At 38.6% G+C, this 103,617-nt stretch overlaps 1 protein-coding gene across 4 annotated transcripts; it reads right to left on the reverse strand.

Moving 5' to 3' along the window:
• Nucleotides 1-3,309: 3,309 nt before the first annotated feature.
• PAK2 (p21 (RAC1) activated kinase 2) lies at nucleotides 3,310-98,550 on the reverse strand. 4 transcript variants are annotated; one of them, XM_044252086.1, is made up of 15 exons: nucleotides 98,328-98,550; nucleotides 50,557-50,764; nucleotides 33,549-33,649; nucleotides 33,066-33,213; nucleotides 31,217-31,248; nucleotides 30,435-30,542; nucleotides 28,900-29,032; nucleotides 27,042-27,105; nucleotides 25,477-25,525; nucleotides 24,868-24,980; nucleotides 23,399-23,516; nucleotides 21,401-21,500; nucleotides 18,877-19,073; nucleotides 7,661-7,798; nucleotides 3,310-7,206 (listed from the first exon to the last, which is right to left on the reverse strand). In XM_044252086.1, exons 2-15 carry the CDS (start codon nucleotides 50,741-50,743, stop codon nucleotides 7,120-7,122), a joined length of 1,575 nt encoding a protein of 524 aa, XP_044108021.1. In that variant the 5' UTR covers nucleotides 50,744-50,764; nucleotides 98,328-98,550; the 3' UTR covers nucleotides 3,310-7,119. The 4 variants fall into 4 exon arrangements, with proteins under 4 accessions (XP_044108021.1, XP_044108022.1, XP_044108024.1 ...); XM_044252087.1 differs by lacking the exon at nucleotides 98,328-98,550 and adding an exon at nucleotides 69,231-69,251; XM_044252089.1 differs by lacking the exon at nucleotides 98,328-98,550 and adding an exon at nucleotides 64,787-64,809.
• Between the last annotated feature and the right edge of the window lie 5,067 nt (nucleotides 98,551-103,617).

Below are 103,617 nucleotides of genomic sequence, written 5' to 3' on the forward strand. Positions count from 1 at the left end.
AAAATGAAGATTAGAAAACAAGAATGAGCTTTTGGAGATTAAAATCGACACCTGGGTGGCTCAGTGGGTTAAGCCGCTGCCTTCGGCTCAGGTCATGATCTCAGGGTCCTGGGATCGAGTCCCGCATTGGGCTCTCTGCTCGGCAGGGAGCCTGCTTCCCTCTCTCTCTCTCTGCCTGCCTCTCTGCCTACTTGTGATTTCTCTGTCAAATAAATGAATAAAATCTTTAAAAAAAAAAAAATCGAGTCCCGCATCAGGCTCTCTGCTCAGCGGGGAGCCTGCTTCCCTCTCTGTCTCTCTGCCTGCCTCTCCGTCTACTTGTGATTTCTCTCTGTCAAGTAAATAAATAAAATCTTTAAAAAAAAAAAAATCTGGTAGTTGAGGGGTGCCTGGATGGTGCATTTGGTTAAGTAGCTGACTCTTGGTTTCAGCTCACGTCATGATCTCAGGGTCGTAAGATGGATGGATGGAGCCCCCACACTAGGCTCTTAGTGTGGAATCTGCCTCAGAATCTCTCTCCTCAACCTCTATCCCCTTCCACTTGTGCTCTCTTTCTAAAATAAGTAAATCTTAAAAAAAGTAAATAAAAGGCAAAGAGGGGCACCTGGGTGGCTTAGTTGGTTGAGCATCTGACTCTTGATTTCAGCTTGGGTCATGATCTTGGGGTTTTGAGTTCAGGCTCCACCCTGGGCTCTGCACTGGGCATGGAGCCTGCTTAAGATTGTCTCTGCCCCTCCCTCACTTTCTCTCTCTCTCCCTTCCTCTCTAAAACAAAAATGAACAAAAAACAAAAGGCAAAGAGATGGAAAAGCAGAAGAGAAAGCCAAAGAAAACAGATGATTAATGCTGGAATTTTAGAAAGAACAGAGAGGAAAAAGTGGCAATTTTTACACAAATAATTTAAGAATTTCCCAGAACTGAAGAAAAGGAGTCTGTTATCAAGATGGCTTCCATTATGCACAAAGCTAATAAAAGCATCTACACCCTCACCAAGGCACTTAATGGTAAAATTTCAGAACAGGTGGCTGAAAAATGGTTACATGTCAACATACTATCAGCAATGGCAGGCATAAGACAATGAGTAGTTACTTTAAAATTCTCAAGGAAGATAATTTCCAACCTAAAATCCTGTGTTATCTATTAAATAAATTTTCTGACATACAAGTTCTTAAATATTTGACCTCTATGTACTCTTTTTCAGGAAATTAGTGGAAGATGTACTTTTTTGAAACGAGGGAATAAATGAAGCAAGAAAATACGGTATCCAAGAAACAAAGGTTCTAACTCAGAAGAAAAGTGAACTTTGAGTTTCAGATGCCCCGGTGGTAGAAGGCCTGTAGAGGAAGAGTCCAACACTGCAATCCCAGCCAAGTTCAAGGAAAGAAAAAGGAACTGTCATTATCTGAGACATCTAATTGTTAGAAAATAGTCTTCAGAGGGTTTTTGCCATTTTGTAGCAAGCCTGGGATAACTTGGTTAATAGGGACACAGGACACTTTGAAAAGAAACAATAAGAAAACAGTAAGAAAATTAACAATAAGAAAAAAACAGGAAAAGCAAGAAATGCTAATGTGATGACAATAAATTACTTAAGTGAACAACACTTCCACATAGTCAGAAGTAAAAGCTGACTACTGGGGTGCCTGGGTGGCTCAGTCAGCTAAGCCTCTGACTTGGGTTTCAGTTTAGGTCATAATCTCAGGGCGGTTAAGATCAACACCCCTACTCCCTGCCACGGGCTCAGAACTCAGCAGTAGTCTGCTTAAGACTCTCTCTTCCTCTCCCTCTGCTGCCACACCTCTCTCTCTAAAGTGAATAAATATTAAAAAAGAAATAAAATGGTTACTTGAATAAAGATTGTTACTTTTTAAAAAATAGTCCATATCCAGTGTGGAGCCCAGTGCAGGGCTGGGACACTCCACCCTGAGATCAAGACGTGAGCTGAGATCAAGAGTCGGGCACTCAACCAACTGAGCTACCTAGGCATCCCCTCAAAATTGCTACCTCACTTAAATGGGAGACTAGATGGAATGAAATGGGAGAATGGGATGGTGCGAATTCTCAACTGTCATAAGCAATTACTAGATAATCTAAAGTAAATTGTCGAAGTGTTGAGAAATACCTGTTGAAGTATACAATTTTGAAATGTGAAGATTAGGGGCGCTTGGGTGGCTCAGTGGGTTAAAGTCTCTGCCTTCAGCTCAGGTCATGATCCCAGGGTCCTGGAGTCCAGCCCCGCATCGGGCTCCCTGCTCAGCAGCAAGCCTGCTTCCCCCTCCCTCTCTCTGCCTACTTGTGATCTCTGTCTGTCAAGTAAATAAATAAAATCTTAAAAAAAAAAAAAAAAGAAATGTGAAGATTAATGCCTCCTAAGAACAGCTCATTGTTAAAGGTAGAATCCTCTGTGGAGTTGGACTTGGCAGTGGGAAGTTTAAAGCTGGTAACCAGCACTGTTTATTATAATTCCATTAAGATTATTTGGATTTTTAATCTATGTACTTTGGTTTGTTCAAAACCTAAAATAACTAGGCCTGAAAAGATACTTCCCTTCGTTCTCCTTTTTGAAAGATAAAACTTGTTAAATAATGTAGCATAAAAAATATCTCCCTAATTAAAAAAATAAAAGCCACAAACTAGAGGGTATTATGCTGAGTGAAATACGTCAATCAGAGAAAAACAATTATCATATGATCTCCCTGGTATGAGGAATTTGAGAGGCAAAGTGGGGAGCTTGGGGGGAAGGGAAGGAAAAAATGAAACAAGATGGGATGGGGAGGGAGGCAAACCATAAGAGACTCAATCTCACAAAACAAACAAGGTTGCCGGGAGAGGGGGTGTAGGGAGAGGTTGGTTGGGTTATGAACATTGGGGAGGGTATGTGCTATGGTGAGTGCTGTGAAGTGTGCAAACCTGGTGATTCACAGACCTGTACCCCTGGGGCTAATAATACATTACATGTTAATTAAAAAATCAAAAAAAAAAAAAAGAAAAAAAAGATTCTTACTGTCTCAGCAAGGTAAGCATTACAATTTCAGGCCGAGTTACTGGAGGTATTTAAACAGATCAGAAGTATTTCTGTGGGTCTGACAGCCACAACATTTGTAAGAAATGTATTCTAAACCTGATTTAAAAGAGGGAAGGCTCATGCTACCCAGACATTTCTGGAAACTTTTCTAAATTGGAACTCTGTAATACATTCAAAATAGTGCCGTGTTTAACAAATATTTATTCTTAAAAGTATCAAAATACTTCTTAAAAACCTATTATCTTTATTCTTTTAAACTATTCTATCTGAAGAAAGAACTGAAGTTTAGGAAAGGGGAAAATGAACATAAAAAAAAAAGTTTATTTCTAGCCCTGAAAGAACAAAATTATTGAACAAAGTCATCAAATACAGCAGTTAATGTCAAGGTAACAATTAAATAATTGAATGGGATTAAATTAAAAATAAAAAGTCATTATAAAATTTGAAGACAAAACAGAAAAGACAAACTACTTTCACTTAATTGCATTTCTACCTACCAAAATAAGGGGAAAAAAAGGTAACACAGTCCTACCAAAGATGTCCAATTCTAAATAGAATTCTTTGCTTTTCTTAATACACAATGAAAATTTGTCTGACAGAATTATACATTTCTTTCTCCCTTTCATTTGGCAACATTCTAGAATGGTGAGTGAAAAGGACTTCAGCTCTCTCAAGGGCAGGCCAGTGCTTGATTCTCCCTTGTAATTCCCACAATAGTTACCACAGTGTCTTTGCCAAAGTGGTCAATAAATGTGTTCAGTGACTAAAAACTGTATCTGCGTATTTTTTTTCCCTTTCTTACAAACCCACATATACACACCCTGTGGGAAAACTAGCTTACCTACTGTGGAAGCAATGGAAACAAGGAAGACAATCTTCATTCTATGTAACGATGAAATTCTACTATAAAAAACCCAAAAGGAGTATGAGTCTGGATTTTAACCCTAATTCTACAATGGTTTTTTATTTTTGACATTTCACTGGATATGGATCTCATTATATTTTAAATTTTTAGATTAAAAAGCTGATGTAAATTCTTTAAGTACCCACTTTTTCTAGCTATACCTACAGCCCAATTAGATCTGAAATTGTTCTGGCTAGAATACAGTATATATAAACAGACATGTATTTATGTGAAGCCTATAAAGAAATACTCATAGGTAGTTTTAAATTGCTTATTAAAGGCACATGTTCATTCAGGACTGGTGGTAACTGGATACACTTTAAGCAGCTTAATATTTATGTGTGGAAGGGAAGAGAATTTATACTATGTGCCAGGCACTCAATACATGAAAAAAGAGTTGTGTTAGCTTTGGTTTCTTACGCTACCACAACTGCTCTACTTTTTTACTAGTCTCAGGTAGGATATAATATTCACTATTTTCATGGTTCCCAGTTTTAAATGTCCCTAAAAGCAGCAAAAGGAACAAGAGGAGAAGGAAACTCTAAGACCACCAGAGAGTTTGAAATACAATAAATAAGTATTATAGTAATATTGTTTTCATAACACAAGAGGAGACTAAGGTAACATTTAGATTTAAATGGGAATTTTCATTCTAAAGTGATGACAAAAAGGGTGAATACAAAAAGTAATTATTAAAAAAACATGAATCTTGATTCAGATGTAATTTTTCTTTCAACAAGATCTGAACATTTTAATTTAAAATTAACTAATAAATCACAATTCCATATTGCCTTTAGGATTATTTTGTTCAAAAATGACACATTTCAGAATTAACCAAAGTATATTTCTATTACAAGTTAGTTTATCCAAGTAAGTAAAGAATAAACCACAGTGTAGCTCCTTTAACCTAGGAGTCAGGTTTTAATGACAAAGTCCGTTGCCAGCAATGGACATGCAGGTAACCCTCAAAGTTGTTGTAAATACAAATCCCAAACTGCTTCTATAAACTGAAAAGACCTTTGTTGAGTCACAGGCATAAAAATGGGGCATTGGCACTGTATTCAATGAACATGGTCTTTATGACATAGGTATGGAAGGGCCTTCTAGAGTTAATCATGACGATCAGTCTTAGCATCTAGTTGGTTTTCTAGTTCATTGGTAGCATCTTCTTTATTGGAATCCATCCAAACAACTACTGACATAGAATGTTCAAATCAGAAACTCAAGAGGCACAGCAGATTTTCATCAGAAATACACCAGCCTGTTTCTGTAATTTAGTAATAGCTGCAGGTGGCCAAAATAATCCAGAGAAAAATGAAATCCAGAATCAAACTGAAAACAGAAACCATTAAGTGCTCTAGATACAAGTTTCACTATTTTACTCAGTTTTATGAAAACCTTCTTGCATTATCAATAAAAATAGCCACTGCTATCCTTATATCTTAACACAGGTGTGATGAAAATGATAGGAAATAAAACTCTATTCGTTCCCCTAATGTATCCAAAATATCAAAATTATTTTTATTCATGACCGGTACTACTGCAGGATGGCAAATAGGTGTGAAGTTAATGATAAGTGGTAGCGAGGAACAAACCGTCTGAACCAAACCAGATTTTTTTTTCTTTTATGCGGCTTGTGGCATGTCAGAAGGGATGACACCGCTTCTACAAGCAGAGTAACAAAAAAATATAAGGAGAGAAAAGAGATCAGAAGGGGGGTGGAGAAGAAAGGATACTCTCATAATAACTAATGCTACAGGTCACAGACCCTCTTCAAATTTTTAAAATAAAAAAAGTATTGCTATCAACAAGCACATTTCATTTTTCTTCTCCAGTTTTTTTACACACTTATTTTTGAAAAAAATCTAAAGTAACTCAACATCTCAAATAATCCACGAATTTATCAAGTACTTAAGTGACTTAAGTTCTCATACATAGTAAAATCTTGGTAATGGGCTGGAAACAATGTTTATAACATATCTCTACAGTTTACTGGTCAGAAGCTGCATCTCTATGTAACCGTCATTTCTCTTTCATGAATATAATCTTATCTAATTATTTTAGAGCTCACTGAAGTTCTAGCCTCTCACTTTGTTTCTGCTAGTTCCAAGTATTTTTCTCCTTTAAATGGAAAAAATTTAACTTTTAAATTCTGAAAATTCAATGATTATTATATTAATTACCAGAGGAGGAGGGGTGGAGTAGGGTGAGAGAGGGTTAATTAAAAAACAAACTAACTAAAATTACAACATATACAGAAACTTATTTCCAAAATGAAGGTAAAAGGACAAAGGGCAAAGTAGCGGTAGCAACCAGTCACAAAGCCCAAGTTGGACAAGAGAAAAAATCACTTTGGTTCCTGAAGCCCAATCTGGAGAGGACACAGTCAGAAAAGAAACAAAATTGTAAGGATGTATAATGAATGGGATTCTTTTTCTGTCTCAATGATTTAGTTATAAATATAGATTATTAGTCTCTCTATACATGTAACAAATGCCAAACAACTCACTACCAGGAAATTTCTAAAACTGACTCTTTCACATTTGTTAAAAATCACGTATTTTTCTTCCCTTCCTTCAGTTCAAATTATGAACTGAAATACCACATGTAGTAAAAGCTGGCCCTAACTTCTATACATAGCTAAGCGATTTTGAGCTCCTTTGCCAATATAAGGAGCTACATAGTTTTTATTACATCTGCCTTCAATTTAGGCACAAGAAAAATTTCTCAAAGCAACTCAAAGGAGCAAGGCCAGGAAAAAGGCTATGAAGAAGAGAGAAAAGATGACCAGCAGAGGAAACAAATACTCTGAAAAACTCGAATCTGCCATTCAAGTATTGAAAATACTCCCCAAAAGGGACAATGAATGGGATCTATTACGATGAAGTCAGCAAAATAAAATGCAAATCTCAAACACTATAAAATGGCCCTGATGGGCTGTGTGCTGAAAGAAGTTAAGGCTAGTGATTCAGTCTGCAATTCCTTTTGGACCCTATAAAGAAGGGAGTCAATAGAAAGCTGTCATTCTGTTTTGCAATTTTCTCTTGGCTGTCTTCAGGAAGTAGTAGTTTGCTTTTTCCTCCATGTTCTGCAGACCATTTCTTTAAACCCCAAAAGAGTAATCATTTTCATATATTAAAAGATTTCTTTTAGAAAATGGAAGAATGAACACGAGGCCACGACAATGATGCTAACGGTTACTCTTCATTGCTTCTTTAGCTGCCATGATCAGTGGTGTCAGACTGGACAAGGGCTTGGCCAGTTTCAGGAAGGGATGCTGCCAGAGAAGGGAGGGAAATACTTATCAGTGTAACCAGTTTAGAAGCTAAATATTTCCTTTCAATTAAGCCCCAAGACTATTTTATGGATTATAATTTATTTAACAAACATGTATTTCAGGATGTGTATAAAATCAACATAATCAATACATCACTTGAGAGTTGAAAGCAGTCCTTTTAGTTAATTTAGTATTATAAAATCTCACCTAAATGACCCAGATACCCACGCCAGCAAATGACCTTGTTGTCTGAGAAGTGACAATATGCAAAAACTCGTATACTTGATTTCAGTATTATAGCTATTTTATTCCCAACAGATAAAATCCTAAACTACATCAACTGCCACGCTGCTGGTGATAAATTAAGAGTGAAATGTTATTAACCCTATGTAAACTTTGTTGGTTACTCAAAAAAATCAACTTTATCCAAAAACAGTATTACTTCCAAATTCACCTGTAACAGTTCTTTGGCCGAACCCCTTTTCTCCACATCCATCTCCAAACAACGGTTTAAGAAATCCCGAAATATTGGGGAAAGTTTCTCTGGATTCTGAAGTTCTGGAGTTCCATTAGTTGCTATCAGGTACAAGGCCTAAAAATATAAGAGTATCTTTGACATACTTAAGGTAGCACAACAAAGAGACAGCACTTTATAAAGTTTATGGATTTTTCACTTCTTCAATTTTTTAGAGAGATTTTTAAAAGATATTTTAAAGAGAGATTTTTGAGTGTAGAGTGTAATCTCTACACTCAATGTGGGGCTCAAAATCACAACCCTGAGATCTAGAGTTGTACATTCCACTGACTGCACCAACCAGGCACCCCTGGATCTTTTAATTCTTTAAAGAAATTCACCAGAAATAATAAACTGAGGTGTAGTATTATTTCCGCCCATTTGTAGCAGTTCTTTTCCCTTTACTTTTAGATGGTACATTCCCCTAATTTTTTGCGGAAATTAGCCTTATCTTTTTGGGAAGGGGTTATAAATGTTATTCATGTTGATAAAAGAACTATAATACGTAAGGGTATAAAGAAAAATAAGCACAATCACACTACTGACATACAGCATCCATTTGCCTTTCTCAAGATTTTATTCCAACTCACACTAGATTTCAAATCAAGTTTTTATTTGCATTCTAGCTAGTTAACATATAGTGTTAATACTGGTCTCAGGAGTAGAATTTAGTGATTCAGAACTCACAGCTATCCTTTTTTAAAACTAGCTGTATCTTTTTAGTTATACATGACACAGGCAGAACAGGGGACTTTTACGGCAGTGAAAACACTCTCTTATTATAATGGATATATGTTATTCATTATACATTTGACCAAACCCACAGAACTGTATAATACACAAGAGTGAACTTTAATGCAATCTGCAGACTCTGAGTGATAATGATGTGCCAACGTAGGTTCTCCAAATGTAAGAAATGTACCCGCTGGTGAGGGATGTTGAGAATGGGAGAGGCTCCTTACATTAATATGGTACACTGGTTACAAGTGATGAACCACTACTGATACACTTTTATTTTTATGCTATCTTTATTTATTTATTTTGAGAGACAGAGCGAGCTAGCAGGGGGAGGGATAGAGGAGAGAGAATCCCAAGCAGATTCCCCACAGAGCTGGGAGCCAGACCTGGGGCTCGATCCCACAACCTGAGCAGGAACCAAGAGTCAGTCGCTCAACTGACTGAGCCACCCCAGGTGGCTTATTTTTAAACCTTTTTTTTTTTTTAAAAGATTTTATTTATTTATTTGACAGAGAGAGATCACAAGCAGGCAGAGAGGCAGGCAGAGAGAGAGGAGGAAGCAGGCTCCCTGCTGAGCAGAGAGCCCGATGCGGGCCTCGATCCCAGGACCCTGAGATCATGACCTGAGCCGAAGGCAGCGGCTTAACCCACTGAGCCACCCAGGCGCCCATTTTTAAACCTTTATTTTTAAACTTTTAAACTTTTATTTTTAAACCCTTTTCTCTGTTTTAAGTTCTTATTTAAACTCTAGTTAGTTAACATATCATGGGAATATTGGTTTTAGAAATAGAACTTACTGGTTCATCACTTTCATATAACTCCCAATATTCATCACAAGTGTCCTCCTTAATACCCATCACCCATTTAACCCATTCCCCTACTCATCCACCTCCCCTCCAGCAACCTTCAGTTTGTTCTGCACAGTTAAGGGTCTCTGGTACATCTTCATTAAATAAGTCTCTGGTTTACACTGGAGTTCACACTTTGTGCTGTATAGTCCCATGGATTTTGACTAATGCATACTGTCATGTTTCTGACATTATAATATCATACAGTACAATTTCACTGTCCTAAAAATCCCTTTTGCTCCACCCATTCATCTTCCCCACCCCACCCCCACAAATACCTGGTAATCACTGAATTTTTTTTCCCTCCAAAGACACATACATACTTATTTTAGAGAAGAGAGAGCATGAGCAGGAGGGGCAGAGGCAGAGGGAGAGGGAATCTGAAGCAGACTCCATGCTCAGTGTGGAGCCCAACGCTGGGCTCGACCTCATGATCATGAGATCATGACCTGGGCCAAAACCAAGAGTCAGAGGCTTAACTGACTGTGCCACCCAGGTACCCCCCTCCCAATTTTTTTTTTTTTTTAAAGATTTATTTATTTTAGAGAGTACAACTGATCTTTTTTATTCTCTATAGCTGAAATCATACAGTATGTAGCTGTGTTAGGCTGGATTTGTTCACTAAGCAATATGCATTTTAGGTTCTTCCATGTCTTTTTGCAGTTTTTGTTTATCTTTTTAATGTCATGGAATAACACTGTACCGTATGGATGTATCACAGTCTATTTATACACTCACCATTTTTAAATAAAGTATATGTACTTCACATCTTGGCTGGCTGCTTCTGATTTGGGGCAATTATGAATAAAGATGCTATAAACATTTGTGTGTAGGTTTTTGTACGAACATCAATTTCCAACTCATTTAGGTAAGTAAGGAGCACAACTGTGAACTGCATGTTAGGAGCATCTTTAGTTTTATGAGAAACTGCCAAAATGTCTTCTGAAGTGGTTGTACCATATTCCATCTCCACTGGCTAGGAATGCGAGTTGCTACTGCTCTGCATTCTAACCAGCATTTGGTACTGCCATTAAAAATTTTTAGGCTTGGGGACCCTGGGTGGCTGTTAGTTAAGCAACTGCCTTCAGCTCAGGTCATGATCCTGGAGTAGTGGGATCAACTCCCACACCAGGCTCCCTGCTCCGCGGGGAGTCTGATTTCCCCTCTGACCTGTCCCCCCTCATGCTCTTTCATAAATAAAATCTTAAAAAAAAAGTTCAGGCCATTCTAGTGTATGTGCTGCCGAAGCGAGCACAGTTCAGGCCATTCTAATAGGTGTGTATCTTACTGTTTTTTAAATTTTGCAATTCCCTAACTGCATGATGTTGAGCATCTTATTATATGCTTACTTGCCATCTGTATCTTCTTTTTTTCTTTTAATATTTATTTAAGTAATCTCCATGCCCAACATGGAGCCTGAACTCATGACCCTGGGATTAAGAGTCGTACTCTTGCTCTACTGACTGAGCCAACCAGGAACCCCATCTGCGTTATCTTCTTTAACTGTCTGTTGAGATTTTTTATCCATTCTTACATTAGGTTATTTTCTCATTGTTGAAGTTTGAAGAGCTCTATATATTTTGGACAGCATCTGATTATCAGATGGGTGTTTTGCAAATATTTTCTCCCAGTCTGTGACTTGTCTTTCCATTCTCTTAATAGTGTCTTTCTCAGAAAGGAGATTCCCATTTTCTTTTTTTAAAATTTTATTTATTTAGGGTGCCTGGGTGGCTCAGTGGGTTAAGCCGCTGCCTTCGGCTCAGGTCATGATCTCGGGGTCCTGGGATCGAGTCCCGCATCGGGCTCTCTGCTCAGCAGGGAGCCTGCTTCCTCCTCTCTCTGCCTGCCTCTCTGCCTACTTGTGATCTCTCTCTGTCAAATAAATAAAATCTTAAAAAAATAATAAAATAAAAATAAAATTTTATTTAAGTAATCTCTATACCTGACATGGGGCTTGAACTCACGACTCCAAGATCAACAGTAGCACACTCCTCCAACTGAGCTAGCCAGGATGATTCCAATTTTAACGAAGTCCAATTTATCAATTTATTCTCTCATAGATGGATCATGCTTTTTGATCTAAAAACACTGCCAAACCCAAGGTCGCCTGTATTTTCTCCTGAATTATTGCACATTTCTGCAGTTTAACCAAAATGCCATCAAAAAAGGGATACTGACGCTCAAACCATTAGGATATGGGTGTGCCCATTTCCTCGCTATCTGCACTCTAATGCCCATCTGGCACGGCACGCTCCCCTTTCTGCCTTCATTTTTTCCATACCATTACCCTACCCCTCCTCTCAACTACCCTTCCTCCAAGTCCTACCTCATCTACTAAGGCCTGGCTCTCCCCTGAAGGACTGCCTCATCCATAGTGGTCTCTAGAGGTCACCGTTCCCTCCCAGACTTTGCACCACTGCACCTACAGAAGGAGGGTCCTTGTGGCTTCTCACTGCCTCTCTGAGATACCTACCCTGTCCTGCAGAACTCCCAGGCTTGCAGACTCATCTCCACCACATCTACCAAACACTGTTGTCATCACCTCTAACAGTACTCATAACTCCCAGGGATTTCAACAGCTTGAGAGGCTGGTGAGAGTTCCTTCCCCTCATCTTCTCCCATGCTCTTGTCCTTTGGTTTCCCTCAGCCACACAGGCCTATGGTCACAGCCTCACCATCAGTACTCATGACCACAAGCCTGAATATGCAGCTGCTCTTTACCTCCTACTTATTTCACTCTGGGCGCCCCCAACACCAGCAATTCCTTTGACTCTGCTAAACATAAATCCCACTGATCTTCCAGTGTTCACCATAATCGCCTCTGATCCTCTTGTACTTCATAGCATTCACTTAGCTACACATTGAAACTGCTTATCCCTTGCCTGTACCTGTGAAGCTAAGGACAGTGGAAGAAAAAGATACATTCCTGATGACTGGCATCATTCACCTCGTCATTAACAGTCCCATAGGATGTCCAGCATTCCTACTATGTATTTCCCCGTTTCACTCACTATCCCACTCTCTGCTCTGTTTCAGGACACTCATGTCTCCTTAGCTCCTCTTGGCTGTGACAATTTCTTCAGCTTTCCTTTGCTTTTGATGACCTTGACAGTGTGGAGGAGTACTGGGTCAGTTTTTATACTGTAGAATGCCCGATACTGGAATTTGATGTTTTCCTTGTGATTACAGACTCTGAATATGGGCTTTGGGAAGGAAGATCACAGTTAAAGAGTGCCATTTTCACTGCATCATATCAAAAGTACATACTACCAAATTAATTTATAACTGTACGTTGACCTTATCTGAGGTCTGTGCTTGTCAGGTTTCTCTTCTTCTAAATTACTCTTTTCTCCACTTTTTATACTCTGCTCTTCAGAAGAAAATCACTATGTGCTGTCTACACTTAAGGAGTGGGGAGTTACGCTCTATCTGCCTTAAGGGGGAACAACCACATAAATTATTTGGGAGTTCTCATGAGATTTGTCCCTTCTGCCCCACTTATTTATTTACTCACTTACTTATATCAGCACAGACACATAAACATTATACTGCGGGCTACTATCCCTTACTATTTTATTTTGTGGTTCAAACTGCTGCATCTTTGGCCACCAGAGCACTTTCAGATGGCCCTTGCCCCTTTCATGATTTTTTTTTTTAAGATTTTATTTATTTATTTGACAGACAGAGATCACAAATAGGCAGAGAGGCAGGCAGAGAGAGAGAGGAGGAAGCAGGCTCTCCGCTGAGGAGGGAGCCCGATGCAGGACTCGATCCCAGGACCCTGAGATCATGACCCGAGCCGAAGGCAGCGGCTTAACCCACTGAGCCACCCAGGCGCCCCCTTTCATGAATTTCTAAGTGTGAGCTCTTCTCTTTAATTCAGTATGACTTATGATGCTATTTTATCTCCTTAGCTGAATTTTATCAGGTATAATTCATTCTTTATTTTAGGGCTTGCTGAAGAGGTGAGTGCATGTGTCTTTCCATTTTCACAACCATCTCATTATTACACCACTTCCCACAGACTGCATCAATCTTACGGTTCTCCCCCTCAGCTTTATGCTTTTGTCATTTTACTTTTATTTACATTCTTTTCCTCCCCCTCCATTATTACTTTCATGTAAAGTTTTTTTTCATGTAAGGTTTTACCTTTTAAAGATATTTACAGAAGGAAAAAAATCATCTATTTACTCACAGTTACTATTTTTAGCACTCTTCGATTCTTTTTATAGAGCACTATTACCATTTTCTTTCTGCTTGAAAGACTTCCTTTAGTATTTCTTCTATTGTAGATCACCTCAGTTTTTAAAAAGATACTTGCTGGCTGCAGAAGTCTTGATCCCCCCCCCCCAAACTTGGCTACACATATATTAGAACACCTGAAGCTGTCTCACTATTGCTATTTTTCATCTTTCTAAAAATTTCATTTCTGTCCCTATTTGCTCCAAACGCCGCTACCCTTAACATATGGAATGCAGTTACAAAAACTGCTTTAATGACTTTGTGTGCTCTTCTCTCTGTCAGTTCTGGTCTGCTGCAATGGGTTTTCTCATCATGGGTTGTACTTTCCTACTCTTCTTTCTGCCTGATAAACTCTGGATATTTACGTGCTTGTTGGCTGCTGGGTATTTCCACATTCCTGTAAGTATTCTTGAGTTTTGTTCTGCAACACAAGTTACCTGGGATCTCTTCAGGTCTTGTTTTTCAGATGGGTTAGCTGGGACTATAGCAGCAGGTAGTCTAGGGGTAATTATTTCCCACCAGTGAAGCAAGACTATTTTGAGTCTTCTATTCAATATCCTGTGCATTATAAGGTTTTCCACTGTGGCTGACAGAAGCAGGCACTATTCCCAGCCTCTGTGTGAGCACCAAGCACTGTTTTCTTCAATCTTATATGGGTATACCACTGACCTTGGGTAGATTCTTCACAGAGATGCACCAGTGTCTGCTGAATGCTCAAGGGGACTCCACAGATTCTGGAATCGTCTATGAGACTTTCTCCTCTCCTGCTCTCTGTCTTGTAAACTCTAGCCAACTTGGTCTCCTCAGACTTAAAACTCCTTCTCCTTAATTCAAGGAGGCCATGTGTCCCACCTGGGTTCTTTCTCCCTGCACAGGGCTTAAAACCCTCTCAATACATTAAGCTGGACCAATCACAGTGCTCACCTCAAGCCTTTCCCACCTTTGGAGATCACTTTCTTCACAGATGTCCAGTGTCTTGCAAACCATTGTTTCACATATGCTAATTTTTGCTGCAAGGGTGGTGAATCTGAGACCCGTTACTCTATCTTGACAGGAAGGAGAATTTCCTGCTTGCTAAGCTTCCAACAATTACATTCACACACTGCCAACTTGAATGATCGTTTTAGTCCTCAACTTACTTGATTAGTTGTGGTTACTGACAAGCTGATATCTCCCTTGCTTTTTGCATGGAGAATCAAGAGCATGTATTTATTTGGTTTTGTGTACCTCTCCAACCATTCCTCCTCATTCTCCTCTGCTGGTCTGCTACAACAAGTGTTAACTATAGATCGAATGCTTCAGGATGCAAGCTGAATCTTTTCTACTGTCTGTCTATGCCTACTTGGCCTGGTGATCTTATCCAGACATATAACTTCAATTTTTGTAGCTAACAAGTCTCAATTTTACAACTCGGGCCTGATCCTAGATGGCCATACCCAACAGCCTATTCAAGATATTCACCTGGATGTCTCTTCCCCCAAATTTATTTATTTATTTTTTGGGGGGGGGAGCACTTGAGCCATGTGTGCAAGAGGGGAGGGAGAGGTAGAGGAAATCTGAAGCAGACTCCATACTGAGGCTGGGCTGTTGCAGGGCTAGATCTTACAATCCTGAGGATCATGACCTGAGCCAAAACCAAAAGTTGAATGCTTAACTGACTGAATCACCCAGGCAGCCCCTCACTTGGACGTCTTAGTAGGCACTACAAACTTGCCATGTCTAAAACATGCTAAAATATTACCTCCTGATGTCCCACCTGCCACCCCCACACACCACTCTACTTGCAGCCTTCCCCAATTCAGTTACGGTGAACTTGAATTTCATCATTCCAGTTGCTTAGGCCAAACTCTTAGAGTCATCTCTCTCTCTCTCTCCCCCAGACAGGCTCTCCTTTTAAAATATATCTGTAATCCAACTACTTCTACTACTTCCCACCTCTACTGATACGATTCTGGTCTAAGGTACCATTATGTCTTGTCTTCTAAATGGTTTTCCTAGATCTATCTCTGCCTCACTTGAAAATCTTTTCTCAACAGAGTAGCCAGAGTGATCCTATTAAAATACAAGTAAGACCATTTAACATCTCTGCTCCAAACTCTCCAGTTGTTTGCCTGTCTTACCTATGTAGAAGCCAGAATTCTTATAAAGTCCTGAAAAGGCACTACATAGTCTGGTCCCATTTCTTCACTGATCTACCTTTTTTCTCCTGCTGTATGCTCCCTGCACACTAGCTATGGGGGAAATCCTCAATGCTCTCTGAATATACCAAAAATGCCTCTGCTTCAGGGCCTTTCAGGTGCTGTTTTTTCTGACTGGAATGTTCTTCCCTTTGGTAACTTGGTATAACTCTCTTATCTTATATGTTCTAATGTCACCCCAGTGAAGCCCTCTCCAAGCACTCTTGTGAAATCAAACATTCTCTTGACTCCCTCCCTACCAGTCCCAGCACTTAGTCTCTATCACTTAATATATTACATATTATTCTTATTTTTTCTTTCTACTTTCTATGAGGGCAAGATTTTTAAAAAAGATTTTATTTGAGAGACAGAGAGCGCACAAGCAGGGGGAGGGGCAGAGGGACAAGCAGACTCCCCACTAAGTGTGGAGCCACACATGGGACTCCACCCCAGGACCCTGAAATCACAAGCTGAGTGGAAGACAATTAATCCACTGAGCCACACAGGAAATGGTGAGGGCAGGAATTTTTGTCAGTAGAAAGCACTTTGTATGGTGTCTACCACAAAGCAGGTATTTGAATCAATTATTTGTTAAATGAATGAAATGAGAGGGTTTTAAAAACTGTCCCAAAAGTGTTCTAAAGCTAATCACCTCTATAGAAGTACTTAATTTCTCACCTGAACTTTTTTTTTTTTTTGCAAGGAGATGAAACACATTCAGGAAAAAGAGCATCAAAATCCAATGCCTCCCAGAAAGGACCTCTCCTACACATACCAATTACTTGGCCTCTGGAGCCCACTTTATAGTAAATCCAACTTAGTTGGAAAAAAATCAGTAAAAAGTCTGACAGTAAGCCTATAGTCATACATGGTAATTTAAGAACTTTTAAAAATAACCGCTTCATTAAGGGGTAAACCATGTACTATAAAAATCGCGCTTGTAAAGTGTGTAATTCAGTGTTCTTAGTGTATTCGTAAAGCTGCACAACCATGACACCTAATTCCAGAACATTTTTATCCCTCTAAAAAGAATACCCACGTGTACTGTAGTTATTCCTTCTTCCCTCTTCTCCTCAGTTCCTAGAAACCATTAATCTCCTATCTTTATGGATCTGCCTATTCTATTTATTTATATATATATAGGTAAGTAAATATATCTATTCAGAGATTTCATATGTTGTTAATCCTCATTACTTGCAGATTCCTTATATGTAAACTCACCTACTCATGCTAAAATTTGTTTAACCCCCCAAACCAATACTCTCAGTGCTTCTGTGGTCATTTATGGATATGCGCCGAGAGGCAAAAAGCATAGCACTGATGTGCCGTCTGGTGTCCTAAGTGCAAGGAGGCTGTGATGCACCTTGTGGAGAAAACACATTTGGAAAGCTTCATTCAGGCGTGAGTTATACGTATACCAGCTATGACTTCAACATTACTCAATCAACAATATGTATGAAAATGTCTTTAAGAAGAAACACACATCAAGCAAGGTTATGGACTGATCAGTTGACAAAAATGTGACTATAAGCTGGGGCGCTTGGGTTGAGTTGGTTGAGCGCCAACTCTTGATTTCGGCTCAGGTCGTGATCTGAGGGTCATGGGACTGAACCTCGAGTTGGCTCCGCACTCAGTGGGGAGTCTGCTTGGGCTTCTCTCCCTCTGCTCCTCCCCGACACTCACATACTCAGTCTCTCTCTCAAATAAAGTAAGTCAATGAAATCTTAAAAAACAAATGCGACCACAGGCTTGCAGGAACCCAACCCTGTATTTCCCCTAGCAGCAACAGTTCAGCATTTAATTGGTTAATTCAGTTATCTGTGGCTTTGCAAATCCTAATTACCATGAATGACAAAAACTGACTGCAAATGGAGTCACATCATAAGTTATCTTTTGTGTAGGACTTCTTGCATTTAACATAATGCTTTCAGGTTTAATGTTGTCTGTATCTGTCCTTCATTACTTTTACTATGACTAAATAATATTCCATTGCATCGATATACCACTTTTTTTGATGTACCACTTTTACTCACTCATTCATCAGGTGATGGACATCTGGATTGTTTCTACTATTGTTGAACTATTATGAATAATGCTGTTTTGAACATTTGTGTACAAGTTTTTGTGTGGATGTATGCTTTTAATTCTCTTGGGTATATATCTAGCAGTGAAAGAACCAGGTTATATGGTAACTCAATGTTAACTTTTGAAGGAATTGTCCAATTGTTTTTCAAGTGCTGCATGCACCATATTACATTTCCACTAGCAATGTATGAGGGTTCCAATTTCTTCACATTTTTAACTAACACTTATTGTCCATCTTTTTTTTTTTTTAAAGATTTTATTTATTTATTTGACAGATGGAGATCACAAGCAGGCAGAGAGAGAGGTGGAAGCAGGCTCCCTGCTGAGCAGAGAGCCCAATGCGGGGCTCAATCCCAGGGCCCTGGGATCATGACCTGAGCTGAAGGCAGAGGCTTTAACCCACTGAGCCACCCAGGTGCCCCTATTGTCCATCTTTTTGATTACAGTCATTTTTATACGTGTGGTGTAGTATCTTTTTGGGGCCTGATTTGCATTTCTTTAGTAACTAATGATATTGAGCCATATATGGTAATTTAAAAGTAGAAGTAGAAGGAAAAAGACAGACAGACAGAAAGAAGAATGAATGAACTCCTCAATTCTCCACCTCTGCTGCTGAAACACCTAATTGTTTCAAGTCTACCAACCCCATCTATAACTCAGGACCCTCGCTCTTTTGTTTGACTGTGAGCTTTAACATTGCCATCTACACAGATTTCTTATAGATGTGACCTTGTTCTCCTCTCCTGTGTACCTGGCAGTACAGGGGCCAAGGTTCAAAGCTGACTATCTGAAGAGTACATCTACAGATCCTTTGTGGAAAAGTAAACAAAGTCTTACTTAAGTGCAAAATTTAATACCATACAGTTTACTAAAAATCTACAAACTCTTTACCTAACACATTCAACTCAATTATCCAGAAGAAGCAAATATTTTTAGATGCAGAGACTAGGTTATATCAACTTTTATCCTAAATTTTTGCCTAGTGGCTGGCGCAATCAGATTCTAAATAAATGTTCTGAAGAAATGCATTCTTCTAAAAATAAGGCTGGTGTTTAATTGCTCTTACCCTCAAGGGATTTTCATTGAGGTATGGAGGCTCTCCTTCTACCATCTCAATAGCCATGATACCCAGAGACCATATGTCCACTTTAGGGCCATAAGCTTTCCGTGTAACCACCTCTGGTGCCATCCAGTATGGCGTTCCAACCATGGTACTTCTCTTGCTCTGCTCAGGGGTGATCTGGGCGCAGAACCCAAAGTCAGCTATAAAACAAAACAAAACATATCTATAGTTAATGGTGCCCATGGATACTTTAAGAGCTCATGATAGATGACTTAATTAATTACATTTGACTATCCAGCCTCTTCTTTTTTAAAACTGTATTCAAAAAGTAAACCAAGGGCACCTGGCTACTGAAGAGTCCATAGAGCATGTGACTCTTGTTCTCGGGGTCGTGTTCAAGCCCCACGCTGTGCATAGTGCTTACTTTAAAAAAAAAAAGTAAGCCAGAATGGGTTTCCAAGGTACAATGTAGAATGCAGAATGGGTTTACAAGTATCTTGATGATGTTATATACTCTCACTTTGTTTACTTTTATTTCCCACAAGCAAAGGCCAAATGATCAGGTGGTCTTTTACTCTAAAGAATTATCCCAAAAATTTTAATAAAGTTGAAAAAGGAAAGTTACCAAAGGTGAGCATCAAAACTAAAATTCTACAAATCAGGTAAAAAGGTCAGGAAATGGGAACTATTTTTGAAGAAAACAAACAGAAGCCAGAATTACTAAGTATCTGACCTAGCAGACAGCCTAGAAAAAGAACAGCTTTAACTGCAACTGTACCTAAAAAGGTCCTCACCAGCTTACTCTACTCATTTTGCAATAGGCACAGAAAGCCTAGGTTAGCACTGAGTGTTAAATTTAGTGGGATGAGAATCTAGAATTTTTTTCCTCCCTTCTACAGACCCATTCTATTTCAAACTCAACTACTACTAACATTTAAGTTTATAAGCTTTGGACTTTTTGTTATGAATTTACACAGGTAAAAACATCACCTGTGAACTGAATGGTTTATTCGACCTAGTTAGGACACTCTGTTAAACTGCTTTTTTAAAAAAAGTAAACTCTACCCCCAACATGGGGCTTGAACTCACCGCTCTGAGATGAAAAGTCACATGCTCTACCAACTAAGCCAGCCGAGTGCTCCAGTAAATTGTTTTTTAAAATTTATTTTTAGAGATTTTTCCATAGTTAAACGTTGATCTACCTTATTACTATAACCACACAGTATTACAAAATAACAAAATTATAATTTACTATTCCCATACTGCTAGACATTTAAGGTACTTTTTGTTGTTACAAAATTACATTACATTACATTACAATGTTACAGAGAACAACTTTGTATTTACTGTTGTGCATATGTTCAATAATTTTATCCAAGAGAATACTAAGTGAGCAATTGTTCAGTTAAATCATATTTACAGCTAAAATGGGTACTTGTAACAAACCAGGTACTGTTCCAAGTATCTTACAAGAAATCAACACACCTAATCCTCATGATAACACTGAGATAGGTACATTTATTAATATTATTCTCATTTTACAAACTGGGAAACTAAGGCATACATATTTTTAGTTAAGTTATCCAAGATCATTCATCTAGTATGTGGAAGAGCCAGGATAAATCTATCCAAAAAAGTCTAAGTCAACTTACATGTGTATCCACCAAAAAAAGTATGAGAATGTCCATTTCTATTTTGCCTGCTGATTAAGATTAGTAATCATATTTTTGACCATCTGGTAGAACCCCTTTCCTGTGGTTGAACAACCCCCAGAAGAAATATCTTAAAAAAAGAGATACTGAAAAAGGAGTCAAACACTCCAACAGAACAGAAGGAAAAAATTTTGATCTGCTGATCCAAGAAATGCCTTGAATTTTGCATAGTTGGAGGAACCTCAACAGTAGTTCTTCTTGAATCCTCCAGGTGGCAGTGGTTGAAACTGACAGATTACAGCCAGCAGAGGAAAAGAAGTCCAGGACTTTTCCCACCATGATTCTATCAAGTCTGATACAGAAGGTAATTAGGAACAGAGGTTTTGTTTCTAGTCATCTCTCAGGTCAGGGTCATAAGGCCTTCCCCAAATGGGCCACGCTCTACCAAATCCTAAGAAAGCTGAACAGCACAATGAGAAAGATTTACCCTAATAACAGAGACAAATTCAAGCTTATCTTTAGAAGACAGTATCAACATGAGGGCAATCCCAGGCACTGTCCCTCAGTGCTTTACATTTTTAGTTCTCAGAGTAACTGAGACAGTAACTATATTATATATCTGAGACAGTAACTATTATTTTCCTTACCATCTGAGAACATAAATACAGAGATTAAATAACTCACACCAAATTATTCAGCAAGTAGTAGCTGATCTGCTATTTAAACCCAAGCTGTCCAGCTCAGAGTCCATATTCTTTACGATTTTCTTCCTCCTCTTCCATATATTAAGTCACAAAAATATTAATAGGTTTCTTTTTTCTTAAACAAAAGGCAGAACTATAGTAATAAATGTTACTTAATCATTTGCTACTTACTAAGTTTAACGGATCCTTCCATCCCCAAAAGCACGTTGTCACTTTTGATGTCTCTGTGGATCACTTGATTAGCATGTAAAAACTCCAATGCCTGTAAACACTAACCAAGAAAAACACCTATCAATGAAACAGTCCCTGAAAAGTCTAAAGGAAGTGAGTCAATACTTATGGCCTAAAGCATTGCTTCAGAATTCTAATCAAGCCCCTGAAAAGTAGGTAAGAACCTGGGAGGTCCAGTTCTATCCAGCTGTTCACTGATGTGATGTTAGGATATTTTTTTCATTTCTTTTAGAGCAGATTTTATATAAAGTGATTTCGACAACTTAGACACCACTGATGAAAGAGTAAATTTCCTCTTATGCCATGTTTCAGAAAGCACAGAGTCAGAAGTAAGGAAAAACTCTGCCCCCTTCCTTAAAATTCAAGAACAAGATTAGAGTTTTAAGATTTGCTTGCCCCTGTTTTTGAATATTAACTGAATATAAAATGCAAGCTTGGAAAAAGTTGTATTTTTATTTCTTACCCCCACTAGAGAAGAACAACAAAATAAAGACTGTACATTATGAATAACAACTAAAAATCTCATTTAAGATATTCTACTATCCAGGGGCGCCTGGGTGGCTCAGTGGGTTAAAGCCTCTGCCTTCAGCTCAGGTCATGATCCCAAGGTCCTGGGATCGAGACCCACATCGGGCTCTCTGCTCAGCAGGGAGCCTGCTTCCTCCTCTCTCTGCCTGCCTCTCTGCCTACTTACAATCTCTGTCTGTCAAATAAATAAATAAAATCTTAAAAAAAAAGATATTCTACTATCCATTCAAGGAAAGACAGATAAAATGTACCACATTTACCAAGCATTTTTTTAAAGATTTTTTTTATTTATTTGACAGAGAGATCACAAGTAGGCAGAGAGGCAAGCAGAGAGAGAGGAGGAAGCAGGCTCTCTGCTCAGCAGAGAGCCCCATGTGGGGTCTGAGACCAGGACCTGAGTCACCCAGGTACCCCTCAAGCATTTTTTTTTTTTTTAAAGATTGTATTTATTTGTCAGAGAGAGAGAGCAAGTGAGCACAAGCAGGGGGAGCAGAAGACAGAGAGAAGCAGGGACTTCTCAGTGTGGGAGTTGATCCCAGGAACCTGAGAACATGACCTGAGCCAAAGGAAGATGTTTAACCAGCTGAGCCACCCAGGCTCAGTTCTGCATATACCAAGCATTTAAGCAGATTCTTGAGAACAAATCCTCCCCAAAACACGTGTACAACAGAAACAAATTTGTCACAATTCAAGGAACTTCTAAAATAATTTTTAAAACAATTATAAAAAGAAATTATTAGAGAAACAAATTAAGTATGGATATATTCTTAAGTTTTTGTCAGCTTTTAAGTGACCATTCTTTGTTAGAGCTATGTTACTAAAATACCATATTCATAACTGTTAAAGAGTTCTTATTTCCTCCCCTCCTGAAACAACCAAATGGTCTACCCCTTCGGTGGAGCATAATTAACTCAGAAATAAAAATTTTTAGTTTTAGTTTAGACTTAGGCAATTTGGCAGAATTCTACTGGCTTAAGCAATGGTATGTCTAAAATTAAATAGTGAATATCAAGAAACACCTAGATTTTCACCTCTGAGGAGATTAATAAAGCCAGAAGCAGACTTAATACTTAAGGTGAGCATGTGTCCTGGTTTGTGAGAGACCGTCCTTGTTTCCACTGTTGAGCGGCCGGCCTTTCCTTTCACTCTTAAAAGTACTCTGTTGGGGTAAGTTCTAATGATGAACTCCCTGAAATTTACCTGTGAGCTGGGCTCTTCAAAAATCCATATTTTATTCCAGAATTAGCGTGCACAGGAAGGATTAAATGGTATGGAGACAACCTGCACAGAGTATGTAGAGAAAGTATCGCACATAGTAAAAATCACCTGTGCGAAAACTCTCCTCCTCGTTTTTTTTTTAACCTCCTAAGTACGCATGGCTGTACCTTACCAGAAAGGGAGCACACTCACCTCTCTGCAGACAGCGGCGATCTGTGCTTCATCCATGCAGGTCTCTGTCACAACATCAGTAAGCGATCCCCCAGCAAGGTACTCCATTACCACAAACAGTTCATCTCCCATCAGGTAACTTAAAAAAACAAGGAAAAACACACAAAATACACGCGCGTTTTTACTTTCACACCACTCTGCGCTAAAGAATTTAAATGTCAGATTCCCTAATCAGGAAGCTAGAAAGCTGGAAGCTGTGAGGGCCAGGAAGAAAACCGGCCAGCTGCAACCCCATAGTTCGGGAAAGTAACTGACAGGCACTAGGACTTTTCTGAGTGATTTCAGAGCTAGCCTACAATTGTAACTTGATCTTTTCAATTAATGTAACACTGTAAGGTAGGAATCATTAGTTGTTTTACAGATGAAGAGATGGAGGCTTGAAGAAGTTACTCATCCAAGTTCACATAAATAGTAAGTGACAAAACCAGAATCAGAAGCCAAGTGCAATGGATTCCAAAGCTATGGCTTATCTTACCTACTCTGCAATACCGACTTGACATAGTACTTTCAAAAGCAGGGCAACAGACCTAGAAAATTGATTTTTATGAACATGGCCTCCATTACTAGGGCTAAAATCTAAAAATGTATTATCTTTTTCCTATTCTAAATACATTTAAATGTGGAAATAAGAAAATCACCTATAACTTCTATCTCCACCACAATCACTATTTTAATTTTCATTTATTTTTCAATTCTTTCATTTGCATATATGTAACTGCTTAACAATCCCCATATAATCGTAGAATATAATTTTCTATTCTGCTCTTTGTTCTATTTTTTAACATCAATTCTTAAATGAGGTTTTGACAAACTATTTGCCCATGAAAGACAGGATCTAAAATAGAAACATGATCTGAAAGTTTAAAAACCATGTGGCCAGACACTGCTGTCAGTCAACACATGAATCATAGCTCATTTCCTTAATGTTTCTGTTTCTGATCATTTGTAATTAATATAAGCACCAGCAGTAATGTCTTTCATTTAACTGCTCTCCCTTACTTGCCAGGTGATATACATGTAGAAAAAAGCCTGCTCCAGTACAATGTACCCCCAGCCTTTTTTTAAAGATTTATTAGAGAGCTAACGAGTGTGCGCACATGGGGGGGAGGGTGAACAAGGAGGGAGGGGCAGAGGGAGAGAATCCTAAGCAGATTCCTGCACTGAGCATGGAGCCCAAGGCCTGGCTCTATCCAGGCTTGATCCCATGACCTGGAGATCATGACCTGAGTTGAAACCGAAAGTAAGACACTTAATCAACTGTGCCACTCAGGTGCCCCTGAAATGTGCTATTTTTTCTTTTACTTCTCTTCCTCCTTCAAGCTTACTTATCAACACTGACACCTACTCTGATCAAGTGCCTGAGTAAGCCCCAAACCACAAGATGTAAAATTTCTACCCCCCCCCACTGTTTAAGAAATAATTGTATTTACCTGTCCAAGAAGTTAACTATGTTGGGATTCTTTAATTCTTTCATCACCAGAATCTCATTAATGATTAATTCCTTCTTTGGCTGTTTCTGTAAATTAATCTGTTTGATAGCAACCTATGATGGAAACAAATTAAAAAAAAAATCAGAACAAGTCTCCTAATTCTCTCAGAAAATTACAAACACCAACCAGATAATGATTTACTTTATTGAGTATCTATTACATTATACAATGAGACTGTAACTTACTGACAGGTAATACTTTTACTTCCACACTGCCTATGAACAATACTTTGTAATACTTAGAGCCTAATTACTTCAAGATTACTCCTGAAGCTGATTACCCAACTGAAGGTCATACCAATGCCAGGAATTAATCCTCTTTTCATTCCAAGCTGGAAAAATAATTTTTTAAAGATCTGCTTATTTATAAAACTCAATACATAATTTCTTCTTTTTTCCCTATTAAGAAAAGTGCTATAAAATACATAGAGTAATTCTTTCAACATATTAAACTGAAAAAAAGATTCCCATTGATTATTCATAGGTTTATCTAGTTTCCTCCTATACTAAAAGCTAATGGTAACACCCAGAAGTATGAAAAAGTAGCTACCTCCTGTCCCAATGCCACATCAGTAGCAGTGAAAACTGTACCAGAAGCCCTAGGGGGAAAAAAGACATAGCCAGATTTAAGGTTTCTAAATCACTATCATTTATATATCTAAAGACTTTATACTTAGAATAACTAGAAAAAGATTAAAGAACATTTAAGACTTAACATTTTTAAAAAGGAGTAAAAGCAAGCACAGAAGGAAAAAAAAATAAGAAAAAGGCAATCCTCCTAGCTGAAACTTGTTAGAAATTTGTCATAAATATACCTACGAAAATGTAGGAAAAAGATAAAGGAAAGAAAAAATACATACTCATGGATCTACATCCCTGCTTAAGAAACAAAAACCAATGAATAAATTTGAAGTCCTTGCACGTGCTTCCCAAAGGCATCCTTCCATGCTCCCAAAAGTAATCGGTGTTTGGTGTTTATTCTGCAGTTGATGCGCATCCTTCCCATGCCATTTGTCTACACTTTATGTCTATCAATGGCCTAGGTGTGTATCACTATAAAATATATTCAACGTAATTTTTACAACTTCTTATAAATGGCTTCGTTTTATGTATTTTTCTGCAATTTGCTTTTTAATTTTTTAAACTTATTTTTTATTTTATGTTTTGAGATTTACTTTCTTAATTTAACACTGGATTTAGGGTCTTATACTTGCTCCCTCATTACTATTATTTATATTATTCAATATATTAATGGATATATTGGATAAATGGATATATTGGATAAATTTATCCATCATCATGCTCAAGAATATTAAGATGATTTTCAATTTTTGTTATTAAACCAGTTATGCAACGAAATTTAGTTCTTTTTTTTTTTTTCTTTTTTTTTAAAGAGAGGTAGAGGTGGAGGAGAGGCAGAGGGAGAGGAAGAGAAAGAATCTTAAGCAGGCTCCACACCCAGCATGGAGCTGCATGAGGAGCTGATTTCACAACCCAGAGATCATGACCTGAGCAGAAATCGAGCCAGATGCTTAACTGAATGAGCCACCCAGGAACCCCACCTAATTTAGTTTTTAGAACAAAATTCATAAAGAGGTTTTCAAAAAAGACTTAAGCTCTCTTTCTAAATTCACAGAATACTATCCAGAGATTAATAATAATAAAAATTCAAAATGTTCATTTGCTCCCAGGCAACAGAAACAAAGTTTAGTTTAAAAACACAAATTACTGGACAAAATCAGATCAGTAGACTCAAACTTCAATACTCAATAACGTGATTAAATACACAATTTTATTGCCTATCATCTTGTAGTAAATGTTCTTACTGTCTTTTTACATATATTTGGTAGTCAAAAAATATATATTTGGTGGTCAATTTTTCCATCATCTCTTAACCACCAATGGGAAACAACATTTAAGAAAAAAACAATGTACGTCATTGCTCAATAGGTCAATTTTGTAACAGCAGGTAGAAATAAATACATTACTTATTTACACAAATCCAGGAAAACCACGCATAGAATGCTCTAAGTGCTCAATGTCAACAGGCAGAAGAGATACACTATACACCCAGGAATTACTACCATACTGTTTAATACAGTCACCAATACTTACCCTTGCCCAATTTTTTCATATCTTGTGTATTTTTTCTTAGGGTCACCTATGCTCACAATAGTTCCTATTTTAAACAAAAAACAACAACAAAAAGTTGGAAGCTCTCAAGCATTTCAAAATTGTAAACTAATATCATGACTTCTTTTAATAAACTCTACTGATTTCAGAACACTGGTTTTCAAACACAACTTTCAAACACAAGTTTCAAAAATTACGTATGCTGGGGTGCCTGGGTGGCTCAGTGGGTTAAGTCTCTGCCTTCAGCTCTGGTCGTGGCCCCAGGGTCCTGGGATCAAGCCGCACATGCAGCTAGCTCTCTGCTCGGGAGGGAGCCTGTTTCCCTTCCTCTCTCTCTGCCTGCCTCTCTGCCTACTTGTTATCTCTGTCAAATAAATAAATAAATAAACAAAATCTTAAAAAAAAAAAATCACGTATGTTTCAAACACAGAACACTAAAGAAACTTAAGAAAGTAACAGAAGCAAGAAGACATATTATTTCCATGAGGTTGGACCTCCTAGCTAAGGTCTTAATTATCCTTTTTCTCAAAAATGAACACTTTAAAATGACCAACTGTGTTTAGTCTGCCTAAGAATAAAGGGGTTCTCAGGATGTGGGAAGTTCAGTCTTAATCGAGAAGTTGGTCATTCTACTTTTCATACTCCACTGAAATGTATTAAACTAATGGTAAATTATGAAACTACTTATTATCAGAAATAATATATAAATGATATCCAAATAAATAAGCCTAAACGGCTTTTTTGACTCTTCCCACATACCTTCTATCTTCCAATATATTTAGGAAACCACTTATTTCTATAAAGATTACTCTACTTTAGTATTAACTAATCGTATCTGTTTTAGGGAGGTTCACAAAGTCACAACTAAGCAACAGTTTTCCAATTAGTATTTGGACATAAAACTAAAATATATTCTTATTACCACCAAGCCAAAACATGAGAAAACCATGCTAAGTTTTCACTTGCTCAAGGTAAAAGGAGGTATGATCATATTATGGAAACTCACACAAATAACCCAATTTTATATAAGTATCCAATCTCAGGTCTATAGCCACTTTAGCTACTTTTCTTAGTACTTTTCCGTGATCCTTGATCCCTCTATGTCAGTGTTCTTTATAACTATAGTTGCTGTAGACTTGTAATTGGACATTCTTGCTACCCTCTCCCTGGCACTGTGTACATTATTTCCAATGGTTGACTCAGGCCAATCACAGTTAATGGATGGAAAGGGAGAAGGAAAAAAAAATTCATTTAATGTTTGCACATACAGGAAGGCCACATTGTTTAGTTTTTTCAGAACATTTTGTATTCTCGTATTGAGAAACTATAAGTATATATAAATATATACAAATCTCCTTTGATAAGGGTTCCAACCATAACCCTCAGATTTGGCCCTTTGGGAAAAAGTGTTGCTCCCGAAGGTACTGATCACTGCATATATTACCCAACAGTCAATACATAATAAACAAGCAAATCAGAGTATGAATTTGGCTTTACTAGATTTTAACGGAAGTGACCTGTTCCTAGAAGGAAACAATATAATTTATGTCTTTTTATTCTTTAAGATTTTATTTATATATCTGACAGAAAGAGAGACAGAGAGAGGGAGTAGCAGAGGCTGAGGCAGACTCCCTGCTGAGCAAAGAGCCTGATGCGGAGCGGGATTCCAGGACCCTGGGATCGCCACCTGAGTTGAAGGCAGACACCCAACCGACTGAACCACCCAGGGGCCCCTATAATTGATGTCTTAAGCCAAAACACGGTAGAAATTAAAATCCATCTGAGCCAAATGTGTCAAGAGCTGTTAACAATTTAAGAATAATTACAATAGGTAACATACTTAGTTTCTCCATAATCTCTTCATCTGTCATTTTGGTCTTCTTTTTCTGTTTGTCAGAAGACTTGGCACCGCTATCAACATTAGAATCACCAACTGGTGCAGGAATAGGGTCAATTACAGACCGTGTATAAATCTGCAGAGAGACAGCTCATTACTGAGATCCGAGGCAAAGTATTTTTAGGTATTCTTACTAGTACACTATGCAGTTCTTTGATTTTTAATCAAAACTAGTTTTCTCCAGTGTTCTAAAGAATGAGATTAATATTTTCAACTTATCTTAATAAAAGACCTGTAACGAAGATGAATAAATGTTAAACACTTTTGACACATGATGTATAGATTTTTAAAGTCTGTCTAGCAAAACACCAGATCTCTGAATGAAATTTAAGTTTAGCCAGATCTAAAAGGATATGCCAGCATTCTTACTACAAAAGAGAAATAAACAGCAAAATTCCAGAAACCATGATGTTGAATTAACTATTAATTCTCATAAAAACTTGTACCAAAAAACCCCCAAAGAACAAAAAAACCCTTTTACCAAGGATGATTTTTACCGTTTCATTTTATTTTTTATTATTTTTAAGCTTTTTATTTAAATTCAATTAACATAAAGTCTATTACTGGTTTCAGAGATAGAGGCCAGTGATTCACCAGTATTCTTTAATACCCAGTGCTCTACCATTTCATTTTAAACAGCCAATTCTAGGAGGTAAAGCCAGAAAACAAAGCCCTTTACTGTTAATCAGGACCCAGCAGCAGCAGTCTTCAGAGTCCTCCCTGCTGATTGTGCCAGCACTCCACCACACACCACCTTCCCGCACTTTCCTTGTACTGGCACAGGAATACAGGACTCTTTCTCTAAAATCATTATTTTTTTTGAAGATTTTATTTATTTATTTGACAGAGAGAGATCACAAGTAGCCAAAGAGGCAGGCAGAGAGAGAGAGTGGGGAAGCAGGCTCCCCGCTGAGCAGAGAGCCTGTTGCGGGGCTCGATCCCAGGACCCTGAGACCATGACCTGAGCCGAAGGCAGAGGCTTAACCCATTGAGCCACCCAGGTGCCCCTAAAGATCATTATTTTTTAAACTGTTCCCTATCCGGTTGGAATTTCATTCTCTGCAGCCTCCTGAATGACACCAAGACTTCAAGAGAAATGTAAAATGGGAGATTATCTACACAATTTGGGTAAGAAGTAAGATTTAAGTTTTAGATATAGCAGTTATCTGCACTGAGAAAAATAGAGAAAGCCAGAGAAATAGATGAATTCTCTGGAAGAGAAGGGGTAATATAGAAAGGAGAAACAATGAGGTAACTACTTTAACTTTTAAGGCAGTCATTTAATTTTAATTAAAAAAAAAAACCAAAAAACAAAAAACCTAGTTTTTGATTAATGATTTTTAGGTAAAGATCTCCTCATCAGATTTCCCCATACTGAGGGCTTTTGGAAAATTAATCACTGGCAGACAACTACAGACTGCTGTTTCTTAAAAACACACATGCCCTGACATCCACAGTCCAAGTACCCAGACACGCACTGATTTTGTATGATCTGGTCGTGGGGCAATAACAGGAGGAGCAGCCTCTTCATCATCATCATCTTCCTCTGTTACTACTGCAGAAGTTTCTGATCCCTTGGTACTCAGCTGCATTAATCACATGAGCAAAGCAAGGAAGACAAGTCAGATATAACAATAAACATACTTGAAAAAATGTACTTCTTTAATAGCTCATTTCAAAATGATAAAACCTCATTGGTTCTAATCACTTAAAAAGTGAAAGGAATCCTATAACTTACAGAAAAGTTTATGAAATGTTTACAATAAGTTCCAAGTTTTCTTAAGAGAAAATCTGTACCTTTTATATGGACAATTTTATGTCCCTTAAGTCCTAAAAGGAACCAATCACTTTGTTTGTTAAAACCAAAAATAAAGATCCTGTAGGATTTGTGTAAGTCAGAGTCATTTTTGGTCATTAAGACAGCTAGATTCACCTTCAAAAATGGTGACTGAAGAAATAAAAGACGTTAATTTTTATAAAGAGCTTACTACATGCCAGGTGTGTGCTAGGTAGGTACGTTTCTTATTACCACACTTTGTCTTCATAAAACTCAAAAGAGACTGTTTCCTCCTAATTGAGGAAACTGTTTACTTAATATGGGATCCTTATTTGCTTAATCAAGTGGCTAGCTTAAAACATATTAAGTAGTTATTTATTTCTGATGGCTGTAATTTATTTTAGAAAGCTAAATAAAAACTGAGATTTGTTTTGAGTAACTTAAGTTAGAACAAGAGCTACAAGAAGTAATATATTAACTTACTGCTGGTGTTCCAGAAGGGAAGCCATCTTTCTCTGAATACAAAACAGAAAATAATGCTAAGTCAACAACTCAAAAAAGAAAATGTCTATATAATAAAGAAAAGGAAAAAAAATAAGAGGAAGAAAATACAAAGCAGAGCAAGTAGAATGTTCTTAGACTGATTACATTTGAAGATGAAGTAAACCTTGAGAAAAATGACAATACCCATAGTCAAATATGAATTTATGTGAGACCGTATTAACAAATCTCAAATCTTAATGGAACTCTGTAAATTTACTAAAAATCACCAACTTGCATACTACAAATGGGTGAATCTTATAGCATTTGAACTACATTTTAACAAAGTTATTAAAAACATTTGTAACTACATTTCTCCATGTGTATATATTAAAACAGAAGTTTATTCATAGCAACACTTTCTCCAGAAAAAAAATGGTCTATCTAGAAACTTGAAGCAACTATTCAGACAACAGCAACTGTGAAAAGGAAAATACTTGGCATAAATTTTGATCAATAAGAAAGCATATTCTTAAGGGCTAAACAGTTTGTGAAGACTAAACGTTGAAACATTCATTCTGGAGTTTAAAAGAGCAAGTTTTGTTTTGTTTTACTTTTCAATAGGCCCAGAGACTTTTACATTTTTATACATATATATAATATCTAGCAATATATGCTAAATAAGATCATTAACTAATTATGTATACATTAATATTATTTAACATATACTATACATTAATAAACATATACAACACACTTATATTTGTTATTTAAGTATACAAATATATATTTATAAATATTATATTAAAGGTATATAGTTAATATAACTTTAACATATATATTAACTACATAATATGAAAAATAGGTGAAAAGAATATACCATTTTCTGGTCAAACACTGATTTAAAAAAATTCTAATTTACAGATGTACTGACACAGAAGTTCTAGGGACAAGTCTGACCTTTTGCTAAGGATACAGAGATCAAGATCTAACTAAAAAAGTCAAGATCATTTGGCCAAGTGCTCTCTATTTTTTTCTTTGAGCACAGCCCATATTTCTGTGAAAATGTAATCAACTGCCATTAATTAATACTACATGTATGATTTTAGGGGTCAGAGAAACATAAAGACACCTTGGGGACGTAATTAGCAAAATCCATGGGTCCATGGGTCAACAAATAAATTACAAGGAAAACAATGTGAGAATTCATGTGAGGGAGCCTAAACATCAAAAGAGAATCAAGAGACACAGCAAGCAACTATATTGGTCTTTATTCTGACCCTGATTTGAACAAATAAACTATTTTTTTTAAAAAAAATATATACTATATTTTTACACTATACTCCAATTCTTATCTAATGATAATCTAATTCCAAGGTATAAAAATCTTCATTCTAATGCTTATTTTATGTTTGTATATTTGATAAGTTTTAATTTTTGAATGGACTTAAACATTTTTACTTCAAAGTCTGTGTATTTAAATATGCTAACAATGCTCCTCCAGTCCTACTAACAATAAATATATTTCTAGTATAAACCGGTCTATAAATCAGCGCCTTTCTCTTTTATTGCTGGGAGTCATTCCAAAGCAGTGACATGAAAAAACAAACAAAAGACCAAAACATCCACTTTTTGGCAAAACTAAGAGATTAACATACTCCCCAGACTCCAAATTATGCATAAAAGCTGCTCCAATTAGTTTACAAAAGGCAGATCCACACAAGGGCAACAATAGAGACAGGAACCATACCACAGCTTTTTACTTTTCCAGAAGCAATCTCTTTATCTAGGTGTGCTTCCCAATTCTGCAATCCCATTTGAATCAGCCTTTTACCACAGTATGACGTCTTACCAGGAGGAGTAAAGCTCAGATATTTCTGCTTCACTGTGTTGGAGTCATAGAACTTTAAGACATCCAGCACAGCCTGAGGATTCTTCTTTTGCTCTAATTTGGTGATGTTAGAGGTCTGTAATAATCGAGCCCACTGTTCTGGCATGCCCTAACAAAAAGATATTCAGAAATTAGTTGTTTTGAGTTGCTCCAATAAAATCAATTTCCAAAAGTAAAAGACAAAACACAAAAAACAAGTCAATCAACTGTAGCCTTGATTAAATTATAAAATGTCTTTTTTTAAGATCTATTTTGTGTAATTCTAACTAATGCGCTCAGTTCCCTAAGAAAAAGATACATCCAAACACAAACACTTTTGTAAGAAATGAAAAGCACTAAGAATTCACAGTTAATACATGGATAGAACAGTTAGCTTGAAACTAAATACTGCAAAGAAAGGTTTGGGTGCTGATACATAAATGAGTCCCAACTGGGTAAACTTACAGTGAATTCTCCAGTGACCGCATCAAAGCCAACATGAATAGTATGTTCAAAATCAGATGGAGGAGAAATTTCTGGCCGCTCTTTTTCCTTCTTCTTACTTCCTAGAGGGCATTCAAAAAAGAATCAGCCTATTTAAACAAGATTAATCAAGGTACCCATAAACCTGTTTCTCTGAAGAACCAATTAGGAACAAAGTTTTTTTGAAGAGATTTCCCCTAAAGACACTGGCTGATAGGAAACTGATAAAAGTAAAGTAACCTATTCTGTCTTCAAGCAGGGGTGGGGACAACCATATCAGGGTCCTGATTAAAGAGGTACCTGAATTGACCCAGCACCAGGTCTGAATAAAAGAGCACACGACAGAACGAACAGCCCTTTAGAGCACTGGTTCTCATAAATTGAGGCCTACACTTCAGATACTGAGCAATCTGGAAAACAAAGTCTATGAAGTCCTATTTCCATTTGGCTCTATTCATCCCAAAAGAACAACTTACGTTATTACCACCGACCACTAGATAGTATAGATTGTATAAACAAAGAGTTTACAATAAGCACACCACCTTTCTTTACCAACTCTAGCTTTTCCTTTTATTCAAGTTAATAACTGCTACATCTTTTGTTGTTGTTGTTGTTTTTGTTTATTTGACAGAGAGTTAGAGAGAGAGCACAAGTAAGCAGAGTGGCAGGGAGAGGAGAGAGAGAAGCAGGCTCTCTGCTGAGCAGGGAGCCTAATGTGGGGCTCGATCCCAGGACCCTGGAATCATGACCGGAGCCAAAGGCAGCCGCTTAACCAGCTGAGCCTCCCGGGTGCCCCAGTAACTGCTACATCTTAATGCTTCCCAGTTTTTCCATGGTTCCACCAATTATTCCTGACACACATCTATCAATAGTATTCTCTGTAAGTACCCCCATCCCCACTCCTCAGATCTTCCTGCTCTAATCTGCAGTAGTTTATTCCTAGACTTCTGGCATAGTTGTCCTCCTAGCACATTCCTTCCCTTTTACCCTTGCTAGAATATTTTCTGGATACTTTGTTCTCCTCTTTTTGGTTTACCCCTTGATACTTCTTGACCACATATATATATTTAGGTTGAAAATGCTTCCCCCCCTCAGAACTTCTTTTAGACTCCAGTGTTGATATTTAGAAGGTCAATGACAGAACAGAGTAGAGAGCCCAGATATGGACCCTCAACTCTATGGTCAATTAATCTTCGACAAAACAGGAAAAAATATACAGTGGAAAAAAGACAGTCTCTTCAATAAATGGTGCTGGGAAAACTGGACAGTTATAAGTAGAAGAATGAAACTCAACCATTCTCTTACACCGTACACAAAGATAAACTCAAAATGGATAAAAGACCTCAACGTAAGACAGGAATCCATCAGAATCCTAGAGGAGAACATAGGCAGTAAATCTCTTCGCTATCAGCCACAGCAACTTCTTTCAAGATATGTCTCCAAAGGCAAAGGAAACAAAAGCGAAAATAAACTTTTGGGACTTCATCAAAATCAAAAGCTTCTGCACAGCAAAAGAAACAGTCAAAAAAAACAAAGAGGCAACCCACGGAATGGGAGAAGATATTTGCAAATGACAGTACAGACAAAAGGTTGATATCCAGGATCTATAAAGAACTCCTCAAACTCAACACACACAAAACAGACAATCATATAAAAAAAAAATGGGCAGATGATATGAACAGACACTTCTCTAATCAAGACATACAAACGGCTATCAGACACATGAAAAAATGTTCATCATCACTAGCCATCAGGGAGATTCAAATTAAAACCACATTGAGATATCACCTTACAGCAGTTAGAATGGCCAAAATTAACAAAACAGGAAACAACATGTGTTGGAGAGGATGTGGAGAAAGGGGAAACCTCTTCCACTGTTGGTGGGAATGCAAGTTGGTGCAGCCTCTTTGGAGAACAGTGTGGAGATTCCTCAAGAAATTAAAAATAGAACTTCCCTATGACCCTGCAATTGCACTCCTGGGTATTTACCCCAAAGATACAGATGTGAAAAGAAGGGCCATCTGTACCCCAATGTTTATAGCAGCAATGACCACGGTCGCCAAACTATGAAAGAACCAAGATGCTCTTCAACGGATGAATGGATAAGGACGATGTGGTCCATATACACTATGGAGTATTATGCCTCCATCAGAAAGATGAATACCCAACTTCTGTAGCAACATGGATGGGACTGGAAGAGATTATGCTGAGTGAAATAAGTCAAGCTGAGAGAGTCAATTATCATATGGTTTCACTTATTTGTGGAGCATAACAAATATCATGGAGGACAAGGGGTGTTAGAGAGGAGAAGGCGGTTGGGGTAAATTGGAAGGGGAGGTGAATCATGAGAGACTATGGACTCTGAAAAACAATCTGAGGGGTCTGAAGTGGTGGGGGGGTGGGAGGTTGGGGTACCAGGTGGTGGGTATTATAGAGGGCACAGATTGCATGGAGAACTGGGTGTGGTGAAAAAATAATGAATACTATTTTTCTGAAAATAAATAAATTAATTAAAAAAAAAAAGGTGGTCAATGACATTTTGAACTACTGCTGAAAACTAATTGTCCATATATGCCTGAGTTTATTTCTAGATACGTAATTTTGTTGCAATGATCTCTTTATCTTTATGCCAATACCAGCCTGCCTTGACAGTTGAAGTTATAAAAGTAAGCCTTGAGGGGGGCCTGGGTGGTATAGTTGGTTAAGCATCTTGCTGCCTTCGGCTCAGGTCATGATCCCAGGTTTCTGGGATCAAGTCCTGCACTGGGCTCCCTGCTCAGTGGGGAGTCTGCTTCTCCCTCTCCCTCTGCTGCTCCCCATGCTTGTGCTCTCTGTCAAATAAATAAATAAAATCTTAAAAATAAATTAATAGGGAAGTATTCCTTTCCATTCAATTTTCTGGAAGGTCATGTAAAACTGTTGGTATTTCTTCCTTAAACATTTGGTAGAATTCACCAATGGAGCCATAAAGGGTCTGACATTTTCATTGTGGATGGTTAGTAACTACAAACTAAATTTCAAGTTACCCATTTCTTCTTGAATGAATTGAAAATTTGTCTTTCAAGACATTTTCCCACTTTATCTAACATGTTTGAATTTGTTCCCTAATCATTTTTAGTATCTATAAAAATGTGATATCTTTCATTTTCAATATTGGTAATTTGTGTCTTCCCCCTACCCCCTTTCAGTCTGCCTAGAGGTTTATCCATTTTATTGATAATCTCAATAAATCAGCTTATGGTTTCATTGATTCTTCTATTTTATTAATCTCCATTTGAATTTTGTTATTTCTTTTCTTCTACTACTTTGCATCTTACTAGCTCTTCCTTTCTAGTTTATTAAGATGGCTTTGCTTAAGTCACTGACTTAACATCTTTTTCTTTTCTCATACAGATGCTTAATACCTAAAATTTCTTCTAAGTATTGCCCTAACAGCATCATACAGACACTGATGCTTTGAATTTTCATTTTCATCCTGTTTAATATACTTCCTAAGTACCCTTTTGATTTCTTCATTTATTTGCAAGTGGGTTTTTTTTTTTTTCAAATATTCCCAGGGATTCTTCTGTTATTGATTTCTAATTTAAATACACTGTGGTCATAGAATATATTTTATGGGAGTTGAATCTTTCTACATTTATTAGGCTTTTAAAAATCTCCCTAGAATGTGATCTAGCTCAGTAAGTAGTCTATGTTAACTCAGAAAGAATGGGTATTCTGCTAGTGGAGTGTTCTATAAATATCAACAAATCAAAGTTGAATAACAGTTAGCAATTTTCTGTCTACTTGCTCTACCAATTACTGAGAGAAGTGTACTTGCATCTCCAACTACAAATGGAATTGCCTATTTCTCCTTAAAATTATATCTGCTTTTGCTCTACTATTAAGTGCATAAATGTTTACTTCTATTACATCCTCTTGATGAACTGACCTTATTACTATTCTAAAATAACCTATTCCCTATCTTTATCCCTTAAATATTTAGGGCATTATTTTTTGCTCTAAAATCTACTTTATCTGATTTTAGTCAGTCCAGGTTTCTTTTCACTGTTAGCATACTTAAAAAAAAAAAAGCCCTTTTATTTTGACCTATTTTGTAGCTTTATATACTTAAGTGGATTTTTAAAAAGATTATTTATTTATTTATTTATTTGACAGAGAGGGAACACAAGCAGGGGGAGTGGGAGAAGCAGGCCTCCCGCCCAGCAGGGAACCTGATCCAGAGCTGGATCCTGGATCATGACTGGAGCAGAAGGCAGACACTTCATGACTGAGCCACCCAGGCACCCCTTTAAGTGGATTTCTTGTGGACAGCATATAGTTAGTAGAACCTCTGCTTTTTATTTACTTTTTAAAAAAGATTTTATTTATTTATTTGACAGAGAGAGACACAGCAAGAGAGGGAACACAAGCAGGGGAAGCGGAAGAGGGAGAACCAGGCTTCCTGCTGAGCAGGTGCCCCTGATACAGCTGGGTTTAACCCTACTATTTCATCATTTGTTTTCTAATGCTCTCTATTGTTTACATTTTTCCTCTTTTTGATTAAATATTTTTTATAATTCCCTTTTATCTCCTTTGTTGGTTTTTTAAAAAGATTTTATTTATTTATTTGACAGAGAGAAAGAGATCACAAGTAGGCAGAGCAGCAGGCGGGGGGTGGGGGTGGGGGTGGGGTGGAAGGGTGGGGGGAAGCAGGCACCTCGCTGAGCAGAGAGCCCAAAGCAGGCCTTGATCCCAGGACCCTGAGATCATGACCTGAGCCAAAGGCAGAGGATCAACCCACTGAGCCACCCAGGCACCCTTCTTTGTTGTTTTTTAAAAAAATAACTCTTTATATACCATCAAGTTCATCTGGGTTTTAGTATAGAGAGCGAGCGAGCGAGCGAGAGCTGTGCAGCCATCACCACAATCTAACTGTGGACATTCTCATCATCCCTAAAAGAAACCTTGTGCTCATTAGCAATCACTTCTCATTGTTCCCTCTCCCCCTCCCAAACTCTAGGCAACCACTAATCTTTCTGTTTGCCTATTCTGGCCATTTCATATATACAGGACCACACAACGTGCCGTCTTTTGTAAATGGCTTTTTAAACTTAGTTTTTGAGGTTCATTTATGTGATAGAATGTATCAGAATTTCATTTCTTAAAAACTCAGTTATTTTTTTAAGAGATTTAGACAAAAAAAAAATCTTTTACCATTTCCAGTGATTTCCATTCCTTTATGCAGATTCACATTTCCATCTGATAACATTTTCCTTCTGCCTGAATGATTTGGCTTACCATTTCTTATAGGGCAGACCTGGTGATAAACTCTTTCAGCCTTATATATTAATATATATATACTAGGCTTCATATATTTTAAAAAGTCTTTGTTTCCCCTTCATTTTTGAAAGATATGTTCACAAGATACAGAATTCTAAGTTGACAGATTTTTTTTTCTTTCAGTACTTTAAAGATGTTCCTTCTTATCTTCTGAGATACACTGCTACTTCCATGAAATCCACTGTCATATTTTGTTCCTCTAAATGTAAAGTGTCTTTTCTTTCTGGCAGCTTATTTTTTGGCTTAAAACAAGGGTTTTTTTTTTGTTGTTTTTTAATAGACTATTTTTTTGAGCAGTTTCAGGTTCACAGAAAACTGAGCCAAAGGTCTGAAAGCTTTTAAAATGTTCTCTTTATCACTAGTTTTAGACAGTTTGATTATGTGTCATGGTGTAGTTTTCATCTTATTTCTTTTGCTCTGGAATTCACTGAACTTCTTGAATCTACGGGTTTATAGCTTTCATTAAATGTGTAAAGTTTTCAGCCATTTTTTAATAAGCTTTTTTTTTTTTTTTTTTTAAGATTGTTAAAGTCTCCAGTTTTTGGAGACTTCATTTGCACTTATATTAGCTCTGCATGTAGTTTGTCCCACAGCCATTCTCTTTTGTTTCACTTTTCTTCTCCTAAGTTTCATTTTGGATGGTTTCCATTGCCATGGTCTTCAAATTCACTTATCTTTCTTTCTGAAATGCCTAATCTATTGTTAATCTTGCCTACTGGATTTTGATTTGTTCTTTTTTTCTATTTTTCATCACTACTTCTAAATATGCTGAATCTTTCCTTTGGGTTCTTCAACATATGGAATATAATTTTTCACCTTTTTTTTTTTTTTAAGATTTTACTTATTTGACAAGACAGAGAGAATGCAATAAGGCAGAAGGAGAAGCAGGTTCCCCGCTGAGCAGAGCACCCGATGTGGGGCTTTATCCCAGGACCCTGGGATCATGACCTGAGCTGAAGACAGACGCCTAACCAACTGGGCCACCCAGGTGCCCCAGTATTTCACTGCTTTAATATCCTTGCTTACGAATTCATCATCTGTGTCATTTCTGAATTGATTTCAATTGATGGATTTTACTCATTATGGGTCTTTGCATGCCTGGAAAATACCAAATGGATGCCAGACGCTGAAAATTTTTCCCTGGTAGGTACTAGATATTTTTGTGTTCCTATAAATGTGAGCTTGTTCTGAGACACAGATAGGCTATTCTTATTTCCCCCTCATATGGCGGAGAAACAAATTTATGAAGAGTTGATCCTTTTAGATATTAAAGTTTTGTTAGGTAAAATTGGAGCAACATTTAATATAGAGCTAATTCTACCCCATTAATGTTTTTCTGAATGGTGTGAACAGGAAATATTCTAGGCCCTGTGGACATTGAGGATAGTTTCCTTTCGGCATTTCCAGTGATTTCTTTTCCAGCTCTGGGTAGTGAAGACTCAAGGGGGGACTTCTATAGATCTTTCTCTCTCTTGGGTATGTGTGTATAAAAACTAGTTGCCTTGACCTCTCCCAACTTCCAGTTCTCTTTCTTAGCTCTAGGAGACCATTTTTTTTTTAAAAGATTTTATTTATTTATTTGACAGAGAAAGATCACAGGTAGGCAGAGAAGCAGGCAGAGAGAGAGAGAGAAGCAGGCTACCTGCTGAGCAAAGAGCCCAATGTGGGGCTCGATCCCAGGACCCTGAGATCATGACCTGAGCCGAAGGCAGCGGCTTAACCCACTGAGCCACCCAGGTGCCCCTCAAGGAGACCATTTAATTGTCCTCCCTTTGCTGTAGCCTGACAACTCACAGCAGACAGTAAGCTGTATCAATTGTAGGATTTACCACCATTGTTTCCCATTTCTCAGGGACTGCTTTTCTTTATTATCTGATGTACAACATCATGAAAACCATTGTTTTGTATATTTTTTGCCAGTTTTTAGTTCTTTCACATGGAGGGGTAAATCTGGTCCCTGTTACTCCATCTTGACTGAAAGTATAACAGGTTTTGCTGTCTTATCTGTAGTATTATGAAATTTCAGGATGATACAATTTTTTTTTTTAAAGATTCCATTTATTTATTTGACGGAAACAGACACAGTGAGAGAGGGAGCACGAGCAGAAGGAGTAGGAGAGGGCGAAGCAGACCTCCCGCCAAGGCAGGGGCGCCTGGGTGGCTCAGTCGTTGGGTGTCTGCCTTTGGCTCGGGTCATGATCCCGGGGTCCTGGGATCGAGGATGATACAATTTGATGAGGTCTTTATTCTTTCATTGAGCTGAGTATTCAGTGAGTCCCTCCCATCTGGAAATCATATTCTTCAGATCTGGGAAATTTTTTTTCTTTTATTCCTTGGATAATTTTCTTTGTTCACTATTAGTTAGATCAGTAAATCATATATTTCCTCTCATATTTGCCATCTTTGTATTTTTGTCTAATAATCTGGGAGAATTTTCTTGAGTGTCTTTCAAATCTTCTACCAACTGGTATCTTTGGTTTGATTTGGTAATCTTAAATGTTGATTTCCCAAGAATTACTTTTCATTGTTTTCTGATCATTCTTTCTCTGAGAATATTTTCCTTATTTCACGGACGCCTTTTTGATCTTTTTGAAGATTATCTAGTTTACTTGCATGTATAGGTTGGTTCCCTTTACCTCCACTGTCTGTTTCTTCTATATTCCTTTTTTATCCCCTTTGTTTTGTACTCTCTTATAACAAGGGTGTTTTTCAAATGTCTAGTAATCCTTTGCTGTCTACTCATACATAAAAGTCTTAAAAAGTTAACTAGAAGATAAGTCAGCCTTTTCATTAAAGGTGGGGGTGGGGTACCTAAAGTATTTTTTCCCAGGGCATTTGTTTATCCAGAGAAAAATCTTCCAATCTCTGTCTGGTCTGAGGGCTTAGAAACAAATTTAACATGTTAACACGCTTTGAATCTGCCTTTCTTCCCCACCCCCCTTTTTTAAAAAAAGTTTCAGAGACAGAGCTTAGTGATTCATCAATTGCACATAATACCTAGTGGTCATTACATCATAAGGAGTGCCATCCTTAATGCCCAGCACTCAGTTACGCCATTCCCCCACCCACCTCCCCTCCAGAAACCCTGTTTCCAATTTTAGTATATGTGCTGCCGAAGCGAGCACCCCTGTTTGTTTCCTATAGTTAAGAAATCTGCCTTTCTTGGGACGCCTGGGTGGCTCAGTTGGTTGGACGACTGCCTTCGGCTCAGGGCGTGATCCTGGAGTCCCGGGATCGAGTCCCGCATCGGGCTCCCAGCTCCATGGGGAGTCTGCTTCGCTCTCTGACCTTCTCCTCGCTCATGCTCTCTCTCACTGTCTCTTTCTCTCTCAAATAAATAAATAAAATCTTTAAAAAAAAAAAAAAAAAAAAGAAATCTGCCTTTCTTACTCTTGTGCTACACCTTTCACTGACTCCTCTGACAAGGATGAGAAGCCTCATTTAATTTCTCCTCAAATATATATGAACATTAGTTTGTTCTTTTCTTCTACTGGAGGATGGGACTTAAAACATTTCACTGGCTGTATGGGGTAAAGAAGGGATCCTAATGGGCCTCTGACACCACCTACATAGATTTTCAATTAATCCCACCCCCTTTCAGCCTGAGTATTATAGCTCCCCACCCCACCACACACACATGATGTTGTGTGTCCCTAAATCCTACACCTCTGAGATTTTTACAAGGAAATGGGTTCACTTCTCACAGACATTCTCATCTGCAAATGCTTAGGAGAGGTCCTCGTCTATTCAGTTTAGTCCGATGTCACTTTTCCATCCTTCTTTCAAATATGTATACTATGTCTCTTCTTCTTTTCTCTTTGCCCATGTTATATTAAAAGCATCTTTTTAACTGTCATTTTACTTGGGTCTGGGGAGGGATAGTAAATAGAGGCATGTGGTCAATCTGCTGTATTGTCAACCTGCTTTGTTAACCAGAGAAGTCTTCTACTATAAATGAGCTAAAAGTCATGTTGTTTGATAGGTCTGCATATCTACAGTTGAAAGGTCACTGTAGGGCGCCTGGGTGGCTCAGTGGGTTAAGCCGCTGCCTTCGGCTCAGGTCATGATCTCAGGGTCCTGGGATCGAGGCCCGCGTCGGGCTCTCTGCTCAGCAGGGAGCCTGCTTCCTCCTCTCTCTCTGCCTGCCTCTCTGCCTGCTTGTGATCTCTCTCTGTCAAATAAATAAATAAAATCTTTAAAAAAAAAAAAAAAAAAAGAAAGGTCACTGTACACACTATTCTTTTTTTATAAGATGCTACTGACCCAGCATTAGTAAGAAACGTATTATATTTTTTGACTAGTGATGATGCATTTGTGCTCAACTGTCCATCACCTTTTTCGGTCTCGTAACACGCATTTATTTACAAGAGATATGACTATGGTAAGTGGGCAGGGCAAATTAGGTGTAGCAAGGAGCAGAGGGAAACACAACTGCAAGGCTAGTATAAATTTTGCTATCTCTACTGAAATGCAGTTTCATCTATCATAAACAACCTCTCATTTTCAACTACACTGTGAGTGTTCGGAGGTCATGCCCTCTACTTCTCTTTGGAAGACTCTTTAGAAATCCCAAGACTTCCAACTCCATATTTGCAAATAGGAGGAAATATTTTTTAACCAACTATAAACTAATAGTTTATTTTTTATACGGCTCTGAATTGAAGACAGAAAAACAATTTCATATACTAAGTACTTTTTTCCTCTTCTTTTAAAAAAATCTGCTCAGCATCCCACTTTTGGTTTGCATATGGTTGGCAAAGATACTATTTTCTTAAATGACCTTGATTACAGATGACTGGTTCAAGGTAGGCATGAAATTCAAGCCAGGTCAGCCCTTGTTCCCCCCACACTCCCAGCCAATAAGCATGGTTCAGAAGTGCATATCTAAACTAAGCCCAACTTAACACCCGAAAATCAGTCTCTCACTAGTGAATGAAGTTATAAGAAATAAACCTCAAGAACTGTTGAGGGCTGTTTCCTAACACGCAGAGGAAAAAAAAAGCCTGAAATTAAAAAAATAAAGCCAGGTAACACGGAAAAAGAAAAACCAGACATACAGCTAGAGAATTCCTGGTTCCACCTGTATCTAAGGCCCAACCATATTTTTCGACTTGGGAATGCTGAATTTAGAGACCTATATTAAAGAAAGTTTCACCTATATTAGGAGTACAGAATAAAAAGTTAAAGTAGTAAAAACAAGCAGAACTTGAGACACAATTAAGTACACTAGTCCACTATAAAGGAAATGATCCAATATCTTAAAAATCTATTTAATTTCATTTGTTTTTTATGTAACACACACATACATACATACAAATACTCCCTGCATTTTAGTTGTCTTAAGAAGGGAAAGGGGTTATTTTTTAAAATATCTAGAACAAAAAGATAGTGAAGCAGGTCTCAAATTAAACCATCTGTGGGAAGGCTACTATTACATAAAGAGAATCATTCCTTTATAACTCTGGAAACCAAGAAGTAAAAGGACCACCACCAAGAAAACACCCCATGATCATTTATCAATGGATGTCCACCAGACAACTGGATCACTTGCTGGGAACTAATGGATCAAGGAAAGAAACTTCCAATAAAACCCACAACTTATTAGTGTAGGGGGCGGAAAAAAGATTCTTAGAACCACCTTCCAACTTTATCAGACAAAAGAAAATAAGCAGGCAGGCAGCAACTTTCAGCTAAGAGGTGGGGCCCTTATGTCATGTGTTAGTTACACAGAAGGTGCTTAACAAGAATCCTAAGTAAATAACTGCCATATTCTTTAAGGCCACCACCTTATAGGCTACATTAGAACTGCAGTCTAAGGCTAAAAAATCCCCATCTCTTTAAAAGAAGAGTCTTTCGGGGCGCCTGGGTGGCTCAGTCCATTAAGCATCTGCCTTCAGCTCAGGTCAGGATCCCAGGGTCCTGGGGTAGAGTTTTACATCAGGCACCTCAGCTGGGAGCCTGCTTCTCCCTCTGCCTACCTTTCCCCCACTTGTGCATGCTCTCTCTCTGTCAAATAAATAAATAAAATCTTTAAAAGGAAGACTCTTCTATTTCTATTCTAAAAGAATCAGTGATTCTCAGCAGCTTGAAAATTAGTAAACATTTATTTCATCACAAAGAAGGGTATTCTCTAAAAAAATAGGAGGATGGGTATGGGCTACTCTTATTAATCTTAGAATTCAATTTTTAGACCAGAAGGGATAGTTACAGTTCTGTCATCTTCATCACTAACCTGAGGTGAAAGTGTGCACAGACTGAATAATTAGAAAATCACCTTGGGGGGCACCTGGGTGGCTCGGGTCATGATCGCAGGGTCCTGGGATCGAGTCCCGCATCAGGCTCTCTGCTCAGCAGGGAACCTGCTTCCCTTCCTCTCTCTCTGTCTGCCTCTCTACCTACTTGTGATCTCTGTCTGTCAAATAAATAAATAAAATCTTAAAAAAAATGAAAGAAAAAGAAAATTGCCTTGGTTAGTAAGTACTATACCATTCAACACTTACCATTTTTTTTTTTAAAGATTTTATTTATTTGACAGACAGAAATCACAAGTAGGCAGAGAGGCAGGCACTGAGAGAGGGGGAAGTAGGCTCCCCACCAAGCAGAGAGCCCGATGCAAGACTCGATCCCAGGACCCTGGGATCATGACCTGAGATGAAGGCAGAGGCTTAACCCTCTGAGCCATCCAGGTGCCCCTGGAATAGAGCTTTTTAAAAATAAGCCACTTTAAAAAAAAAAAAATAATAAGCCACTTTTTTAAAAGATTTTATTTATTTGACAGACAGAGATCACAAGTAGGCATAGAGACGGACAGAAAGAGAGGGGGAAGCAGGCTCCCTGCTGAGCAGAGCGCCTGATGCAGGGCTCAATCCCAGGACCCTGAGATCATGACCTAAGCCTAAGGCAGAGGCTTTAACCCAATGAGCCACCCAGGCACCCCTCATTACCATGTTTATTAACAAAACTACTGGCCTTGTTAAGCCATTTCTCACCTGGACTACCGCCAAGTCCTCCTAACTAGTTTCCAACTTCAGCCTTAGGCCTCCAACATACCTACTTTCTGTACAGCTACTACTCTCTCCTATTTAAGACAGAAATACGTCCAGGTCTTTCCCCTATTTAAAATTCTGTAATGGTTCCCTAGGAAACAGGATAAAATCTGAGCTCTGTAACATGGAATACAAGGCCCTTTATGACCTGCTCCCTGCCCGCCTGTTTAGCTTCTTTTCCTGCCTGCAGTTTCCTCCACACATCATGCTATTCTTCCTCCCCACTCTGCTTTCGAGTCACAATGGACCGTGCGCAGCTCCATGAGTGTGCTATGACCCCTCCTGGATGTGGGCCACTGAAACTTGAAGGCACAGGACACACATTTCAACTATTATAATCCTCCTACCTATTTTCACTTATTCATTCTTTAGTCTTCAGCTCCACTGTCACTTCTTTAGGAAGCTTTCCCAGAAAGGACAGACATCTTACACTATCCCTACCACCACTTTTCACAGTTCGTAATTTTATGCTGTAGTTCAGGTGTCAGGAGAGCAGGGACACCATGTGCTTTGTTTATCTCACTATCTCTGATCATGCACAGGATTCCTACAATACATCTGTAACAAAATGTGAAAAGATTTGTTCAAGTTGTCATAAAACGTCGAATTTCTAATTTTCTTAACTCTTTCAGTGACACTGATTAACCAAAAATGAGTAACTGAAGATAGTCCAGCTTTTTTTTTTTAAATGGAAACATTAGCTATCTATTAGTAAGGACAGCAATAGAGATGTAAATTTGAGTAGCATAAAATGAGTATCTCTAGATCAGACTTTATAGTAGAGATCATCATCAAAGCAAATCATCAAAGCTAATCATCAAAGCAAAAATCTTAGGGTAATTATGATTTCTTTAAAATAAGAATTCAAGAGCGCCTGGGTGGCTCAGTCGTTAAGCATCTGCCTTCAGCTCAGCTCATGATGCCAGGATCCCGGGATGGAACCCCATATCATGCTCCTGCTCAGCGGGAAGCCTGCTTCTCCCTCTCCCACTCCCCCTGCTTATGTTCCCTCTCTCAATATGTCTCTGTCAAATAAATAAATAAAATCCTAATACATAAATAAAATAAGAATACAGAGGCACCTGGGTGGCTCAGTGGGTTAGAGCCTCTGCCTTCGGCTCAGGTCATGATCCCAGCATCCTGGGATTGAGTCCAGCATCAGGCTCTCTGCTCAGCGGGGAGCCTGCTTCCCTTCTCTCTCTCTCTGCCTGCCTCTCTGCCTACTTGTGATCTTTCTCTGTCAAATAAATAAACAAAATCGTAAAAAAAAAGAAATACAGTTTTTCCCTTCTAGACTTCTGTTTCAAGATGATAGACTAATGAAATGCTGTAGCCCTCCTCCTTTAGAACAAATATTTTTATTTATAATGGAAGAAAAAGAATGAGGAATGCCTCAAGATGAAGAGCAATTCAGATAAAACCAAGGAGAGAAACAACCGCTCAGGATATAGGCAGGAGAAGGCCAGTTCAGAAATCTTGGTGTTGATTAAGCAGGTAGATCTCTGTGTTCACTTAAGCATGAAGCTGTGTACACACAGAGGGCTCTCCTTTCCTCCTAATCATCAAAGCTTCAGGTCATAGTTGTGTTGGAAATGTCAGCTTCCAGGAAGAACAGTACGTGTGGGAAGCTGCACTGGAAAAGCAGGGACAAGCCCCAGGGAATGAGAGGAATTAAGGAGCACCCAGCCCTCCAAACATTTCACCTCTCTCTCTCTCTTCCTCCCTCCCTCCAACTAGGCTTATAAAAAGTGCCTCTGCAGATGCTCTACTCTCAACTACGAAGCTGAATGCGATTCTTCCCATCTTGCTCTGCAAATTCAATCCAACTGTAATCAAAGTATCAACAGTTTTTTTTTTTTTTCCTTAAGTACATGATAAATTCTAAAATGTACAGAGAAGAGCCAAGGGCCAAAAGATCATAAAGAAGAACTTGGTTTTCTCTCTCAGATATTAAGAATTAGAAGCTATAGTAATTAAGGCGGTACAGTATTAGCTAAGGGACAAATAAGCCATTGCAATAAAGAGGACACAGAAACAGCCCCTGGCACACCTGGAAACCTGATCAACAATGGCTCATACTGCAGGTCAGTGGGGAAATGATAACAGTGCCAATGAAAGATCTGGGTTACTGGTTTTTTTAAAAAGTGAGTATGTATCTCTACAGAAATATAAAAAACAAATCCAGACAGTTCAAAGGTTTAAACTATAAAAACTTTAAGGAAAACATAAGAAAGTATCTTTGACCCCTAGTTTGGCAAAGATTCCTTCCTTTCTTTTAAGATTTATTTATTTGAGAGTGATAGGGAGAGAATCTTATGCAGACTGTGTGCTAAGCACAAAGCTCAGCATGGAGCTAGATCTCACAACCCTGAGATCATCACCTGAGCAGAAACCAAGGGTCTGACGCTTAATCAACTGTACCACCCAGACACCCCTTTGATAGAATTTTTTTTAAGAGAAAAGAAAAATCAGAATTGAGTAAGAAGGTAAACTTTGTTTTCATTTGTTTTGTTTTGTTTTTTAAAAACAGTCCGTAGGGGTTCCTGCGTGGCTCAGTTGGTTAAATGTTGCACTCTTGGTTTCAGCTAAGGCATGATCTTCAGGGTCATGGAACTGAGTCCCACCTGGGGCCAGCACTCCCTGCTCAGCATGGAGACAACCTGGGGTTCTTTCCTTCTCCCAATCTCTCTTTCCCTGTCAAATCAACCAACCACGCAATCCATCTTTAAAACAATAAAACAAAATAAAATAAAATAAAATAAAATAAAATAAAAAAGAGCCTGTAAAGTTTTAATATTAACACTAAAAAGTTATTAGACCTTGAATGTGATTAACAAAAGAAAAAGACCGGAACTCACAAAATAAAATTTAACGGTTATTAATTACAGATCTCAAGAGCTGATAAACATAAATGCTATCAGAGCCATCCTATGTACCTTCACCCTCTCTTTGTATGGTGGGGACCCTGAGTTAGTAATAGCTGATGAGTAATGGAGGGAAAGAAAGGGAAAGTGAAGTTAAGAAGAAGGTAAAATGAGAAGATTCTCAAAATGATCAGAGAGATGAGTATGCTCTTGCCAACTTATGTAAATGCACGTTCACCTTGTTCACAAACCCTACCATTAACCCATTTCCTTTTGTGTGCTTTCTGCCTTTCCAAGGCTGTCCCTAAGTCCCATCATGAGCATTCCCCTACCCCACCCTTTTATTAAGATTTTATTATTTTAAGTAATCTCTACATACAATGTGGGACTAAAACTCACTACCCTAAGAATAAGAGTCCCGTGCTCCACAGACTGTGCCAGCCAGGCACCCTTCCCCCACTCCACTTTGCATTCTGTTCACTACAGGCAAGTCATTTCAACCCTGTCAGCAATTTGGTACTAACATGCATAAATTTGTTTTCTAACCTCCATAATTACAAATACTGTGTTTACACGGACATTTTTGGGTTTTCCTACTCCATACACTAACTTACTACCATGGAAGAGAAGCATTCAGTGCTCTCCAAGACACACAACTGTCTGCCCTCTTCCCATACAGACTTAAAAAACATACTTCCGTGAGGGTTTTCAGTTACAAGCCCACATGAAATCTTAAAAGCAAAATGAGAAATAAGAAGTATACCACAGAAGGAATAAGTTTTCAACTGTCCCATGATTATATCCTGTCTGCAAATCTAATTTCTCAAAGATCTGATTCTTTATTAGTATTAAATATATTACATCATTCATATTTTCACTGATTATGTACCCTTAACTCTCAAGTTAAATGTGCATTTACTATTATGTATAAAGCACTAATCCTCTTCCACTTGTGTTTACTTCTCAATGTTAACCTAGCTATAAAAGTGAAAATATATCTTTATCTTCACTTAGATGTATTACTGGCTATCAGAGCCATACGGTCATGCTTAATGTAATCAAATAAACTAATCCCTAATTCTTACTCTGAAATCCACTACCAGTCCATAATCCCTATCTAATTCTAAAGTTGAAAAAGCTCTGAAAACCCAGGTTTTTTTCTTTAGGTTTGTCATCAAGACAAATTCAGTGACTTCAACTTAGATGAGATGACCATTTAATGCACAAGACAGAACCCTTCACGAAAAGTGTTATTTGGCCCCCAAATGCCAATCTTACTGAGGTTAAGAAACCCTGGACTGGACTAATGTTTGCAGAAGACACAGTGATGTACTGATCACTGTGTGCTGCCTCTGATGCTTCTCAGGGCATAACAGAATACATGATAAAAAGTGCAAGTATTACTACTACTGAAAAATCAGAAACTCTCTTTAGATCTTTCTCAAATATCCAAATCTCATTGATGTTGGGAAGCCATAAACTATGGCCCAAGTCTTAGAAAATGAAGGCGAGGATTACAGAAATTCACTGGATGTAACAAGTAGATAAGCCAACATATTTAGTTTAATTCTTTCCTATCACAGGTTAAGAGAAATTCACCTTTCTAATAGTGCCTATATACCACCATTAATAGTTTTCTTGTATCTGTTTATTGCCCTCACCATAAAAATCTCAACTGTCTATATACTTCAATTAAAAAGACATCGAAATCGGTAACATAAAATAACTGAGACTCTTGAAGTGATAGTAGGTATTTACCTTTCTCCGTGCCTGAGAATATAGAGATGATTTTATTCCTGGGCTTTTTTTCTTCTGGAACAGAGGGCAATGGTTTCAAACTGTGATTGGCTGACAAAGGGTCTTTGCCTCCGGTGCTAAAAATGGTACTGCTCATTCGCACAGGAGGTGCTGGAGGCTTGTCTTCCAGTTCTCCGTTATCAGACATGATTTGGAATTATGATACGGCCTGAAATAGAAAGGCAAAATCATACAGTTAACAACAAGTTGACAGCAAGGTAAAAAATAGTACAGACAAGCATAAACAGTAGTAATTATCCTCCTTCCAACTCTGAATTAGAAAAGATTTTCCATTTAGGGTGCAATCTGCAAAATTTGTAAGACTCAATGAGTAAGAGATGAAATTAGTTATTAATATAGGTAATCTCCCCTAACAAAGTTGTAAATGGTTAGTTGAGGGAGTGTTTGAAAAACCAAGTCCAGTTAAGAGGACGATGGTAAGTTCTGGGAGAGCATGATGATACCAACATATCAAAATATTCACCTGAGTCTAAGAGTATATATTCCAATGAAAAGACAGACAACATGGGAGTCTTAAAAAGAGAGAGATTTCTGCAGAGGAAGACTATGTTCTGACTGATCAATCCAAAGATGAGTCTCTGATAGGTCCATTTCTAGAGCAGAGATAGAACACTCGCTATTAAATATATCCACCAACACCACTCTCCATGAAGAATCTGACTTCATGCTCACTAGCCTTGTGATTACAACTTAGCCTTCACATAAACTTTCCTAAAGGATGAGAATGTGCCACTGATGCGATATTTGGTTTCTCTGAAAATCTGACACTCTAACTACATGTGTTAGTCCCTTGTAAGCTTTGCAGATAGTCCCACAGAACCTGACCCATCTGGGAACACTGACAAGTTAAATCCAGAGTCTGGCTGAAAACCAGAGTATGGCCAAATCCCAAGATTTGGTTATCCTGTGATGCCCTGTCCAGGCAGTCTAGTTACCCCTCTTAATCCACACGTGACGAATTCAGTGGAAACTTCAACACTGTTTATATATAAATTAATATTGTAGGAAATATATATATGTACATATATATATGGCCTTTAAAAACAGTAGATTATACACATTTAAAGTCAGCAGGAAAAGGAAGGAGATGCTTAACTTCCAGGATGAGTTCTTTTTTTCCCCCAGATGAGTTCTGATATACAAAAGTATACATTAGGAAAACAACACATTTCCCCAGTGAACAAGATTTTGATTGGAATTAGATCCTGATTTGGTTATGATTATTTAATGCATGTAAGTGAAAACACTGTATATGTACAATGAAAAAAAGGCCAACTGTATCTAAATAAAATTAAAATTAAAAATAATTTTTTAAAAAAATTTAGTTTGAATGTTAGTGCCTAAAAGAGAGTAGGTATCATTTGAGGAGAACTGAGGAATGAAGAGATTATGGTACCTAATTCCACTTCTAATCTTACAGCTTTTGTTTTCCTTGACAAGAGTATGTGTCCCTAGAAATGCCATATTCTATCTGCCATAACGACAGTTATTTCAGCCTACAGAAAAGGAAGGAGAGAAGGTAAAGGGGAAAAATGTACTTTTCCAGGGAGAGTGAGCTACAGGAGGCCTGGGAGAAGAGAGTATAGAAGAAGATCTCTCATCTGTGAGAAAGACGCCTGAAGTGAAATCACTGTTGGTGGTCAAAAGATGAAACCGGGCTGGAATCTAGGAACGTGATGCAGAAGACGCAGTCAGGGGATTCATGGGGGCGGGGGTTCAGTTTGCTCTGGAGGGAGATGCACCTGGTTGTTCTTCAGTGTGGGCTGTCACGTATGTATCACCAGAGACGAATTACCTACTGCTACAAATGGAAGAAAGGTAAGGCTTAGTCCTGGTACTTGCAGGACTACTTGAGCACACGATCAATCAAGACAGATGTTTTTTTCTAATGTGAACATCTAGCCAGAACATCAAGACAAACCAGATGAACCCTGTACCAGCTCACTTTCATCTTAATCACCAGTTCCAACAGACACAGCATGTTAGGGTTTTGGTTACACTGTGAATGCTCCATATTTATGCATATGAAACCTGAAAAATCAGATGTCTGTGTAGCATGGTCAGTTTTGGCTCAGGTGGCAATCTCAGGGTCATGAGATCAAGCCCTGCATCTGGCTCTGCATTCAGCACCGAGATTGCTTCAGATTCTCTCTCCTTTTCCCTCTGCCCCTCCCATTCATGCTTCTGTGTTCATGTGCAAGCTCTTTCCCTCCCAAATCAATCAATTAATCTTTTAAAAAAATCAGGGTAAATATAGCAAAATTTCAAAATACATTTGCATAAATTCAAAGAAAGAAATGCACCAAAATATTAGTAGTAGTTATCTGTGACTAACAAGTAATTTTTAGCTTGAATATAATCATCACAGCTGTGGTTAAGAAAAAAAAATCAATATAAAATGGCACAACAAGGGTGTCTGCATGGTGCGGTTGATTGAGTATCTGACTTTTTGTTTCGGCTCAGGTTGTGGGCTGGTGAGGTCCAGCTGCATGTCTGGCTCCAGGCTCAGCATGGAGCCTCCTTGGGATTCACTCTCTCTCCCTCTCCCACTGCCCCTCCCACTTGTGCTCACACTTTGTCTCAAGATAAAATAAATCTTTAAAACAGGGCACAAGGGCACCTGAGTGCCTCAGTCAGTTAAACGTCTGCCTTTGGCTCAGGTCATGTTCCCAGGATCCTGGGATCAAGCCCCACATCAGGCTCTCTGCTCAGCGGGGAGCTTGCTTCTCCCTCTCCCACACCCCTGCTTGTGTTTCCTCTCTCACGGTCTCTCTCTGTGAAATAGATAAACAAAATCTTTAAAAAATAAAACAAAACAGGGCACAATAATTTCTAATGTAAACTGACTACAAATTCTGTCCTTAAGGCTGGCTCATAGATGGATCCTGACTAGACACTGCCAGTACCCCTTCAGCCATGTGCTACCCAATGTCGTGATTAAGAGCATGGGCTGTGGAATCAGATCCCTCGGTTGGAATCCTGGATCCACTATTTACTTCAATTTGTGTCCTTGGACAAATTACTTAACTGTATCTCAGGGTTCCTTAAAAAAAACAGCTGGTTCTAGGCCTGGAACAGGGGAAATACAAGATGAGCCAAGAGTATCTTATATTGTCAGAAGGTAGAAGTACTTAAAAGGGATGAGGAACACACACAGGAAAGAGTTTTCTTTTCTTTTCTTTTTTTTTTTTTTTAATGATTTTATTTATTTGACAGAGAGAGAAAGAGAGAGAGCACAAGCAGGGAGAATGGGAGAGAGAGAAGCAGGCTCCTTGCTGAGCAGGGGCCCAACAAGGGGCTCAATCCCAAGACCCTGGGGTCATAAGCTTAGCTGAAGGCAGCAGTTAACTGACTGAGCCACCCAGGTGCCCCAGTAAAGAGTTTTCAAAAGCCAGTGCTGGAATGGTTCGGAGCAACAAAATTAATAAAGTAGCATTATATTTGACCCAATGTACAGAATAAATATACACAATTCATATCAATACAAATAAATGAATAAATAAGGGGCGCCTGCATGGCTCAGTCAATTAAGCATTCAACTCTTGATTTTGGCTCAGGTCATGATCTCAGGGTCATCAGGTCAAGCCCTGTGTTGGGCTCCACACTGGGCAGAGACTGCTTAAGATTCTTTCTCTCCTGGGGCACCTTGGCGGCTCAGTGGGTTAAGACCTCTGCCTTCGGCTCAGGGCTTAATCCCAGGGTTCTGGGATCAAACCCACATTGGGCTCTCTGCTCAGCCGGGAGCCTGCTTCCCCCTCTCTCTCTCTGCTTGCCTCTCTGCCAACTTGTGATCTCCGTCTGTCAAATAAATAAAATCTTAAAAAAAAAAAAAAAAAAAAGATTCTCTCTCTCTCCCTCTCCCTGCCCCCAAAAGAGTAAATAAAATGGTGGGGTACCAAATCATTCTCACAAAAGAATTCCAAATAATAAATGTAGACAAATCCTCTTCTAGCAGTCAGAATTTTAACTTCCCTCCCCACTTGAATGTAGGTTGGACCTAGTGACTACTCATTTCCAAAGAGCAGTGTATGGAAAGGGAAAAATAACTTCATGGCGGAAAAATGTGGAAACACTGCATTAACCAAGTGATCAAAGGATAACATCTCCAATAATAACTTAGGCTGACATCACTCACCATGTGATCTAATGTGATGAGAAACATGCTTCACCTTTGCAGTATTCTTCCCCAAAATCCATAACCACAGTCTAATTATGGGGAAAACATCAGACAAACCCAAACTGAAGGGCATTTTACAAAAATTCCTGACCAATACTCCTTAAAACTAGCAAGGACATGAAAAGCAAAGAAAGACTGAGAAAGTGTCACCGAGCAGGAGTCTAAGAAGACATGACTATATCATACTCTGGAACTAAAAAGGACATTAGTGGAAAACTGGTGAAATCCAAATAAAATGTAGAATTTAGAATGTTAACTAAATGTAGAATTTAGTTAACAGTATTGTTGGCTTATTTAGTTAACAGTAATGTTGGCTTCTCTGCTTTCGCTGACATTTTAAGGCTTATATTAACATCAGGACAAGATAGGTGATAGATATACAGGAAACCTACAATCTCTGGAACTTCTCTATAAATCTAAAATTATTCCATGATAAAGCCTATTTAAAATGAAATTGTGTAACAAAATAAGACGAAATCAGAGAGGGATACAAACCGTAAGAGACTCTTAACTATAGGAAAGAAACTAAGGGTTGCTGGAGATGAGTTCGTTGGGGGGATGGGGTAACTAGGTGATGGGCATTAAGGAGGGCATGTGACATAATGAGCACCAGGTGTTATATGCCAACTGATGAATCACTAACCTCCACCTCTGAAACTAAAAAGAGAGAGAGAAAAGAAAAAAGAATTATGTAGTAAGTTCCTCAACAAGTTACAGAATTATCTATGATATTACTTGGCAATTCCACTCCCAGAATATACCTAAGAGGGTGTCTGGGTAGCTCAGTGGGTTAAGCCACTGCCCTCAGCTCAGGTCATGATCTCAGGGTCCTGGATCGAGTCCCGCATCGGGCTTTCTGCTTAGAAGGGAGCCTGCTTCCCTCTCTCTCTCTCTGCCTACTTGTGATCTCTGTCAAATAAATAAATAAAATCTTAAAAAAAAAAAAAAAAGAATATACCTAAGAGAACTGAAAATGTATGTCCACAAATAAATTACCTATGACTGTTCACAGCACTATTCATAATAGCCAAAAGATAAAACAACCAAAATATCTATCAACAGATGGATATACAAAATGTGGCATTTGCATACAATGGAATATCTGACCACAAAAAGGAGTAAAATACTAATAAAAGCTACAATATGGATGGAACCTTAAAAACATAAGTGGAAAAAGAAAGGCACAAAAAGACCACATACTGTATGATTCCATTTATATGAAATGTTCTGAACATGCAAATCCACAAGGAGAGAAGGTAGATTAGTGATCGCTGAGAAGGGAGGGGAATGGGATGTGATTACTAATGGGTGTGGAGTTTCTTCTTGGGTAATGAAATGTTCTGGAATTAGGCACTGGAATAACCTTTTCAATATCTTAAAACCACTGAATTGTACACTTTAAAATAGTAAATTTTAGCTATGTAAATTATATTTCAATTTTTAAAAAGGAATTTTTACTTTATAAAGATTAAGTGAGCTAATAAAGATTGAATGTTGCTGCTACAATCATGATCACTAGTATTTATAAAACTCTATAAGTTAGAGAAAAAAAAGGAGGATCTAGTTCTTCTGCAAGAGTTCATAAGCTAGTAGGGGAAAGATCACACATCTCAACACATGCATATCAAAAACCACTTAGTTTCTTCAAAAGGTAGCAGTTCTCAAAACATTTTGGCCTCAAGACCCCTTTACAATCCTAAAGATTATTGGGACTCCCAAATAATTTTTGTTTAAATATCCGTATTATTTATGTATTTTCTATATGAGAAATTAAAGTAAGTTAAATATTTCATTAAAAAATACTCATCACGGGCTCCTGGGAGGCTCAGCTGGTTAAGCGACTGCCTTCAGCTCAGGTCTGATCCCAGGGTTCCTGGGACCGAATCCTGCATCAGGCTCCCTGCTCTATGGGGAGTCTGCTTCCCCGTCTAACCTTCTCCCCTCTCATGCTCTCTCTCACTGTCTCTCTCTCAAATAAATAGATAAAATCTTAAAAAAAAAAAAAACCTTCATCATATGTTAATATAAATAACACTTTCATGAAAGATAGAGTTTTTTTAAACAAAATATTTAGTGAGAGAGTGGCATTATTTTACGTTTCTGATAATTTTTTAAATGTCTGGCTTAAAAGAACACTATTGGACTGTTGTATTTGCTGTGTTCATTCTATTATGTTTTGGTTGACAGAAATGAAAAAAATCTGATTTTACACAGATATGTAGTGGGGAAAGATGTATTTTAATAGCTTACAGTTAACTGTGGATATTCTTTCTTTGATATTACACTAAACTCAACCTTCATAAAGGTAGGCTGTGTAATCTAAAATCCAGCAGTAAATTTGTACTCTCTTACCTTAAACTCGTTATTTTTTTAATACTTTGAATGGATCTTTTACCCATTCATGAATTTTATAATGTTACAAATTGATTATTTGGAAAATATTGGTTACTTTATTATGAAGCTACTATAAATGTTGACACATTTTATGACACAATAAAAATCATATTCATTAACATGTGATCTCATCAGAAAACTCTAAGTATTAGGAAACTATAAAACTCAAGAGAAGTAGATATAAGTTTTCTAAAATTATTATTATTTTTAATGTAGGCTCTACACCCAGCTTATAGCCCAATGTGGGGCTTGAACTCATGATCCTGAGATCAAGACCTGAGCTGAGATCAAGATCAAGTTGCTTAACCGACTGAGCTATTCAGGCACCCCTAAGGAAATTCTAACTTTCACTTGCAAGCTTAAATTTTATCCATTACCAGGGTAATTTTCAGCTCAGGTCATTATCTCAGAGTCCTGGGATTGAGACCTGCAGTGGGGTCCTTGCCCAGCAGAGAGTCTTACTTGAGGATTCTCTCTCCCTCCCCCTCTGCACTCCCCTTGCTCTAAAATAAATAAGTCTTAAAAATATTTTAAAAAATTACAACAAATTCTAGCATTTCATTTTCAGGAAGTGTCTTCTAAATACCTAGTCTGAACAACCAGTTTGTAGGCCAGCTGTTCTTTCTAATAAAAATGGTGTTCCATGGAGCTAGAGTGTATTATGCTTGTAGGGGCCTATTTAGCCAGAGCAGCCCCACCTTGGTTGAACAGCCATTTTGTTGTTTATGCAGTAAAACTTAAATTGACCCTGCTGCCCCCCACCCCTGCTTACTTAAAAGCAAGTCCAGGAAACCAGTCCCAGGTAACAGCCCAAATACAAGGGTGGGTCAGGTCAGGTGGAGACAAGACATTCAATCAGTGGGGGCGCATACTGTCTCCCAGCTACCAAGGTGACAGGCTAGTTTCCATAGCTATTATGGGGTGAACTGTAATTCAATTAGCTACCTGTGTGTGGCCAGGCCCAACCACATGGCCTCTGCTCTATAAAAGTTAGTCTGGAAAGCAGGGAGGGGTTGCCCGCTCTGTAAGGAGCAGCCCCGACTGGTCTGTTTGACGGTTGGTCTGATTTTTTTTTTTTTTTTAAAGATTTATTTATTTATTTATTTATTTGACAGAGAGAGAGAGATCACAAGTAGGCAGAGAGGCAGACAGAGAGAGGAGGGGAAGCAGGCTCCCTGCCGAGCAGAGAGCCCGCTGCGGGGCTCGATCCCAGGACCCTGGATCATGACCTGCGCTGAAGGCAGAGGCTTTAAACCACTGAGCCACCCAGGTGCCCCGGTTGGTCTGATTCTTGATGCTTGGTGCGAAATAAAGCTTTGCTTGACCTTCGCTTTCTATCAGTCTTGCTCCTTTGACCATGGACCCATTATTGGGGGACCAAACACTGGGGACCCAACAACGCTAAGTGAAACAAGTGAGTCAAGACAGACAAATACCATATGATTTCACTCCTATGTTGAATTTAAGAAACAAAACATAGGGCAAGGAGGGGAAGAAGAAAGGAAAGCAAACCATAGCAGACTCTCTTAACTATAAAGAACTGAGGGTCACTGGTGGAGAGGTGGGCATGGGAAAGGCCAAATAGGTGATAGGTATTTAAGGAGGGCACTTGTTACAATGAGAACTGGATGTTACATGTAAGTGATGAATTAACTAAATTCTACTCCTGAAACCAATATTATACTCCATGTTAATCAGAATTTAAATAAAAACTTGAAACAAAACAAAAATAAAAATGGCATTCAATGAAAAAGGGGCTCAATCACCACAGTGCCCTCATCAAGTACATTCTTTCTTTTTTTTTAAAAAAAGATTTATTTATTTATTTGACAGAGAGAGAGAAACAGCAAGAGAGGGAACAGAAGCAGGGGTAGTGGGAGAGGGAGACACAGGCTTCCTGCTGAGCAGGGAGCCTGATATGGGGCTCAATCCCAGGATTCCAGGATCATGACCTGAGCTGAAGGCGGACACTTAATTGAGCCACCTAGGCGCCCCATCAAGTACATTCTTCAGTAAAACTAGCTTTAAAAAAACAAGAAACAGGGGCGCCTGGGTGGCTCAGTGGGTTAAGCTGCTGCCTTCGGCTCAGGTCATGATCTCAGGGTCCTGGGATCGAGCCCCGCATCAGGCTCTCTGCTCAGCAGGGAGCCTGCTTCCTCCTCTCTCTCTGCCTGCCTCTCTGCCTACTTGTGATCTCTCTCTGTCAAATAAATAAATAAAATCTCTAAAAAAAATTAAAAAATTAAAAAAAAAACCCAAGAAACAAAAAAAAAACAAAAACAAAAACGAAAAACCTCCAAGTGGTGGGGGGCGGGGGAGTGTCTGGATAGCACAGTTGGTTAAGTGGCTACCCTCAGCTCAGGTCATAATCTCAGTGTGCCAGGATTGAGCCGAGTGAAGCTCCATCAGGCTTGTTGCTCAGCAGGGAGTCTAGTCTGCTTTTCCCTCTCCCTCTGCCCCTCCCCCAGCTCATGCTCCCTCTGTCTCAAGTAAATAAAAATCTTAAAAAAAAACCAAAACCAAAAACCGACAAGTGGGAGTGCCTAGGTGGCCTAGTCATTAAGCGTAAAACTCCTGATTTCAGCTCAGATCATGATCTCAGGGTTGTAAGAATGAGCCCACATGGGGCTCCCCACTAGGTAAGGAGCCTGCTTATTATTTTTTTAATAAAACATTTTTGGGTAATGATGGAGCGAAACAGAGAGCCCAATGCGGGGCTCGATCCCAGGACCCTGAGATCATGACCTGAGCTGAAGGCAGAGGCTTTAACCCACTGAGCTACCCAGGCGCCCCCTTTTTAATATTTTTTTAAAAAAGATTCTACTTGTCAGAGATAGAGGGAGAGGGAGAGCACACAAACACAAGGGGCAGCAGGTAGAGGGAGAAGCCAGTTCCCTGCTGAGCAAGTAGCGGGATCTGGAACTCCATCCCAGGACCTGGGGTCAATGACCTGAGCTGAAGGCAGAGGCCCAATTGACTGAGCCACCCAGATATCCCTGATGCTGTTTTTTCTCAATCATTTTAATAGACTGGACCATTCTGGGGGGTGAGGGGGTGGCACCTGGTTGGCTTAGTCAGTAGAGCATATGTCTCTTGATCTTAGGGTTCTAAGTCCAAGCCCCACATTGGGTAAAGAGATTACTTAAGGGCAGGGGGTTGTAGGGGGTAGGGGGGAAAAATGAAACAAGATGGGATAAGGAGGGAGACAAACTGTAAGAGACTCTTAATCTCACAAAACAAACTGAGGGTTGCTGGGGGGTAGTGCAGTAAAAATAGGGTGGCTGGGTTATGGACACTGGGGAGGGTATGTGCTATGGTGAGTGCTGCGAAATGTGTAAGCCTGATTGATAATTCACAGACCTGTACCCCTGAGGTAAATAATACATAATATGTTAATAAAAAAATAATAAAATAACTAAATCTTTTTAAAAAACCCAAATCTTAAAAACAAACATATACATATGGAATAACTATGGCAATGAATTTTAACTGTGCATCATTTATTATTTTAGGTGCCTTTCCTGGATTATACCACCATCACTATTACTATTATACATCATACTATCTACTACTATTACTATTATTATACATGGTACTACCTCCTTTAATGTATAACACAGATCGTTGCATGTATTAAGACAATAATATCTACTGATTTATGGTACTCTATTGCCAGATGAAATATTATCCTTCCTAAATTTGTTAGTTCTCTATCAAACAGCATTTCACTTGACAACATATAAACTACCCAATATTAACGAAAGTATGACTGGAAAGATTTATACTTTTCCCCTAACAGCTGATTCATGGCCTTAGTCTTTGATCCTTTTCCATAAGACAGTGTTATTTTTTTGTGTATTGCTTCTACTGATGGTATCAAATGCCTAAAAAGTGCTAGATGACGATGCAATAAGGTTCTTTACATCTTATATTTTAGTCAGAAGCAATAAAGAATATAAAGACAATTCATGATAAAATTCTGATTTACTAATGTTTCGCTCCATTACCCAAAAATGTTTTATTAAAAAAATGATAAGTGTACAGTGTCTCTCTCCAAATCTGCTCACTTTTTGCTACTTTTCAGTGAAAAACAAGTAGGCGAAACAAAAAGCAAGCCCAAAACACACTGTACTCTTCTAACAGGCCCATTGTTTAATTGTGACACGACTCAAAGACAAACAATTCCTCATTGTCTACTGAAGGAGATTAGGGGAAGCTAAATATACAACAGAAATGAAAAAAGGAGTGGTGTCTGGGTACTAGTCAAACTAGTAAAAATGACTAATTTTTTTACAATCTAACTTGGATCAACTATGGTAGTTCAAGTATAAATCATATTATTACTGACAAACATGACAATTTAAAAAAGCACAGTTTGCTTTATATTTTCACTTACATTTTATATAAATAACAAATGAACCTTAAATTTTCAGTACCTTCTGAATGTAATAACACAACAGTATTTGAAAAGACTTCTAGCAACCTCTAATAAGCTAAAAGAGCTCCCAAACCACTGGCCTCTCTTCCCCTCCCATTCCAAAAAAGCCCCAAATGCCTTTAAGAGTGAAAGTGTCCATTGAAAATATCCTAAATCACCTCAAATGGACAACACACACTATGGAAGGCAGATCCATAAATTAGAAGGTAAGGAATGTTTTTATTTGGTGGTAATGGCCATAACATTAGGCCTATTTAGTAGCAAAGCCAGAAAGGAAAAGGGAAAGAGGGAAACAGACGTAGAAAACACAACTGGGACACTGGAAAAGAATAAAGAAGGAAAGTGGAAAGAAACTTTGCTTTGAACTCAAATAAATGAGTGGATAACCTATCAAAGGTATAAAAATGCAAAGATAGGCTAGTTAAGATGAAAAGGATGTTTCCATAGAGCCCAAGGCTGAGTGAAATCAAGAACAAAAGAATAAGCAATTTACTAAATCCAGTTATTCTTTTTTTTTTTTTTTTTTATTTGAGAGAGAGAGACAGTGAGAGAGAGCACGAGCGAGGAGAAGGTCAGAGGGAGAAGCAGACTCCCCATGGAGGTGGGAGCCTGATGCGGGACTCGATCCCAGGACTCCAGGATCACGCCCTGAGCCGAAGGCAGTCGTCCAACCAACTGAGCCACCCAGGCGTCCCCAGTTATTCTTGGGGGATTTTTTTTTTTTTTACTAACTCCTAAAGACCTTCAACTTCCACTTTGATGGCTGTCATAGGGAGCAGGTGATAAAACCGAGTCTGCCTAAATTGAAAAATATAATAGAAGGTCCTTCCACATAAGACTAAGACCTAAAAAGTATAATCTATTTAAGACTAAATCAGGAATAAATCTCTCTGGGTCAAAGGGAACAAGAAAATCTTAAAATCTGGGGTCCAATATTTTTGGTTAATATGTGGGTGGGGATGAAGGTGAAGATTTCTGAGTAATCCTAACAAGAAAATGCACATTTTTTTGTCTGAATTCATCCTACCTCTGAGGTCCCCAAAATTCCCAAATAGGTATAATTGAATATGGTCATGCTAATAAATGGCAAACTCAAACAAAAAGAACTTTAATACAGGTCTCAAATAATAACCAAAGGTAAAATTCTGAGGAAAAGGAACATCTCACAGTTAAAATTCAGAAAGTGAAACAAGGCACTGGGATTGAGAATGATCCAAAACAGACTGGTGAAATAAATGTGGAATAATCTGACAGAGAAGATGTCAAGAACCCTGAAAAAAAGCAAATATGAAAAACCACCACAGACTACTTTCAGTACGAAAAAACTGTAATACCTGAAAATGGGAACTAGACATTTGTAGTAAAAATTAGTATAGATGCAACAGAAGAAAGAATCCGTGAACTGGGAGATGTATGTATCTTAGAAAGTCACATTAGAAAGCAGCACAGAGGCAAAGAGATAGAAAATATGAAAGAAAAGTAAGATGAATAGGTTGAATGACCTAAGATATAACTATTGGAGTTTCAGTAGGAAAGGACAGAATGAATGAGGGACTGGTTTACTAGATAAATCAGTAGCTGAGAAATTTCTAGAACTGATGAAGGACATGAATCCTTAAGATGAAGAAACCTAATAAATCAAAAGCAGGATAAAAAAGTAACTGAAGTAAAGACACATCATAGTCAAAACTAAGGTCAAAGACCAAAGTTCTTAAACTCAGCCAAAGGAGGAAGGAAAAAGGGCAACTGGACTTCAAGCTTACTTCTTGATACCAACGATGATAGCCAGAAGATAATGTAACATTCTCAATCTTCTAAGAAGAAGCCAACATACTGCATATTCAACAAAACTCTTTCAAGAATGAGGACAAAATAAAAATATTTTGAGACAAAGAAACTTCTCAAAATATTAGAAGTACTCTATACTCTTAACTGAAGTCAGTTGTTGGAAATCAGTAACAAAAAGATTTAATTAGAAAAATACTCTGTTAAGTTTGGAAATTTAAAAACACCTCTAAAAAACTTAGCTTAAGAAAAGAGATCATAGTATTCCCTCTCTTGCTGTCTCTCTCTGTCAAATAAATAGTAAAATCTTTAAAAAAAAAAAAAAGAGATCACAAAGAAATTAGAAAATACTTATTAGAATTGAATGAGAATGAAAAAGCTATGTGTCAAAACTTACAGGATTAGATAAACAAAATGTTGTATATACCTACCATCCAGCATGTTTATCTTTAAAAAAGATGTGAAGGGGCACCTGGGTGGCTCAGAGGCTTGAAGCCTCTGCCTTCAGCTCGGATCACGATCCCAGGGTCTTGGGATCGAGCCCCACGTTGGGCTCTCTGCTCAGCGGGAAGCCTGCCTCCCCGTCTCTCTCTGCCTGCCACTCTGCCTACTTGTGATCTGTCTGTCAAATAAATAAAGAAAATCTTAGAAAACAAACAAACAAACAAAAAAAAAAAGATGTGAAATTTGGTATGTGCTATAATAAGGATGAACTTTAAAGACGTTAAGTAGTAGGAGCCAAACACAAAAGGACAGAAGAAGGCAACATACTGCAGATTCAACAAAACTCTTTCAACTTTTCACTTGAAATTTCAAGTGAATTTCACTTCCAGGAGGCATCCATGGACCACTTCCATGGTCACATCCATAAGTGACTATCCCAAAGTGGTCAAATTATTCACAGGACAGAAAGATTAGAGATCATCAGGGCCTGATGGTGGAGTGAAGTGGAGATTTACTGTTTTAATAGGTAGAGAGTTTCTGTTTGGGAAGACAAAAACAGTCTTGAAAATGGCAAGTTTGGGTGCCTGGGTGGCTCAGTTGGTTAAGCAACTACCTTCTGCTCATATCATGATCCTGGAGTCCTAAGATCAGTCCTGCATTGGGCTCAGGGTTCTGGGACCCAGCACTACATGGGGCTCTCTCTCTGCTCAGTGGGGAGATTGCTTCTCCCTCTGACCCTCTCCCTTCTCATGCGCTCTCTCTCTCTCTCTCTAAGTACATAAACAAAATCTTAAAAAAAAAAAAAAAAGGAAAATGGCAAATTTTATGTTAAATGGATTTTACTACACGTACACAAACTTGTAGGATATGATTAAAGCACTTAAGGACACTTACAGTTCTGAAGTTTTACTTTAAAAAAAAACTAGGGGCACCTGGGTGGCTCAGTGGGTTAAAGCCTCTGCCTTCGGCTCAGGTCATGATCCCAGGGTCCTGGGATCCAGCCCCGCATCCGGCTCTCTGCTCAGTGGGGAGTCTGCTTCCACCTCTCTCTCTCTCTGCCAGCCTCTCAGCCTACTTGTGATCTCTGTCTGTCAAATAAATAAATAAAATCTTAAAAAAAAAAAAAGAACAACTAAAAATTAATGATTTAAACATCTAGCCTAAGAAGCAAAACAAAAACAAACAAGAAAGTAAACCCAAAAAAGTAGGAAGAAAATAATTCAGATCAACACTGAAATTGCTTAATAGAAGATTCTTATACATACAGTGGAGATGAATAAAGCTAAAAGTTAGATCTCGGATCTAACAAGATCTCTTGTACAATACCTCTGACAAATTTTATCAAGAAACAGAGAAAGCACAAAAAAAACACCCAAAGGAATGAAAAAGGGTTTTAGGGGCTCTGGGTGGATCAGTCAGTTAGGCATTTAGCTCTTGATTTTGGCTCAGGTCATGATCTCATGGTGGGATTAAGGACCTGCTGGGCTCCATGCTCAGAGGAGAGTCTGCTTGGGTCTCTCTCTCTCCCTCTGCCTCTGCGCCGCCCCCTGCTTATGCGTGCTCTTTCTAAAATAGATAGATACATCTTTAAAAAAAAAAAAAGATTTTATTTATTTATTTGACAGACAGAGATCACAAGTAGGCAGAGAGAGATGGAGAAGCAGGCTCCCACCAAGCAGAGAGCCCGACGCGGGACTTGATCCCAGGACTCTGGGATCATGACCTGAGCCGAAGGCAGAGGCTTTAACCCACTGAGCCACCTAGGCGCCCCTATAAAAGACATTTTTTTATACAGTTTCAACACACACTGAATTTTCCAGCTGTGCAACCACTATGAAACCAAGAGGAGCCTGGAATTCATCTTGCTCAGTTTTACTGAGAAGTTACTGTTATTTACTATTTGGAATATCTTATCATTTAAAGCGACATGCTCACGCTGGTGGAGTTATCAATAGCTGTACTTCTGCATGAGACTGCATTAAGGCCAAGCCTTAATGAATCTAAATAGACAGATACAGGCATTTCAATCTGATTTTTATAGTATGTCGTGATCAAGCATTTACAAATAGAAATACGTATTTTATTACAGTTTTCCTTTATTTTTTCTGTTAATTTCTCCCTCAAAACTTATTTGGGGAGGTGAATTACATTGATTTTTTACCCTGAAAAAAGGACTGGTCTGAATAATCTCTAACTTTTATTTCATAGGAAAGCAGTACAACACAATGTTTTGGAGTACAGATCTAGATATCCCATTTCTAGGAATCAATCCCAAAGACACAATGGCAAAAATACAGACAAACATATATAAACGGACATACATAAATAACAGGCTGTATTACCTGTAACAGCAAAAGACTGTAAGCATCTCAAATGGCAATAAATATGAGACTGGTTGAATTAGCTATGATGTACCCTCCACTCAAGTACCAGGAAACTGTAAAAATGAGTGAGGAAATTAATCTATCCCATGGAATGATCTCAGGGTATACTACTAATGAAAATCCAAGATCGGAGAAAAATTTAAGTATGGTATGCTACCCTTTGTCTAAGTGGAAAGGAAAGGCATGTCAACACACACACACACACGCACACACACACACACAACCTTATTATTATTATTTTTTAAAGAAGCATAAACCATAACTTTTCTCAATGGTTACTTTCGGGGAAAAAAGGGAACAAAATGGAGGGGACTGAATTAAAAAGTCAGATTTCTCTGAATATACCTTGCTTTGTATATTTGATTTTGGAACTTTGGAAGTTATATATATAATCATCAGCATTAAGTAGAATGAGTAATACTACTTGAAATAAATAAGATACCACAGAGACCCAATCACATAATTCACTGGACACTAAAAATATGCTTGGGTACTGATCCCTCCTTAATACTCATCACCACCCATCTAGCCCACCTCCTACCCAACCTTCCTCCATCAACCCCTCAGTTTGTTCTCAATCGTTAAGTTTCCTACGGTTTCCCTTTCTCTCTTTTTTCCCCCTCCCATATGTTCATCTGTTTTGTTTCTTTAATTCCACATGAGCAAAACCATATGGTATTTGTCTTTCTCTGACTTAGTTTCCTTAGCATAACACACTCTAGCTCCATCCACATCATTACAAAAGGCAAGATTCCATTTTTTTGGTAGCTGAGTAACAGTTGTATGTGTGTGTGTGTGTACACACCACATCTTCTTTACCAATTCATCAGTCAATGAACATTTGGACTCTTACCATTGTTTGGTTATTGCTGATAATGCCACTATAAACATCAGGGTGCATGTGCCCCTCGAATCTGTATTTTTGTATCCTTTGGGTAAATACCTAGTAGTGTAATTGTTAGATCATATGGTAGTTCTACTTTTAACTTTAAAGTCGAGGAAACTCCATACTATTTTCCAAAGTGCTTGCACCAGTTTGCATTCGCACTAATCGTACAAGAGGGTTTCCCTTTCTCCCTTTCTTCACAACCTCACTAACACCTGTTGTTTCTTGTGTTGTTAATTTTAGCCATTCCAACAGGTGTGAGGTGGTAGCTCAAAAACTACAATAAATTAAGATAAACACAAATATAGCAAATTTTGCAAGATAAAGAGGAATATCCAAAATTCAACTGCATTTTTGTACACTAAACAAAATCATACTGGAAGGGGAAAAGATACCACTTATAACATAATATAAAAAAACATTAAGTTCCGAAAACAGAAGTTCCCCAACCTTCTCAATTCATGGTGTCCTTACTATTCTCAGTGATTATTCACAATGCTAAAAGAAATTCTTAACAGTTTCATTTATTTAGTAGGTAGGTCCAAACAACTGTATTAGTATTTATGTCCCCAAAACTTAGTAGTTATTTTAAAAAGCAATACACATAAACTGAAGATTTCTTTTCTTTCTTTCTCAATCACTTAAAAACTGGAAACATGTACCCGATTGGCACTGCATCATACAAGAACTCAAGCACTGCTCACCCTCACTTTGTTCCACATTGATTTCTGTACCTTTAATCACAGCAACTGCTTCATAAAAACAGACATTATGAGAGGTATCAGAACTTAATGTTCAAACTGTGGAACTCCCTAGGACTGGAAGACCCCACACAGTGTTCAACAGGTGACGATCACTGATACTCTCTAAAATTTAAAATACCATGGTGCCTCTGAGTTCAGGGGGTATCTCAGGGTACACTGGCACGGTTTGGGAACCATGGAACTAGAATCTTTATTCAGGAGGAAAATATATTAAAGATATTAAGGAGAACTAATAAATGGAGAGATACTAACGTTCAGGAACTTAAGACTCAAACTGGGCACCTGGGTGACTTGTCGCTTAAGCATCTGCCTTCAGCTCGGGTTGTGACCTCAGGGTTCTAGGACCCAGCACTACATGGGGCTCCTTGCTCAGCGGGGAGCCTGCTTCTCCCCTGCCTATCACTTTCCCTGCTTGTGCTTGCTCTACCCCCATGTCAAATAAATAAATAAAATAAAATAAAAATGAAGAAAGAAAGAATTTGTAAACAAAAAAATAAAAAATTTAAAAAGACTCAGAACTGTATAAATGCCAAATTTCTTCAAATTAATCTAGATTCAGAGTAATCTTAATCAAAATCCCAGATGGGTTTTATGAAAAATAGAATAGCTAATTTTAAAATCTATGTGGAAGAGCAAAAGCCCAGGAAGAGCAAAGACATTCCGGAAATAGAATAATGTAGAGAGACCCTGACAGGAACATTTTTTTATCTAAGAAGCTGGATCCTGTACTAGATACCACGCCCTTTGTTTATCTTTTCGGATCCTTTCAGCCTCACCTAACTCTTGCTCAAGCTGCTACTCCACCTACCAGTTCTAGATTGGATGTGGCCAACTTTTAAATGGAGGCACATGACAACGCCTCACTTCATTCCTGAGCTGCACACCACCCACTCAATTGCAACCTGGTAGTGCAGGGCAGTTAACTGTGGGATCTGTTCTCCTCATGCCGGAGAGCCTATGACCAGCATGAGGAGAACAGATCCCATCTCATTAGATATATCCTTTTTCTTCTCCCCTGTTGGATGATCCTGAGAAAGACTTTCTGTAACTTCCTAGGAAGCAACACAAGGGAGACTGAGCTATCAGTTCCACTTCCATACCAAAAATATCTTTAGATGAATTAAAGATTTAATGTGAAAGGCAAAATTCTAACTTACAGAAAATCATATAGGAGGGTATCTTTATGTAGAGGAGTTACCTTTATGATATAAAGGAAAAGACTGATCAATATGACAACATTAGATATACTGCAAACCAGGAGATATCTGCAAAAGAAGCAGCTGACAAAAATTATATTCAGAACATACAAAGAATTTCTATAAAGAAATAACCTAAGGGGCACCTGGGTGGTTTAGTCGTTAAGCAGCTGCCTTCCGCTCAGGTCGTGATACCAGAGTCCTGGGATCCAACCCCAGCATCAGGATCCCTGCTCAGCCGGAAGCCTGCTTCTCCCTCTCCCATTCCCATTCCCTCTGCTGTGTTCCCTTTCTCGCTGTGTCTCTCTGCCAAGTAAATAAATGAAATCTTAAAAAAAAAAAAAAAAAGAAGAAGTAAAAGACAAGCAATCCAATCAATAATTAGCAAATGACTAAATATCACTTTGTAGAAGACAAAGTAAATAAATAATTAAGAACATGCCCAACCTCATAAAAAAATCATGGAAATGTAAGCTAAGGCCACTAGCAGATACCATTTTATACCTTCTAGATTGGCAAAAATTAAGAAGGCTGACCAAAATCAAGTACTATCCAGGATGTAGAGCAAAGAGAATTTTCCTAACTGCTAGCAGGAGTGCAAAGTAAAAACTACTTCAGAAAACAGCTTGGAAAGTTTTTACATTCTGCAACTCACCAATTTTACTCCTGGATATAAATCCAAGAAATTCTTACACGTGTACAAATTTAAGAACATTTATAGTAGCAATGTCATACCAATAAAAGACCAAAAACAACCCTTTATCAGACCAGGCTATGCATTGGTAACAAATATATCCCCAAATCCTAGTGTTTTAACACAATGAAGGTTTATTTCTAATGGATACCAAACATGAGGAAGTTAGTTCCTCTCCTTGAGATGATTTATGGATCTAGGCTGCTGCGATTCTCAAGTTCCACTATCTTAACAAGTCACCAGCAAAATGGAAGAGAGAGACTAAGAGGGCATGTGGGCCTCTAGAAGCGACATAGCTCACTTCCCACCTCGTGCTCAAAAGGCCTGCCATATAGAAGGCCATCCATGAATGTCCGCTAAATGAATGCATGCATACAGAGGAGTGACAGATCACATCTATCCCTTCAAAAGAGCATCACTGTAACTTAAAAAATGATGTAAAGAACAGTTTGCACAGATAAAACATGGGGGCAGGATATTCCAGGTACTACCAGAGATGCTGACAGCCAGCAGGCTTCACTTCACAGAGCTACTCTGAAGGCTCCCGAGTGGCTGGCTGCCACGTCCTGTACGCTGTGATGAGAATTCTGAGGCTGCATTCCTCTTATGGGAGGAAATGAAACAAAATAATCCAGCAAGGACAGAAAGGAAAAAAAAAAAAAAATCCCTCCTTGCTTTAAGAAAAATGTTTTTTTGAGAAGTGAGATAAGTTAAAATATATATATATTCCCAGGGACCTGGACAGGTCAGTGGGTTAAGCCTCTGCCTCTGGCTCAGGTCATGATCCCAGGATCCTGTGACTGAGTTCCCCAGCAGGCTCTCTGCTCAGTGGGGAGTCTGCTTCTGCCCATCTCCCCCATTTGCTCTCGCTCTTTCTCACTCTCTTCTCTCAAATAAAATCTTTAAAAAATATATATTCATTTTAATGTATTTTTATATATTTTACATATTTCTTCTTTTCTTTTTAAAGGATTTTATTTATTTATTTGACAGAGAGGCAGGCAGAGAGAGGGGGAAGCAGGCTCCCTGTTTAGAGCCCAATGCGGGGCTCGATCCCAGGACCCTGAGTCCATGACCTAAGCCAAAGGCAGAGGCTTTAACCACTAAGCCACCCAGGTGCCCCTATTTTATACATTTCTCTATTAAAAATATATTTTATATATTTAAAATATATTTACACACACACACACACACACATATACGTGTATATATATATATTCCTAAACAGTATCAAATGGCATACAGAGGTTTAAAAAACCAATCACTTAAGGGGCACCTGGCTTACTCAGTCAGTAGAGCACACAACTAACTTTTAATCTCAGGGTTCTGAGTTCAAGACCCATATTGGGCATGGGGCCCTACTGAAAATCAAAAACAACAACTAAAAACTGAACACTAAAAAGTTTTTCTTTAACTCCACTTCCCTCTCCCTTAATCCCAGCTAGACTGAATGGCTAATGACAATTATGCCATATTAATCTTTGTACTCCTAGCACACAGTACAGAGTATGGCACACTGTATGTGCTCAACAGATGCATACTAAAATGAATCAAGACTGGGTGTGTAAGTAAGGCTATAAAAACAGACACCACTGAAGGATATGCATCTTTATTTTAATGTTTTTAGTAATCTCTATGGCCAACATGAAGCTCAAGCTCATAACCCTCAGATTAAGAGTCATATGCTCGGGGCACCTGGGTGGCTCAGTGCGTTGAGCCGCTGCCTTCTGCTCAGGTCATGATCTCAGGGTCCTGGAATCAAGTCCCGCATCAGGCTCTCTGCTCGGCGGGGGGCCTGCTTCCCTTCCTCTCTCTCTGCCTGCCTCTCTGTCTACTGTGATCTCTCTCTGTCAAATAAATAAATAAAATCTTTAAAAAAAAAAAGAGTCATATGCTCTACTGATTATACCAGCCAGGCGACCCAGGATGTGCATTTTTAAGATACCTTTAGAGAAGAAATGGATCGCCGTCACATTTTAGTAATTACATTAGTGATACAAAAACATTTTCAAAATATATCAAATTAAGATATTTGGGGGAAATGGAATACTATCAGGTAGAGAAGCTGACCACCTATAGGAGTTGCTCCTAAAATCATCTTCAAATTACTTGTTTTAAACTGGTTTCCTTGTATTCTGTAAACGGTGCTATCCAATATAGGTAGACATACTAGCCATACATGCCTATTTAAATAAAATTCAGATACTTAATCACATTAGCCATATTTCAAGTGCTGAGCAGTCACATGTGGCTAGTGGCTACCATACTGGACAGCACAGATATAGAACATTTCCATCATGGCAACAAGTTCAAGCTGAACAGTACTATTCTTTTTTTTTATTTTAAAGCTTATATTTATTTATTTGAGAGAGGGTAAGCTTACACAAGCATGGTGGGGGGAGTTAGAGGGACAGATTCCCCACTGGGCAGAAAGCTCAACATGAGGCTCAGTCCCAGGACCCTGAGATCATGACCTGAGCCAAAGCCAGATGCTTTACCAACTGAGTCAACCAAATGTCCCAAATCCAGCATTATTCTAAACACTTCTACACAACTACTCATACATAATCAGAGGAAGAGTAGTTATTTTTAAATTGGATATTTTTTTTTTAAGATTTTATTTATTTATTTGACAGAGAGAGATGACAAGCAGGCAGAGAGGCAGGCAGAGAGAGAGGGAAGCAGGCTCCCCACTGAGCAGAGAGCCCGATGCGGGACTCGATCCCAGGACCCTGAGATCATGACCTGAGCCGAAGGCAGCGGCCCAACCCACTGAGCCACCCAGGCGCCCCTAAATTGGATATTTCTAAGTCAAAGCTTATATCCAAAAGGTTTAAAAACTGTACTATTAGGGTTAAAGCCTCTGCCTTCCGCTCAGGTCATGATCCCAGGGTCCTAGGGTCGAGCCCCCCGCATCAGGCTCTCTACTCAGCAGGGAGCCTGCTTCCCCCCTCTCTCTATGCCTGCCTTTCTGCCTACTTGTGATCTCTTGTCTGTCAAGTGGATAAATAAAATCTTAAAAAAAAAAAAAAGAAGTACTGTTAGTAGTTTTCTTAAATTTGTCAAAAATGGAAAGCAGGGCGCCTGGGTGGCTTAGGTGTTCAGCAGCTACCTTTGGCTCAGGTCACGATCGGGTCCTGGGATCGAGGGCCACATCCGGCTCCCTGCTCAGTGGAAGTCTGCTTCTCCCTCTCCCGTCCACCTACTTGTGTTCCCTCCCTCTCTGCGTCTCTCCATCAAATAAATAAAATCTTAAAAAGAAAAAAAAAATGAGGGTGGCTCAATGGGTTAAGCCTCTGCCTTCGGCTCAGGTCATGATCTCAGGGTCCTGGGATTGGGCCCCGCATTGGGCTCTCTGCTCAGAAGGGAGCCTGCTTCCCCGCCTCTGTCTGCCTGCTCCGCTGCCTACTTGTGATCTCTCTCTGTCAAATAATAAATAAAATCTTTAAAAAAAAAAAATAATGTTTTAAAAAAAATGAAAGCAAACAATTTACTTCTTTATACCAACCTGGTTAAAAGGTTAATAAGTCAGTAAGAACTAGTCTAGAATTTAGTAGTAGAGGGTTTTTCTCTGAAAATGTACCTAACATTATGTATCCTGACTATTTCTATGAGTCCAGTTGTGGGTTAACAACCAAGACCTTCATTTTCATTCTCTAGAATTACTCTCCAACTTTTAAAGTATAAATGCCAATAATCAGTAATATGGTATTATAAAGTCTTTCTCTTTTATGAGAATCCTTCAGTCTTTGATAATTAGGGAGGAATTAATTCCTAAACCTCAACAAGGGCAAGATTTATTTTTCAATTTGTTTTCTCAGATTAAGTCTGTTAGAACCCTGTTCCTATGAGGAGCATTCATATGACAATATTTGAACAAAGAGGACTAAAGCATGATGACTTAGTAAGATGAAACAGTCCATCAATGTGATTATCTTCCTAAAGGTCATTTAAAGAGCACCAAAGTGATGTCTAGTGATTGTCTATTTGACAAACTTAAGTTACATAAATACTACACCAAAATAAAAAGTTTCTGCACAGCAAAAGGAAACAACAAAATTAAAAGACATCCTACTGAATGGGAGAAGATATTTGTAAATGATGTAAGTGATAAAGGGTTAGTATCCAAAATATATAAAGAACTTACACAGTTCAACACCCAAAAGCAAATAATCCAATTAAAAAATGAGCAGGGCTGGGGCGCCTGGGTGGCTCAGTAGGTTAAGCCTCTGCCTTCAGCTCAGGTCATGATCTCAGGGTCCTGGGATCGAGTCCCACATCGGGCTCTCTGCTCAGCAGGGAGCCTGCTTCCCTCTCTCTCTCTGCCTGCCTCTCCATCTACTTGTGATTTCTCTCTGTCAAATAAATACATAAAATCTTTAAAAAAAAAAAAAAAAGAGCAGGGGGAAAAAAATGCAGAAGAGCTCCCCCAGCTTGTGCTCGAGCACAGGTGTGTTCTCTCTCTGACAAATAAATAAAATCTTTAAGAAAAAAATGAGAAGACATCAACAGAGATTTCTCCAAAGAATACCTACAGATTCCCAACAGACACATGAAAAGATGCAGACCACTAATCACCAGTGAAATGCAAATCAAAACCATGAGATCTCATCATCTCACACATGACAGGGGAAAATAAAAAACACAAGAAACAACTGTTGGCAAGGACGTGGAGAAAAACGAACCCTCATGCACTACTGGTGGGAATGTAAACTGGAGCAGCCACTGTGGAAAACAGCATGGAAATTCCTCAAAAAATTAAAAACAGAACTGGGGCGCCTGGGTGGCTCAGTTGGTTAAGCAGCTGCCTTCGGCTTGGGTCATGATCTCGGCGTCCTGGGATCGAGTCCCATGTTGGGCTCCTTGCTCGGCGGGGAGCCTGCTTCTCCCTCTGCCTCTGCCTGCCTCTCTGTCTGCCTGTGCTCGCTCTCTCTCCCTCTCTCTCTGACAAATAAATAAATAAAATCTTAAAAAATATAAAATAAAAACAGAACTACCATATATTCCAGCAATTCTACTACTGGATATTTACCCCCCCAAAATTAAAAAACACTAACTCAAAAAGATATATTCACCCCTAGGTTTATTGCAGCATTATTTACAATAGCCACATTATAAGAGCAATCCAAGTGTCTGCCCATAAATGAATGGATAAAGATGTGGTATACAAATACAGTGGAATATTACCCAATCATAAAAAAGAATGAAATCCTGCCATTTGCAACATGGGTCAATCTAGAGGGTATAAAGTTATGGCGGAATAAGTCCGTCAGAGAAAGACAAATACCATATGACTAAACTCATACATGGAATTTAAGAAACAAGACAAATGAACAACAACAAAAAAGAGATAAACAAAAAAAAATACCCTTAAATACAGAGAAAAAACTGATAGTTATCAGAAGGGAGGTCGGTGGGGGAGGATGGGTGAAATAGTTCGTGAAGGGGGTTAAGAGTACCCTTATTGTGATAAACTCTGAGTAATGCATAGAATTGCTGAATCACCTGAAACTAATACAATACTGTAGGTTAATTACATTGGAATTTTAAAATTAATACAATTCAAATATAATAAAACTTTTAAAAAGAACTTACACAAACGTTTTCACATGAACACCATACAGAAAGTTCCTCAAAATGCTAGTATATATCATTTAGCATTATCGTATTTCTTTTTTTTTTTTTTTAAGATTTTATTTATTAGTCAGAGAGAGAGAGAAAGAGAAAGAGCATGAGCTCAAGTAGGGGGAGTGACAGGAAGAGGGAGGAGCAGTCTCCCTGCTGAGCCAGGAGCCTGGTATCAGACTTGATCCTGGGATCCTTGGATCATGACCTGAGCTGAAGGCAGGTACTTAACCTGCTGAGCCACCTAGGCGTTCTTAACATTATTATATTTCAAAGCCAATTTTTTTCTGTAAACAAATCTACAAAAACAGCAGCAAACACCATCATAGAAAGCTTTTCCTCCCCCACTATCTCCTCTACCTAGCTATATTTTATCAAATGATTAACAATGGTTCTCTTAAGGGTAATAGAGCTGATTGCTTTTCCCATCCTTTTACAATATACACAAGGACAAAAATAACTGTCCATATTCTAATTAATTTTAAAATGAACATGTACTGAACATGTACTGTTTTTGTAATGAGGAAAAAACAGTTGTCCTCTTCAATTAAAAAACAACAACAATAAAAACAACCAACCCTGGGCAAAATGGTGAAGAGGATTAAGAGATACAAACTTTCAGTTACAAAATAAATAAGTCACAGGGATGAAAAATACAGCACAGGGAATACAGTCAATAATATTGTAATAACCTTGTCTAGTAACAAATGGTAACCACACTTACTGTGGTGAGCATTTCATAATGCACAGAAGTGTCAAATCGCAGCTCAATTGGTTGGGCAGCTGCCTTCCACTCAGGTCATGATCCTGTGGACCTGGGAGTGAGCCCCATGTCCCGCTCCCTGCTCAGCTGGGGAGTCTGCTTTTCCCTCTCCCTCTGACCCTTTCCCTGCTTGTGTGCTCTCTCTCTCACTCACTCTTTCAAATAAATAAATCTTTCTTTAAAAAGTGTCAAATCATTATGCTGTACACCTGGAAGCAATATAACATTGTATGTCAACCACAGTTGAACTAAAACAAGACAAAACAAACCACCACACACCCTACTGATCTTCAAGAGTTCATACGCTACTACTTCTTCAACTGTCATAACCTCATAGGAGTTCTACTCCTATGAGCTCTGACAGCACTAATATCATTCCCATGCTAGTTACTGATTAAGTGTCTCTCAATTCCAAGTTCATCCTTTTTGTCTACTCTGAAAATAGATCTGGGACCTTTCAGTGTTTTTCCCTGGCTAGGTGGCATGATATTAAGCTATATCAGTAGAGGGCGCAGGAGACAATGTAGGAGAAAAGTTCTGCTTCCTGGTTCTGGTGTGTTTGCTCCCCAAACTCCTCCAGCACCAGGCTTCTGTACCGCTAGGCAACCAGCATCACATCCGGCAGCCCACAGCTTCTCCCACTCTCTTTTTGGGAGCTTCTGTGGTGGAGTTAACACATCCCTGTCAACAGCTTTCTCTGGTACCCTAGAGAGCAGATGTCCAGCAAGTTCTGCCCACACAGCACCTCTGCCAACACATCCATTCAAGGATCCACAGCCATTCCTCCCCAACAAGATCTGGATCTCAGCTCTAGGGGAAAGACGGCTCCTTCCTAGGTGCTGAGATATGAGCTCTAGGGATAGCAGCTGCTCCTTACCTGCTACTGCTATTTACTTCTTACTAGCTCATCCCTCATTATTCTATATTCTACTCTCTTGTTAAAGTCAGTAATTCTTTCCATGTTCCAATTACTGTGTGGTTTCTCTCCTCATCGGACCCAGAATGATACAGCGCTATCTGTAAGTTTTACACTTACACACTTCTTTGTACTTCAATCACCGGCATCTTTCTTTTCTTCTATAAGAATTTAAACTCCTGGCTTGCAAGGAACACTTTTCTTAATTTGCTGTATCCATCTGACATTGTCCAAAATAATGCTTCTAACACAGAAGGACTAACAAATGTTCAAACTCACTTCAAATGCTTCAAAAATACTCTATCCACCCTCATTAGTTTAAGGCCACTATAAACAAATAAAATACTTTCTCATGACCCACAACTGATTCAGAATTTCACCACCCAAAACATAAAATAATCACGATAGTGTAAGAATGCATTCCTTGGTGTCCCTAGACTAAAAGGTTTCAGAGACAGAACAGCCTGCATGCTTAGACCTCCTATAACTTTTAAGACATGCAATAATGAACTGCTCATGCTCACAGATTGTTCATGGCTACAGGGTCAGAAAGAGGATGAGAATGAATAATGCTTATTTCCGTATAACTATAAATAATGAGGTAAGAAATTACGATGTTACAGAACATCAGGACAAGGATGTTACAGACAAGTGGTAAGTTATTTTTACAAACAAGGAAGATAACTACGTTGGAATTTAAGGGTGACATGACTGGACGTATAAGAAGCTTTATGGTAAACCTGCATTCCGTGCTTCTGAAAACCTAGCAGGAACCTCCCCTTCACAAGCACAGTGTCGTCCACACTGAGGGAATCTCCTGTGAGGAAAACTGGGAAATGGTCAGAAGGCTGCCCTCACTGGCTGCAAATCTCAGGTGCCTTGTTTTCTGCTGAAACTGGACCCTCTAGCTTATCCCAATAAAACGTAACTTGCTTATGTAAAATCTGTATGAAATGCTTGTTTTCATCAAGCCTCAAAACCAGCCCTCTGGGGGATTACCTCAATAGCAAGTTAGAATTGGGAGTCAGAGCTGGAAGTACAGAATACACAAGAAACAAGCTATGCCTTAGTTCAAACACAGAAAAAGCTGCACTGCTTCTCAAATGCCTTTTAGTAATTTAAAGCAGTACCACTCAAAGAGTGCTACATGGACTATTTCTTTTACCAGTACTCAATGAAATACGGAAATTAAGAAAAAGTGTTTAGAAACTTTCAGAGCAATCTGACGCAATTATTTGCTGTTGACCCTTACAACAACAGCAACAACAAAAGGGGCTTATATTTTGTACGTCTGGTTTTTCTTTTATTTCCATTTTATAGTATTTTGCAAAAGTTTTTAGTTTATTACCAAAAGATTCTGAGAGGCATTGCTCTAAATCAACTCTGAACATAAAATTCTTTCCCAAAGGATCTGAGTACCTATTTCTCAAAAGATACACAAATGGCCAATAAACCCATTCAAAGATACCTGACATCATTAGCCATTAGGGAAATGCAAATTAAAACCCCAATGAGATACCATTTCATACCCAGTAGGATGGCTACGTTCAAAAGACAGAAAGTAACAGGTGTTAGGGAGGACAGGGAGAAATGGGAACCCTCACACACCGCTGGCAGGACTGCAAAATGGTACAGTTGCTTTGGAAAACATCCTGGTAGCTCTTCAAAAGGTTAAACATGAAGTTACCCTATGACTCAGCAATTCCATTCCTATATATATACTCAAAAGAAGTAAGAATATGTCCATTCAAAAACCTATAGACAAATGTTCACAGAAGAACTATTCATCTAACATGTCAAAAAGTGAAAGCAACCCTATTTCCATTAATCGATGAATGGATTAAAAAAATGCAGTAAACCCATAAAATGGGGTATTATTAGTCATAAAAAGAAATGAAGTATTCATACATGCTACAACCTTGAAAACACTGTGCTAAATGGAAGAAACCAGTCACATAAGACCACGTTTTATGTGAATCTGCTTATGTGTCCAGAAAAATTCACAGAGACAGAAAACACATGAGTGGTTGTTTGGGACAAAGGGGGAGCAGTTGGGGAAAATGAGTGACTGCTATCGGATACAAGATTTCTCTCTGTGATAATACATTCTAGACTTAGAGGGTGATGATGATTATGCAATCTTACAAATACAGAAAAACAAAATCCACTTAGTTGTACACCTTTTAAAGGGTGGATTTTATCATATATGAATTATCCTTTCTCTCTCTTTAAAGGAAAAGCAGTCACATCGGGGCAGATGTAGACACAGAAAGAAAGGGAGTGATGGAAACAGAGGCAGAGGCGGACGGTTCCCCTCCGGGGAAGAAACAACTCTGAAGCAATTGCTGCAGTCTCCTACAGTACTTTATTTATTTATTTATTTTTTAAACATTTTTTTAAAGATTTTTTTTTTTTTTTTTTTTTGAGAGAGAGAGACAGTGAGAGAGAGAATGAGCGAGGAGAAGGTCAGAGAGCGAAGCAGACTCCCCATGGAGCTGGGAGCCTGATGTGGGACTCGATCCCGGGACTCCAGGATCACGCCCTGAGCCGGAGGCAGTCGTCCAACCAACTGCGCCACCCAGGCGTCCCTCCTACAGTACTTTAAAAAAGATTTCTAAACAAATGAAGAATGGAAGCACCACTGGAAAGACCATACAGCCTTGCAGTGGGACTACTTTCAAGGTGACAAACGACCTAAGTCACTTCTTGCTGTCCTCGGAAGAAGAATCATCTTCAAAATTTCAAAGCTACGCTTCCTATCTTCTACTCTGCTGGTCTTCATTTGTGGAAAAAAGACCACTGTCATCGTTTAACAAAAAAACAAAACTGCTCTCTGGATTATGTGTTCTGCTGCTAAAATGTCTATCAGGTGACAAAAATATGGAAGTAAAAATGGTCAGTTTTTCCATTTTTAAGAAATCAGTGTTCAAACGATTTTTGAAAATCATTTGTTTCAGAGGTATTCACACTCTCTAAATATCCTAATTCTCAAAACTATCCATGCCTCTCAAAACGTCTAAGTCACTGCAGCCTACGACTTAATCACTGTTATTTATTATCCCCAAATGCACTCTCAGCCCCTCCCAGTCTATTCTTCACACTGCAGGGGGAATGACTTACAAGTACATTAAACTCTGCCGTGTCAGTGTCCCACTTAAAGCCTTCAAGTGAGAGACTGAAGACAGAGCTCAACAGTACGTGCATGAGCTGGCCCCTAACTTTCCATACTCATTTTTGTAGTTTTAAAGAGCTCTCCTGTAGCTTTGTCCATTCTTTCACTTTTTCTAACAGCCATCTCAGGCCTTATAAGAGACCTTCTGGGAAGATTTTCCATTCACTAACCAATCATTCCATCTCCCTGGGACACCAGACTTTCAGCACTAAACCCAGGAAAGGCCTCAGCAAACTGGTATTGAGTTGGTCACCCTACTTTCTGTCCACCAGCTCCACCTGTCAAACACTCACTTCAAGTACTGACTAAAGGCCATCTTCTCAGAACACCTTCTCCTCACTCCCAACCCATGCATATTACTTTATTTCCTTTAACATTCATCACATTGGATTTGCTTTAATGTCTATCTTCCTTAACTACGTCATAAATTCCACAAGCATGGATCCACTGAGTATTTTGCGGACCACTACATCACTAACACCTAGCATTGTTTCCAGTTCATCTGTCTATATAGTAATTGCTGAATGACTAATCAACCAGTGAAAGGTTTATCTGTGATGGCATCAAAGTCAAGGGAAGAAGGTTTTTTTCCTTTTTTAGGCCAGAGGGAACTCAGCAAAATTTGAAGTAGCAGTCACTACTCTGTCTTCTTTCAGATCACTATTCTAGAACTAAGATAATTAAATGCTCTATTTATTTTGATCCTCACAATTGATAAAACTGATCCAGGAACCTCATTTTAACCATCACATACTCAATATAAGATCAGCACAACAATAAGCAGTCTAAATTCTGACTACCCAATCCCTACTACAATCTCAATTTACAACAGAGCACATTCCCATCTAGAAGGTGGGATTCTGGACAACAGGAATGAGTAGGAACAAGTATGATCTAGTTCATGAGACAGCAAGAAGACAAGAGGGCATATGGCAGACTTTTCAAAAGTACTGAAAAATCAGATTGAGGGGGAGGACAAAAAGTCACAGGTGCTGGGCAACAGGGAGCACCTGGAAGTTTAAGAGGTTGGTTCTGAGTATTTCCTATTCTCAAAAGTAGTGCCCGATCATTACAGAAACAAAAACAAAAAATCCAGACCAGAATAAAATCTAAACAAAAAAAATATTTGTAACTCCACTTCCCAGAAAGATCTGTTTTTTCTATTTGCACACTAGAAGCAGGGAAATGACACAGTTGAAGGAAAAAACCTTAGTCTCTCCTAAGTCAGTCAAATATTTATTTTGTGCCTACAGTGTGTCAGATGCTAGAGATCAAAGATAACTATGATTAAGTGTCGCCTTTGAGCTGGCGTCAGTGGGAAAATAACAGACAACTACTCTGAAATAAGGTTAAGAGCTGATAGGGATGTGTGGAATACAATGGAAAAGAGGAACCACAGCTCCCATTTATATGAGTTATTAGGCCAAGAAATCAGACTCGGCTTTTGAAGGATGAGAAGGAATTTACCAGGCAAGGAAAGAGAGGAAGGTCTCTATATAGAGAGGAAGCAGGGTATGTAAAGAGACGTAGTAATCTAAATGTGATCCTTTTTTTTTTTCTTTTTCCCCCTGGCCTTCACCCAATCTCCACAGTGAAAAAGTGAAACAATGACCAAGCATGAAAAAAGGGACAAGACTCAGAAATGCTTCAAAATGACTGTAAGGTAGGGAATGGGGAAGTAAAGAACAACCGTTTAAAAAAAAAAAGGTGGCTTTGGTCACAAAACCCAAATGGCAATTCAAAAATGAAAAAGGGTGGGGGGCAGTAGATTTATGAAATGTGTTCAACTTCAGAAGAGATGCGAACTGAAACAAGGTAACATTTCCTACTATCACAGTGATAATCTAAAAATAAGATCTTTGACTAAAAAATGGTTAACAGCAGACAGATTACATGATTCCTGCAGTGTTATCTAGGTTAAACAAAAACTGGAGCTGGCTTATTCTCATAAAACAATGGTATCAAACCAGAAGTCACCCACGTGGTCTATCACAAATTTCCACGAAAACAATTTATATCAGATCTCTGAAGGATATCCACAACAATAAGGTCAATCTTAACTAAGATTCATGACCCAGACATGCTCTGCCTCATAAAACTAAGTTCAACCATGTGCCTAAAAGAAGATATGAAGACATGTTGTCCCTCTCTACTAGCCATCCTTTTATTTAAAGACCTAGTCAGCCTCAAAGAACTGAACTAGTCTCCCGCCCTTGCTAAGCTGTTTCTTGCTATGCAGAGGGGGGGTTTTCTGGCAACCAGAGATCCTTATTTTCCCCTCTGATCTTTCTACATACAGGGATTTTACCATGCAAGTTCCAAATCAAACAAACAAACAAACAAACAAAACAAAAAACAAACAAACAAAAAAAAACAAGTGTCTATGTGCCCATGTGTCTGTAAGGTTCACGTGGAGCTACATAAGCACAGAGAAACATGGACTAGCACATGGCTTCCTGAGAGGTGTAATCATATAAGCAAAGTGCTGTTCTGTGGATGTAAGGCTAGAATCAGGAAGAGCCCTCATGGCACAAGTCAGAAACCAGGCTAGGATAAGATCCCACCAGAACTACTATGTCAGATGAATGTCTATTAATCACCGGAACTCGGGCTAGGAGCTATGTATTCTTCGGCAATACACCTAAGAGGTATCATCCAGAAACCCAGCTAACTATGGCAAGGGTAACCCATGAACGCCTCTAACAAATATACATCAGATAATGTGTAACAATTACAATTCAAAGATAAAGAAGCAGAAAAAATATTCAACAATTTTTGTTGATTCCAACAAAAATTAATGTAACACAAGAAAAGATAATACCCATCACATAAAGCAGTCTGACTTAAATGATGAATCACCTCAAGACACAGAATTAATTTCTAAACAGTCTGGCAAACTAGGAAACAGGCATATATGGAGAGAAAAACCAAAGGTAATATGAAAGTAATTTAAGGAAAGGGAGTGGCACAAGTTTTTAAAGGATATAAAGAAGCTAAAATTTCAATAGCAGAAATAAAGCCTACATTGGAAGAGATAAAGGAAAATCAAAGGAGTGACAAGACAAATATTTGAGAAGCTCACATAAGGGACAGAAATGACAAGCCAACCTAATTACTGTTAAGTATTTTCAAGAAAGAAAACTGAAACAAAATAACCAAAAATATTTCTGGAAATGAAAAAAGAACCAAGTACATGGACTGTTAAGGAGCTAACGTATCAGGCAATATTAAGGAACATGTATAAAAGACATGATCTGTCAAAATATTTCAATCAAAAGAAAAAAAGGAAAAAGAAAAAAAGGGGCACCTGTTTGATGATTCTCTCTCCCTACCTCCACTCCTCCCTCTGCTTGTACACTCTCTCTCTAATAAATTAAACAAAAATTAGCTGAAAATGCTTGTTGACAAACTTAAATGAATGAATCACCTTAAATGTAAGCCCAAGTAAAACTGCAATGAGCACCAATACCATCTAAATATAATTTAAATAATTTGTGTTAACACTGAATGTAATTAACAAGATGAAAGAAGTTGAAAACATGAAATAGGTAAAAAATATATGAATAATATAAAGTTCCAAGTTCACCATGGAGAGGAAAAGCAGATAAAGTGAAGGTGGATTAAGAGGAGAAGCTAGTCTTTTTTTTTTTTTTTTTAAAGATTTTATTTATTTATTTGACGGACAGAGATCACAAGTAGGCAGAGAGGTAGGCAGAGAGAGAGAGAGGGGGAAACAGGCTCCCTGCCATGCAGAGAGCCGGATATGGGGCTTGATCCCAGGACCTGAAATCATGACCTGAGTCGAAGGCAGAGGCTTTCACCCACTGAGCCACCAGGCGCCCTTAGTCTTCTAATTTAGGGGTAGTCAAAGTATAGTTTTATTTCAGACTGACAAACCAGAAAAATTAATTTTTTCTAATTTAGATTTATACTTGAATTCATTTAAACTATAAATCAGTGGACTTAAAAACAAGATAAATGTATAAATTCCAAATAAGTGAGATAAAAGCAAGAAACATAATTTGCAAAAACTAGAAAACACCAACAGATAACTGGATAAACAAAATGTGATATACAGCTGACCTGTGAACACCACAGGTTTGAACTGTGCACTGTATGCCAGTTTTTTGATATAGTACTACATAATATCTTATGATTTCTGAGTAACATGTTGTTTTATCATAAGACTACAATCTATAACATATATAACATGCAAATTATGTGTTAATAATTGTTCATCTTATTGGTAAGGCTTCTGGTCAACAGTATGCTATCAGGGGTGCCTGGGTGGCTCAGTGGGTTAAGCCTCTGCCTCCAGCTAAGGTCATGATCCCAGCGTCCTGGGATGGAGCCCCACATCAGGGGCTCAATGCTCAGCAGGGAGCCTGCCTTCCCTTCTCTCTCTGCCTGCCTCTCTGCCTACTTGTGATTTCTCTCTCTGTTAAATAAATGAAATCTTTGAAAAAAAAAAAACAAACAAACAAAACAGTAGGCTATCAGTAGTTAAGGGTTGGGGAGAGTAGTCACAGTTGGACTGTGTGTGCAGGCGCTGACACCCCTAATCCCCACATTGTTCAAGGATCAAACATATATATACACACACACAATGGAGTATTCTTATTCAGCCTTAAAAAAGAATGAAGTACTAGGGGCACCTGGGTGGCTCAGCGGGTTAAGCCTCTACCTTCGGCTCAGGTCGTGATCTCAGGATCCTGGGATCGAGCCCCACATCGGGCTCCGCTCAGTGGGGAGCCTGCTTCCCTCTCTCTCTGCCTGCCTCTCTGTCTACTTGTGATCTCTCTCTTTGTCAAATAAATAAATAAAATCTTAAAAAAAAAAAGAATGAAGTACTAATACATACAATTCATAAAATATACCAAGATGAAAACATCATGTGCTATGTGAAACAAACCAAAGGCAAAAGGGCAAATATTGTATGATCCACTTACACGACTCATCTAGAACAGGCAAAATTCTAAGACACATAAAGAAGATCAGAGATAGGTTACCAGATATTGGGAATAAGGAAGAATGGAAAGTTAGTTTTTAATAAGTATACAGGTTCAGTTGGGGAAGATGAAAAAGTGGTTGTGATGGGTATACAACAATGTACCTGTACTTAATGCTAAAGAATTATTATGTAAAAATGATGAAGATGGTAATTTTTATCTTATGTATATTTTAAAATTAAAGATGCACAAGGAATCATTAAAAAACAGAAAACATTAAGTAAAATGATAGAAACACACCCAACAGAATTCATCTTGACAATAAACAAATGTTTTAAGCATTCATTTTGAATTAAAACAAAAATAAACTACAGGGGTGTGTGGGTGGCTCAATCAGTTAGGCATTCGACTCTGGTTCTGGCTCAGGTCATGATCTCAGGGTCATGGGATTAAGCTCCACATTGGATTCCACATTCAGTGTGGGGTCTGCTTGAGCTTCCCCTGCTTGCTCAAGTGCATTCTCCCAAGTGTACTCTCTCAAATAAATAAATAAATAAATAAATAAATAAAATCTTAAAAAAAAAAAAACCTACATGTAATTTTAAAAAGGCACAACTAAAACAAAATGGTATGGAAAGACAAAGTTGGATAATTTACTGAACAAAGACATTTAGTACAGACAGGAATTTAAGTAAAATACAAGATTCAGAAAGTATGATGATTATTTTTATTAAGTATAATTCATAATGAGACCTTTAGCAGTAGATAACTTACATATACATCAAATAATACTGCATCGAAATACATGACAAAAATCATTAGAGTTGGGAGAATGAGAAACAAGTCACAGACTGGGGAAAAAACACCTGCAAAAGAAATATCATATATAAAGGACAGTTACCCAAAATATACAAAGAACTCTTAAAACTCAGCAATAGAAAAATTAACAATCCAATTTAAAAATGTGCATAACTTCTGAAGAGATACCTCACCAAAAGTGATACACAGATGGAAAAGCAGCATGCATCATTAGTACTGATGCTCAACATCAGTCATTAGAGTACTGCAAATCAAAAAAATGAGATACCACTACATATCTATCAGAACAGCTAAAATTCAAAACACTATAAACATCAAATGCTCGTGAGGATGCTGAGCAACACGAACACTCTCACCCATGGTTGGTGGGAAAGCAAAACGGTAAAGCCACTTTGAAATTCAGACAGTTTAGAGATTTCCTACAAAACTAAATATACTCTTACCATACCATCCAGCAATTATGCTCCTTGGTATTTACTCAAATCGGCTGAAAACTTATATCCATACAAAAATGAAGCACAGATGTCTACAGCAACTATATTCATAACTGACAAATGTGAAAGCTATGAAGATGTCCTTCAGTAGGTGAATGAACTAACTGCAGTACATCCAGTCAATGGAATAAAATTCATTGCTAAAAAGGAATGAGCTATCAAGTCATCAAAAGACGTGAAGGAGGGCGCCTGGGTGGCTCAGTGGGTTAAGCCTCTGCCTTCGGCTCAGGTCATGATCTCAGGGTCCTGGGATCGAGCCCCGCATCGGGCTCTCTGCTTGACAGGGAGCCTGCTTCCTCCTCTCTCTCTCTGCCTGTCTCTCTGCCTATTTGTGATCTCTCTCTGTCAAATAAATAAATAAATAATATTAAAAAAAAAAAAAGACGTGAAGGAAACTTAAATGCATACTGCAAGCTGAAAAGGTTATATAGTGTATGATCCAATTATAGGACATTCTGGAAAAGGCAATATTAAGGAGACAGTAAAAGCACTAGTTGCTGCCAGGAATTAGAGAAAAGGGAGGAACACAGGAGATGTTTAAGGCTGGGAAACTGTTATGTATGACACTATAATGATGGATACATGTCAACATCCACCATTTGTTCACACTCGTTAAATGTATAATATCAAGAGTGAACTCTAAACTATGGGCCTTGGTTGATAATAGATGTGTCAATGTTGGGTTTATCAATTTTTAAAAAAGTATCACACATGGTGAGATGTTGATGGTGGGGGTAAAGGGAGTAAGGGAGAGCTTGGGATATATAGGAACTCTGTACTTTTTACTCAATTTTGCTGTGAACCTAAAATTGCCACATAAAATAAAGTCTATTAATTAAAAAATTAAAAATCATTAGAAATAAAAGAAACTGACATTCAACCAACATATACTTACTGCATGCCCATGTGTTCTAAGTTCTAAATAGAATAGCAGCAAAGAAATAGAGAAACAAGAAAATGAACAAAGCCAAATGACTTCAGAGGAAAACTGCTATACAGACAGACACAGAAGGGCAAGAAGTCAGAGACCAAGTGGGGTAGGTGGAAGCTATTTTAGATGACTGATCAGATCCCTAATCATCAAGAGAAAAGCAGAAATCAGGGAATCAGAAAACAGGAAACCAACAGGATAAATCTGAAAGCTGGTTATTAAGAACTAAATAGATGAACACTTGGCAAATCATGAAAAATTAACAAAATCACTAGTAAAAGATGGAAATAAACACCACAGACTTTAAGGTAAAATATTACATATATTCATACAATAACAAATTTAAAAATCAAAAAATATATATAATCCGGAAAAATACAAATGATCAAAACTGACTCAAAAAAATAAGGATTCCTCAAGATTTTACAGAACTACAGAAGATACCACATGGCCTGTATACTCCTATTAAACTAAATTTCTAAGGTTTTTTTTTTTCTATTCTTTTGATAACTTCTGTACACTTGACTAATAGGAGTGGGATTCTGGTTCCTCATAATACGTGCCTTTGGCTATTAGCAAATTTATTAATATATGTCCTTATTAGTAGTTAAAAGAAGAAAAACCTTATTAGCATCACCTAAAGAAGTATTACAAAAACATTTGTTAAAATTCAGAAGCCTTTCTTATTTTTTGTAAAGTCAGAACAGAATCTCTCCCTAAAGAATCTCTGGTGCTCCTGGGTGGCTCAGTGGGTGGGTTCAAGCCTCTGCCTTCGGCTCAGGTCAGGATCTCAGGGTTCTGGGATCAAGCCCAGCATCGGGCTCTCTGCTGAGTAGGGAGCCTGCTTCCCTTCCTCTCTCTCTCTCTGCCTGCCTCTCTGCCTACTTGTGATCTCTGTCAAATAAATAAATAATCTTAAAAAAAAAAAATCTCTCTCTCTAAAACCAACAACTGCCATCATTCTTAATTGTAAAAATATCAGAGATACTCTAAGACAATTATCACCTCTCTTATTGAACCATGACTTAGAAATTCTGGCCAATGTAATAAAGCCCTAAAACAGAAATCAATATTGTGACTATTGGAAAGGAAGGAAAGGTTACTATAATATTTTCAGACAAGACAATGAACCCTGAAAACAAAAGTAAGCAAAATTTTATTGAAGACCAGTAAAATAATAAAAATATTAGACACAAATATCTAATTACATCTGTGTACTTATCAGAAGTAAATCAAATTAAAACAAAATTACAATTTAAACGAGAAAGGCAAATTAAACTGTATTTTTATTTTCCTAATAAGCAGATTTTATTAATGTCATTTAAAATGATGGCTGCTTCATTGAGGACAGCAATCAAATGTGATAAACACTGCTTGTGATGACACACAGCAAACTTCTCTGAAGGATAACTTAAGACTGTTACATGCTTATACCTTTTCATTCAGCAACTCCACTTCTAGGAAAATATTCTAAAATAATCAGGGATGACTAGAAAACCATTTATTGTAACATTTTAATAAAATATATATATTTATATACATATCAATATAAATATATATCAATACATATAAATATAATTGATATTATCAATTGAAATTAAAATTGATATCAATATATTGATATATCAGTATATATCAATATAAAATATTGAAAATAAGTTACACATTCAGCAATAGGAAAAGAGCAAATAAGGCACAGCTGTACAATGGAATGTCAGGCAAACATTAAAAGATGATTTTAAGAGAATCTTTAAGAACAAAGGGACACTTTCAAGATCTAGCACGGTAACAAATTATACAGAACAGGATTCTAATTTTATAAAAGCAAAGTATGTACACACATATATAAAAGAAGAAAAAGTACTGGCAGGAACATACCAGAATATCAATAGTAGTTATCATACATAATGGAATATGGGATTTTTTAAATATATATTTTTTTAAAAGATTTTTATTTTTTATTTATTTAACAGACAGAGATCACAAGTAGGCAGAGAGATAGAGAAGAGGAAGCAGGCTCCCCACGGAGCAGACAGCCCAATGCGGGGCTGGATCCCAGGACCCTGGGATCATGACCCGAGCTGAAGGCAGAGTCTTTAACCCACTGAGACACCCAGGCACCCCGGAATATGGGAATTAAGAAAAAAAAAAAGGCAACTTTATTCTTTTCAAGTATTTAGTCAGGAAGGTGAAAAAAGTTCAGGAAGAATTTACAATAGAGACACCTTATCAAACATCTAGTTCTATTTCCACTATTTTTTGTGCCAATGTACCTTCTCCTTCTTTAATACTTTGCACTTTAGAGCACCTGAAATTTTGTTTAAATGCTTTACCCACCTCTTGCTGCTCATGTTTATTATACAATAATTCTGTTTCACTTTTAAGCCTATAAATCACAAACTAAACTAAAAAAAAAAATAAAATAAACCCAGTAATTAAAAACTTAAAAGCTGAGAATGTATCTTAAAATTCACCTTGCAGGGCACCTGGATGGCTCAGAGGGTTAAAGCCTCTGCCTTTGGCTCAGGTTATGATCCCAGGGTCCTGGGATCGAGCCCCACATTGGGCTCTCTGCTCGGTAGGGAGCCTGCTTCCCCCCTCTCTCTGCCTGCCTTTCTGCTTACTTGTGATCTCTGTCTGTGAAATAAATAAATAAAATCTTAAAAAAAAAAAAATTGTGACGCCTGGGTGGCTCAGTTGGTTAAGCAGCTGCCTTCAGCTCAGGTCATGATCCCAGCGTCCTGGGATCGAATCCCACATCGGGCTCCTTGCTCGGCAGGGAGCCTGCTTCTCCCTCTGCCTCTGCCTGCCATTCTGCCTGCCTATGCTCGCTCTCTCTCCCTCTCTCTGACAAATAAATAAAATCCTAAAAAAAAAAAAAAAAAAAGACAGATTAAAAAAAAAAAATTCACCTTGCTCTCCCACTCTCCGTCCTGTGTGGAGCCCAATGTGAGGCTTGAACTCAGGATCCGAATATCAAGACCTGAGCTAAGACGAAGAGTTGGATCCTTAACCAATTGAGCCATGCAGGTGTCCTAAAATATACCTTTTCTGATGAAATAAATGCAAGGCAAAAATAAAACTTTGTAGCTTCCCAGAACCTATTAAGCATTTACCTGAAAAAAATATCACCAATGTAAATACTGGAATACTGAGGAAGAACTCAGTAATGAGTTAAAAGTGCTCTGCGTGCATATGTGTGTGTATCACTTTTAACCAACATTAAAGAGTTCTTCCTTACATCTCCCTGTCTGATTAGTTTCAACTGGCAAAAACTGAGAAATAACTCATTTCCAGATAAATAATTCATGCTTTCTGTATACCGCAAATAAGGATTGTGTATTAAAACATGTTAAGAAAATATGTAAGAAGAATATTTATATCATAGTAGAGATCAAGAAAGACTCCCAAAAAGTACACTCAACGGTGGAAATTTGAAGGATGAGGATGAAATCAGTAGATGACAAGAAACAGGGATCAAGGGGCACTTGTGTGACTCTGTCTGTCAGTTAAGTGTCTGCCTTCGGTTGGGGTCATGATCCCAGGGTCCTGGGATAGAGCCTCACGCTGGGCTCCCTGCTCAGTGCGGAGCCTGCTCCTCCTGCTCCCTCTGTCTCTCCCCCTGCTTATGCTCTGTCTCTCTGTCAATAAATAAATAAAAATTTAAAAAAAAAAAAAGGAAAAAAGAAGGGTTAAGGGGGCGTTTTTGTTTGTTTGTTTTCAGATGTGAGCTTACAATGAAACCATTACAATATTATTCCCTGTCTATAATCAATTTATTTTCGCAGCAACCTACAACTCCTGAAACTTTTTCTATACCCGTATTTCATTTCAGTAGCCAAGCTATTTTATATTGTTAAAACTCTTACTTGCCCCCACACATATTTCAGAAGGATTTTTTTTTTAAGATTTTATTTATTTATCTGACAGAGAAATAGAGAGCACAAGTAGACTGTGGAAGGCAGAGGCACTTAACCGACCGAGCCACCCAGGAGCCCCCATATTTCAGAAGGATTAAGATTAAAATACAAGGGGTGCCTGGGTGGCTCAGTGGGTTGGGGCCTCTGCCTTTGGCTCGGGTCATGATCCCAAGGGTTCTGGGATCAATCCCTGTGTCGGGCTCTTTGCTCAGCGGGGAGCCTGCTTCCTCCTCTCTCTCTGCCTGCCTCTCTGCCTACTTGTGATCTGTCAAATAAATAAATAAATAAAATATTAGGAAAAAAAGATTAAAATACAATTGTTGGGGTGCCTGGGTGGCTCAGAGGGTTAAAGCCTCTGCCTTTGGCTCCAGTCATGATCCCAGGGTCCTGGAATTGAGCCCCACATCGGGCTCTCTGCTCAGCAGAGAGCCTGCATCTGTTCCTCTCTCTCTCTCTGCCTGCCTCTCTGCCTACCTGTGATCTCTGTCAAATAAATAAATAATCTTAAAAAAAATAAAATGCAAAGTTTCATTTATTTAAGTAACCTCTACTATCAATATGTTTAAATTTTTTGAAGTTTTATTTAAAGCTTTTAAATTTTTATTTATCTATTTAAAGTTTTATTTAGGGACGCCTGGGTGGCTCAGTTGGTTAAGCAGCTGCCTTCGGCTCAGGTCATGATCCCAGCGTCCTGGGATTGAGTCCCACATCGGGCTCCTTGCTTGGCAGGGAGCCTGCTTCTCCCTCTGCCTCTGCCTGCCACTCTGTCTGCCTGTGCTCACTCTCGCTCCTCTCTCTCTGACAAATAAATAAATAAAATCTTAAAAAAAATAATAATAAAGTTTATTTATTTAAGTAACCTCTACACTCAATATGGGGCTCGAACTCACAACCCTGAGGTCAAGAGTCACATGCTCCTCTGACTAAGCCAGCTAGGTGCCCCAATACAACAATTATTAAGAAGAATGTTTTTTTGATAAAGGTGAAATGGGAAAGATCTTCCTAAGAGAAGGTGAAGGATTACTACCGATGACATATGAAGAGCTTCTACAGTGTGATGAGGAAGTATAGACTGATGTAGACTTTTGGACAGTAATTTGGCATCTATCAAAACTTAAAATGCTCGGGGTGCCTGGGTGGCTCAGTGGGTTAAAGCCTCTGCCTTTGGCTCAGGTCATGATCCCACGGTCCTGGGAAAAAACTTAAAGTGCTCACTGAAGAAACTTTTTTATGGAAATACTGGTACACATATGCCTACACACAAAGATACACTGAAGCCCAGTAAAGCTCCAGTTCTACTTGCTCAAAATTGAGAGAATAAAGACTGTCCCTGACTTACCATGGTTTGACCTACAGTTTTTCATCCTTACAAAGACATGAAAGTGAAGTTTCCACACTCAGTAGGAACTGTATTTTGAATTTTGCTCTTTTCCCGGGGTTGGAAATATGCAGTACCATACTGTCTTGTGATACAGGGCAGTGGCAGCGAGCCACAGTTCCCAGTCAGCTACGTGATCAAGAGGATAAACAACTAATACACTTAAAACCATTCTATTTTTCCCTTTCAGTATACTACTCAATTAAGTACATGAGACAGTCAACACTTGAAAATAAAATAAGTATTATTTTATTTAGAGAGTTCTGCCCACCAGCAGTCTAACCTAAGTGTTCTGAGCACGTTTAAGGCAGGCTATGCAAAATGATGATGTTTCGCCTTATGCCATTTTCAACTTACAGTGTTTTTATTGGGACAAAATCCCCTTGTAAGCTGATGAAGATCTGTACAGTAGTCCCCTTTTACCACAGTTTCTCTTTCTGCAATTTCAGTTACCAGCAGTCAACCACTGCCTTGGATCCCATGACTGAAGTATCATCCGAAAGTCAATGGTAACCTATCCTTACATCACATTGCCTCTGCCATTCACCTCATTTCATCTCATCATGTAGGCATTTTATCATCTCACATCATCACAAGAAACATGAGTACAGTCTAATGAGATATTCTGAGATAGATCACATTCACCTAACTTTAATTATAGCATATTGTTATAACTGTTCTATTTTATTACCAGTCACTGTTATTAATCTCTTACTGGGTCTAATTTATAAACTAAACTTTATCACAGGTATGTATATAAGGAAAAAAGACAGTTTATACAGGCTTCACTCTATCTGTAGCTTCAGGCAGCCACTGGAGGTCTTGGAAATATCCTCTGTGGATAAGGTGGGATTACTGCAACATAAAGAACCATGAATAGGGCACCTGGGTGGCTCACTTGGTTAAGTGACTGCCTTCCGCTCATCCCAGGGTCCTTCAATCCAGTCCTGCATCCCACTCCTTGCTCTGGGGGAGCCTGCTTCTCCCTCTCCCTCTGCCTGCCACTCCCCCTGCTTGTGTGCATGCGAGCGCACGCGCTGGCTCTCTCTCTCGGCTCTGTCAAATAAATAAAATCTTAAAAAAATGAATAATTAAAGGACAATGGACTATATCATGACCGTTAAAAAGATGAAGTACAACTGTATATATTGAGATGGAAAAGAATATGTAATTACCAGACCTTGTATTTTTAAAAATTGTTTAAAACCACACAGTGCTTATTTCTGCATAAAGAAAACAAAATTGTTAACAGTGGTACCAGGGAATGGAACTAGAAAGTGAGGAAAGAGCAATTTTTACTTTTTTATTCTAAATAACTGGGTTGCCTTGAATCTTTTATAATAAGCACATGCTACTTTTGGAATTTAAAAATAAGGGGGAAAACCCTAGTCCATTATGATGCTTATTTCTGGGGGCTGAGGATAAAGTGATTTTTGTCCTCTTAATAATCTTCGCTACTCTTCAAATTTTCTGAGAAATACACATACTTTTTAAAATTTGAAAAAACTGTATTTTGTATCAGTGGCAAAGCTTTTTTCCCCCCCAATATTTTAACAGTTATGGTCTCAGAAAATTGGTCCTGACATCCCAATCTCTTCCAGAAAGCATACTTCTTTTTTTGAAGATTTTATTTATTTATTTGGGAAAGAGAGAGAGAGCATGCACAAGGAGGGGGAGATGGAGAGACAGACTCCCCAGTGAGCAAGGAGCCCCATAGGGGACTCATTCCGGGATGATGACATGAGTCAAAGGCAGACGCTTAACCGACCGAGCTACCCAGGCTCCCCTCCAGAAAGCATTCTTAAATCTAAGTTTGGGAGCATAATATTTGCTACAGTAACAATTAAATGTAAAACCCATTTTATTTTTATTTATTTATTTATTTATTTATTTATTTGGCTCCCCTCCAGAAAGCATTCTTAAATCTAAGTTTGGGAGCATAATATTTGCTACAGTAACAATTAAATGTAAAACCCATTTTATTTTTATTTATTTATTTATTTATTTGACAGAGACAGTGACAGAGGGAACACAAGCAGGGGAACTAGAAGAGGGAGAAGCAAGCTCCCTGAAGAGCAGGGAGCCCAATGCGGGGCTTGACCCCACGATCCTGAGATCATGACCAAGCTGAAGGCAGACACCTAACGACTGAGCCACCCAGGTGCCCCAAACCTATTTTAGAATGGAATAATAACTAACCTTTATTAAGAACTTAAGCACTGCATTTGCAAGGTACTTTACCTGCATATCTCATTTGCTTTAAATAGCCCCATGAAAATTGTATTATATTATTATTACTATCAATCCCCATTCTATAGAAGAAGACAACCAAGTCCTGGAAAGAGTACATGTCTTACCTAGGGTCAGGTAGAAGAACCATGATTCAAATCCAGGTCTCCAGCATCTAACCATTCAAGACACATGGAAGGGTAAGTACTAATGTACCTCAGAGATAATAAATAGGCTAGAACTCTGAAATCCCACATGAGTGTTCAGAATGGCTATCCTTAAATAGGTTAATGACCCTAAAATGAAAAAGTAGTGAAAATTCTGATTACAGAAGAAAACAATCAGTATTTCTTCAAGGCAAGGGGGCTATTTTTCCTTCTCTTTCTGCTTCTACCAAGGTTCAAGAAGGATACAAGGGACAACTCCGATTTTTAAGTAATTTATCTGCCCTCTGACTAGTCTGGAATTAGCCCTCTATTTAACTTGATGGGCTTCTGAAAACAAACTGATCAGAATCCTGAAGCCTTAGCCTTGAACAAGACCTAGTTTCAAGTTTTAATCAAAAGGAGAAATTTCGGGGCGCCTGGGTGGCTCAGTGGGTTAAAGCCTGTGCCTTTGGCTCAGGTCATGATCCCAGGTCCTGGGATCAAGCCCGGCATCATCATCAAGCTCTCTGCTCAGCGGGGAGCCTGCTTCCCCCCCTCTCCCTGCCTGCCTCTCTGCCTACTTGTGATCTCTCTGTCAAATAAATAAATAAATTCTTTAAAAAAAAAAAAAAAAAAGGAGAAATTTCAGGGGCACCTGGGAGGTTCAGTGGGTTAGACCTTTGCATTCCGCTCAGGTCATGATCTCAGGGTCCTGGGATTGAGCCCCACATGGGGCTCTCTGCTCAGCAGCGATCCTGCTTCCCCCTCTCTCTGCCTGCCTCTTTGCCTACTTGTGATCTCTGTCAAATGAATAAATAAAATCTTTTTTTTAAAAAAAGAGAGAGGGGCGCCTGGGTGGCTCAGTGGGTTAAAGCCTCTGCCTTCAGCTCAGGTCATGATCCCAGGATCCTGGGATCGAGCCCCGCATCAGGCTCTCTGCTCCTCGGTGAGCCTGCTTCCTCCTCTCACTCTCTGCCTGCCTCTCTGCCTACTTGTGATCTTTGTCTGTCAAATAAATAAATAAAATCTTAAAAAAAAAAAAAAGAAAAAAGAGAAATTTCAGGAAGTCAAAAGAAACATTATACTTGATTAACAGAATAATCAATATTGACAGAAGAAATATAGGAATGACTTTAAAGTACCTCCTTATTTTATCTTTATTCTAACAAGTTCTCTTTTTTAAAAAGTATAACTGAAAGTTTATCCTTAGCAATCCTTTATGTTTTTTCTTTAAAAAGCTATAGTTAAAAAGAAATATACACCACTGTAAACCATGCCTACTTGGAAACCTGCCTATCATAAAGATCAGAGAACCAGGGGAACCCCTATTCATCTGTTTAGCAGATACACTCCAAATACAAACTTATTTTGGGGTTTGGATGGTTAGTATTAAATGCCACAAAGTCCAGAAGAATAATTCTCTTTTTGAATAATGGTAAACCAGGAATCAAACCCCTCCTAAGTGAAGAGGAATATCCAATCACTCTTCCTTGGTAAAAGTATCTGCTTATAGAAGAACTGACAGAGAGGCTGACATCAACAGACCAAATTTCACACTCCAACATTTCTGTACATTAGGCCCCTTTGACCAATAAGACCTCTCAAATTGACAACTGACACTATCAAATGATGATAGTATTAAAGCTCTGTACAAAGTCACTTAGGTAAAAGTAGAGTATTTAGTGAAAGTAAAATTCACTGAATTTTGATCAACCACTTTCACCACACCCTGAAACTGGGCTTAACAACCTACATATATTACAAGTCAAAAACATTTTAAGATTCATTTTTCACAATGTAAATCAGTGTTCTCGGGTAATTAATAGATTTAAAAGCTAAGGATTAAGGAATTGCCTTAATCAATACCCTGTATTAACAGAATATGAACAAAGCTTTCCATTCATAAGTATCTATATGTGTGTATATACATGTATGTTTCCACACAGCCATAAAAGAGACTTAGAAGTTAGTGTAAGTGTGTTTTACAAATGCCATTGAGCTTCTGGCAAAGCTGACAAGTTCTAACCCGCTTTAAAAATTACTATTCACGTCTTCACCCCAATCTAATTTTATTTAATGTTATTCTTTTGGACAATCCTACAAAAAACAAAACCCCACAAGCAAATTCTTGTAAATTTCAATATCCTGCCTACTTATAAGAGCGGAAGAGTCAAACAGAGAAGGGGAAAAAACGTGACGTGCACAACCTTGATCCAAAACACCACTCGTCGTTGTCTAATTTTAGGCCTAACCATTTTGATTGTCTTTTCGAGGTTAAAAAGAAAACAAACAACTACAGATAACTTGTAAAGTAGAACTGAAACAGTTATATCAATGGGAGTTTGCATGATTTATCAAGGAGGAAACAAATCACGCTCACGACTTCCAATTAAAATGAAGCTACAAGGAGGATACGGCCCCGCACCAACCAACAAGAGAAATTACTTTTCACACTTTAGCTCTGGGATGACTTTATCTTTAAAGAATTAGTCAAAAGGCTGAGTCCACCGAAGACTGTAGCAACGTCCTATGTGCGTTGGGTTAAAGCCAAACACGGTGAAAAGCCAACCTTCGCCTAAATTACCTAAAGAAGCAACTATTCACCCCCTGGCTGAAGACCAAACAAGAATCACGAGAAGATCCGAAAGTTCGGTTATTAGGTGAGGCCCTCAAACCCTCGGAACACTATGCGTTCCCACTAACGCGGAATATGGAAGAGACCGCACACTGCAGTTTAGAACAGAGTACAGGGACGAGAGACAATATGCCTAACCGATGAAACTAGGGCGACCGGAGAGGTAGCAAGGAGGGACTCCGTACGACAGGAAAAATCGAGGACGAAAAGCCGAGACATGAGGTCGACCACTAAACTGAGAACAGGAGGACGCTGAAATGCGAGGGAAGGGAGACCGAGAGTGGGCAGAGCCTGTGGCGCGGCACGGCCCTGGGCAGGGCTGGGTCCAGGAAGAGTTAGACTTCGCCAGCCTAGCGAGCTTCCCATTTCGGGCTACAGCCGAAGAAAACAGCCCTAAGGAGCAGACAATGAGCCACCGCCCCAGGAGCCGCGGCTCCAGGAACGCAGGTGGCGGCTGCCCCGGCGCTGCCCCCGGCAGGTAGGCTGCCGCCGGCCGCTCGCGCCGGCCAGGCCGCCGAGGAGGAAGGAGGAAGAGAGCGACGGCCCGCGTCCCGGCCTGTCTGCACACTTACCCCAGGCGAGGAAAGGTCCCCGCCCCAGCGAGGCGCCTCGGTCCGAGCTCCCGGCGGGCTCCGGAGCCGCCCCGGGCAAGCGCGCGGCGCGGGGCAGACGGGGACGGAAGGGGAAGCGGGGCGGGAAGACAAGCCGCGCTGGAGCGCAGCGGCTGCTACCGCTAGGCCGAGCGGCAGCCGAGCCCCGCGGGCGCCGGCAGGGGAGGGCAGGGAGCCTTCGGCAATGGCGACGGCCCGGGCCGGAGGGGAAGCGGAACAACCGCCGCCGCTGCGCGTGGCCACAACCCTGGGGGAGGGCCACGGCTGGGAGCGGGCAGGGGCGGGGCCAGAACACCGCCCCTTTCTGGCCCAAGCCCGGAGCTCCACGGGGCGGAGACCCGCACCACCTCCGGATGGGCGGGCTCGCGCGAGGGCTGCTGGGAGTCGTAGTTTGGACACGTGCTCCCGGCTCTTCTCGCTTTCTTTCACGTTTTTGTTTTTTTTATTTTTGTTTTTGTTTTTCCTTCTTGGCGGTGGGAGGGGCGGGGAGAGTGTTCTTTAAATTGAGAAAGACAGCCAGTCCCTCCTTTAATTGAGCATTGTCTCCATTCGGGTCCGTGCCAGTCAAAGATGCTGACCAACATTGCTGTTATAGAAATCTGCTTCCGTACATTTGTTTGTGATAACAACTACATTGTTATCCATTTTGCATTTTACTTACAAACTCTTACTGTTTTTTGCTGCTAAATGAAGTCCCACCTCCTTGAAATTAAAGCCTTCATGTTTTATCCAGGGAGGAGTTCATCAGCGTATTCCCTAATTCTACAAACATTTGAACATCTAAAATGTATCATTTAGGCATCAGGGATAACGGGTGGACATGAATCACTTTGCCTTTGTGGAGCTTACAGATATGCGAACAAGTAATTAAACTCATGATATCTGGTATGAGAAGAAAACTGGGAAGATTATTTTAGATTGGGTGGTCAGAGAAAGCATCTTTAGGGAGACAACATTTAAGCTGAGAACAGAAGAGAGACATAAGAAGCTCCTAGGAGAAAGCATTACAGGCAAAAGGGTCAAGAAAAAGCCTTGCTATGATCAGTAAAGAAGACCAGTGTAGCCTGAGCTTAGTGCAAGAGTAGTGTACTGTGAAAAAACATTAGAGTAGGTAAGATTCAGGTCAAGAAGAATCTTGAATGCCATACTAAGGAGTTTGGATTTATTTCAAAAAGCTATTAAAACGTTTCAAACAGGGAAGTGAAGTTATCTGGCTTATACTTTAAGATCATTAGATTGCTATATGGTAAATGTAGTATACAGATGCAAGAACAGAAGGGAAAATTCGTGGGATCAAGTCCTGCATCCGGTTCCCTGCTCAGCAGGGAGCCTGCTTCTCCCTCTCCCACTCCCCCTGCTGGTGTCCCCTCTCTCCCTGTCTCTCTCCCTCTGTCAAATAAATAAATAATCTTTTAAAATAAAATAAAATAAATTTAAATGATTAAACAAAATAATACAGGAGTAAGAAACAAGATACTGCTTTTTAAAAAATATGACCACGCAGCTTTGAGAAGTAACAAGTAGATCTTCTACAAATAAAGAATTTAATAATTGCAACAAAAGCCAATGTTTGGGTTAAACAGTAGATTACACATTGAAGAGAGAATTAGTAAACTGGATGACAGATCTAAAGAAATTACTAAGGGCAGGCCAGAGACAAAGGAAATATGAAAGAAAGATCGAGAGACATTAGGGATATATTGTGAGGGTCTACCATACACCTAGCAAGAACTCTGAGAGAAGAGAGAATACAAAAGGGACAGTATATGATGAGATAATGGCTAAGAATTTTCCAGAACTGAGTAAAGACAAGAATCTTCAGATTCAGGAAGCAAAATGAAGCCCAACCAGGATAGGTAAAAGGGATCTTTTCAAACACAACAACGTCAAACTGCAGAAAACCACAGAAAAAGTAACCAGAAAGGAAAGACATATCCTACAAAGAAACAACTATTAAATTTCTGAACATTTCTGAACTGAGACAATGGGTGCCAGTTGACAGTGGGAAATATTTTCAAAATACCAAGATAAAATAACCACACTTACAAATGTAGACTGAGCTAAATTATCAGTCATATGAAGGTGAAAGAAAGATATCATCAGTGGCACCTGGGTGGCTGAGTCATTAAGTGTCTGGCTTCAGCTCAGGTCATGATCTCAGGGTCCTGGGATCAAGCCCCACATCAGGCTACCTGCTTGGCGGGAAGCCTGCTTCTCTTTCTCCCACTCACCCTGCTTGTATTCCCTCTCTTCTGCTCTCTCTGTCAAATAAATAAATCAAATCTTAAAAAAAAAAAAAGGAATCAGACAAAAGCAGAGACTGTTGCCAGTATTGTAATAGTGTTGTATGGTGACAATGGTACCTACACTTTTGGGAGGCAGAGCAAAACCATAGACTTGTGGAATCACTGTGCACTATGCTGTACACCTGAAACTAATGTAACACTGTGTGTCAGTTATACTTCAATTTTAAGAAAAAGACAAAGACCTACTAAAGGAACTCATTCAAAAGATACACTTCAGGAGGAGACTGATTCCAGAAGTAAGGTGTGAGATGTAAGAAATCAGATAGCTAGCTAAACCTACTATCCATCCTATCACTGGTTAGGACAATCCTGAAGAGCATATTTAATCCATATTATCTCATTCTCTCACAGCCTACCAAACCCTACATTCAACTACCTGCCAGTAGTATATTTTCTAAGTTTGGAGGATAATGTGGAAAGGTGTTAGTCATCTCACCCTAATTTATCTCCATATCTTGAGCACCAATTATCAAAATATGAGTAACTAAAATAAATAGAATATCTTCCTCTAATCGTTCTTAAACTCATTATATTCTGAAATCAATAGAGCTGCATTAGATCTTTCTAGTTTCCAAACCATGTATCTACCATCTTCCATGAGACCTAGCTAAATAATCTAAATTCCTGGTAGAGTGGCTTAGATACATACACACACACACACACACACACACGCACGCATCTCTGCCCCATCACCACCCTTAGCTGAGGTAACTCATATCTCTGTTTATCTGAACAAACATAACCTAACACTTTAAGAAAAATAAACCATTAAAGTTCAACAAATACTGGAACAAAATGACCAAGAGGACAGTACCCATTTTCTTCACTTTAAACAAAAAAGGTCATACACAGAATTACAAAACTGATTTAAAAAATACAGTGCTTGGTGCGCATGGGTGGCTCAGTCCGTTAAACAGCTACCTTTGGCTCAGGTCATGATCCCAGGGTCCTTGGATGGAACCTGCTTCCCCCTCTCCCTCTATCACCCCCCAACTTCTCATGCTCTTTCTGTCAAATAAATAAAACCTTAAAAAAATAAAAATTAAAAAAATTAAAAATACAGCGCTTAAGGTGCCTGGCTGGCTCAGTTGGTAGAACATGTGACTTTTGATCTCAGGGTCATGAGTTGAAGACCCATGTTGGGCACAGACTTGTTAAAAAAATAAAGTGATTATTCAAAGTATCCAAAGAAGATAATAAAGAGTTCAAAACCAGAAATATTCTATCAAAAGTAATGTCAAAAAAAGTGATGTCATCTGCAACCATTTATTAGGCAAAAAGAGTCTTATCAAAGTACTCTTCATTCACTTTCACATTTTTATTATACCCTTGAATACCTGTGTAAATGAATAAATGGCTGAATCATATCCCAGGCCACCATCTCAAATATTAACTTGAAAACTCATTTAAATACTGATGAAACTTGGTTCTGATATACAAAAGAATATATATATATACTTATATATATATATAATATATATTTTATATATAATATATATATTTTATATATATTCTTTTATATGTATATATATATTCTGCCCCCCCACATATACTTTCTTTTTTTCCCCACATATACTCTTAAGAGGTAACATGTTCCTGTCCAATCATACTTCAATACGCTGTCTGTTCATGTTACTGAATTTTAACTGACATATAATTTCATTTTAGTGTCCCCATACTAATCCCACTTTGAAAGAAATGCTTGTAAAAAAAAGGAATTCTTTCTTGTAAGAAGATACTAAATAAGTATAAAATTAGATTAGGTTTGAAATATTAGCGGTCTCCAATATTTCTTGTTTCATGGCACTCAGTCACTTTTTCAATATTTACATTCTTAAACACACCTTCAAAAAGAACTATTATGACTCATCAAGTCATACATGTCAAATTATAAAAGATTTATTCCCATAAAAACACCAGAATGTTTTAGGAATCTAAGTGGTGCTAGCATATATAAATATGTATCATTCCATTATTCTATGAAACAAACATTGCAAACAAACCCTGGTTTACTGGCTTCTGTTTTGGAACATGCTTGTCCTCAACGCATTGCCCCATATAAACAGAAGGATGTGCTTGCCTTTTAATTAATTAATTAATTTATTTATTTAAATATTTTATTTATTTATTTATTTGAGAGACTGAGATCTCAAGTAGGCAGAGCAGACAGAGAGAGAGAGAGGAAGAAGCAGGCTCCCTGCAGAGCAGAGAGCCCGATGTGGGGCTCGATTCCAGGACTCTGGGATCATGACCTGAGCCGAAGGCAGAGGCCTCAACCCACTGAGCCACCCAGGCGCCCCATTGCCTTTTTATTTTTATTTTTTTCTTCAGACTTTATTTTTAAGTAATCTCTACATTCAACATGGGGCTCAAACTCAAAACCCTGAGTTCAAGAGGGTTCACTCCACTGACTGAGTCATCCAGGTGCGCCATACATTTTTTATTTTTATTTTTATTTTTTTTTAAAGATTTTTATTTATTTATTTGATAGAGAGAGATCGCAAGTAGGCAGAGAGGCAAGCAGAGAGAGAGGGGGAAGCATGGGATCATGACCTGGGTGGAACTCAGAGGCCCTACCCACTGAGCCAACCAGGCACCCCCACCTTTTAATTTTTTAATTAGCTTATGGCACTTTATTTTCTAACTTTTCCCCAAGAAAAACAGTAGAATAAGAACCTTTGTTTAAAAAAAAAGTCACTGAAGATACACAAAAGAGGGGTACCTGGCAGTAGTCGGTAGAGCATGTGACTCTTGATCTCAGGGTCATGAGTTTAAGACCCAAGTTCAACAAGATGGGATAGGGAGGGAGACAAACCATAAGTGACTCTTAATCTCACGAAACAAACTGTGGGTTGGTGGGGGGAGGGGGGTTGGGATAAGGGGGGTAGGGTTATGGACATTGGGGAGGGTATGTGCTTTTGGGTAAATTGGAAGGGGAGGTGAAC

The sequence above is a fragment of the Neovison vison genome, chromosome 6 (genome assembly GCF_020171115.1).
Source record: "Neovison vison isolate M4711 chromosome 6, ASM_NN_V1, whole genome shotgun sequence".
In the NCBI taxonomy this organism is placed as follows: domain Eukaryota; kingdom Metazoa; phylum Chordata; class Mammalia; order Carnivora; family Mustelidae; genus Neogale; species Neogale vison.

Coding starts and splice junctions, on each gene's coding strand:
- PAK2 (XM_044252086.1), bottom strand. CDS start 50,743: ATGTCTGATAACGGAGAACTGGAAGACAAGCCTCCAGCACCTCCTGTG. Junction 33,214..33,548: donor CGGTCACTGGAGAATTCACT/GTAAGTTTACCC, acceptor TCTTTTTGTTAG/GGCATGCCAGAACAGTGGGC. Junction 27,106..28,899: donor AGAGATTATGGAGAAACTAA/GTATGTTACCTA, acceptor TGTTTAAAATAG/GAACTATTGTGAGCATAGGT.